The sequence below is a fragment of the Callithrix jacchus genome, chromosome 1 (genome assembly GCF_049354715.1).
Source record: "Callithrix jacchus isolate 240 chromosome 1, calJac240_pri, whole genome shotgun sequence".
Taxonomy (NCBI): Eukaryota; Metazoa; Chordata; class Mammalia; order Primates; family Cebidae; genus Callithrix; species Callithrix jacchus.
Window position 1 is genome coordinate 191,643,925 of NC_133502.1, and position 113,105 is coordinate 191,757,029.

General features: G+C 40.5%; 3 protein-coding genes, 1 non-coding gene and 2 pseudogenes across 16 annotated transcripts; 4 read left to right on the forward strand and 2 right to left on the reverse strand.

Moving 5' to 3' along the window:
• Positions 1-855: 855 nt before the first annotated feature.
• ST13 (ST13 Hsp70 interacting protein) lies at positions 856-55,489 on the reverse strand. Of its 11 annotated transcripts, XM_078334830.1 has the most exons (14): positions 55,327-55,489; positions 47,002-47,118; positions 28,597-28,654; positions 26,435-26,510; positions 23,344-23,414; positions 17,721-17,787; positions 12,584-12,668; positions 12,296-12,406; positions 10,317-10,388; positions 9,234-9,336; positions 7,227-7,343; positions 5,794-5,842; positions 3,350-3,483; positions 856-2,930 (listed from the first exon to the last, which is right to left on the reverse strand). In XM_078334830.1, exons 3-14 carry the CDS (start codon positions 28,651-28,653, stop codon positions 2,802-2,804), a joined length of 1,071 nt encoding a protein of 356 aa, XP_078190956.1. In that variant the 5' UTR covers position 28,654; positions 47,002-47,118; positions 55,327-55,489; the 3' UTR covers positions 856-2,801. The 11 variants fall into 11 exon arrangements, with proteins under 11 accessions (XP_078190956.1, XP_054095223.1, XP_054095226.1 ...); XM_054239248.2 differs by lacking the exon at positions 47,002-47,118; XM_054239251.2 differs by lacking the exons at positions 47,002-47,118; positions 55,327-55,489 and adding an exon at positions 34,769-34,838.
• Positions 34,983-106,178, forward strand: XPNPEP3 (X-prolyl aminopeptidase 3). 3 transcript variants are annotated; one of them, XM_035266493.3, is made up of 11 exons: positions 34,983-35,130; positions 48,773-48,889; positions 61,966-62,373; positions 66,554-66,756; positions 86,765-86,827; positions 88,300-88,413; positions 91,137-91,222; positions 99,781-99,961; positions 102,029-102,149; positions 104,641-104,848; positions 105,333-105,509. In XM_035266493.3, the coding sequence occupies exons 1-10, from the start codon at positions 35,067-35,069 to the stop codon at positions 104,805-104,807; spliced, it is 1,524 nt and encodes a 507-aa protein (XP_035122384.1). In that variant the 5' UTR covers positions 34,983-35,066; the 3' UTR covers positions 104,808-104,848; positions 105,333-105,509. The 3 variants fall into 3 exon arrangements, with proteins under 3 accessions (XP_035122384.1, XP_002743846.1, XP_078190951.1); XM_002743800.6 differs by having other exon boundaries at positions 104,641-106,178; XM_078334825.1 differs by lacking the exon at positions 102,029-102,149 and having other exon boundaries at positions 104,641-106,178.
• Positions 40,183-41,689, reverse strand: DNAJB7 (DnaJ heat shock protein family (Hsp40) member B7). Its single transcript, XM_078334884.1, is given in 3 exon segments — positions 40,183-40,369; positions 40,682-40,776; positions 40,779-41,689. Coding segments are annotated over 3 exon segments (924 nt in total). The 5' UTR covers positions 41,554-41,689; the 3' UTR covers positions 40,183-40,315.
• Positions 83,365-84,374, forward strand: LOC144577400 (large ribosomal subunit protein eL6 pseudogene; annotated as a pseudogene).
• LOC118148482 (small nucleolar RNA U13) lies at positions 91,763-91,866 on the forward strand. The gene has a single exon (XR_004735306.1). It is a non-coding gene; the product is annotated as a small nucleolar RNA U13 (small nucleolar RNA).
• On the forward strand, positions 95,280-95,363 carry LOC118148309 (U6 spliceosomal RNA; annotated as a pseudogene).
• Positions 106,179-113,105: the final 6,927 nt, after the last annotated feature.

Here is a 113,105-nt window from a genome sequence, read left to right on the forward strand (position 1 = left end):
TAGCACTTCAAAAGAAGTAAAAGTTGAAAATAGAAGGCACAAGGTCAGTGGAGGAGACAAAGCTGGTGCCACTAGCTGGACCTCGAGGTTACAGATCAAATCCCCAACCCTAGTTCCCATTCTAGCTATAGATCACAGGCATGGTGTGGAGAAATCTTCTCCAGAAGGCAATGTTCTTGCTTAATCACGATTAGACCTCCACCTAAGTCATGTACCCCTGCTTACCTCACCAATCACAACCCTCTCACATGTACCCTCTAAGACTGTGAGCCTCTAAAAGAGGCCAGGATTTTCTAGTCAGGGAGCTCAGCTCTTGAGATGTGAGTATGCCAAGACTCCCAGCTGAATAAAAAGCCATTTCCTTTACAAACCTGGTGTCTGCAGCGTGTCCTGCTACATTTGTTTCTGAGATAGTTTCATGATCTCAGCTCACTGCAACATCTGCCTTCTGGGTTCAAGTGATTCTCCTGCCTCAGCCACCTGAGTAGCTGAGATTACACGTGTGCACCACCATGCCGGGCTAATTTTTGTATTTTTAGTAGAGATGAAGTTTTGCCATGTTGGCCAGGCTGGTCTTGAACTCCTGACCTCAGATGATCTGACCACCTCAGCCTCCCAAAGTGCTGTGATTACAGGCATGAGCCACCACACCTGCCCAATATCTAGTTTAAAACCGTATTTTTAACATAGCTAGAAACAACTATATTTTTAAGCAGAAAAAAAAACTTCCTTCTGATAGCATCATTACTATCAGTAATGTAGTACAAGAAAACCTTTCTAGTTTAAAATATTGAGTTGAAAATTAATAATGTATTTTATATTGTGGAATTTAAAAATCTAAAAGCACAGAACACATTTTCAGAAGAGGAAATTTACTTTTACCCACTTATGGTAATATTTGCAATATCAGAACATAATTAGGTTAAATAAATCAAATGAGGAATCCAAAAAAAACCTGTTCTTAAGCCAAGTACATACTGGCAATTCTGAGAAAGGAGAACACACATTAACAAAAAGAACACGCTAGCTCAAATGCAAGTTTATATGGTGAGTGTTTTCAAAGGATTTAAAAAGCATGCTCCATCAGCATAATAGCTTTTTCTCATTTACATAACAGATGCATTTCTGTCTGCTTGTGTACGGCAAAGGGTTAGAACCGGAATAAACTTATTTATAATTTCAGAAATGTGCTATTTTAGAAATGTACTCCATAGAATTTACTTCACTGCTCCTACCACTGATCCACTGATTCTTCAAATAAGCAAAGTACGGAAGGTCTTATCCCTTGAAAATGTTTTTAAACACTATCACTTTAAGTTGAAACATTGGTAGAAACATAGCAATGTCAGGTACAATGCCTATACTTAGTCTTATTTAAAATAAGAATTGAATGCACAACAGAAAATTTCTCATTTTCTTTATCATTGGAGGGAAGGGAAAGCAAGCAAGCAGAGGTGGGGGTATTGTTACACTATTTAAGGAAGAGCTGAATACAAAGACAATGAGTCTTTCATAGTCTCAACAATTCCACAATGAATAACTGTGGATTATCTCATGTATAATTTACATTGGATCAAAAAAATGGGTTCCTCTCTGTGTATATCAATTTAATTCAAACCTTATTATCTTCAAAATACAAAGATGAATACTACAAGATAAACTATAACTGCAATAGGTATTTTCTAAGTAGAAGACCAAACACCAAAGGGAATCCCTCTTTCCAATTTCTTTTGATATGACAAGATTTTGCCAGAGTGGAACTTAAATAAGCATTCTCATGGCCAAGTAAGAAACTACAGTTGTGGGTATTACCCTACAATTACCATATGTATTACATATTAAATTAAACTCAGCATTAAATATGCTTGCATAATTATGCTGTTAATGATGATAGCAGTGATGATACTGGTGGAAAAAGCCTGTCTTTAGCCCAAGAAAAGTCAGGGAGAAAAACCTTAACAAGCAGAAAGCAGACAGAGAGTTGGGCATTTTTTGACTAGGAAAGAGAATTTTAAGCATAGAAATATAAAAAGAAAAGTACTCCCTTATTTCCCCTATGTGGAAATAATATGATATATTTATTAGATATACTAGACAAGAACAGAACTAAGTACTCCAACTCTACTGCAGCATTACAAAAAAATCATCCCTTCACCACAGTGTAAGATTTAAGGACAACCTGCCCAAGGATGCACGTTATATAAAACACAGCAAGATTGCTGCTGCCCTGCCAAATACTTCCAGTCTCTACCCAGGTCCTACTGAGATACTGGTGGTCCCAATTAGTTTTATCGAAATAAATCTTTAAAGAAAAAGATGAAGCATTTAAAAAGACAAGTCAAAATACTTCAGGAACCACATATCCAACACAAACTTTATCCTGAAATGAGTTGTTTGCCTTGCACTAATAAACTTTTATTTCACTCGAATTAGAGAAAAAATCTTCTATACATTAAGAATCTTCCCTGCCCAATAATTCAAAGAAAAAAATGCAAAATGATTAGTAAAGAAAAATATAAGAATTAACAGACTCTTTAAATTTGTTTTAAATATTTTTAAAGTTAAAAAGTGTTTAAAGTTTGTAATTCCTAGTAGGAAAACATTAACTGAATGAATACCCTAATGGCAAACCACTGTAAAATGCTTCAGCTGCATTTGGGGGAGGAATAGGGATTATCTTCAAAGCACCCCAGCTCTCCTGATGAGAGGGTCAGAGGTACACTGGTTTGTATTATTGCGACATCCATAAGGTGATCTAGGTTGCTTTTCCTTCAGCAAAGGCTTTATTTATCAGAAGGGCATTATGCTTGACCTCCAAATTTGGCTGACAATTTGCTGATAAGATTCATAACCTTTGGGTTGCTCTGGTATTTTGACATATTTGCTGGGTTCTGAGCCACATCCTGGAAGGCCACCATAACTTCTGGATCCTGAAAAGAAATGGTTTGTTAGTATTTTAAAAGCGTCCTACTAGGTCAGTAAGTTTATTAACCTATATTCCATCTATTATTTAGACCTATAATTTGGTCATGGGTTAAATGGGGTTTAGAAAAGTCCCTGAAGTAACAAAATCAAGCTGAATTATCTCATTTGAACTACATGATGAAAAAAAGCACAAACAATTTTGATACAAAGAAAAGAACTGGATTTAATTGCCCACTATTACTAAGTATTTCCTAGTTTTCAAAATTTAAGTTACTGTGCATAAAGAAAACAAATCTGCATAATTAGCTATTTGCTAACTGTGATAAATAAAAAATAGGTACAAGAATAACCTTTGTCTTCACACAGAATTATGAAAGAACTGCCTTAATGATACAAAGTCCAAAGTTTTTCTTCCAAGTCTTACCTGCATGGCTGCAAGAACCTCTGGATCACTAAGAATTTCATTGAGTCCAGGCATTCCGGCCATTCCAGGCATGCCCCCTCCCATTCCAGGCATTCCTCCAGGAAAACCACCAGGCATTCCCCCAGGAAAGCCACCTGTAATAAAAAATAAAAATAGAATAAAATAAATAAAAAATGAAAGAACTGTGTAGACACTAATCATATTCCCAAATATTCTGACACAGTATTTCACCCACAAAAAGTGCGGGTTCAAAGAATAAGGGTTCCACTAAGCACAAAGTAGTCTGAAAATTCTAATCAGACTGCAACAAGACACAAGTTATAGCTTCTAATTATCTCTTTAAAAACAAGGCTATAAATCAGACTTTGCTACCTCCTGGATTAACTTTTTTCTAGTAATAATACTGTTTTTGTTTGTTTTGAAACAGAGTCTTGTTCTGTCGCCCAGGCTAGAGTGCAGTGGTGCCATCTCGGCTAACTACAACCTCTGATTCCCAGGTTTAAGCAATTCTCCTGTCTCAGCCTCTCAAGTAGCAGGGACTACAGTCATGTACCACCACACCTAATTTTTGTATTTTTGGTAGAGATGGGGTTTCACCAGGCTGGTCTCGAACCCCTGACCCCAGGTGATCTGCCTGCCTCAACCTCCCAAAGTGCTGGGATCATAGGTGTGAGCCACTGCACCTGACAACTTTTTTCTAGTAATAATACTGTTAAAAAAGACTAATCTCACCTTAAAAACAAAGACTCATCTAACATTCCCTAAGATTACAAAGTTAGTCATTTTGATTATCTTTCAATTCTCCATTCTTGAATACTTGTCTATTTCAATTTAAAATTAATTCATAGGAGTTTAGGTTTTTGTTTCAAATAATACTCATCTAGTATAGTTCTTCCTTCGGTTAACAACTACTTAAACTGCTTGTTTATATGTTGCTTTTTCATTTCCATCTCAAATAAAATAAAAATTATCTCAAGGTAAAACCAGAAACCTGCATTTTTAACAAGAATTCCTGGTGCTTCTTTACAGAGAATAATGCTCTAGCAAAAAGGATTTGATTCTCCCAGTATAATTTGTTAGATTATAAACCCAAATAATCTATTCTGTTCTTCAATATCATAAACCTGTATGTCTACTGGAGATATTCTAAAATCATTATCAATAATATAGGGAAAGAGGCCAGGCGTGGTAGCTCACGCCTGTAATCCCAGCACGTTGGGAGGCCGAGACAGGCGGATCACAAGGTCAAGAGATCGATACCATCTTGGTCAACATGGTGAAACCCCGTCTCTACTAAAAATACAAAAATTAGCTGGGCGTGGTGGCGTGTGCCTGTAGTCCCAGCTACTTGGGAGGCTGAGGCAGGAGAATTGCTTGAACCCCAGAGGCAGAGGTTGCGGTGAGCCGAGATCACGCCATTGCACTCCAGCCTGGGTAACAAGAACAAAACTCTGCTTCAAAATAATAATAATAGTAATAACATAGGGAAAGAGATAACATTAATATATTCTACAAAGGGTCACTATAAGTAAAGCCGTAATAAAGAAGGAAACACATAATAAAGTCATTTCTACCTGCTTTAACAGTAATTAAAACACAACCATTAATAACTAACAATCAGAGAGGAAGAAATCTAAGTGGACCATAAAACAACTTCTAGCTTCTTTTGCTGCTCCTACTTAATGCTTTGAAAACTTAGTGCCTACCCATAACAAAATTACTGACCCAAGGCTTGTCAAATTTAAATAAAATGTACTTAACAAAAAATTATTTCTAGTACTAGTCCAACATTAGCAGTCATTTTCTAAAACAAAGATATCTAACAATAAGATTATTTATATTTTAAACAGGAAGTAAACTATGAGCTAAGTTTAATTTCCTACTTTTTCTTGAAACAGGAGGTCATCCTCAATATTTGTTCTAGGTATGTTTTCAGTTGCTGTGCACATACTCTTTCAGAATAAAGAACAGATTTTCTAGCCTCATATCATGTAACTAAGTTCTAACCAGTGACATATAAGCAAACGTGACCTCTAAAAACTTTCCTTAAAAGAAAGCTAGTTACCATTTAACAACTGGAGATAGCTGTTTAAAAAACAAAAACTTAAGTCTCGTCCTGGTCTTTAAATTCCACATTGCTGTAATCAGAAAGCACTCAATAAATCTGCGTGCCTCTTCTGTCTCTTCTATCTGCGTGTTAGTCCTGTCCTCACTAGCAATATCTGATCATATTTGAAAGAGTAATCCGCTACTTTTACACTGGACTAAAAACATTTTTATGCTTAGTAATTCCATCATTTCTTTAACCTATAGTATCTTCATGAATATCACTGTATAAGAGAACAAAATTAGAATATCACTTTATAATAAACATTACTTAAGTATTACATTAAAATATTATTGTATAACAGAACAAAACAGTTTTAACTTTTTAAAAAATATACCTGGAAAAGAGCCATACTGAGCTCCTGACTGTCGTCTGGCTTCTTCCTCCTTTAATAAAAAAGGAAATATATAATAGAAGAAATAAGTGCTGTCCATGCAAAACCATGGAAAAACTGTAAAATAACCTAGTAGATGGCAATACTGAACTTAAGTATATACTCAATATTGCTTTGAAAAATTTTCTCTAAATGGATTCTCAGTGAGCATTATTCTTGGTAATAATTTCAAGTAAAGTGTTTAACTTCTACTCTGGAAACAAATCTGGAAAATGATTTACAGTGCTAATATGGAAACTATAAATTCTTCTTTTTTGAGACAGTTTCACTCTTTTGCCCAGGCTGGAGTGCAACAGTGTGATCTCAGCCCACCGCGACTTCTACCTCCCGGGTTCAAGTGATTCTCCTGCCTCAGCCACCTGAGTAGCTGAGATTACAGGCATGCACCACCATGTCTGGCTAATTTTGTATTTTTAGTAGAGATGGGGTTTCTCATGGTGGTCAGGCTGGTCTTGAACTCCTGACCTCAGGTGATCTGCCCACCTCAGCCTCCCAAAGTGCTGGGATTACAAGCATCAGCCACTGAGCCCAGCCTTTCATCCTTGTTTTAAAATGCCTACACGGAACAACAAGGCTAGATTACCAAGACAGCCATGACTTTTGTTTCCTATTTACATCTTTTCCATACTATCCCTACACAATAAAAATGTAGATTTATTGATGTTTTGCTTCTTTTTAAAAGACAAAATGAAAGAAAAATAAATTTCCCTCATATGATATAGCTATAAAATTATCAAGGAGATATATAAATGTAAAATTTAAAGATTATGAACTATAACCTTAAAAATCAAGTATGATGCTTAATATTACATGACAAAAAATTAGGATGCAACATGTTATATAATACAGCCATATGTTCTTTCATCCAACAATGTCAGAAATAAGTAGGTAAATTATTGTTATTTTTTAAAGAGGTAGCATCACACTATGTTGCCCAGGCTAGTATTGAACTCCTGGGCTCAAGTGAACCTCCCACTTCAGTTCCCCAAACAGCTGTCACTATAGGCACTTGACACCTTGCCAGAATCAATTTTAAATAACAACACATCCACTGTCAGAAAAGAGGAAGAATCATAATTTAATTAATCTGGCCAAGCATCCTCAAAAGATCAAACAATAATGCCACCACGTTTTAATTACTTGACCTGGAAAAACTCTTGATTTTATAAAAACACAAACAAGAATACAAAATAGTGAAATAAAAGCTCAATGAAAAATTTAAGACTAAAAATGTTCCCAAAATTATACACAGTGAAAGTGGACTCCTTATAAGTAATATCATTACTCTACAGAACTAAATAAAAGAGCCAGAAATTAGAATTTTAGTGTCCTAAAAACTGTATTTTCCTTTCATGGCTTAGCTATAGGAAATTTACCCTCTGGGCTCTCTCATGCTCTTCTCGAGCCTTCTTAACTCTTTCTATTCTTTCTTTGATCTCTCGCTCTTCACGTTTTCGCTCATACTTTCTCCGATGTTCTGCAATTTTCTGTGCCTAGAAAAAAGAGCCACAACTTAGCCTGCTCCAAAAGCTGAATAAGGTTGACACAAGTATTCTCTGTGGAGAAACATTTAATTCAACATACAGTTCTGAAAAATGACAGATTTCCCTTGTAGAAAATGATGTAACACAAGTTCAGGATTTAACAAAACCAACCTCAACTGCATAAGGCACTGTAAAACAGAGGAACGGGCCTGGTATCTGACGTTAAAGAGAAATGTTATAATCTCAGATTAACAAACAGGTTTCAAAGTGCACGAAAATTCTTGCCTGCTAGTTTCTACCAGATACACAGTGTTTAGGTTTCAGAAGGACAGCTGAGTTCAGTAGGAAGAGTATTATTAAGGATGTCTGCCGTGGAAGGCAGAGACTGGGAACACATATTCCAAGTATATACAATAGTATATTTAAAGTTTCCATATCCATAAAATAGGAGAGGAAAAAATATTTAGTCTTATCAAACTGCTACAGTCTACATTATAGAGGGAAAACATGTAAATATGTGTACCAGACACTAGTAAATAGTAGTATCAAATAAATTATCTGCATCTGTTATATTCAACTGTCACTTTAGCTTGTTTACAACTTTGCTGACCAGTTGGCACTGTTACAAGAAAACAGAAAACTGGCTGGGCACGGGGGCTCACACCTATAATCCCAGCACTTTGGGAGGCCGAGGTGAGTGAATCACGAGGTCAAGAGATCGAGACCATCCTGGTCAACAAGGTGAAACCCCGTCTCTACTAAAAATACAAAAATTAGTTGGGCATGGTGGTGTGCGCCTGTAGTCCCAGCTACTCGGGAGGCCGAGGCAGAAGAATTGCTTGAACCCAGAAGGCGGAAGTTGCGGTGAACCGAGATCGTGCCATTGCACTCCAGTCTGGGTAACAACAGCGAAACTCCGTCTCAAAAAAAAAAAAAAGAAAGAAAACAGAAAACCAAATGAACTCTCTGGCTGTAAATAAGTAAAATTCAATACAATTTCCACTGGCTTAAAACCTCTGAGAGTAAATTCCTGACAGCTGAATTTCCCACAAAATGAAGGATTTACCATGTAAATACATTAAAATTATTTTAACCAACAATTTTAGAGAAAAATCATCCTTAAAAGTTGGAATGTTCAAAAAAAAAGCTGGAATGTTCTACCTTTGGGAATTCAGTATTATTTTTAAAAGACTGAAACTTTTTTTTTTTGTTCAAGACAGTCTCGCTCTGTCACCTAGGCTGGAGTGCATTGGCACAATCCTGGTTCACTGCAACCTCTGCCTCCCAGGTTCAAGTGATTCTCCTGCCTCAGCCTACCAAGTAGCTAGGACTACAGGCGTGTGCCACCATGCCTAGCTAATTTTTTATATTTTAGTAGAGACAAGATTTCACTATGTTGGCCAGGCTGGTCTTGAACTCCTTGACCTCAGATGATCCACTCACCTCAGCCTCCCAAAGTGCTAGGATTACAGGTGTGAGCCACCGCGCCTGGCCAGAAAGAATGAAATGTCTTAACTTCCACAAGGCCTTCTTGCTTTGTAAAGTGGCCATGATATATAAGGACACACCACACTCAATCTTGGATAATGCTAATTATAGATTTTATATTTGTTTCCTTGTTGTAAACCTGATACCTCCTTTTCTAATTTTCTGGTTATAATTCCACCGCAGGCTTCCAAACAAAGTTAACAGACCTTGCTCTAATAAAGCATGATAAATGAAAGCATGAAAACCTAGTAAGATCTCTAGAGTTGAGCATAAACTTCAGCAATTACAGATTTTTGTCTTCCAATGGTTTGCTTTTTTGCTTGTTTTTCAGATGAATTATGGCTGCCAGGGTAAGCACTGGAGCGATGGAGTATTAAACTAATGACGTTCCCTTTCTCTACTTTAACATACCCTAGGTTGAACTTCTTTCAGCATTGCACTCGCATCTTCATCATAATCCAATTTACAGGCAAGGGCAAGATCATGGGCTGCTGCTTCCCAGTGGCCTAGAAGTCTGAAACAGATTTACACTCATTTTAGGAGCCTTTTATACATATTAACCTATGTACATGATTATCTTTCTTCCTTACAAAAAAGGATTGTTTTAGAACAGGTTTAAGTTAAATATTAACTATAAACTTTTATAATAAACTAATTCAATTACTATATACCACTATTAGTTAACTATATAAAAACCCAAAACATTAAAATTTCCTCTACGGTAATTCTAAAGCTGCTCTTCTACTAAAAGCTAAAATACAAATGAAACCTTTCTTAAATTAGAATATCACAAAATTTCTAAAAAGTAGGTAGAGTCATAACTTTCAACTCACCCAAACCAGGATGAACACAATGTGTTAGCATTTAGCTACCTTCTATGTAACACAGAGAACAAAATAATACATGTGTACAGGCTTTATAAAAAACACAGAACAGGTAAACCAGAAACTAAAGGTTGGTGGGGGCAGGTGAGAATGGGGTAGAGGACACAGCAACAGAAATGAGAATTCTCTGGGTTTACCTTTTAACTCAGGTTTGACTCTTCAAACCTTTAAATGCTTCACATACTTGAAAAATAAGTATGAATTAGAAAAATGGAAACAAAGCAAACCCTAAACCTGAATACAAACAGAAATAAGCCAGGTGCAGTAGATCATCTGAGGTCAGGAGTTCAAGAAGAGCCTGGCAAACGTGGCAAAACAGTCTCTACTAAAAATACAAAACTAGCCAGGAATGGTGGTGCGTGCCTATAATCCCAGCTACTAGAGAGGCTAGGTAGAAGAACTGCGGGGCAGAGGTTGCAGTGAGCCAAGACTGCACCACTTCACTCCAGCCTGGGTAAAAGAGCAAAATTCCTCCTCAAAAGAAAAGGGGGCGGGCTGTGTATTGCACTAACGTAAGTTACACAGAAGAAATAAATTCAAGTAACTTTTAATACAGCTATTTTTGACTATATATTTCAAGTGCATTATATATGCTAAGAACATTCCTCACCGGGTGTGGTGGCTCAAGCCTGTATTCTCAACACTTTGGAGAACAGCCTGGCCAACATGGTGAAAACCCCCTCTACAAAAAATACAAAAAATGAGCCAGGCATGGTGGGGTACAACTGTTAAGTAATGCCAGCTACTCAAGAGGCTGAGGCAGGAGAATCACTTGAACCCGGAGCCAAGGTTGCAGTTAGCCGAGATTGTACCACTTCACTCCAGCCTGGGTAAAAGAGCAAAACTCCTCCTCAAAAAGAAAAAGGGGGGGGGGTGTATTACATTAACAACGTAAGTGACACAGAAGAAATGAATTCAAGTAACTTTTAATACAGTTATTTTTGACTATATATTTCAAGTGGGATATATATCCTAAGAACATTCCTGACTGGGCGCAGTGGCTCACTCCTATATTCTCTATACTTTGGGAAGGCCAAGGAGGGCAGATTACTTGAGGCCAGGAGTTTGAGAATAGCCTGGCCAACATGGTAATACCCCACCAGCCCCCGACTAAAAAAATACAAAAAATTAGCCAGGCATGGTGGGGCACAACTGTTAAGTAATCCCAGCTACTCAGGGGGCTGAGGCAGGAGAATCACTTGAACCCAGGAGGCAACGTTGCAGTGAGCCAAGATCATACTACTGCACTCCAGCCTGGGTGATAGAGCAACACTCTGTCTAAAAACAAAAAGCAAAACAAAACAAAAATGTTCCAAAAAACCTTCAAACTTTACTTAAGAGATATACAGTTTTTAAGGTATTATAATTCTGAAACAATTTTATGTATATCACAGCATTGAAGTGTAAAACTAGAACAAAAATTTTTACCACATGTGTCAAAAATACAAACTAAAAAGTAAACCAAAACATTTAATGTTAAATTTTAATAGAAAATATCAGAATTTAAAAATTTACTTTAAATTATTAATTATTTAAATTATTAGTGTCATAATTTCAAGTTTTTTTCCTTAAATTCATGATTAAAATTTTTTTCTAGCTGCTCATTGAAGCAACAGTACATACCAGAAACAATGAACATATGCAGTGCTCAAATCTTAGTTTCCATTAAAATGAACCATGATTTCCCACAGAAATGGCTTAAGTCTGACACAAGCAAAGCACAAGATGAGCCAATGCTGTCTTGTATTAGAAGGGCAAGAAATACTTGGACTAATGGGATTTCAAAAGGATCAACAGCAATGCATGAGCTTTTCCTGTGCCCACATAGCATTAATAAATTTTGTTTCAACTTATAATGTTTATCTTTATCATGTGACACTGTAAAATCCACTAGAGCTACTCTAAGTCAGCTAACACAGTTGTCCCAAACATATCCATCCTTATCTCCATCAACATTTGAGGCCTAAGACCTTTCAACCCATGTAACATGTGAAAGTCACTGAATGCTTCATCCCCAAGATACAAATATTCATTCATAAGTTTTGCTGCCAGGAATAATTACTAATCGGGTTAAATTCACTTCTCTATGCCCCCTGGCCTTTTCCTAATTTTTCAGGTCACCTAGCAGTGACTGAAGCAGTTCCAGGCTGGCATACTCCTTTTCCTATAATATACTGATGGTTCAATGCTAAATTAGAGAGTCTGAAAATAAGATAAAATTTCTAAGGACACTAATAAAAGATCATTATTTTCTTTTCCTGGAATTAAATTTTAAATAAAAATCCTTACCTTACATTTGGCCATATGTAGTCAAAAACTGGTAACAGGAGCTTTGTTTAAATGAAAGGAGTGAAAAGAATTTTTATTTTCTTATTTCTTCCTTCCTATATTCTTACCTCCTTTTTTAAAAATTTCTTTTTTTTTTCCTTTTAAGCAGCTGTCTACAAGCTATCTCACTTCTTGATAGTAAGTATATATTAATTTGAAAATTAAGCCATTAGGAACTTTTGTTTTTGTTTAAACAAAGTATCTTAACACATCAGATTTAAATGTAAAGAGTTCTGAAAATAATTAGATTCAATTATTTACCTGTGTGCTTTCCCTCGCCACTTGTAAGGTTGAGCTGAATCAGGATTTATTTCAATGGCTCTGTCACAGTCTCGGATGGCAGCATTTGGCTTCTGTAATTTGACGAAGACACTGAAAAATAAGTGTGATATTAAAAAGTATTCATTTCAGTATCTGAGTCATGGCACCCCCCTCAAAAAAAAGTATTCATTTCAATAAAACTTTCGGGATCAACACAGAAGCAACTCTATTTAAACAAATGTGCAGAAATTATTCACCAGAAGATACTTTCCTGTTGAGAGTTCTCACCTGGCCCTCTTGGCATATAAAATGGCCAAGCGAGGATTCAGCTTGATGGCATCTGTGAATAAGTCAATGGCTTTCTGCAATTCACCTAAAGTGAAACAAAAGTTATCAAAAAATATTCAGAGGATAAAAATATTAATAAAGTTTTGATCTCTTATCCAGTTAAGTCTTTTACATTTTTCTTTTAATCAAGTAAAAAAAAAAAAAAAGACAACAGTCTAAGTTATATACAAAAACTGGCTTTTGAAAGCAAATCTTACCACACCTATATTGTAACTCACTTGAGACAGGACAATTTCTGGGTACATAAGCCTCTAACTAACAATACGATAGCACATTCTTAGAATGACCCATATTTATTTGGTTTGAGAAAAAAAAGGATAAAATCAATTTAAAGGATAAGGTAAATTAATTCCATTGATTTTCTTTTATCCATTAAATTAAAAAGCTAAAATTGGCCGGGCGCGGTGGCTCACGCCTGTAATCCCAGCATTTTGGGAGGCCGAGGCGGGTGGACCACAAGGTCAAGAGATCAAGACCATCCTGGTCAACATGGTGAAACCCCGTCTCTACTAAAAACATAAAAAATTAGCTGGGCATAGTGGCGCGTGCCTGTAATCCCAGCTACTCAGGAGGCTGAGGCAGGAGAATTGCCTGAACCCAGGAGGTGGAGGTTGTGGTGAGCCGAGATCACGCCATTACACTCCAGCAGCCTGGGTAACAAGAGCAAAACGCCGTCTCAAAAAAAAAAAAAAAAGCTAAAATTAAGCTTACAAGGGAAAAAGAACCCATGCTAACTTCACAGGGCTGATTTTAAAAGAAAACAATAGACTCACTTGAATTCAAAGAAATGGTACAAAAATTTAAGACAACTAGAATTCATAAAAAACCATAATCTATACTACTTTAATTCACTGTGTCCTATTCTCATAGTTAGCTTTTTTTTTTTTTTGAGACAGAATCTCACTCTGTTGCCCAGGATGCAATGCCATGGCACGATCTTGGATCACTGCAGCCTCCACCTCCCGGGTTCAAGCACTTCTTCTGCCTCTGCTTCCTGAGTAGCTGGGATTACAGGTGCCCACCTGATTTTTGTATTTTCGTAGAAACAGGGTTTCACTATGTTGGCCAGGCTGGTCTGAAACTCCTGACCTCAGGTGCCCCACCCACCTCGGCCTCCCAAAGTGCTGGAATTACAGACATGAGCTACCACGCACAGCCAGTTAGCTTCTTTATTAATCCCTTAGGCATTCAATAAAGAAAACACATTATAGAGTCAGAACAGTTCTTTGCACGAAGTCTAATTCTTGGGGAGGCAAGACAAATCCAGAGTATTTTTTTTTAAGAGACAGGCTCTAACTCTCACATAAGCTATAGTACAGTGGCATGATCATAGCTCGTAGCTGAAGTGATCATCCCACCTCAGCTTCCTGAGCAGCTGGGAATACAGGCCCATACCACTAAACCCGGCTAATTAAAAATTTCTTAGAGACTGGATCTCAGTGTGTCAACTAGGCTACTCTCAAACTCCTGGGCTCCATTGATGCTCCCACCTCAGCCTTCTGAGTAGCTGGGATTACCACTGTGCCAGGCCAAACACAAATTTTAAGATAAATGTCACAATTCACTGTGAAAGCTACTTAGCCAGTTAGTGAACGAGCAAAGGACTTGAACTCACAAAAACAACACAGAAAAAAATGCTCAGTATTATTAACTACTACAGATACCTCTTACAGGTAATTACACTTGGATGTATAATAAGCAACTCAGATCTACCATGTTCAAGACTTAACTTTTTTTTTTTTTTGAGATGAAGTCTTGCTCTATCACCAGGCTGGAGTGCAATGGTGTGATCTCGGTTCACTGCAATCTCTGCCTCCTGGGTTCAAGTGATTCTCCTGCCTCAGCCTCCCCAGTAGCTGGGACTACAGGTATGTGCCACCGTGCCCAACTAATTTTTGTAGAGATGGAGTTTTACCTTGTTGGTCAGGATGATCTCGATTTCTTTTTTTTTTTAAAGACAGGGTTTCACCATGCTGGTCAGGCTGGTCTTAAACTCCCGACTTCAGGTGATCTGCCCGCCTTGGCCTCCAAAGTGCTTGGATTACAGGCGTGAGCCACTATGCCCGGCCTGATCTCGATTTCTTGACCTCTTGATCCACCTGCCTCGGCCTCCCAAAGTGCTAGGATTACAGGAGTGAGCCACCACGCTCAGACAATTTTTTTTTTTAAGACAGGATGTTGCTCTGACACCCAGGTTGGAGTGCAGTGGCAGAATCACAGCTTACTATAGCCTCAACTTCTTGGGCTCAAAGGGTCCTACTAGCCTCAAGGGAATCTCCCATTTCAGCCTCTCAATTACCTGGGACTACAGGAATGTGCCATCACACCCAGCTAATTTTTCGTGTTTTTTTTAAGAGATGGAATCTCACTGTGTTGGCCAGGCTGATCTTGGACTTCAGCCCCTCAAAGTGCTGGGATTATAGGTGTGAACCACCACACCTAGACGAAACTGAAAATACTAAATTCCTATTTCCAAACCTATTCCTAATCTGTATCTTCCCAACTAAATAAATGGTTCCCCCATACATTTAGAACAGGAGTTCGTAAACATTTTCTGGAAAGGGCCAAATGAGAATTATTTTAATCTCTGCAGACAATACAATCTGCCATAACTACTCAATGATGCTGCTGTAGTGGGAAAGCAGCCATAGTTTAAGTGCCAGACCTGAGATTCAAACCATAGCACTCTGGCTCCATAATCCACACTTTAACTACATTCTCCAAAAAAAAGTACCTTCACCAGCTCTTAGTGGGGCTTGAATTCACAATCCCTGATTTAGAAAGCTAACCTTTTATCCTTTAGGATATACTATAAAATTGCACAAACTCTAAAATCAGAACTAGGTTAAATTTACAGTCACATGAACAGAGTTTAGAAAAAAAGAAAACAAAAACATGATTTACTAGGTAATAGCCTCCTCATTTTCATTTTGTTACATATTGCTGAGATGGTAAATTTAAAAATGGATGGGGCATAGTGCCTCCCACCTGCAATACTAGCACTCTGGGAGGCTGAGCTGGGAAGCCTGCTTGAGGCCAATTCAAGACCAGCCTGCGCAACAGGATGAAACCCTATTTCTACCAAAAAAAAAAAAGATAATTAGCCAGGCATGCACTTGTATTCCCAGCTACTCAGGAGGATTGCTTGAGCCAGGAAACTGAAACTGCAGTGAGCCATGACCATGCCACTGCACTCCAGCCTAAGTGGCAGAGTGAGACCTTGTCTCTTAAAACTTAGGTGGGAGGAAAATTAGCAAAAGTTTCATGTGAAAAAGAAAAGGAATGGTACAGAAGAGCAGTGGCTGGGAACAAATTGATGGGTATGAATTAAAAGATGAAATAGGCCGGGCGTGGTGGCTCACACCTGTAATCCCAGAACTTTGGGAGGCCGAGGTGGGCAGATGACCTGAGGTCAGGAGTTTGAGACCAGCCTGACCAACATGCTGAAACTCCATCTCTACAAAAAAATACAAAAATTAACCAGACGTGGTGGCACATGCCTCTAATTCCAGCTACTTGGGAGGTTGAGGCAGGAGAATTGCTTGAATCCAGGAGGTGGAGGTTGCGGGGAGCCGTGACCATGTCTTTGGACTTTGCCGCAGCCTGGCAACAAGCGCAAAACTTTATCTATCTATCTATCTATCTAAATAAATAAGTTAGTTAAGTAAGTTGAACTACGTGAAGAAAAGCTTTCCAGAAAAGCAGCAAACACAAGTAAAAAAACATTCTTGGACAGTAAAGTCTGACTAGAGAAAACAAAGCTGGAGAATTAAAATATAGTGTTTAACTCTGGCAGGTCTATAATCCTCTGATGAAGATCTTAAATATGTATACAAAAGTTCATCACAGGTTACAAGCAATAGAATAGTATAATAAAAAACAGCTCTAAGAAAAAACAGAATAGTATAATAAAAAACAGCTCTAAAAAAAATAAGTAAACAGAAAGGAAGTACAGGTGGTAGAATCACAGAATGTTTAAAATATGTATTGACTTGGAACATCAATACTGACCTCATTCTGAAAATAACTCCAAGTCATCTTCTAATCTAATAATGAAGTCCAAATGCACATGAGCACTATACAATAGCATCTAGTCAACTATGGCATTGTGACACACTATCACAGTTATAAAGATGTTTGCATGAAATATTACTCATGCAGCCACAGTACCCAAATTTACACGATTCTTATAAATTATAACTGATTAAACATTATATTTAATACTACCATGGGCCAGGTACAGTGGCTCATGCCTATAATCCCAGCACTTTGGGAGGCCGAGGTGGGCGGGTCACTTGAGAATTTGAGAAATAAGGAATCTGAGACCAGCCTAGCCAACATGGCAAAACCCCATCTCTACTAAAAATACAAAAATTAGCTGGGCACAGTACCACACACCAGTAATTCCAGCTACCAGGGAGGCTGGGGCAGAAGAACTGCTTGAACCCAGTAGGTGGAGGTTGCAGTGAGCTAAGATTGCACCACTGCGCTCCAGCCTGAGTGACAGAGCAAGACTTTGTCTCAAAAATAAAAAATTAAATTAAATTTTAAAAACTACCATAAAAAAAGAACCTATTGTTACCTTGGAGAGTTATATATATATATATACACACACACACAAAAAAAATACTATCAGCACTTTCTCACTCTGATGGGATTTTCTCAAGAGGATCTAACATGCAGGGACTAGAAATAAGAATGGTATGCCTAGGAACATCATCTGTCAAGGGTATTACTATGTAAAAAGTTAAGGGTCACTGCTCTAATACTACCTTTTTTTTTTTAGCCTTTCACCTCTTTAAAGCCTCTTCTCAGTAGAAAAACACCATGATACAGTCAGGAAATCAGAGGCACTGAATCAAATCAGGATCTGTCCTTGCAGAGGCAAGGTAATTAATATTGAGTGATTTCAGTCTCTTTATCAATGAGGAAGGGGTGGCTGGATAATAGGACACTATCTTCCCCAGTACAGGATAGGTACATGTAAGTTCTGTTCCACTTTATCACTGTTTAAGTTACTGCAATAAAGAAGACAATATTCTGACTACCATAGAAATGTAGCAAAAAGATTACTCACCATCATTTAGGGCTTCAATAGCAGCCACTTTCTTATCATTTGCCTGATCCATCATCTCCTCTGTTATCTAGGAAGAAAATGAAAATCATTTTAGGATTAAGAGAGAGAGAGAGAGAGAGAGAGACAGAGAGACAGAGAGAGAGAGAGAGAGAGAGAGAGAGAGAGAGAAGGAAGCGATCTGGACTTTCTAGGCATGAGGCACAGTCACAATTTCCATTTTCATTCATTCTTTAGTCTCCAGAGAACAAAGAGACAATTATGATAACTGATTAGTGAGAAACTACACACAATGGGTTTTTACCTTTTATACTAAACAAATTTCACTCTTATACTCTGCCCTAGACAAAACCTTTGCTTAACCTTCCATCCCAACCAAAGCATACCACCTCCTTCCTAGCTATCCATAAATATTAAACCTAATCTCCTCACAAAGGGATAACTAGCTCCTTTTAAGTTTGAATCCTTAGGCAAGAAAGTTCTCATTCCTTTGTTCCCACAAACAACTATTGAGCCCCCATACTATACAGACAAACCAAACACTGTACAAGATGCTGACAGTACAAAAATCAATTAAGAACAAAAACATATCATCTGGGTGACTGAGGGAGATTCCATATCTCCAAAACAAAAAACAAAAACAAAACTGGGCATGGTGGCACATGCATCTGGTCCCAGCTACTCAGGAGGCTGAGTCAGGAGGATTGCTTGAGCTCAGGAGGTCAAGGCTGCAGTGAGTCATGATTGCGCCATGCACTCCAGCCTGGGTGACACAGAGTGAGACCTTGTTTCACCCCACCTCTGCAAAAAAAGAACAAAAAAACTTACAGCAAATATCCTCTTAAAATGGAAAGCTCATCAGTTCTTTAATCATAGGAAAAAGATATATACACTCTATCACCACCAAGTGTCTAAACTGAAGGTGCTGGCTAACTCATTAAGAAAGTAATTTGATGCCAGGTGCAATGGCTCATGCCTGTAATTCCAACAGTTTGGGAGGCTGAGGCGGGTGGACTGCTAGAGTCCAGGAGTTCAAGACCAACCTGGGCAACATGGTGAAATCTCGTCTCTACAAAAAATAAACATAAAAAGTAAATATTAAATACAAAAATGACTTTTTCTTTACTTAAAGACAGGATCGCCCTCTGTCACCCAAGCTCCAGTGCAGTGGTGCAATCATGGCTCACTGCAACCTCCATCTCCAGGGCTCAGCCTCCTCTCCCATGTGGTTCAGACAACAGGCTCACACCCAGCTCAATGTTTCACATATTTTTTTTAATAGAGACAGGTTTTCATCATGTTGCTCAGGCTGGTCTGGAACTCCCGGACTCAAGCAATTTGCCTGCCTAAACCTCCCAAAGTGCTGGGATTAACAAGCGTGAGCCACCACTACTGGCTGCAATTTCATTTTGAAGGTAATGCAGGACACAGGACATAAAATCTATATTCAGAGGAAGAGGATGTGTGTGGTCTAACCAGACACCTTCCAAAATAAATCTGGAACTCCAGATGCCAATACTGGCAAGCATAATGGTATAAACCTATCCTACAGAAGTGGACAATTGAGTAGTTAGATTAAAAGAACTTCCCAGGCCGGGCGCGGTGGCTCAAGCCTGTAATCCCAGCACTTTGGGAGGCCGAAGTGGGTGAATCACGAGGTCAAGAGATCGAGACCATCCTGGTCAACATGGTGAAACCCCATCTCTACTAAAAATACAAAAAATTAGCTGGGCACAGTGGTGTGTGCCTGTAATCCCAGCTACTCAGGAGGCTGAGGCAGGAGAATTGCCTGAACCCAGGAGGTGGAGGTTGCGGTGAGCCGAGATTGCGCCATTGCACTCCAGCCTGGGTAACAAGAGCAAAACTCCATCTAAAAAAAAAAAAAAAAAAAAACTTCCCCTGAAATTCAGAACCACAAGTCAGTCTTTCATCTGGAATTCTTTTTTGTTGCTGTTGCTGAGACGGAGTCTTGCTCTGTCGCCAGGTTAGAGTGCAGCAGCGCAATCTTGGCTCACTGCGCCTCTGCTCCTGGGTTCAAACAATTCTCCTGCCTTAGCCTCCTGAATAGCTGGGATTACAGGTGTCCACCACCACACCCAGCTAATTTTTGCATTTTTAGTAGAGACGGGGTTTCACCATGTTGGCCAGGATGGTCTCAATCTCCTAACCTTGTGATATGCCCACCACGGCCTCCCAAAGTACTGGGATTACAAGGCATGAGCCACAGCACCTGGCCTCATCTGGAATTCTTTGCTACCTAAGTAATTAGAACAAACAAAAAAACATCATTTTGAGAATTTCAAGGGGACTTTGAGTTGGTAGCACCGATTCAGACCTGATGGAAGCAATCACCTTCTTACCTAGACCTCAAAAATTTTCTACAGTTCCAAACAACACATTTTCAAAATATCACACAAAACACAAGCACCATAAGTAAACAAGGTACCTTAATGAGCAAGAGCCATGAAAATTAAGAGTAAGACCAGCAAAGAGTTCAACAGGGAATTTAATGTGTTTATTAAAAGTAAATTCTGAAAATGAGTAAAGAGCAAAAGACTTATAAACATCCAAGTAGACTTCAAAAAGATCTGAAGTACCAAAATGAAAAACACAAGCATTCCAATTCAAACATCAATGGAACAGAGAAAGCATACAGTGCTTTTCAGCAGAGAGTAATAAAGAGATGAAAATTCATACAGAAAAAGTCTAAAATATATCTGTCCAGGGATGCAGAATTAGAGCATAAACAGAGAGGACGCAATATTTGAATGAAATAACAGCTGAAAATTTTCTAGAGCCAAAGAAAGTTAACCCTGGAATTTGATGCTCAATGAATCCTAAGCAGGATAAATAAAAAATTATAAACTAAGACATATCGTCAAATAAACAATACCATCAATAAACAGAACACTTAACCTTTAAAGTTTCATTTGGCAAGTGGTGACAGAAAGTACTTGTATCTGTTCTTAACAAAAATGCACAAGACAGGTCAAGTGCAGTGGCTCATAACTGTAATCCCAGCACTCTGGAATGCCAGGAGTTTGAGTCTTTGTCTCTACTAAAAATAAAAATAAAAATAAACTAGCTGGGCATGGTGGTGCATGACAATAGTCTCAGTTGCTCGGCGGGCAGAGGCAGGAGGATCATTGAGCCCAGAGGGTCAAGGGTGCAAGGAGCTCTGATTGTAACACTACACTCCAGCCTGGATGACAGAGTAAGACCCTGTCTCAAAAAAAACCACAGGACCTATAGGGAACATGTTAATAAGTTATTAAAACATTTTTAAAAATACCTAAAAATTAGACATATCTCTATTTATGGATAGTTAATCTCAATGGTGAGGAGATGTATCTTCTCCCTAACTTGATTTAGATTTAACACAATTCTAACAAAAGGGAAAAAGCTAATGGGAGGGGGGAGACTTGACCATCTATTCCCAAAATTTACTTGAAAAACAAAAAGCCAAGAATAGACAAAAGATTCCTAAAGTTTTGAGAGTCCTTGTTCTACAAAATGACAAGACTTAGTATCAGATGATGTGGCATTAGTGAACAGGAAAAAATTAGACAAACAGAACAAGAGAGTCCTCAAACAGACCCACAATATATGGAAACGGTGTATTTTAGTATTGGTGGAACAGACAGATTAAAGGTGAAAGTAACTGTATAAAATTTTCAGAGGAAAAAACACAATGCACTACAGTAATTATAGTCTTGAAAGTAATAAAGTAGAAAATATAAAATACTCCTCAATCTACCTGCATTAAAAGATACTATTTTTGAAACAACATAAAGATGAGTGAAGATGACTCACAAAGCAGTAGAAAATATATGTAGCACTAGCAACAAATTACTAGCATCCGGAATACTGAAATGAAATACAAAGCGGCAGGGCACAGTGGGCCATGCCTGTAATGTCAGCACCTTGGGAGGCCAAGGTGGGTGGCTCACCTGAGGTCAGGAGTTTGAGACCAGCCTGGCCAATATGGTGAAACCTGATCTCTACTAAAAATAAAAAAATTAGCTGGGCGTGTTGGCTCGCACCTATAGTCCCAGCTGCTTGGGAGACGGAGGCAGGAGAATTGCTTGAACCTGGGAGGTGGAGGCTGCAGTGAGCTGAGATTGCGCCACTGAACTCCAGGCTAAGCAACAGAGCAAGACTCAGTCTCAAAAAATAGAGAGAGAGAGAGAGAGAGAGAGAGAGAGAAATACAAGGCAGTAAGAAAAAGATCCAGCAAAAAGTAAAAAAATGACTTAAGTGCTGGTGAATAGCCAATAAACATTCAAATATGCTCGGCCTCATTAGGAATCGGGAAAATGCAATTTATTTATTTATTTTGGAGATGCTCTGTCACCCAGGCTGGAGTGTAATGTCGTGATTTCAGCTCAATGTAACCTCTGCCTCCCAGGTTCAGTCGGCTGTCCTGCCTCAGCCTCTCAAGTAGCTGGGATTACAGGTGCCCACCACCATGCTCAGCTAATTTTTGTACTACTAATAGAGACAGGGTTTCTCCATGTTGGTCAGGCTGGTCTCAAACTCCTGACGTCAGGTAATCCACCCGCCTCAGCCTCCCAAAGTGCTGGGATTATAAGTGTGAGCCACCGTGCCCAGCCAGGAAAATGCAAATTAAAAGCCACAAAAAGATATCATTTCCCACAAGACTGGCAAAGATGAAATCTGACAATATCAAGTTTTAAGGATACAAACCAATCTTTTAAAACTGCTATTACTATCTTAAGAGTGTTTCTCAACCTCTTTTTTATCAGACACCAAGGAGTCGTTTTAGACATATTTTCCTCATTTCCACACCCCCCAATTTTAATACCACAGATATACTACATATTATGTTAACATTCTGAATCTTTGGAGGACGACTAACCACTGTAATATGTAGAATGTTTTTCAAGCCATCCTCCCAAGAGCCAATTTTCACTCCCTTGAAGCCCGTTATGACAAAACCGTTTTGGAATACAATTTGGCATTAGATATTCCATTAAGAGGCAACTCCACTAGCGGATATATATTTTAAGTGAATTCTAGTAAACATGTATTTTAAGTGAATTCTACGTTACAGTGTAAGCAGTCAAACCAGATGCAAATTTAAACAAAAGATAAAACATAAAATAACAGCATTTTTGGGCCGGGCGTGGTGGCTCAAGCCTGTAATCCCAGCACTTTGGGAGGCCGAGGCGGGTGGATCACGAGGTCAACAGATCGAGACCATCCTGGTCAACATGGTGAAACCCCGTCTCTACTAAAAATACAAAAAAAATTAGCTGGGCATGGTGGCGAGTGCCTATAATCCCAGCTACTCGGGAGGCTGAGGAAGGAGAATTGCCTGAACCCAGAAGGCGGAGGTTGTGGTGAGCCGAGATTGGGCCACTGCACTCCAGCCTGGGTAACAAGCGAAACTCCGTCTCAAAAAAAAAAAAAAGCATTTTTTAATCCCTCCCCCCAGACGTATTTTAAGTAGTAAAATACAATGCTTGCCTAAATACCTCAAGCCAAAGACAGATTTACTATGCACTTTTCCTGGAAGAAATGATTTTCATGTCATAAAATCACTGCAATAGCAGAACACTTTACATTTCTTAGAACAAGCAGCAAATCAAGTCACCTAACTTACCTCTGCATTTTCATCTCCCATTTCTTGAGGGGTGTCAGTGTCTGGTTCAATCACACCTTCATTATCAATTTCTGCCAAAGTTGAGAAAATGACAATAAGACCTGCACTGTACAATATAGTAGCCACTCCCCACAAGATTAAAAACTGATGTACTTACTATGTCTAGTGCAATTAATAAATTGAATATTTTAATTAATTTAAATTTCACTGTTGATGCATTTTAAAATGTGTTCCCATTAAACATTTCATTGCTTTGGTAAGACTACACTTTATGTTAACTGTCACATCATGTAAGTTATTTATCAAGTTGTACTGGGATTCTTGCCATGTGCAGTTTCTGGTATTACAAAATATACACATAAATACACCACTAATTTAGTCATTGTCAACAAACTGATTCAAATAATTTTTTCTACACACAGATGTACTATGTGTTTTTCAAAAAATACTTTATGCAGGTAACACAAGCTACAGTGATACTTTAATGTAAGCCATAAAATATTTTAATATAGTTATATTCATTAATCTCCTTTTTAAAAATAATTTTGGAGGGCATAGGATCTTACTATGTTGTCCAAGAAATCCTCCTACCTCAGCCTCCCAAAGCACTAGAATTCCAGGCATGAGCCACTGCACCTGGTCCCTAATTATTTTCATTTTTAAAGGAGCATGAACATATTTTAATTTTAAAATAAAGGTTTACTACTGATGCAGAATCAAGTACCAAGGCTAGTTTTAAAAAAAATTTAGTTTCCATATATACAGCAGTGACCAAGGCTAGTATTTACAACCAAAACAATAAAGACTGAAGAGCAGTATCTTGGAAGTTTCATGTTAAATGACAAGTGTAATTTGTTGCAACAGAGCAAAAGAGTTATATATACATAAATAATAAATATATTTGCAAATAGATAATTAGATGTTTCCTTAGACAAAAAAAAAGAAAGATCAGTCACCTAAAATCAGAATTAGCATACAGCAACAACAAACTTGTGATGCATGACTGACAAATAATACATATATTTAAGGTGTACAATGTGCTATTGTAACCTACAGGCATACTTCATTTTATTGTGTCTCACTTTACTGCACCTCACATAATGAAATGATTCTCACCATCGTATTAATAACCTATCCATCTCATATATTTATTTATTTTTCGTGAGAACACTGAAGAGCTAGTCTCTTAGCAAATTTCAAGTATACAGTATTAGCTACAGTCATCAGGTTGTACATTAGATCTCTGGAATTTATTAAGAATAAAACTCGCCGGACATGGTGGCTCACGCCTATAATCCCAGCACTTTGGGAGGCCAAGGCAGGTGGATCACGAGGTCAAGAGATCGAGACCATCCTAGTCAACAAGGTGAAACCCCGTCTCTACTAAAAATACAAAAATTAGCTGGGCATGGTGGTGCGTGCCTGTAGTCCCAGCTACTCGGGAGGCTGAGGCAGGAGAATTGCTTGAACCCAGAAGGCGGAGGTTGCGGTGAGCAGAGATCGTGCCATTGCACCCCAGTCTGGGTAACAACAGCAAAACTCCATCTCAAAAAAAAAAAAAAAAAAGAATAAAACTCAAAAGTTTATGCCCTTTAACAGAGTACAAAAAAAAATTTTAATCCATTTTTCTCAGGAACTAAGCTTGTCTAACTATCAGTTTGATTTGTACACAAAAAAGAAAACACTTCTGGGTGGAGAGTTGGTTAAAAATATTATTGCAGTCTTAGAAATTGGTAGAAAGACTAAAAAAGGCATTTTATAACAAGTAAAAGATCTTCAATGAAGCACTTGAACAACTGCCAATAGAATATTAGACCTATCTAACAATAGCAAAGATCATTTGATTCAGGCCAGCGGTGGTGGCTCACACCTGTAATTCCAGCACTTTGGGAGGAAGTTTGATCCTAGCCTGGCCAACATGGTAAAACTGTCTCCTGAAAATACAAAAAAATTAGCCAGGCATGGTGGCACATGCCCGCTGTCTCAGCTACTCGGGAAGCTGAGGCAGAAGAATCACTTGAACCCAGGAAGGAGATGTTGCAGTGAGCTGAGATTGCGCCACCACTCTCCAGCCTGGTTGACAGAGCGAGACTTGGTCTTGAAAAAAAAAAAAATCGATTGAAAATTTGAAAAATTTCAAGTACTTTTCTTTAGGTTCTGTGACATAAGAGATTACCCAATTAATAAACTGGGGTATACTCATACCCCAAAAGACTTCCAAATTCATGAAAAAATGCTGTCAATTTGTGGCCAAAAACAAACCAACCAAACTCATAGCACAGATATCAATTCTTCTAAATATCAACTAGTTTTATCAACATGGTTGCTAAGTGCTAAACAAATATTCTTTGGCACTCAATTATTCAGTTACTAGAAAACTTTTGGCCAGGCATGTTGGCTCACATCTGTAATCCCAGCACTTTGGGAGGCCGAGGCAGGTGGATCAACTGAGGTCAGGAGTTCAAGACCAGCCCGAAGAACATGACAAAACCCTGTTTCTACTAAGAAAAAAAATACAGAAATTTGCCAGGCCTGACGGTACACACCTGTAGTCCCAGCTACTAGGAGGCTGAGGCATGAGAACTGATAGAACCTGGGAGGTGGAGGCTGCAGTGAGTTGAGATTATGCCACTGTACTCCAGCCAGGGCGACAGAGCGAGACTCTGTCTCAAAAAAAGAAAAAAAAAAAAAAACAAAAAAAAAACTTTTCAAGTATGTTTAGAACTTGAATATGTAACCTAACTTTTTCAAATACAAATGTTATAATATCTGAAATATTTTCAATGAAAATGTTAACATCTGAATTGAGGGGTGCTACATGTGTAAAATATCCTCTGGAGTTTGAATGCTTACTATTAAAAAAAGAAAGAAAATAATCTGTTAATATATTAATTACACATGTCAATTTTCAACCAATATAACATTAACGTCTGAATTTATTTCGTATTTCCTTTTACTTTCTAAAACGTGAATACTAGAACATTCTAAGTTTCATATGTGCCATTATATTTCTATTACACAGTGCTGGCTAAAATAAAAGAAAGGATCATATCATAGGTTTTCAAATACAAACCAACTACCATCTCCTCACCTAAATCACTTTCCTCACTTGATGGTTCGTCTGCCTTTAAGTCTTCCTCTACCTTCTTACTATCAGGTTTTTCTTCCTAGCAAAGGGAAGGCAAACAGTATTATCAGTATTTAATAATATAATAATATACCCAATGTATACTAATTTCTCAAAGTCTCTGTATAAGCTGTTCATATGGCCAGGCACAGTGGCTCACACCTGTAATTCCAGCACTTTGGAAGGCCAGGGTAGGTGGATCATTTGAGGTCAGGAGTTCAAACCCAGCCTGACCAACATGGTGAAACCATCTCTACCAAAAATACAAATTAGCTGGGCACGGTGGTGCACACCTGTAATCCCAGCTACTCGGGAGGCTGAAGCAGGAGAATCACTTGAACGTGGGAGGTGGAGGTTGCTGTAAGCTGAGATCATGCCACTGCACTCCAGCCCGGGCAACAGAGCAAGACTTTGTCTCAAAAACAAAAAAACAACAACAAAAAAAAAACCTGTTTAAATAGTTTGAACATTAACAATAAACTGTTTAGATTATAAATAGCCTCATGTCAACTCACATTATGTTTTATTGTCTAATTTAGTGAAAATCTTTACGGGGTTTTTGAGTTTTGGAACTGCAAATAAGAACCTGTGGAACTATAATAATAAACAATGAAAATTCTAAGAATGTAAAAGTGCACATATTACAGAAAGCAAAATTTTCTTCCCATCCTATAAGTAACCAGCGTGGTTTCTTGTATATTCCATTCTAGAATAATCTTTCTCTACATGAGACAACTTTATAGTTTGTCTTTCGCATTTAACAATGTTGTGTATCTTGCAAATTATATACCATTATCAGTGAACCTTCATCTATTCACTCAACTGTATATCATTAAAGATTTTAGGTTGCTTCCGTATTACTTAATAAATCAGAACTAAAGACCTACCTTATCACAAAATATTTGAGTCCCTATAAAATGTGCAAAGTCTAGGTATTCTAGAATATATTGAAAAGAGCAGTAATAATTCTAACTTAGAATGTTTTTATAGGTTAAGTATAACTTTGCCTTCATACACATTTGCCAAATGGCAAAATATCCTATCTAGGGCTCAGAAAATACCACTCTGATAAATGACCCTTCTAAAAAAAGGTAACTACTTTTGGGCTTTTGCTTAATTTTCTCATTTTCCTTCTTAATAAGCATAACCTCTACTTTAAGATCCAAATAGATAAACAATGTTTAAAGTTCTAAATAATAAAACAGCTAATTTTCTTATCAATTTAAAACAGCTAATCAGAGAATTTGCCAAAAAACCGATATGAAGGCAGAAGAGAGAAATAAAAAGCATTCTTGGCTGGGCAGTGACTCATGCCTGTAATCCCAGCATTTTGGAGGCTGATGTGGATCACTTGAGATTAGGAGTTTGAGACCAGCCTGACCAACATGGCGAGACCCCATCTCTACTTAAAAGAGAAAAATCAGCCAGGCATGATGGCATGTACCTGTAATCCAAGCTACTCGAGAGGCTGAGACAGGAGAATCACTTGAACCCAGTAGGTGGAGGTTGCAGTGAGCTGAGATTGTACCACTGCACTATTACCTGGGTGACAGTGGCAGAGAACTTGTCTCAAACAAATAAACAAACAAAAAACAAAACATTCTTAAAAGTGTATTTTCCCCTTCATTTCTCTCTCAACTTCAGCTACTGGTAACCTTCTCCTAATCTTACACATCCTTTCAGCAAATATGCTAGCACAACACGATTCACACTCAGAAATATCACTCAGGTAGCAGAGCAAAAAAACTACATTATTGACCTGGGATACTTTTTCATTTACTCTGCAAATAATAAAGTACCTACATTGCATATGACACACTGTAAGACAACAATGAAAACTATAGATGTATACCATCACTGAGCTTACCACTTACAGGCCACACATACAATTTTTATTGTCACGTATTCTAAAACACAGTGAACATTCAACCCTAAATTTTCAGTTCTAAATCAAATTCCAGAGAATTCAGTCTACAAAGTTTATAAAGACAAAGAGATCTTATAAGATCTTATTTCCAAGTGATCTTGGGTAATCAGGAGTGATAACTGGAGAGCAACAGTTTAAAAACCCCTAAGAAACCTTAAAGTGCTTCATCACAAAACATACAAATGAAATTAAAACTTACCTTGGTATTTTCTTCTGATTTAGCTTTCTGAGTAGCAGGTGGTATTTTACCCCCCATACTTGAAGAAAATGAGAAAAAAGGTATTTGTTTAGAAAATTAAAATTCACTATTAAGCAACATATTTATACCTAAAAAATGTTAGACATTTACGTGACACCTTCTCAAAGTTTACAAGTAAACTCTCAATTAATTTGAATGCTGTGGTATTATGATGATTGTTTTTTCCAGCTTAAAATTTTATTTATTTTGGCTTGGCACAGTGGCTCACACCTGTAATCCCAGCACTTTGGGAGGCCGAGGTGGGTGGATCACAAGGTTAAGAGTTCAAGACCAGCCTGACCAACATGGTCAAACCCTGTTTCTACCAAATACACAAAAATTAGCTGGGTGTGAGGGCACACACCTGTAATCCCAGCTACTTGGGAGGCCGAGGCAAAAGAATCACCTGAACCCAGAGGTGGAGGTTGCATTAAGCCAAGATCACGCCACTGAACTCTAGCCTAGGCAACAGAGCAAGATGCCATCTCTACTAAAAATACAAAAATTAGCTGGGTGTGGTGGGGCGCACCTGTAGTCCCAGCTACTTGGGAGGCTGAGAAAGGAGACTGGCTTGAACCCAAGAGGCGGAGCTTACTGTTAGCCAAGATCATGCCACTGCACTCTAGCCTGGCAACAGAGCAAGACTCTGTCTCAAAAAAAAAGAAAACAAAGAGTTGATTCTTTATAACTAGAGTTGTCATATCCACATTTACATTCATTTCAATTGGTTAGAATTCATGATCATAAGGGTATGTGTAGGTTGAATTTAAATGGCTATTAGTTTTCCGAAGTTCTTTTAACAATTTACATTTTTATCAGCAATGTATGAGAATTCCAATTATTCCACACCTTGGCCAACATTTAGCTATCATCCATCCTAAAGACTTTTTAGCCATCCTGAAAGGTGTCTATTGGCATCTTATTGCAGTTGAGTCCCTTTTCATATATTTATTGGTCATCTGAAAAGACTTTTTCGTGAAGTTCAACTCTCATGAAGCTTTCTAATAAATTGTCTTTATTTATTTGAAGGTGGTGTTTGTATATTTGGCATATGAACCCCTTGTCAGCTTTATATGTTGCTAATATTTTCTGCTACCCTGTGGCTTGCCTTTTCTCTCTCCTAGAAGTATCATCTGAGGATCCCAATATGAAGCAAAAGTATAAATGCAAAGTAGCAAATGGAATGAAAAAGAAACAGGATTTGGAATTTCTTATAAATACCAATCAAACAAGAAGAATGTGCATACTTTTTCCATTATGTTTAATATGATAGAAATAAATCTGTTACTCAGTATCCTTAATAAGGAATAGCTCCCATGTCAAAAATAAATAAGATTATATGATCCAAAAGATCCTAATTTGCAATTCAGCAAAGTAAAACGATTTAAAATGTTAAGGAATAGGCATACCGACACCACAAAATTCAATAGAAAAACTACTCTGCGAAAGAGCAAGGTAATCACCAGTCCTTTGTAGTTAAATTTTAATTAAGACACAGGGTTTCTTATACTGTGTTCTTTCTAAGTTTCAAAATGCAGTATCAGGAATGTATTTAGGGTGATATCCAGACATAGTATGGCTTACAGTACACTAACTTTGGGAAGTGATATTCCTGCCAAGAAATGAGACAAAGCCAAATTGAGAGAAAGTCTATGAAGTCTAACTTGCCTATAATATTCAAACTGTCAAGATTATCAAAGTCAAGGACAGATGAAGAACTGTTTCAGAATGGAGACTAAAAGACATGACAACTAAATGCAACACATAAATCTGAGGATAACATGAATGCATCAATATTAGTTTCCTGAGTTTAATACTTGTAAAGACTTTTTGTTTGTAGGAAATACACACTCAGTGGTGTCAGGGCATAATGGTGGCAGCTTACTCTCAACTAGTTCAGAAAAAAGTTTCTTTGTACCATATCTACAATTTTTCTCTGAGCTAGAAATAGCTGCAAAAAACTAAAAACAAAAAACAAAACAAAATTTACTCAAACTAGATTTAGTTTCTCATATCCCAAATTCTAGTTACTTAATGTAAGAAAATACCAACTCAAAGGTACAGAAATTTCAATTAATGCTTCCAAGACTTAGAACAAGCTGCTTTCTGGCCAAAAACTGCCAACTGGACTTTGGTACTACAGGTTTTTATATTACACAGTCAAGTAGGGTAAGCGTAGAGACCTTGTCACATAGGATCACACAAAACTTCATTCATAACTCTCTTAATTTGATAACCTTCTTATCTGCTTTGTGCTATGGTTATTTATGCACATGTACAAAAAATTGATTGCTACACTCTAAATTCTATATTGAGGGTAGAAATGCAATCTGTTCATTTACAATATTTAGAAAAAGCCATGTGCCACACACTGTGCTAGGGAAAATATAAAGACACCCTCTTTGATCTTAATTACCATCAAATAAAGCCATAAAAGCACATACAAGATACTAAATTGTTAAAACGGGAGAAAATTGTGTGGGATAATGCTTCTGTCTCTAAAAAGGAGAAAACAAAAATATCTCAAAACGCAGTTGTTGAAAAGAACAGTCTCCCTGGATCCTCACTGACAACTAGTTCAGAAAGACTGTTCTTAGTATTTGTGCAATTTAAAAGGTTGTTAAACTAATAAATACTTACATTAAAATAAAACTAAGCTATAAACAATGCTAGCAATACAGCAAGTAGGCAAATGTACAGTTCTTCAACAGCTAAGCCTGTGAGAAACTGAAATGTTCTCAACTTGAGTAACCCTAATAGTAGGATCAGGCCTAGAAATACAATACGTCTGGACCTGGAAGTCTCCACATTCAGCCCAATCTGCCATAATCTCAAACTGCAGATGAAGGCAAAGAGAGAAACACAAACTCAAAGCCCTCAGAGTTTATAAAAATCTTAAATACAGAAACAAAGAGAAAAACCTAGGCTGGCACAGTGGCTTACGCCTGTGATCACAGCACTTTGGGAGGCCAAAGTGGACAGATCACAAGGTCAAGAGTTCGAGACCAGCCTGACCAAAACGGTGAAACTACATCTCTAGTAAAGATACAAAAATTAGCTGGGCATGGTGGCACGTGCCTGTAATCCCAGCAACTTGGGAGGCTGAGGCAGGAGAACTGCTTGAACACAGGAGGCGGAGGCTGCAGTGACCCAAGATCTTGCCACTGCACTCCAGCCTAGAGATAGAGCAAAATTCCATCTCAAAAAAAAAGAGAAAATGAGCTTCTACATTAAATATCTCAACTTAAGTTCGGAATAAAGTCCCTACATATGCCACCCCACACTTCACCCCACACTTTTTTTTTTTTTTTTAATTCAGAGTTTTGCTCTTGTTCCTCAGGCTGGAGTACAATGACCCGATCTCAGCTCACCACAACCTCCGCCTCTCGGGTTCAAGCAATTTTTCCTGCCTCAGCCTCCCAAATAGCTGGGATTACAGGCATGCGCCACCATGCCCAGCTAATTGTACATTTTTAGTAGAGAAGGGGTTTCTCCATGTTAGTCAGGCTGGTCTCGAATTCTGGACCTCAGGAGAGCCACTCACTTCAGCCTCCCAAAGTGCTGGGATTACAGACCTGAGCCACTGTGCCTGGCCCACTTCACCCCATACTTTTTTTTTTTGAGACAGAGTTTCGCTCTTGTTACCCAGGCTGGAGTGCAATGGTGCGATCTTGGCTCACCGCAACCTCCGCCTCCTGGGTTCAGGCAATTCTCCTGCCTCAGCCTCCTGAGCAGCTGGGATTACAGGCATGCGCCACCGTGCCCAGCTAATTTTTTTGTATTTTTAGTAGAGAAGGGGTTTCACCATGTTGGCCAGGATGGTCTCTTATCTCCTGACCCCATCTGCCAGCCTCGGCCTCTCAAAGTGCTGGGATTACAGGCGTGAGCCACCGCACCCAGCCAGGCATGTTTTAATTTTTTCTTCTGTCTCTCCTCTTCCTCCTCTTCCTAAAGTGGAGCCAGCTATTTCTTCCTATGATATTTATCTACTTTACCTGGAATTTTAGGTACAATTTATTAACTGCAGGTTCTTTCCTATAATAAGGATAAAAGCATACAAATATCTTAAGAAAGGCTTTTGGATCATCAAGTTGCTCAATAGAGAAAACGACTAAAATCTCACCCTCAATTCCTAATCCTGACATTTCCCGGTTGAGGGTCTGCAAAATAGGCTTCTTAGAAATAGTCATAAGGTTTATTATTAACATAATACTATTAAATGGTCTCAAAATTTCACATTTAAGTAAAAATCTTATGGTAGTTACATAATTGGTAGGGAAATAAAGACTGAAAAGCTTCTTAGAGGAAAAAAATACAATATACAACGTTGACAGATTTTTAACAAGTTTTTTCCTTAGAATCAGCTTGTTGTTTAGAAATATTCTTTGAGCTGTTTGGTAATTATGAGTTCATCTTCCTATATAAAAATATCAGGCCTAGTGAGGTGTGGCTCACACCTGTAACACTACCACTTTGAGAGGCGGGAGAGTCCCCTGGGGCCAAGAGTTCAGGACAAGCCTGGGTAACTTAACAGTCCTGGGTAACTTATCGTGACCCCCATATATACAAAAAATAAAATTAGCCCAGTATGGTGGCTCAATCCCGTACTGCTTGCCACCTGGGAGGCTGAAGCAGGAGGATTGCTTCCAGGAATCTGAGGCTGCCACTGCATGGACGATACAGCCAAATCCTGTCTCTCAAAAACAAAAATCACTAAATCGATAACGTTCATAGTAGCACCTCTTAGGAGTAGCAATGGTCTGCATAGTTGCTATTTATCCCTGTCAAGCTCAATTTGTCATCTTTTCAGTTTCCCATTAGTAATAATTTTTAAAAGTCATCTTAGGAAAGACTTCCCTCACTTTTTTCTCTTCAGTGCTCCTTCAATACGTAAAATGCTAATTTTACTATATAGTAAATATCAAAACGAACTTTTTTATTTATTCGTCTGTATCCTAAATAGAAAGTACTTATACTGTTTCCTAGCACCCGGCAAGATGCCTAGTCAATTAATTCCTTGCACGTAGCGAAGTTCTCTAGAGTTAAAGACAAGAATATATCCTGGAAACATGCCAGGCCTTGAAAAAAATCATCTTTCTCAAAAGTGTTTGGAGTGATACCACTGCCAAGTAATGGGGGTATAAGAAGTGATTCTCAAGACAATCCTACGCAGTCTGAAGCGCTGTAAGGCAGAGACAATCATTTTTACAGTTATCATTTTTATTCTTACTAATTAATTTTATAACGTAACTTACTGGATAGTATTACATTATTATAACACGATTTAAAGGGATAGTGCGTAAAGGAACTACTATGTATCAGTGAGACCTGAGCAGGGCACACGAGACTAAAAAGAAAAACCACCCCAGGAAAAAGCTAAGTCTTGCAGTTCTCACTCCTCCCATCTCCAGTGTCCACGGATCCGCAGTCCTCTGCTTTTGTATTTAGCCCAAGATGCAACCCTGGCAACCTCAGCGTGCGAGGAATCCAGCTCTGCCTCCTGCTCCCCGCGGCTCCTGTAACACCCAGGGCTCGCGAACCTCTACGGCCCCTCGAAGTTGCCTCCCTTCCCAGCGCAAAAAGCGAGCCACGAAGGGGCGGCGACCCCGCCTCACCTGCCTGCCTGCACCAGCTCTGGCCCAGCTCTCCCTGGGGCCGTGTTACCCCCCACAAGGGTCCTGAGGCCCGGGTCTCACCTCTCCACCCACTCCCTCAGGAAGCGCATTTCCTCGGTATGCAGAACGCTTGGATCCTGCTTACACATCTTCACAAAGGCCCGAAGCTCGTTCACTTTGCGGGGGTCCATGGTCGGGAAGCGGTGGGCGAAGCTGAGGGTCTGCGGCCCGCTTCCAGGCCGAGGCGCTGGCTCGGCGTGACCGCGCAGAGGGGAGCGTCCGCCGCGAGGCAGAACAGACTAGAACCTCCCCGACCGCTGGCTCCTCCCACCCAACGATCTCGTGACCCCGGGTCCTCCGCTTGCCCCTTCCTACTCGCTCTGCGCTGCTCCTGCGCGCTCCCTAGAACATTCTAGAAGCGTGGCTGTTCGTGCTGTTGCCTGCCTCTCTGCGTACACATTCTCATATTCTTAACTAGGAACCAGCTCCCTGGAGGTGGCAACCCTCAGCATGGGCACCTTCAAAGAGGCGAGAGATAGCAGCCTTTCCAGGAACCGACGTCCAAGAGCACATTCGGTTGTTGACGGCACCGAGTAGAGTTTAACCCCCGACCTAAATAGGGGCGTGGGGCCGGAGGGGCGGTCCCAGCCCGGGGAATGACGTCACATTCTGCGCCGCCGCTCAAGGAAGGCCCTCGTGTGGCGCCCGCCGGAAGGGGAGGGGCGGCTCGCCCGGTTTCCTGGCGACGCGGCGCAGCAGGCGGCACCTTTCCCGGCTGTTAACCTCTCGTCTTCCCGGTGCGCGAGCTTGGCTGTCATGCCTTGGCTGCTCTCAGCCCCCAAGCTGGTTCCCGCTATAGCAAACGCCCGCGGCCTCTCAGGTTAGACTCTCCTCCAGGTCTTGTCCCATGGTGTCCCTTGGAGGGACCCAAGTTGGTCTCAAGGCGATCCCTGGTTCGGCCGGTCCTTCTCCTAGTGGGTACTCCGCTCCCCAACCCTTCTGTACCCTCTGCGGATTTTTTTCTATACCGGCTGCGCCTGGAAAGGGGTGGGCCCAGTATGTTCTCTACCGTTGAGGTATTCTGTGAAGCCGAAGTGACTACAGAGAAAAAAGTGTGTGCCATTCCCCAGAGAGGCTGTCTTCCAAGTTACTCGGACTCCGAAGTCGTGACAGCTAACACACTTAAGTGACATAGTGTCTCACATCAAGTAGCTCTTGTTTCTCTTAGGTCAACTTAAAATCCTCTTGTGTTTTCAAATATGAGAGCTTGCTCCAGAATAAACAAGAAGCATGTTTAGTAACAAATTCTTTAAGCGGCTCCGTTAGAAAAGGTACTGTTTGGAAATACTGGGCTTGAAAGTCCTCTTTGTAAAGACAAGACGAAGGAATAAAGTGAATAACTTTTGTAGGCGGTCCTATTGCGAGCAATTAATCTGATGAACATAAAGCTTAAATCGGTGAAAACTATCACTTACCTTGCAGGCGGATCTGCCATTGGATCGTATTTCAGTTTTTTGGGGCAATATATGAACAGTGTGTGAACCAGAACGCGTGATATTTAGCATCAGAGCTGTTTTGGCATATGTTTATGTTAAAATACTTGAATTCATTTAAGATGGAATGTTAATTATATCGACTTTTTACTATAAAAAAATAAAATGTTATTGTCCAGTTCACGGAACTTCTTCAGTTCTAATAGTAAAGCTGCAGAAAGATGTAACTCTTCATGGAATTAGGAGAATTTTTTTATTTTTTTGAGACAAGTTCTCATTCTGTCACTCAGACTGGAGTGTAGCGGCAATCTCTGGTCATTTGCAGCCTCTGCCTCCTGGGTTCAAGCAATTCTGATGCCTCAGCTTCCCGAGATAGCTGTGATTATAGGCATGTGCCACCACATCTGGCTAATTTTTGTAATTGTAGTAGAGACCTGGTTTCACCATGTGGGCCGGGCTGATCTTGAACTCCTTCCTGGCCTCAAGCAATCCGCACTCTCTGGTGAGCCACCGCCTGGAATTTGCTTTTATGTGCAAGGCCCTCACAAACCCTTGAACTCCTTGTCTCAAGCGATCCACCCTGCTTGGTGAGCCACCGCACTGGTATATGCTTTTATTTACGCGGTGGTTCACGCCTATAATCCCAGCACTTTGGGAGGCTGAGGCGGGTGGATCACGAGGTCAAGAGATCGAGACCATCCTGGTCAACATGGTGAAACCCCGTCTCTACTAAAAATACAAAAATTAGCTGGGCGTAATGGTGTGCGCCTGTAGTCCCAGCTACTCGGGAGGCTGAGGCAGGAGAATTACTTGAACCCAGAAGGCGAAGGTTGCGGTGAGCCGAGATTGTGCCATTGCACTCCAGTCTGGATAACAATAGCAAAACTCCGTCTCAAAAAAAAAAAAGAAAGGTTCACACCAACCCGACTAAAGGAGCCATACTACCAGAAGGAATACTTGCAAAGGCACAGAGCTCTGAAACGGAATGGCCAGTACTAAGCATTGCAATCATTTAGTATGGCCAGAGAAGCTTTTATTATTATTATTATTATTATTATTATTATTATTATTTTGGAAAGAGAGTCTCACTCTTGTTGCCCAGGCAGGAGTGCAACAGCGCGATCGTGGCTCACTGCAGCTTCCGCCTCCCGAGTTCGAGGGATTCGCCTCACTCAGCCTCCCAAGTAGCTGGGATTACAGGTGCCCACCACCATGCCCGGATAATATTTGTATTTTTAGTACGCCCGGCTAATACTTGTATTTTTAGTAGAGACGGAGTTTCACCATGTTGACCACTGGTCTTAAACTCCTGACCTCAGGTGATCCGCCGGCTTCCGCCTCCCAAAGTGCTGGGATTACAGGCGTGAGCCGCTGCACCTGGCCTAGGAGAAGCTTTTTTGAAATATGTTCTCAAACAAAATAGTAGGCGTTACACCAAGATGATTCTGTGATCTAATACGTTTGGGGAATGCTGCATCGCTGCATTTCATAATGTACATGATAGTCTAATTTTTTTTTTTTTTTTTGAGGTGGGGTCCCGCCATGTTGCCCAGGGTAAACTTGAACTGGTAGGATCAAGTGATCCTCCCAACTCAGCTTCTCAAAGTGTTGGGATTGTAAGTGTGAGCCGCTGCACCCAGCCCATAATAGTCTTAAGTTTCTGAGATTGAGATGTGTTCAACAGTAATTTGCAAAGTGTGTAAAAATGTGTTTAACCATGGACCCTTTTTCTGTGATGAGTCTTGAACTGGTATCCCTGGAACATGTTTTGGAAAAAGTTGGGCTAGAGCGTAAGATGGGTACAAGGAGCTGATAGGAAATCAAGTTGGGGAAAAAGCTAGCAGCTGGCTAGTGGAGGGCCTTGTATATTAAGAAACAATTAGCTTTTTCCTTTAGATGGTAGGAAACCTTTGAGGAATATGAAGCTATTGAGTAAAATGTTTAAATTTTGGCTTTTCTGTTAAGAATGAAGAAATGAACTGCAGGGCATGTCATTACACTCTTAAATTTTCTGACACTAATTTTTGCTTTTGTTTTTGGAAAATTGCAAATTTTTTAACTTTACTACCACATATATGATAACAGATTAACTCTATTAATTATCACATCTTATATAAAAAGCATTTAAAATATCCTGGGCTTTTATTATTTTATGAAAATAAACTTTAAATACTAATTGTCCCCAGTCTCTTCTGTAGAATAAATGACCTTTCCTTCTCCTGTCTGATCTGCCCACTGAAAATCCAACACCGATACAAAATATAAGTTCTTAACTATGGCTGTCATTTAAAAATAACAGAAATTATAATTTTTTTTCCCAATTTTGTGTTTGTATTTGGCCAAAGGTGATTGAGTTTTAGTGTTGCTAGCCATGTAACTGAAGCCATTTGATCAATATCTGATATATTTGTAACCCATCTGTTTTTCTCCCAACGTGACTAAGTTAATATAGCTATAGGTGATATTTTAGAGTAGTGTATTTGTAGATTCTGCATACAAACTCTGAACAAAAATAGGAAGTTTCCTATCTGGAGTCATTCACTGATGGCCTACCTATAGACTACTCTGACAAATTCAGTGTAAGAATGGCTTTTTTTTAAAAAAATGTGAGCTGGGTATGGTGGCTCACACCTGTAATCCCAGCCTTTTGGGAGGTGATCACCTGAGGTCCGGAGTTTGAGACCAGCCTGACCAACATGGAGAAACCCTGTCTTTACTAAAAACACAAAATTAGCCAGGTGTAGTGGTGCATGCCTGTAGTCCCAGCTACTCGGGAGGCTGAGGCAGGAGAATTGCTTGAACCTGGGAGGCAGAGGTTGCAGTGAGCCAAGATCACACCATTGCACTCCAGCCTGGACAACAAGAGCGAAACTCCATCTCAAAAAAAAAAAAAAGTGGGCCGGGCGTGGTGGCTCAAGCCTGTAATCCCAGCACTTTGGGAGGCCGAGACGGGTGGATCACGAGGTCAAGAGATCGAGACCATCCTGGTCAACATGGTGAAACCCCGTCTCTACTAAAAATACAAAAAATTAGTTGGACATGGTGGCGCATGCCTGTAATCCCAGTTACTCAGAAGGCTGAGGCAGGAGAATTGCCTGAATCCAGGAGGCGGAGGTTGCGGTGAGCCGAGATCGCACCATTGCACTCCAGCCTGGGTAACAAGAGCGAAATTCTGTCTCAAAAAAAAAAAGGTAAACTATACTACGTAAAATTTACCATCTTGTCCATTTTTTAAGATTTTTAATTTTTTATTGTTCTTTAGAGACAGCGTCACATTCTTGTCAGCTGGAGTGTAATGGCAAGATCATAGCTCCCTGTAACCTCAAACTCCTGGCCTCAAGCAGTCCTCCCACCTCACCCTCCTGAGTAGCTAGGACTATAGGCATGTACCACCACACCCAGCTAAATTTTTTAAAAAAATTTTCATAGGGGCCAGGTCTTATGTTACCAGACTATCATGGAATTCTGGCCTCAAGCAACCCTCCTGCCTGGGCCTCCCAAGGTACTAGGATTACAGGTGTGAGTCCCTGTACCCAGCCAAGTCTGTATATTTTTAAATTAAAATACTTTATAGTTTACTTTTTAATTTGTAAATTAAATTTAATTGTAAATTGTAAATTAAATTGTAAATTTAATTTAATTGTAACCTTTAAGTTATAATGCATCAAATCCTGTACCTCCATTGGGAGAAAAACCATTTCATGAATAATTGTATAGTCTGAACCTGTGTCTGTTAATACATGGTTGTCTCTTAATGCTATGCATATTTCAAAAATTTGTATAGCAGTTTTAATTCGAGAAAAGAAATAAAATAGGCTATAAACTCTACTAAAGTAAAAAACTCTTTGCAGTTTTCCAAATTCCTTTTTTTTTTTAGACAGCATCTTCCTCTGTCACCCAGGCTAGAGTGCAGTGGCATGATCTCAGTACACTGCAATCTCTGACCTCTGTCTTCCAGGCTCAAGCAGTCCTTCTACCAGCTTCCCGAGTAACTGGGACTACAGGTGTGCACCACCACACTTGGCTAATTTTTAAATTTTTGTAGAGACAAGCTCTCACAAGCAGGCATGGTGGCTCATGCTGCACTTTGGGAGGCCGAGGCTGGCAAATCACAAGGTCAGGAGTTTGAGACCAGCCTGGCCAATATGGTGAAACCCCATCTTTACTAAAAATACAAAAATTAGCCGGGCATGGTGGCAGCTGCCTGTAGTCTCAGGTATTTGGAAGGCTGAGGCAGGAGAATCGCTTGAACCCAGAAGGCAGAGGTTGCAGTGAGCCGAGACTGCGCCACTGCACTCCAGCCTGGGAGACAGTGAGATTCCACCTCAAAAATAAATAATAAAAGACCTCACTATATTGCCCAGGCAAATTCTTAATAGCACGAACTCTCACCACAAACTCATCCTTTCTGTCATACCCAATCCAAAATACTGCTAACCAAATGTCCACAATTCTGCTAAAAGTATTGAAAAGCTCTTAGTATAGTATTAAACAAGTGTTACCTACAAATTTGTGATTAACCAGAACACACACAAGAGTTGCGTTCAAATGTTATATGTTTGAAGAGTCAATTTAACAATTCCTTTTGGTAGACTTCTTTTTTTTTTTTTTTTTTTTTTTTTTTTTGAGATGGAGTTTCGCTGTTGTTACCCAGACTGGAGTGCAATGGCACTATCTCGGCTCACTTCAACCTCCGCCTTCTGGGTTCAAGCAATTCTCTTGCCTCAGGCTCCCGGGTAGCCGAGATTACAGGCGCGCACCACCATGCCCAGCTAATTTTTGTATTTTTAGTAGAGACTTGTTGACCAGGATGGTCTCGATCTCTTGACCTCGTGATCCACCCGCCTCGGCCTCCCAAAGTGCTGGGATTATAGGCGTGAGCCACTGCGCCCGGCTGGTAGACTTCTTCTTTTGCATGTCTTTATATGTCTTTTTTTCCCTCTTACCACCCTCTTTGACTCCTGCTGAGAAAATAGGGGGATCCCAGTTGCTGGTAACCCAAGATATGCCTTGCTCGTCATTGTCCACAAAGTATATTGAGATACGTGTTTGGAGCTGTGGGAATTTGGTGAACAGTTGTTGAATGACTGTATTCTCCAGTTGAATTCTTCTGCAAAGCCCTCTTAATTGGCTACACCATTTACAAGAAAAAATGTCAACTCTCCATTATCTTCAGCTTCTCCTTCTTGATTACTTTCAATAATTTTCTTTGTATTAATATTTCTGCCATTAACAATTTTGTCTGTAGTTGTAACAGATATGTAGTTGTTCATCCCACTATCATCAAAAGCCAGGGAAGAGAAAGAAGTAAGGCCTTCATGCCCCAGTGAACCGTATGATGTATGTCCTGTATCATATGAAGAAAATTTCTCAAAAATTGGATATTCACTGGAGGTAGAGAAAAAGGATCCCACATCTCTGTTTCTGTTTCCATAGGAGCTTCTTGGACAATTTAACAGGTCCTCAAGTGAGTCTTCAAAGAAGTGAGAAGAAAATGGATCCCTTTCATGAAAAATTTCTTTAGAAACATCAGCTGGCTTATGGAGTGTGAAGCCATACTCACATTCATTATCAAAATGACTTCCACCTCCATTTAATCCTTCTTTGCCATATTTATTATAAATGTCCCGTTTTTCATCATTTGATAATACCTCGTGTGCGTCAGCTACTTCTTTGAATTTTCTCTCTGCTTCTTTATTTCCTGGATTTTTATCAGGGTGCCATTTAAGTGCCACTTTGTGGTAACCTTTTTTAATGTCCTCAGGTAAGGCATATCTCTGTACTCCTAGAACTTCATAGTAATCCACCATGTTTTACCAGATAATTGGAAGCGGATGTGCTGGATAGTCAGAACTGTGCTTTCCTCAGCTCAGGCTCTGCTGGTGGTGGTAATAGAGGTAGTGACTGCAAATAGGCACATTTTTTTTTTTTGCACATTTTTATATTAAAGACAATGTTATTACCATGTCCTAATGAGATGAGGATACTGATTACATGGCAAGCAGAGTTACAAATATGTCAGAGAGGGCTGCATTATGATGTCATTTTGGGGTCAGTGTAGGGACTGGACTTAGTCCAGAGTCACACCACACTATCCTGAATCCTCTGGACTATTTCCCCTATATATTTCTCTCGAAGCTTCAGGCAATGGCTCATAAGCCAATGGAAACTGTTGCTAATGGCCGCAGCATATCCCTTGCATAGTATGACCTCTAGATTACAGGGCCTTAGTTAGTTCCCAGTTCTGCCATGCTTTGGTTTCAAAAAATGCAGTAGTGACTTATGTGTGAAAAAAGTACTCAAGCAGTTGATGTATTTATTTCAGTAATGAGACAATTCAGTGGTAGATACAAACAAGTAACTTAGCTATAGTAAGAGTTATGAGAGGAAGTACTGGATGCTAGACAATCATATGAAAGACGCTCAGGCTGGGGGTGGCAATGAAAGCTTCCTGGAGGAGGTAGCTTAATATATTAATTTTCTGCATGCCAGTGGTAAGTCATTTAAGATTATAGTATCTTTGTCCACCTAAAGTTTACTACTGTAAAACATGTAGTTAAAGATTTGGAAAGCAGTGTGTCTATGTATGCACTGTATAATTATTGAATGCCTGCTTTGTGCCAGGCACAGTTTTAGCCACTGGTCATAGCAGTATTGAACAAAATACACCAGTTTTCCTGGTGCTTGCATTATAATAGAATACAAATAAGAGAACAAATAAAACAATTTGAGATATTGTGTTATGTGCTCCAAAAATAATAAAGAGCAGTGTGCTGGGGGCAGAGTGCTACTTTAGATTGATTTTAGAAGGCTTCTGAGGAGATGACATTATTGCTGAGACCTATATGACAGTCAGGCACATAATGATCTAATATGGTAGCCACTAGCCATGTTGACAGACATTTTGGTTATTGCCAGGTAGGGCTGTTGCACATAAAGCTAGCACTTATTTCAAGTACAGTGGGAAGCCTTTGTGAGGAGTGGAGGATATGCAGGTTTAGTGATCTGATTGACATTTTTAATGGATCAGTGACTGTTATTTGGAAATTCAGTCATGTATGGGAAAGTAGAATTCAGGAACCCAGAAACAGACCAAAGATGATTTTCTCTGGGGGTGAATTACCAGTAGTTATTGTCTCAAAAAATTTCCTATAATGATCTGCCTCTGTTTTTCCTCTTCTGTGTTGTATTTGTTTTATTTCCATCACATTTATAAGCCCTCGGTTAAATGATACTCTAATGAAATCTAAAACTGAAATGTATATTTCTAGTCTTTCAAGACCATTTGTCAGGTCTGAATATTTTTTGCTTTGCATTAATTTTTTTATAAACTCGTTTTTGAGAGAGATTGGGAAATGCTTAAAACTATTCTCTCCAATATATGTGCTTACATGTGTTATGTGTGGCATACCCATGATTATAATTTGCCTGCTACTGGAAATAATAACTAATAATATTGAACATTATTTTGAGTACCCTCTGAGTCACACTGTAACAGGTGTTCATTTAACTGACAGAGCATTCTAGCAAGATAAATATTTTGTGCCCATAAGGAAACACGTTCTGAGACATAAAGTGATTTGTCTAAGGCTACATAGCTTGTTAGTGAAAAATCTGATTTTTAAACTTGTGTCTGATTCCAAGTTATCCTCATTCCTCTCTACTGCATTTTAGACCAAGGACTTAAAGAGTTTTTAGGTTCTAGGCATTCTACCAGCAGATGCTGAGAACCTACTGTTATCAGAAAGGGGTCCCCCAAGAGAGGGTTCTTGGATCTTGTGCAGGAAAGAATTTGAGTGGAATCCATACAGTAAAGTGAAAGCAAGTTTTAAGAAAGTAAAGGAATAAAGAATGGCTACTCCATAGGCAAAGCAGCCCCAAGGGCTGCTGGTTGCCCATTTTCAAGGTTATTTCTTGATTATATCCTCAACAAGAAGTGGATTATTCATGCTGCGCATTTTAGACCTTATAGGATAACTTCCTGACATTGCCATGGTATCTGTAATGTTAGGGCACTGGTGGGAGTGTAGCAGTAAGGACAACCAGAGGTTACTGTTGTTGCCATCTTAGTTTTGGTGGTTTCGGCCAGCTTCTTTACTACATCCTATTAGCAAATTTTTATGACCTGTATTTTGTTTCAATCTCCTATTTCACTCTGTGATTAAGACTACCTTAACTTACTGGGAATGTAGGCCAGCCAGTCTTGGCCTTATGTTACCAAACCCCTACCGAGGATAGAGTTGCTCTGGTTCAAACACCTTTGACGCTATAATACAGAGAGAAGCTAGAAAATAGGACATTCTCCTCTTAAGAAATTAATATAGTTTGAGAAAACTAATTTCAGTGGAGTGTAAAGTTTTAACTTAAGCACTTGTTTCTGAGTTATCCCCACTCTGACGATCCCTTGCCTCCGTTCCATCTGCTGTGCCATTTTCTTTGCCTTTTTACAGCAAAACTTTATACAGAGTATTGTCTCAGTGTCTGTGCTTTCTTACATCCTGTTCCCTCCTTGGCACACTTCAATCTGGCTTCTATCTTTTATACTCTGCTAAAATTGCCAGAGTCTCCAGTGACTTTGATGTTATTGTGTCTAGTGGTTGCCCTTTTGGCTTCCTTATATTTTGAAGCACTTGCTACACTGTGAGCTGTCCACCTTTCTTTCTTTTTCTTTTTTGAGACAGTTTCCCTCTTCTTGCCCAGACTGGAATGGTGCAATGGCATGATCTCAGCTCACCACAACCTCTGCCTGCCAGGTTCAAGTGATTCTCCTGCCTCAGCCTCCCAAGCTGGGATTACAGGCATGCACTACCATGCCCAGCTAATATTGTATTTTTAGTAGAGATGAGGTTTCTCTACATTGGTCAGACTGGTCTCGAACTCCTGACCTCAGGTGATTCGCCTGCCTCGGCCTCCAAAAGTGCTGGGATTACTGGCATGAGCCACTGCACCCAGCCTAGCCCTCCCCATTTCTTAAAACACTTGTTTATTTAACTTCCTAAATACCACACTCTTTTTTTTTTTTTTTTTTTGTAAAGACAAGTTTGGCCAAGCTGGTCCTGAACTCCTGGCCTCTAGTGATCTGCCTGCCTCGACCTCCCAAAGTGCTGGAATTACAGGTGTGAGCCACTGCGCCTGGCCCTAAATACTTGGACTTACTGGGAATATAACCTAGCAGGTTCTAGTTTTCCTCCTTTTTCCTTTGCTCCTTCTCACACTAAAATATTACAGTGCTAGACTTTGTTCAGTCTCCCTGGGTAATACCCATTCCCAGGGATTTAGATGCCATCTGTATGCTTATAACACCTTAATTTATATATCTAGCCTGGTACTTTTCTCCCTGAAATTAAGCCTGCTCATTTGACCTCGCCATTAAATTTATTTCCAATAAATATCTCCGGCTTTCCTGTTTCATGTAATGGTACAACCATTTATTTACTCGTTCAAGCCAAAAATCAAGAATTATTCTTAATTCCTTTTTTCTTTCCTTTGTCCAATCAGAAGCCAGACTCATTGGCTTTTAACTTCAAAATACGTTTCAAATTAAGTCACTGGGAAAATAAAGTCAAATAACAAATGATTGCATGGTGGCTCACTTGTGCCGTGGCTCACACCTGTAATACCAGCACTTTGGGAGACTGAGGCGGGCAGATCACGAGGTCATGAGTTCAAGACCAGCCTAACCGACAGGTTTAAACCCTGTCTCTGCTAAAAATACAAAAATTAGCCGGGTGTGGTGGCAGGCACCTGTAATCTCAGCAATTTAAGAGGCTGAGGCAGGAGAATCGTTTGAACCTGGGAGGTCAAGGTTGCAGTGAGCCAGGATTGCGCCACTGTACTCCAGCCTGGGTGATAGAGCAAGACTCCATCTCAGAAATAAAATAATAATCTCTGCTTTCAAAGATTGTTCATAGTAGACTGGCAAACTAGCAATTATTTGAAGGTATTAAAATAGAAATTATAGGAGCATTGAGGAGGAGGACATCTGAAACAGAAGCAGTAGGTGTGAGAAGTATAAGAGCAGTCTTCCTGCATAAGTGATGTTTGAGCTGATTTTTTAGAATTTGTGTAGTCCTATAAGCAGGCCAACGTCCACTTTAAGAGAACTGTCTTTTTTAATGTAAATGCTATTATGATACAGAATGATTTAGCCAGGGCTCTTCAAGTAGCTTGGTGTGGCTGCAATAATGTTTTTTGAGGATTAGGTCAGACAAGGGAGCAAGATTCAAATCATTTAGGTTTCCTAAGCAAAAAAGTTTGAAGCTTATGAATGAATTGGACATTTTTTGAAATAGGCCTTAACACACCAGCTTTGCTACTAATTATATGACTTTGAGCCAAAGATCCTGTTTACTGTAAGTAAAAAGCTATTCAGACCTTTTTTAAAAATTTACTGGGAATAAACATCTCAATTTATGTCTCCTGTTAAAGTGTTACTCGTTTGCTTTGAATTTGTTAAATTGTTAAAGTTAAGCTCCCTCTACTTGAGGTGGTCCAAAATAAAAGGATATGCCAGGATTATTTCATATGAGCATTAAAAAATGAATCAGTTAACTTTTTATATTCTGAAATTTTACTCCTCAATGAAATTACAGAAGACACTATGTGTGTACAAGCATTCATGTAGAAAGGGTGCAGGAGGAGAGAGAGAGAATCGCAAGAGCACACCAGTGCAACAGCAGACTACTCCACCAGCAGGTTAGTGCTGCTGGAGGGAGATGAAAAGATTAGGAAGGTAAGAGTCAAAGCTTTGAAGGCTTTGTATTCTAAATTAAGGAATTAGATTTTTAACTGTCATGTGAGGTAGGCATTATCATTATTTTACAAACACAGAATCAGACTCAGAAGTAATTTGGACAAGGTTATATAATACTGGAGAAGCTGAGATTCAAACTCAGGTTTATTTGACTTTATAATCTTTGCTCTAATTCCTCCACCCTGCTGCTCAGTAGGTCCTCTCTGTTTAATCTTAACAATCAATACTGTACAATCTGCTTGTAAACATACAATTTCTTTAAGGACTATGAATTATTAATAATAATAAATGTATTTTAGAGAGAAGAGTCTTAAAAGTTAATTCCAGTTAAGTTTAGAGAGGATTGTTTAGAAAAATAGACTCTTCTAAAAATATTTTTTAAAAAGAAATATAATAGTTTCTAAGATGATTACAAAGAAAATGGGGGTTTCCAGCCTGGGCAACATAGTGAGACCTTATCTCTACTTAAAAAAAAAAAAAATTAAGCAGGCTTTGTGACAGATACCTGTAGTCCCAGCTACTTGAGATTCTGAAGCAGAAGGATTGCCTGAACCCAGAGGAACAAGGCTGCAGTGAGCTGTGATCACACCACTGCACTCCAGACTGGGCAACAGAGTGAGACCTGTCTCAAAAAACAAACAAACAAAAAAAACAACAACAAATAAAACTCCTTATGTATGACTGCACCTTTGCATTCACCATTTACTATTAGTAATGCTCTGTTTTGTCTCAATTCCACTAGACTATGCATTCTTGTAGGACCACAGCATATAGCCTTGTCATTTATGTGTCTTTCTTTGCACATGTTCCAATCATGTGCAAATAATTTTTTAATTAATGCTAATAGTAATATTTGTTGTACTCCAACTATGATTAAGCATTTTTCATAAATTATTTTATTTAGCTCTAACATTCCAAGATTAAATGAGATGGTATGTGCATATTTTCTCATGCTTAACATATTCTCAATAAAAAATGTTAATTATCTTTTCCTGAGTTTTGGGGCACAGCTTTGTGCCATCTCTATGATATCCTTTTGCACCCTTCCCTATTTCTTCTGTTTTCATAGCTCATTATTCATCCCTGTATTATATATGTATGTGTGTATGTGTATAAAATATTATAGCAGACAAATCTCTCTGAGAGTAAAGATTATCTCATTTCTGTTTTTTTAGGGCCCAACATAGAGTCTGACACAGAACAAAGACCATATAAATATTGAAGGCAAGAGCCGGGTACAGTGGCTCTTGCCTGTAATCCCAGCACTTTGGGAGGCCAAGGCGGGTGGATCACTTGAGGTAAAGAGCAACCAGCCTGCAACATGGTGAAGCCCCATCTCTACGAAAATTAACCAGACATGGTGGTGCGCATATGTAATCCCGGCTACTCATGTAATCCCAGCTACTCAGGAGGCTGAGGCAGGAGAATCGCTTGAACCCAGGAGACAAGAGATTGCAGTGAGCTGAGATAGTGCCACTAACTCCAGCCTGGGTGACAGAGTGAGACTCTGTGTTAAATGAGGGCTGGGCTCAGTGGTTTATGCCTGTAATCCCAGCACTTTGGGAGGCCAAGGCAGGTGGATCACTGGAAGCCAGGAGTTCAAGACCAGCCTGGCCAGCATGGCAAAAGCCCATCTCTACTAAAAATACAAAAATTAGCCAGGCATGGTGGCATGCACCTGTAATCCCAGCTACTCAGGAGGCTGAGGTGGAAGAATTGCTTAAATCCGGGTGGTAGAGGTTGCAGTGAGCCGAGATCGCACCGCTGTACTCTAGCCTGGGCAAAAGAGTGAGAATCCATTTTTTTTTTTTTTTTTTTTTTTGAGACGGAGTTTTGCTCTTGTTACCCAGGCTGGAGTGCAATGGTGCGATCTCAGCTCACCGCAACCTCTGCCTCCTGGGTTCAGGCAATTCTCCTGCCTCAGCCTCCTGAATAGCTGGGATTACAGGCATGCACCACCGTGCCCAGCTAATTTTTGTATTTTTAGTAGAGACGGGGTTTCACCATGTTGACCAGGATGGTCTGAATCTCTTGACCTCATGATCCACCCGCCTCAGCCTCCCAAAGTGCTGGGATTACAGGCGTGAGCCACCGCGCCCGGCCAAGAATCCATCCTATAAATAAATAAATAATAAGTAAATAAATAAGAGAAGGAAGGAAATATTAATTTGCATTTTTCTAAAGCATCTAAAATGCTGGAGATAGATAAGTGTATTTATACCATGAAGACTTTCTAGATCTGTTGTTTCATTTCATCCTCTTTAATCTTCTTTCAGGATGTATGTTGTGTTCACAGCGAAGGTACTCCCTCCAGCCTGTCCCAGAAAGGAGGATTCCACACCGATACTTAGGCCAGCCCAGCCCCTTTACACACCCACACCTTCTCAGACCAGGTAAGGCCTTTTAACTATACTGCCTTTCATTTAGGTTCCGTCTAGAGCAATGCTATTCAGTGGAACTTCTTGCCCTAAGCTCTGGACCTGTACTGTTCCATGAGGTAACCATTAACCTTCACATGGCCATTGTACACTAATAAGGTTGCTAGTACAGCTGAGGAACTTAACTTTTTATTTTACTTAATTTAAATTTAAACTTGAATAACTACATGTGGCTACTGGTGCTTTATTGCCAGTACTAGTCTAGAACAAGGTTTAAGTAGGATAAACCTTATAATTCAGAATAATTAATGAAAGGTACGTATTTCAGAATGTTTTTAAAGCAAAGTTCTAAGTCAGTTTTTAGAACTGTATACTATTATGAATTACTGTGTTAAAGACATTTTAGAAAACATGTTCTTCTTCAAATTGTCAAATACTTACTTCATAATTTTAACCTATTTCTATGTAGATTAAGCAAGATTTCCAGCTCTGTTTGTCACAGATTTGAGAGGTAGTATCCTAGTTGATAAAGGTGATGCAAAAAATTGACAAAGGTTTGTTTTACTAATTTTATTTCTGCTGTAAGATCCCAGTGTTGCTGCCAGAGATGTCTTATAACTATTGCCCAAATTTGGACCTAAAGGTTTTTTGTTTTGATAAAAGGCATTTAAGGGGTGAACTATGACTAATGAATATCTCAAAGAGGTAGATAGGGTAAAAGCACACACTTAGTAGAAAAAGTCAGGTTTTCAAGGAAAATTAATTGTTCTTTCTGCCATAAGAAATTAAATCTCTATTTGTTATATAAGCATATATTTTACTAATGTAAATTTGCCTTTAGAAATGTTATTTTTTCACTGTCTCCACTCAGTGAATGATATCAGTATGTCTCTCAGTGAGGGCTTCCTTTTGCTGATTTTTCATCAGACTCGAATTCCTGCTGGGAAGTCTGCTGAGACTAAGGAAATGCAGCTCACCACTGAAACCCACAAGAAATCAGTTTTTCTCAAAGCTGTAAGGTAAGCTTAATAGCAACCCAGTTGGTATTAATTTTAGTATTTATTTACCCTGTCAACCTACCTGTAGCCTTGATTTTTTTTAAGTAGAATTGATAGTAAGTTTTCAGGTTTTGAAAATTATTGATTTCTTGTGGTGAGATATTTTTACATGGTAAGCTGCATTTTCTAGGCCTCAAACCTAGTAATTATATTGTCAGGGTAATGGCCTCTCTATCTAGACGTTTTTCCTGTATACTTTAAGTGCATGTTAACTATAAGTGAATGTAAATAAATATGTATACATATGTGAATATACATACATATGTGAATATCTGGGGTAAAAGGGATGGCTGTCCTAGTTTTTCTTTCCTAGATGTAGGATTTTGAATATTAGGGTAAGTGAGAAGAGATGGAATTTTAAAACAGAATTATTAGGTTTTATACCCTAAACTATGAGGTATACCATTAGGTATACATTTTTTTTGCAGACAGAAGTATCAAAAGAATTAATCATTTGTCTTTTTTCTTTCTAGAGATGTAAAATTTGTGGTGGTGTTAAAATGATTGTAGGGTGAAGACAGGTAAATTTTTGAGAAGAATTAAAAGGGGCCAGGTGCGGTGGCTCACAGCTGTAATCCCAGCACTTTGGGAGGCTTGGGCAACATAGTGAGACCTTATCTCTACAAAAAAGTAAAATTAGCTGAGTGTGGTGGCACATGCCTATAGTCCTAGCTATGCCTATAATCCTAGCACTTTAAGAAGCTGAGGTAGGAAGATTGCTTGAGCCTGGGAAGTCAAGGCTGCGGTAAGTCGAAATGGTGCCGCTACACTCCAGCCTAGGCAACAGAGCAAGACCCTGTCTCAAAAATAAAATAAAAGAAATAAAAAATATGCCAAGTGCGGTGGTTTACGCCTGTAATCCCAGCACATTGGGAGGCCAAGGCGGGCAGATCACGAGGCCCGGAGTTTGAGACCAGCCTGACCAACATGGTGAAATCCCATATTTGTATTTGTAAAAATACAAAAATTAGGCAGGTGTGGTGGCATGCACCTGTAGTGCCAGCTACTCCAGACGCTGCCACAGCAGGAGAATCACTTGAACCTGAGAGGTAGAGGTAGCAGTAAGCTGACATCACGCCACTGGCATCATCATGCCAGCCTCGGCGACAGAGCAACACTCTATCGCCAAAAAAAGAAAAAATAAATAAATATAATGGCAGAGACAATAAAATTATGGTCAATATAATATTTTAAATGATGAAAAGATTGGTTCCAGAGTGGGTTATAGTTAATAATTCCCAAATCTTTTTCCCTTTAGAGTTTCAAAGTCAGCTGCCGATCTTTCAGTGATAGTTTAATTGTGCTGTCCCTTGAGCAAGGGATGCATTTTATTTTTAAAAGTTGTTAAATATGGTAGATTTCAATAATATCCAAAAGTGAAAGATTTTATTTTGGGTGGTGGTAAGGTTTTTTTTTTTTGAGACAGAGTTTCACTCTTCTTACCCAGGCTGGAGTGCAATGGCACGATCTTGGCTCACTGCAACCTCCGCCTCCTGGGTTCAGGCAATTCTCCTGCCTCAGCCTCCTGAGTAGCTGGGATTATAGGCACATGCCACCATGCCCAGCTAATTTTTTATATTTTTAGTAGAGACGGGGTTTCACCATGTTGAACAGGATGGTTTCGATCTCTTGACCTCGTGATCCACCTGCCTCGGCCTCCCAAAGTGCTGGGATTACAGGCTTGAGCCACCGCACCCAGCCAGTGGTGGTAAGATTTTTATACCATTTAAAGTTTAAAATAAAGCTTGATAGCCAATTTGGGGAGTTAGTAAGAAAAATAAAAAATAAATAAAATGATTCTTGAGTCCAGAAGATCAAGGCCATAGTGAGCCATGATTGCACCACTGTAATCTAGTATAAATAAAAAATAAAATGAATGATGCTTGCCCAGGGGGTCAAGGCTGTAGTGAGCCATGATTGCGCCACTGCACTCTAGACTGGGTGACAGAGTGATACCCTATCCCAGAAGAATTTTAAAAATAAAATGTATTAAGTAATAACAGAAATTGGAAATGGTTTGGATTTGTCTAGACGGTTGGGTAAGCATTTTTTTTTTTTTTTTGAGTCGGAATTTCGCTCTTGTTACCCAGACTGGAGTGCAATGGCGCGATCTCGGCTCACCACAACCTCCGCCTCCTGGGTTCACGCAATTCTACTGCCTCAGCCTCCTGAGTAGCTGGGATTACAGGCACGCGCTGCCATGCCTAGCTAATTTTTTGTATTTTTAGTAGAGACGGGGTTTCACCATGTTGACCAGGATGGTCTCGTTCTCTTGACCTCGTGATCCACCCGCCTTCGCCTCCCAAAGTGCTGGGATTACAGGCTTGAACCACCGCGCCCGGCTGGGTAAGCATTTTTGAAATACAAATATATGCCGGGACCCTATGGAGCTATTGAATGAGCATCTCAAAGGGAGGGCTTAGAACCTGTGTTTTTGTTTTTTTGAGACAGGTTTTTATTCTGTCTCCAAGGTTGGAGTACAGTGCTCATGGAGATCATGGCTCACTGCAGTCTTGACCTCCCGGGGTTAAGCAGTCCTCTTGCCGAAGCCTCCTGAATAGCTGAGACTATAGGCATTTACCACCATGCCCAACTAATTTTTGAATCTTTTATAGAGATAAGGTCTCACTATGTTGCCCAGGCTCGTCTTGAACTCCTAGACTCAAGCAGTTCTACCACCTTGGCTCCCAAAAGTGCTGGAATTACAGGCATGAGACACCATATCCGACCAGAACTTGTGTTTTGAAGAGTTCCCAGGTGTTTCTCATGAACACCACTAACCTAGGGGGTATTCATTTAGTTAGGTGCATGAGATGCCTGATGCCTTAAGGGGACAAGCCAAGGCTGGGCGTGGTGGCTCACACCTGTAGTCCAAGTACTTTGAAGGCTAAGGTGGGGGGATCACCTGAGGTTAGGAGTTCAAGACCAGCCTGACCAACATGGTGAAACCCTGTCTTTAAAAATAATAATAATAATGATAAATAAATAAAAAGGGGACAAGCCAGATCTGTGGCCATCGGCCGTGTTTTGAAGCAGAGAATGTTTTTCCCCATGCTTCTGTAGTCTCATCCCCAGTCACTCAGTTCTTAAATTCATTCACATCTTTATCTTCATCGCCACCATCAATTAAGTGATGACATTACATTTAACCATTTCAAAACACTTTTTAAATAGATTGTACCTGATAGAATAGTAGACTAAAAGTTTTATATCCTATAGGTTTTAAATTTAAGTTCAAGGTCTACTTTTTCTATAAGTATTTCACCGTGAAGCCTACCTGTTCTTATAAAGTAATATGTTTTCTTTTCTCAGCGTACCTATATGACTGTATTATTTTTTATTTTTATTTTTTTGAGATGGGGTCTTGCTCTGTCTCCCAAGCTGAACTGCAGTGACATGATCATATCTCACTGCAGTCTCAACCTCCCAAACGATCCTCCCACCTCAGTTTCCAAGTAGTTAGGACTACGGGCATAAGCCACCATGCCCAGCTAATTTTTAAAATTTTTGTAGAAATGGGTTCTCACTGTGTTGCCCAGGCTAGCTTATGTAACTGATTATATGTTTTCCTCTTGTCTTTGTCTCCTGATTCAATTTTAATGCGGAGTAGAGAATGTAGTCTCTATATATGTAAATAAGTTTATAGATGAATAAACCTATTTTTTACTTACATGTCTAATACATATTGACAAACCATTTCAAGATGCCATTATACCAATAATCTATAAACTGCCGTCTAGTGAAGAATTATAGAGGATTTCTCTGTTTGTTTTTAAGCCCTAGGGAGCAATAGAAAATCTTGAAATATAGTAAAGTTTTTATGTAGTATAAATACTAGAAAATTAAAAATAAATGACTTAGCTGGGCACGTGGCTCACAACTATTATCTCAGCACTTTGGGAGGCTGAGGTGGGCAGATTGCTTTAGGCCCAGAGTTTGAGAACAGCCTGGCCAACATGACAAAACTCCATCTCTACTGAAAAAAAAAAAGAATACAAAAATTAGCCAGGCATGGGGCGCATGCCTGTAATCCCAGCTACTCAGGAGACTGAGGCACAAGAATCACTTGAACCCAGGAGGCAGAGGTTGCAGTGAGCTGAAATTGTGCTGCTGCACTCCAGCCTAGGCAACAGAGCAAGACTGTCTCAATGAATGAATGAATGAATGAATGACTATGTATTTCTCTTTTTTACCTTTGTGTGTAGTCCTTTTTAACACCGAGAAACCCTAAGGTAAAGATTAGCAAGAATCAGCTCTAGGCAAGAATCAGGAGCCATCTAAAGAAATGAATAATAATTAAAAGTTTCTGAATGGTCAGTGGAGACTCCTAATATGTGAAAAAGCCAAAGACTTCCAGGTCTTCTACATGAATAATTATTTTGATCTCATTTGTTGTCATAATAGTGGTTGTCCATGTAAATTTTACTCTTCTAAGGTCCTTTCTGGCTTTGGATTACCAAGAGGACAACCGGTTCAAGTGTAAATTTTTTATTTTGGTAATAATTATAGCTAATACTTACGTAGTGCTTACTGTTCTAAGTGTTTTATTAACTTATATCATCCACCTGACAACTTTGTGAAGTCAGTGTGATTGTTATTTCCATTTTACATGAAGAAACTGAGGCACAGAGAAGTTTGGTAGCTCTTTCCAAGTCTCTCTGTGAGCTGCTAAGCCAGGATTCCAACTCACAGAATCCTAACTCAAAGAGTCCACACTTTCAACCACAGAATAGTGTATAATACCTATGCCAAAAAATACTACCTGGAAATATTTTTTTAAAGTATCTTATTGTTGCACTTTATAAGATATCCAACTGAGAGAAGTCTTAGTATAAAAGTTATTTCAAGTTTGGAGAGTAGTATACTTTTTTAAAATAAGATAAAATTTATATGCAGTGAATTTCATACATATATGCAGTTCAGTGAGCTTTAACAATGGTAACCTACAGCTCAGTCAAGATATAGAGCATTTTCATCGTCCTGAAAAGTTCCCCCATGCTCCTCCAGTTAGTCCCCACTTTCATAGGCAACCACTCTTCTGGTTTCTGTCATCATAGACTGTTTTGCCTTTTCTTGACTTCATATAAGTGGAATCATACAGAATGGTAATATATATATATGTAACCTTTCTGTTCATTTAGTTTTGCTTAATATATGCAAATCTATTTAGAGTATTTTTTATTTGGTCATTGCATTTTTTCTGAGAAGTTTGTTTTACATTATAAAGGAAACAATAGCTTTTTCTTTCTCCCCGTTCTCCAACTGCACAGTAATATATGAATTACTTCCTTATATGCTGTGAAAACTATCTAATGTTCAGTAGACTTCTTTTTAAAATCAGACCATGTTAAAATCCTAATCTAGTTAGTTTCAGAAAAGAATTAAAATACATACCTTGATTGTAGCAAAGACCTGTATCATTTCATCCATATTCAGTCTTTGTTATACCTTACTTTCTGGGTGTTTTGTGTAGCTGGTAAAATATGAAGAACATTATTGGTTTTCTCTTGAGAGGCACAATCCTAAGTGTCCTGGAAGAGCTTTCCTTCTTGGCTGCAGAATCTCAGAACTGATAGTGAGACCTTGCAGAGTCCAGCTTCCAATATCTTGGCTTTTGATTGGTTAAACTTGTTAGAACAGCCTTTCCATTCTTAAATGGTTCCACATGATAAAATGCTGACTTTGTTTCTTAATTCTTTATAATTTTACAAAGCTGCCAGAGTTTCTATTCAGATATAGTTTTATCAGAAGAAATTCAGGCCAGATTGACTATAGTTTAGTTCTGTGATCAAAGGCCATAACACCTTCCAAGTTTACTCCTAGGGTTTAAAGTTCATTGCTTTATCACATCTTTTTTTTTCCTCCTTCAAATGAAAAGATTTCTTTTTCCTTGAATACATTTTTTGTTGCCTGGTACACTGGCTTACACCTGTAATACCAGCACTTTGGGAGCCTGAGGCAGGTGGATTACCTGAGGTCAGGAGTTCAAGACCAGCCTGACCAAGATGGTGAAACCCCCATCTCTACTAAATACAAAAAATTAGCCAGGCGTGGTGGCATATGCCTGCAGTCCCAGCTATTTGGGCAGCTGAGGCATGAGAATCGCTTGAACCTAGGAGGCGGAGGTTGCAGTGAGCCAAGATTGTGCCATTGCACTCCAGCCAGGACAACAAGAGCAAAGTTCCATCTCAACAAAAAATTTTGTTGTTGTTGTTTTGATGGAGAGTGCTTTGTTGCTTTGAGATTTTAGAAGTTTAAAAGCATGGCCAGGCACAGTGGCTCACGCCTGTAATCCCAGCACTTTGGGAGGCCAACGTTGGTGGATCCTAAAGGTCAGGAGTCTGAGCTTAGGCTGAACAACATGGTGAAACCCTGTTTCTACTAAAAATACAAAAATTAGCTGCGCATGGTAGTGCACACCTGTAATCCCAGTTACTCAGGAGGCTGAGGCAGAATTGCTTGAACTTGGAAGGCAGAGGTTACAGTGAGCCAAGATCATGGTGCTGTACTCTAGCTTGGATGACAGAGCAAGACTCTGTCTCAAAAAGAAAAAGAAGTTTAGAAGGATTTAGTTAATGGTAACTCAATAGTGTTGATGATTAATAGGCTTGGGAAAATACAACAGTGTTTTAAATATTTCTCATGTAGCAATTTGTATGAAATTGGATTTCACAGACAGAAGAATGCTTTGAAGGGTATTAAAGATAGTTTTTTTTATTCTGCTTTGATTTCCAAATAATTTTCTTTTTTTAGAAGTAACTTCCTAATATATGTCAATATATACTGTTATTAATAAGCTAACACATAAAATTATTTAAGTTACGAATTTTCTTCCAAAATTAAAAAAAAATACAAAATGAATTTTTTTTTTTAAAAGACAGAGTCTCACTCTGTCACCTAGGTTGGAGTACAGTGGTGCGATCTCGGCTCACTGCAACCTCTGCAGCCCGGGTCCAAGAGATTCTCCTGACTCAGCCTCCTGAATAGCTGGGATAATAGGCACCTGCCACTGTGCCTGACTAATATTTGTAGTTTTAGTAAAAATGGTTTCACAATCTTAGCCAGGCTGGTCTTGAACGCCTGACCTAGTGATCCACCTGCCTCGGCCTCCCAAAGTTCTGGGATATATAGGCGTGAGCCACTGTGTTTGGGCAATTAATTGATTTTTAAATTTTTTTGTTTTTGTTTTTGGAGAGGGATTCTCACTCTGTCACCCAGGCTGAAGTCTAGTGGCACCATCTCAGTTCACTGCAACCTCTGCCTCCTGGGTTCAAACAATTCTTCTACCTCAGTCTCCCACGTTGCTGGGACTATAGGCATGCACCACCACACCTGGCCAATTTTTTGTATTTTTAGTAGAGACAGGGTTTCACCATGTTTGCCAGAATGGTCTCAAACCCCTGACCAGAGGTGATCTGCCCTCGTCAGCCTCCCAAAGTGCTGGGACTATAGGCATGAGCCACTGAGGCCAGCTGATTTTTTATTTTTTATTTTATTTTATTTATTTTTTTTTTTTGAGACGGAGTTTCGCTCTTGTTACCCAGGCTGGAGTGCAATGGCACGATCTCGGCTCACTGCAACCTCCGCCTCCTGGGCTCAGGCAATTCTCCTGCCTCAGCCTCCTGAGTAGCTGGGATTATAGGCACGCGCCACCATGCCCAGCTAATTTTTTGTATTTTTAGTAGAGACGGGGTTTCACCATGTTGACCAGGTTGGTCTCGATCTCTTGACCTCGTGATCCACCCGCCTCGGCCTCCCAAAGTGCTGGGATCATAGGCGTGAGCCACCGCGCCCGGCCGCCAGCTGATTTTTTAATTCCTTTTTATTTTATGGACTATAGCTGTGAAATAACTAAAAGCAAAGTTCAGGAAAGGAAGAAAATAAAACGATGAAATAAAGGGAAGGTCCGTAATTCACCAATTATAACCAGCCTCTGCTTTTGTAAGAGTATTTACTACTTGAGTAAATCAGGAAATTTTCAATGTTGAATAACAGCGGCGGACTAAACATGAATAATTATCAAGGAGATAGTCAGCTCTAGTACAAAGTTCAGTATTCTGCCAGAGAATCCTAGGGGACTCTTAGCCAGCTCAATCTTGAAAGAAAAAAATGTGATATGAGTTCTTCTTGGCCCCATTTTGTTGCTTCAGTGGCTTCATATTGGCTCATAAGGCCTTCACTTATTTCTTTCTCTTATTTCTTGCCAACTCATCAACAAAAACATAAATTTGTTTCTATTGTAGATGTCTGAAAAGTTAAATAAAAATTAATACTTTATTAATGGAATACAAATTACAGAATTTGCTGGCGAGATAAACTATACATAGGTAAAATAGTTAGATCCTAGGCCAGTGGACATGGCTTACGCCTGTAATCCCAACACTTTGGGAAGCTGCGGCAGACGGATTGTTTGAGGCCAGGAGTTCGAGACCAGCCTGGGCAACATGGAGAAATCCTGTCTTTACTAAAAATACAAAAATTAGGCCAGGCACAGTGGCTCACGCCTGTAATCCCAGCACTTTGGGAGGCCTAGGTGGGCAGATCATTTGAGGTCAGAAGTTCGAAACCAGCCTGGCCAACATGGTGAAACCTCATCTCTACTAAAAATAAAAGAATTCTCCAGGCCTTGTGGTGCACGCCTGTAATTCTAGCTCTTCAGGAGGCTAAGGCAGGAGAATCGCTTGAAGCCGGAAGTTAGAGGGTGCAGTGAGCCAAGATCAAACCACTGCACTCCACCCTGGTTGACACAACAAGACTCCTTCTCAAAAAAATAAAAATAGTAGCAATAAATAAACAAAAATACAAAAATTAGCCAGGCCTGGTGGCATACACCTGTAATCCCAGCTATTTGGGTAGCTGAGGCATGAGAATCGCTCAGGGAGGTGGAGTTGCAGTGAGCCAAGATCATGCCACTGTACTCCCTCCTGGGTGACAAAGAAAAAAAAATTAGGTCTAAGGTAATCATATACTGAATATGAATACTAAGGAAATCCAAAGATCTTTGACCAGTTTTTCTCCTGGAACTATCCCCAAAGGAATTAAAGCACCAGTACATAGGATATAAAAGTACTAAGATATAACAGCAGCAAAAGCTGAAAACTGAATTCCTACAGTATAGAAATGACTGAATAAGTTAAGGTTTATTCACCCCTAGAAATGGCATGAAGGCATCAAGCAGAATGAATTGATGACTTGAAGTGAGAGAATTCCATGACCTATTGTTATGTTAGAAAAGAAAGATACAGAAAAGAGTGTGTAGTATCCCATTTTGTAAAATAGTAGTGGCCCAAAAAGCCCTAAATGCATGTGTGTGTATGTATGTATGACCATGTGAGTGGTGAGAAAACTCAGAAAACATACATACTAGATTACAAACCTGGTCAAGGTGTTGATGTGAGTAGGAGGAGGGAATAGGAGTAAGGAGCCAAACAATGGAGAAAAGAGGGAAAAACATTGAAAGAATTCAGTCTTCATTTATATACAACTATAGGGTGTATGTATATAAGGAAGTGAAATAGTTACCTTTTTAAAATTCAAAGGTCACTGGGCACGGTGGCTCACACCTATAATCCCAGAACTTTGGGAGGCCAAGGCAGGTAGATCACCTGAGGTCAGGAGTTCAAGACCAGCCTGGCCAATATGGTGAAAATCTGTCTCTACTAAAAATGCAAAAAAAATTACTCAGGTGTGTGGCCAGGCGCAGTGGCTCATGCCTGTAATCCCAGCACTTTGGGAGGCCGAGGAGGGTGGATCACGAGGTCAAGAGATCGAGACCATCCTGGTCATCAAGGTGAAACCTCGTCTCTACTAAAAATACAAAAATTAGCTGGGCATGGTGGCGCGCGCCTGTAGTACCAGCTACTCGGGAGGCTGAGGCAGGAGAATTGCTTGAACCCAGGAGGCGGAGGTTGCGGTGAGCCGAGATTGTGCCATTGCACTCCAGCCTGGGTAACAAGAGCGAAACTCTGTCTCAAAAAAAAAAAATTACCCAGGTGTGGTAGTCTGTGCCTGTAATCCCAGCTACTCAGGAGGCTGAGGTGGGAGAATTCCTTGAGCTCAGGAGGCAGAGGTTGCAGTGAGCTGAGATGGTGTCACTGCATTCCTGTCTAGGTGACAGAGCGAGACCCTGTCTCAAAAAAAAAAAAAAAAATTCAAAGGGATAAATCAGTATTACTTAGGCTAATCAAGAAAACTTTTTGCATGAGAAGAGTCTGAAAACAAACATGTATTAAGCCAAGGTTTTGAAGTGGAGTTAGTATAGCAGGAGAAGAAATTTTAGAAGACATATTGTAAGCAAGATAATAAAGAATAGATTTTTTACTTATGTAAGAAATAGGGAATTAATTGCACAATGCTTGGGGCAGTGATTAAAAAAAAGTTGGCCACGTCAACAAAGGCCCTATATTGTACCGTTTCATCATATGAAATGTCTGCTGTAGGCAAATCCATAGAGACAGATAATAGATTAGGAGTTGCCAAGGTCTTGGGGGATTGTGAGAAAATGGGGAGTGACTGCTCATGGACATGGAGTTTTTTTAATTGAAATGTTCTAAAATTTATTATGGTGATGGTTGCACAATTCTGTGACTCTATCAGAAGCTCTTGAAATATATACTTTAGGCCAGGTGCGGTGGCTCAAGCCTGTAATCCCAGCACTTTGGGAGCCCGAGGCAGGTGGATCACGAGGTCAAGAGATTGAGACCATCCTGGTCAACGTGGTAAAACCCCGTCTCTACTAAAAATACAAAAAATTAGCTGGGCATGGTGGCACGTGCCCATAATCCCAGCTACTCAGGAGGCTGAGGCAGCGGAATTGCCTGAACCCAGGAGGCGGAGGTTGCGGTGAGCCGAGATCGTGCCATTGCACTCCAGCCTGGGTAACAAGAGCAAAACTCTGTCTCAAAAAAAAAAAGATAAAGAAATAAATACTTTATTTTATTTATTTGAAATGGAGTCTCACTTTGTTGCCTAGGCTGGAGTGCAGTGGTAGGATCTTGGCTCACTGCAACCTCCACCTCCCAGGTTCAAGTGATTCTCCTGCCTCAGCCTCCCGAGTAGCTGGGATTACAAGCATACACCACCACACCTAATTTTTGTATTTTTTTTTTTTTTTTTTTTAGTAGAGATGAGTTTCACCATGTTGGCCATGCTGGTCTTGAACTCCTGACCTCAGGTGATCACATGCCTTGGCCTCCCAGAGTGCTAGGATTACAGGCATGAGCCACCTCAGCTACTCGGGAGGCTGAAGAGGGAGAATTGCTTGAGTCCAGGAGGTGGAGGTTGTGGTGAGCCAAGATCATGCCACTGCACTCCAGCCTGGGCAACAAGAGGGAAACTCTGTCTTAAAAATAAATAAATAAATAAATACACGCACGCACATGCACACACACACATGTATATATATACACATACCTATATGTATATGTACACACGTATATATACACATGCACATACACACAAAGCATATAACTGAGTGAGTACAAGAATACACCAAAAACCTGGAAGCAACTTAAGGGGTCCATGGTTCCAGTTTTCAGGTAGGACCACATTCAACTATCATTTCTTCCAAATTTTTGTAATGGAATAGAAATTTGAAACCTGGGTTATCTCCTTAATTCCCCATGTGCTATAAGGAGATTTGGCATAAATTGAACAATTGTACTTGAGTATCTCTATCTAATATTAAATTACCTTAAGGGCCAGTTATGGTGGCTCACGTCTGTAATCCCAGCACTTTGGGAGGCCAAGGTGGGCGAATCACGAGGTCAGGAGTTCAAGACCAGACTGGCCAACATTGTGAAATCCCGACTCTACTAAAAACCCTGTCTCTCCCACCTCTACCTCTTGGGAGGCTGAGGTAGGAGAATTCCTTGAACTGAGACTCAGAAGGCAGAGGTTGCAGTGAGCTGAGATTGCACCACTGCACTGCAGCCTGGGCTACAGAGCGAGACTGCATTTCAAAAAAAAAAAAACGACCTTACATATTTTGGCACTGCAGAAATGTAAAGTACCATTTTTATTTTTCATTTCTAGGGGAGGTAACTCCAGGACTATCTCAGGTGGAGTATGCTCTTCGCAGACACAAACTAATGTCTCTGATCCAGAAGGAAGCACAAGGACAGAGTGGGACAGACCAGACAGTGGTTGTGCTCTCCAACCCTACATACTACATGAGCAACGATATTCCCTATACTTTCCACCAAGACAACAATTTCCTGTACCTGTGTGGATTCCAAGAGCCTGATAGTATTCTCGTCCTTCAAAGCCTCCCTGGCAAACAATTACCATCACACAAAGCCATACTTTTTGTGCCTCGGCGAGATCCCAGTCGAGAACTTTGGGATGGCCCACGATCTGGCACTGATGGAGCAATAGCTCTAACTGGAGTGGATGAAGCCTATACTCTAGAAGAATTTCAACATCTTTTACCAAAAATGAAAGGTAACAAATGGGAGCAGAAGTCACATTACAAACCAGATTGGGATAAAGACCTTTCTTGTCAGCCAGGCGCCGGTGGCTCACGCCTATAATCCCAGCACTTTGGGAGGCCAAGGCGGGTGGATCACGAGGTCAAGAGATCGAGACCATTCTGGTCACATGGTGAAACCCTGTCTCTACTGAAAATACAAAAAATTAGCTGGGGATGGTGGCGCATGCCTGTAATCCCAGCTACTCAGGAGGCTGAGGCAGTAGAATTGCGTGAACCCAGGAGGCGGAGGTTGTGGTGAGCAGAGATCGTGCCATTGCACTCCAGCCTGGGTAACAAGAGCGAAACTCCATCTCAAAAAAAAAAAAAAAGACCTTTCTTGCCTGTTTAGAAAAGTCCTTAATTTCATTATTGTAGCACCACCATTTCTTCAAGATTACTGACCAGCTTCTTGATATTTGACTACTACTTCTTATATTAGTGCTCTTGCCAAATCCTCAAAAGGAGGTACTGTTCTCCAAAAATGATCATCACAGCATCAGAATCACCTGCCAATCCATATCAATATTAAAATTTAAAATGTGTAATATGTAATAGGAAGTAAAACCTCAGGTCTCTACCTCATATCTACTAAATCAGAATCTGCATTTTAACAAGATCCTTGTGTGGTTCATATACAGTTGAGTTTTTTTCACAGCATCAGAATCACCTGCCAATCCATATCAATATTAAAATTTAAAATGTGTAATATGTAATAGGAAGTAAAACCTCAGGTCTCTACCTCATATCTACTAAATCAGAATCTGCATTTTAACAAGATCCTTGTGTGGTTCATATACAGTTGAGTTTTTTTCACAGCATCAGAATCACCTGCCAATCCATATCAATATTAAAATTTAAAATGTGTAATATGTAATAGGAAGTAAAACCTCAGGTCTCTACCTCATATCTACTAAATCAGAATCTGCATTTTAACAAGATCCTTGTGTGGTTCATATACAGTTGAGTTTTTTTCTTTTTCTTTTGAGGCAGAGTCTCACTCTGTCCCCCAGGTTGGAGTATAGTGGCACAGTGATAGCTCACTGCAACCTCAAACCCCAAAGCACAGTCTTCCTGCCTCAGCCTCCAGAATACAGGGACTACCTGGGCACACTACCACATCTGGTTAATTTTTAAAAATTTTTTGTAGAGATGGCTTTCATTTTGTTGCCTAGGCTAGTTTTGAACTTCTGGCCTCAAGGGAGCCTCCCACCTTGGCCTCCTGAAGTGCTAGGATTACAGATGTGTTGCGCCATGCCTGCACAGTTGACTTCTTGTCCCTCAAAGAAATTACTTTCTCTGTAGTTCCTCTGGTGAAATTTTAATCAGTCTGAATGTTTTGAGATTTTTCTTCTGGGAATTTTTTTCAGTAACTATACCACATTATATAGTTTATATATCTAGTTTATATATTTAGTTTGTACTATCTTTAGTAATTCTTATAAAACTTTAGCTCTGGGAAGTGTTTTATTTTTTAAAGTATCTTACTTAGAAAATAAGATAGATGATCAAGTTTAAAAATACTGATTTTAGGGCAGGATAATGTATAACTGTAAAGTTTTTGTTTGATTTTTCTTATATGGCTCATAAATCATTTCTGAAGTTAGGTTCTAAAAGAGAATTCCAAAAATGTTTCTCACAATCATGAAATATATTAGACTGTTTCCTGTAAAGACTTTTTTGGAAGAAAATACTCATTTGAGGTCAGGAGCCATGGCTCACGCCTATAATCCTGGCACTTTGGGAGGCCAAGGCAGGTGGATCATGAAGTCAGGAGATCGAGACCATCCTGGCCAACATGGTGAAACCCTGTCTCTACTAAAAACACAAAAATTAGCTGGGCGTGGTGGCATGCACCTGTAGTCTCAGCTACTCAGGAGGCTGAGGCACGAGAATCACTTGAACCCCAGAGGTAGAGGTTGCAGTGAGCTGAGAGCTGAGATTGCACCACTGCACTCCAGCTTGGTGACAGAGTGAGACTGTCTCAAAAAAAAAAAAAGAAAGAAAAAATACTCATTTGAATGTGTAAGTTCTAATACATTTGATTAAATTCATTTTATTACTTTATAGAAATATTTTCCATTTTATAGATAATTAGCCTGTTCAATTCATTGAACTTTCTTGTGTCTTCAAAATCCACGTAAATATGGGGCATAGAATCATTTTCTTTGTAGCTTTTTTATTTCTTGCATTGCTGGTTGTCATATTCTGTCTAAATTTCATTAACTCAGTATAGTTACAATCTCATGTAAAATAAATTTCTCAAAAGTACTTTTCAGTCACCATTCTTAATGTTGGCCAAAATCATATTTTTTAAAGGCTAAAAAAACCTTTGAAAAAGTGAGCTATGATTTCATACACTGTGAACAGGTAGTAGAGGTTGTTGTAGAGGTTGTTTTACTTAAATTATAACAATTGGCCGAGCGCAGTGGCTCACTCCTGTAATCCCAGTACTTTGGGAGGTCAAGGTGGGCAGATTGCCTGAGGTCAGGAGTTTGAGAACAGTCTGGCTAACATCGTGAAACCCTTGTCTTTACTAAAAATGCAAAAAAATGAGCTGGGCATGGTGGCGTACACCAGTAATCCAGCTAATTGGGAGGCTGAGTCAGGGGAACTGCTTGAACCAGGGAGGTGGAGGATACAGTGGGCTGAGATCATGCCACTGCACTCCAGCCTGGTCAACAGAGTGAGACTCTCACTCAAAAAAAAAAAATTATGACAATTAAATTTTCATCTATTATAAGTAGGATAAGTGTTTCCCATGTAATATATATTCAAAACCATTTTTATTTTAAAAATGAAAATATACAGGACATAGAATCATTAGTGCATATCCAATCTAAGTTTTCTGGACTTTTTCCCCTCTAGTTTCCCCAAAGTACTTTTTAGTCATATAAAACATAGAGACCTTCTCACTTAGATTGTTGGGAATACTGTTCATAGCCTACTGTTAGAAAGAAAAAGTACAAATGTAGATCTATCTGGTGTTAAGTGCAAATCATTTTCATAATGAGCCTTTATATCGTACATCTCAGGCAAATATAGACCATTTCCTTAGGTGTCTAAAGTTGAAAGGTGAACTGTGGTTGTTTACAAAGAGAGTGTGTAGCAGTTGTAAACGGAGAAGTGAGGAAATATCGACTGTAGTGGTTTTTTTCTTTTTTTAATATTTTTCATTTTTATTTATTTATTTATTATTTTAAGATAGGGTTTCACCATGTTGGTTAGGCTGCTCTTGAACTCCCAACCTCAGGTGATCTGCCCGCCTTGGCCTCCAAAGTGCTTAGATTATAGGCGTGAGCCACTACGCCCAGCCAACTGTAGTGTTTACATAGCAATGAATAATTGTTCCAGAATGGGAGGAGAACCCTTTCCCCAGTACTGAGATTATTATGTGAAAGGATGGGACACTTTACCCGTAAAGTCATAATCTGAGTATGTTTTTCTGTCCTTTTGTGTACAATTATTCGGCAAGTGCCTCAGCTCAATAAGTGGTGGTGAAGAACAGTTGTTTTAATTGTTCTTTAACAATAAATAATAAAGGCTGGATGCAGTGGCTCAACACATGGTATCCCAGCACTTTGGGAGGCTGAGGCAGCTGGATCACAAGGTCAGGAGTTCGAGACCACCCTGGCCAACATGGTGAAACCGCTGTCTCTATTAAAAATACAAAAATCAGTGGGGCGTGATGGCGTGCACTTGTAGTCCCAGCTACTTGGCAGGCTGAGGCAGAAGAATTACTTGAACCCGGGAAGCCGAGGTTGCAGTGAGCCAAGATCGTGCCACTGCACTCCAGCCTGGGCAACAGAGGGAGACTCTGCCTCACAAAAAAACGATAAATAATGAAACAAAATCAAAGCCTGAATAAAGCTTTAGTCCCATCTGTCATCCTTTATAAAGAACACTGAAGTTTAGGGGCAGAAAAGCTGTATATTCAGTCTTAGAATATCTTGCAGCTTCGAGGAAATGACCTTCCTAGTGATTTATAATCAAACCTTTATTGCTACAGTCCTGAGAGAGTTTTACTCCCAACACTTTAGAGTTCCACATTACAGGTTTTATACTTTTGACTCTTGTTCCAGTCGTTATGACAGTTGAGATTTCTTCTTGTTGGTAGTTTTGTTTTAAATTTATTTTTTGGCTTCTCATTCTAAGCTGAGACGAACATGGTTTGGTATGACTGGATGAGGCCCTCGCATCCACAGCTTCACTCTGACTACATGCAGCCCCTGATTGAGGCCAAAGCCAGGAGCAAGAACAAGGTTCGGGGTGTTCAACAGCTGGTACAGCGCCTCCGGCTGATCAAATCTCCTGCAGAAATTGAACGAATGCAGATTGCTGGGAAGCTGACATCACAGGTATGAGTCCTACTGAAAATGATTTTTTCCAAATTGGAAAAATGATAAACTCTTAAGGTTCAGTAAGCACCTTGAGGCCATATACCCAATGCAGTCTCCTCACAGGCAGATGGGGATCTAGCTTCTGCTGCAGTGTGTAGTGAACATACCTGGAGACTTGCTTAATACCTTGTAAGGCAAAGTAAATCTGCCTTCTGTTAAGATTGTTCTTTTACTCATCCATCTTTTTTGTTGTTGTTGTTGTTTTGTGATAGAGTTTTGCTCTTGTTGCCCAGGCTGGAATGCAATGGCATGATCTCAGCTCACTGCAACCTCCACCTCCGGGGTTCAAGTGATTCTCATGCCTCAGCCTCCTGAGTAGCTGGGATTACAGGCATGTGCCACCATGCCCGGCTAATTTTGTATTTTTAGTAGAGACGGGGTTTCTCCATGTTGGTCAGGCTGATCTTGAACTCCTGACTTGAGGTGATCCACCCACCTCGGCCTCCCAAAGTGCTGGGATTACAGGTCTGAACTACCATGCCCAGCCTACCCATTAATCTTCTCTCTCCTTGGAACAACAGAAATTAATTCTGTTTCCTTTCTTTATAGTTACACTAATAGTGTCATTTAAACAGGTTGGTTACTAAGAAAGACTCAGGACCCAAAGTGACAATGCTTACAGATCTGCAATTTATTATAGGAAAAGGGTACAAAATAACCACAGTATGAAAGTAAGGATATATATCACAGCCAATTTCAAAGCAAGAAGCGCAGAGAAGATAGGTGCTGGCTCCTATGGTCTTCCTTAGACAAGGGCCAGGTAGAATGTATCTTTCTCTTACAAATTAGGAATTACCAGTGTTGTCATACTCTGCTCAGGCTCCCATAACAAAACAATCTTCATGGCTTAAGCAAGAGAAATTTATTGTCTCATAATTTTGCAGTATGGAAGTCTGAGATTAGGGTGCCATCATGGTCCGTTTCTGGTGAGGGCTCTTCTCCTGGCTTACGAGAAAGTTGCTTTCTTGCTCTGTCCTTACATGACAGGGAAAGAGGGCCTTCTTATAAGTCCATAGTCCCATTAGATTAGAGCCCCACCCTTCATTGCCTAATTTAACCTTAATTACCTCCTAAAGACATAGAGATTAGAGCTTAAACACATTAATTCTGGGGGAAACACAATACACAGAATACCTCAGGATCAGAGACCCCAAAATGGAATCTCAGCTAGGGATTTTTGTTTTTTTGATCACATAGTCATATTCCTGCTATGTAACGGTAAAACCACCAAGAGGTCTCACAGAGACCAAGTGTAAACCATAAATCTCTCACCGGCAAACTGATATAGACTGCTCCAAAACGCCATATTTCATTTATTCTCTCCAAAGTGTTGGCCATTGACTTAATTTAAATTTTTTTTAACTGTGGTAAACTATGCATAACATAAAAGAAGCCATTTTAACCATTTTTAAGTGTGAAATTCAGTGACATTAAGTATATTCACATTGTTGTGCAGCCATCACCACTTTTTCCATCATTCCAAATAGAAACTATACACATAAATAATACCCTCCCATTCTCCCTTTCTCCAGCCCCCCAGTAACCTCTGCTTTCTCTATAAATCTACCTATTCGATATGGAATCATACAACATTGGGCTTTTTGTGACCGGCTTATTTCACTTAGCATGTTTTTAAGGTTCATCCATTAGAATTTCATTCTTTTTTTTTTTTCTTTTTTGAGACAGAGTCTTGCTCTGTTGCCCAGTCTAGAGTACAGTAGCATGATCACAGCTCACTATAGTCTCAACCTCCTGGGTTCAAGTGATCCTTCCACCTTAGCCTCCCATGTAGCTGAGACCACAGGCACATGCCACCATGCCTGCTAATTTTTTAAATTTTTTGTAGAGACAGTCTCTTAATGTTGTCCAGGCTAGTCTCAAACTCCTGAGCTCAAGCAATCCGCTCATATCGACCTCCCAAAATGCTGGGATTACAGGTATGAGCCGTAGTGCCCAGCCTCATTCTTTTTAAAGACTGAATAATATTTCATTGTATACATATGCCATATTTTATTTGTCCATTCATCCATTGATGAACATTTGGTTTCTATATCTCTTTTTTATTATTGTGAATAATGTTGCTGTGAGCATAAATGTACAAATATCTTCTGTTCAAGTCTCTTTTAATTCTATTTTGTATATTCACACAGTTGGAGTTGCTAGATCAAACTGTAATTCAATGCTTAATATTTTGAAGACCACCATACTGTTTCCCATGGTGGCTACACCATTTCATGTTCCCACTAGCAGTGCACCACAGGTTCTAATTTCTCCACTCTACACCAACACTTGTTCTGTTTTTGTGGTAATAGCCAATCCTAATGGGTGTGAAGTCATATCTTATCTTGGTTTGGATTTTCATTTCCCTGATGATTAGTGGTGTTGGGCATCTTTTTATGTGCTTATTGCCTTCCTAATGCTTTTTTTTTTCTTTTTGAGAGGGTCTCATTATTATCGCTCAGGTTGGAGTGCATGGTGAGATCATAGCTTACTGCAGCCTTGAAGTCCTGGACTTAGGGGATCCTCTTACCTCAGCTTCCTGAGTAGCTTGGATTACAGGCACATACCACCATGCCTGGCTAATTTTTTGGGTTTTTGTATAGAGTCTCACTGTATTGCCCAGTCTGGTGTTGCACTCCTGGCCTCATAAGATATTTCATCCTTAACCTCCCAAAACACTAAGATCACAGGCATGAACCACCCCACCCAGCTTCCTCTTAACATTTTCAATCATTGTGTTTCCTGCCATGCCTTGACCAAGGAAGGAACTTTAGCAAAATAGTCTTATCTAATTTTAGGCCTGGAATTAGCAGAACAGTTCACTCTACCCCATAACCAATATTAACTATATTTTTTGATAAAACAATAATCCTGAGTTGACAAGAGTTACTTTACTTTACAATATCTTATATATAATCAAAATATATAGACAAGAAGGGCATAGTGGCTCACCCCTACAATCTCAGCACTCTAGGAGGCCAAGGTGGGAGGATCATGTGAGGCAGAAAGGAGTTGGAGACCAGCCTGGGCAACATAGCAAGACCTCATCTCTACAAAAAAAATTTTTTAATTAGCCAGGCATTGTGGCGTATGCCTGTAGTCCTAGCTACTGTGGAGGCTGAGGCAGAAGGATCACTTGAGCCCAAGATTTTCAGGTCACAGCGAAGTATTATCACACCACTGCATTCCAGCCTGAGGAACAGAGCAAAACTCTGTCTCTAAAAAAATGCATACACAGAATCCAAACATTTACAATGACTATTGAAGGGTTATTACTGATTTAAACAGACAGCTGATTTATCCAATTACACTTTCTTGTGTCTTTTCTATGAATTGTACAATCCTTTGGCCTCCCTGATCCACCATTTTCTGCATTTTATGGTGTATAGCTGCTGAATTATTAAAAACAATAATTAATCTATCATTAATGAAGTCTAAATATTCATCAAGCCAATTCTCCCCCACAGGGATAACATTCTAAGAGGGCTTTAATTCAATCTCAATATATTTGATCATCATCATTAGTAAGTATTATACTAAAGTTTATAAGCTCCTAAAATCTGAATTTTACCTGATTCCTATATTACATCATATAGCAGTACCATTGAAGTTAGAAGTCAGACAAAATTTAGCTGCTAAAGGCTTATGTTAAAATAAAAATTAAGGCCAGGCGTGGTGACTCACGCCTATAATCCCAGCACTTTGGGAGGCTGAGGCAGGAGAATCACTTGAGCTCAGGAGTTCAAGACCAGCCTGGGCAACATGGAGAGACCCTGTCACTTTTTTTAAATAGCCAGGCATGGTGGTCCCATCTACTTGGGACGCTGAGGATCATTTGAGCTGGGGCAGTTGAACCTGCAGTGAGCTGCGCTCATGCCACTGCACTCCAGCCTGGGCAACAGAGTGAGACCCCATCTCAAAAAAGAATAATAACATTTAAAAAATAAATTTAAAATTAAAAATAAGACGGCTGGATGCAGTGGTTCACGCCTATAATCTCAACACTTTGGGAGGCCAAGGTGGGCAGATCCCTTGAGCCCAGGAGTTCAAGACCAGCCTGGGCAAGATGGTGAAACCTTGCCTCTGCAAAATACAAAAAAATTAGCTGGGCATGATGGTATGCACCTGTTAGTCCCTGCTACTCAGGAGGCTGAAACGGGAGGATCACTTGAGCCCAGGGAGGTTGAGGCTGCAGTGAGCTGAGATTGCACCACTGCACTCCAGCCTGGGTGACAGAGTAAGACCTTGTCTCAATAAAGAAATAAATAAAAGAAGACAAAAATCATGGTGTAATTATTTTGTCCCTCCCTATGCAATTTACCTCTTCTTATATACCATATGTTATTTCTCATAGGAGTTTAGATCAGAGACCTTATCTCTGCTATTTCAAGATCAAAACATCTTGTAAACAGCCAAATTTCTTCTCGAAAAGTTACATGATACGGCTGGATGTGGTGGCTCACGCCTATAATCTCAGCACTTTGGGAGGCCAGGACAGGTGGATCACTTGAGCCCAGGAGTTGGAGACCAACCTAGGCCACATAGTAAGACCTCATTTCTACAAAAAAAAATTTTTTAATTAGCTGGATGTGGTGGCACACACCTGTAGTCCCAGCTACTTGGGAGGCTGATGTGGGAAGATCACTTGAGCCCAGGAAGTCAAGGCTGCAGTAAACCACTGTACTCTGTCTTGGGTGACAGAGTGCGACCCTGTCTCAAAAAGTTACATGGTTTCACAGATGTTGACATGGTTTGACAGATGTTGATTCTCAGTGAGAAGGGTCCTGCAACAGAACTCATTTATCTACCACCAGAAATACTCTCATCCTGTTTAAAATTTGTCCAGGACCCACAAACTTGCACTATAGGAAAAGAATGGTTGGCACTCAGTTGCAATGCTGTAACTGTTAAAAAGCACCTCAACAGGTTGCATCCTTTAGTTAGAATTTTCATAGACCCCAGGGTCTGTGAGTCTCCCATGCATGCACAGTGTGGGTTTCTGCCATGGGAATCACTGGCAGTTGTGCTTGGGATACCCTGGACTCCATTTAAATTAAGATATCTGTAATGCAGCTTGTGTTAACATGCAAGCTTATTCCCATTGTTGAATTGATTTGGACATGTTGGGGTAGTGCATGGTATAAATTCTTAAGACCCATTTTGTTAGCACTGTCTATCATTTCACATAGCTTGCCACTTTTGTTCTTACTCTTGAAATAAGAGGCCTTCAAGGCACCCTATTGGAATCGGCAAATCTATTACATCAGTATGTCTTTCCTCATTAAAAACAAATCCACCGGGCCAGGCGCGGTGGCTTACGCCTGTAATCACAGCACTTTGGAAGGCCAAGGCGGGTGGATCACGAGGTCAAGAGATCGAGACCATCCTGGTCAACATGGTGAAACACCGTCTGTACTAAAAATACAAAAAATTAGCTGGGCATGATGACGTGTGCCTGTAATCCCAGCTACTCAGGAGGCTGAAGCAGGAGAATTGCCTGAACCCAGGAGGCGGAGGTTGCGGTGAGCCGAGATCGCGCCATTGCACTCCAGCCTGGGTAACAAGAGCAAAACTCCGTCTCAAAAAAAAAAACAAACAAATCCACCTGGTCAGTTGCTCCTAGCCTGTCTCCTGATTCCACTGAGGCTGTCTTATTTTGAGTGTGGGAACACGACATGTTGTTGCCATTAAATATTAATACAACTAATATTTATACAACTTTCATTTGTACGACTGCTTTAGTACAACTAGGAAATCAATTTGGGACCCCAAAATATTGAGTCCCCCAGGCTTAGGTGATATGAGTGGTAGTCACACCTAAATGGACTCCTTTGAATATACTTTCCAGAATAATCATCCACATTGAGTATGGAATTCTCAGGAATGTAGGCCCACCAAGTTATACCTTGTTATTTCTTTTTGTCCCTGAACCAAGTGTCCCAATTTTCTCTCCACGTCCTTAGGTCTATTCACGCACAATAACAATGCAAATAGCTATTTTTACACATATTATAGTAGAAGGAACATGGCATGAGATACCATTCTATCATCATATTCTGGTACCTTTGTAAAACCCTCATCATCTTAATTAATGGTTATATGTTTTATTGAGATTATTATTCATTGAGTTTCATTTTTTTTTTTGAGATGGAGTCTCACTTTGTCACCCAGATTGGAGTGGCACTGTCTTGGCTCACGGTAGTCTTCACCTCCCAGGTTCAAGTGATTCTCCTGCCTCAGCCTCCTGAGTAGCTGGGACTACAGGCACGCACCACCATGCCTGACTAATTTTTGTATTTTTAGTAGAGACAGGGTTCTTCACCATATTGGTCAGGCTAGTCTTGAACTCCTGACCTCATGATCCACCCATCTTGGCCTCCCAAAGTGTTGGGATTATAGGCATGAGCCACCATGCCCGGCTGACTGATTTTCAAATTTAACTGGCTAAATATTCTCACAGATTACTTTCCCAACACAGATCATTTATAATAGGTACATCCTGTGAAACAGGAATCAAAATATAGCCTTATTTATATTATTCCATATAATCATGAATAGCTGTCCCATTTTTAAATCCATTTTGAGGACATATGTCACTCCTGGAAGTGTGCTTGTTAGACTGGCTGTTGTCTAGCTCTCTTTTTTTGCTGTTCAAAAGAGGAGGAGAAAGCTGGGCATGGTGGTGATGCCAGTAGTCCCAGTACTCAGGGGGCTGAGGCAAGAGGATCACTTGAGGCCAGGAGTTAGAGGCTATAGTAGACGATGATAGAGGTGCTGTGATAGTGCCTGTGAGTAGCCACTGCACTCACAGGCAACACAGCAGGCCTCCATTTCTTAAAAAGGAGGGGATTTCATAATTCTTTCACCCCAAGGAGTATCTGAGTCAAAGCAAAGAGAGAATATTATTCTTTGCCTTTAAGCATTTCTTGAGGCAGCAGAATCATCAGTTGAGCTTTTGTACACTCATTTGTTGACTTCCTTCCTCTTACCAGCAATCTTGCCTTTCTTAATCATTTTTTAAATTTTTTATTGTCTATATATAAATTATACAACATATTTTGATAGACATATACATAATACAGTGGTTACCACAGTCAGGCAGATCCATTTATTAATTTCGGTGCAAACCTTTCCTACTGAAGAAGACTTCCCCTGGGTCAGCTACTGAGCTAGTCCAGTCATATGGAGATAAATTGGATAAATACAGAAAATGGGACTATACTGTTGGCAGCTAGGACAATTTTTATTAACAATTAAGCTTCATTGGAGCCCGCTGGTGTACGTCATTGTTCAGTGCATACTGGCTGGCTTGGATTCCTCCACCCACTTAATAGACTTGGTTGCCATTCAAGAGATCAACTTGTTGGTTCCAGTCACCTTAAATTCTGGCATAGAGTTTCTTCAGTGAGTGTCAGCATGCCCTACTTTGATTTTTCCCTCAGAATTTCCATAGAGATTTCCAAAGAGCAGTTCCTCATGTGGTGGGGCCTTTGATTGTTCAGTTATTTGTGACCCACTTGTTAAACCAGTTGCAAGTCCATTAGTGACAGCCCGAGTCGATATTTACGCACATAATAGGGCTTTTGTGTCTAGTTCTATCAGGATTGTGTTTGTAGCCTGTAATTTAGCTCTGTTGACCAACTTGTTCTTAACTTTTTCCATAGGATTTTACCTTCTGCTGGACTCTGAACATCTATTTTTCATACAAAATTGTCCTCAGTTCTAGAACAGCTGTCTGTGAACCAGTTTGATTGCCTGGCGTCTGTGGGCGAATAATTGAAAGGAGGGATCCTAGGGGGAAAAGACGACTTGCTCATGAATCTGATGAGTGTTTCACATGGACCCTGTGGTAGCATATAGTTCATTTTCATCACTTCCATTTCATGACAGAACTTTTTTTTTTTTTTTTTTTTGAGACAGTTTCACTCTTGTTGCCCAGGCTGAAGTGCAATGGCGCAGTCTCAGCTCACCACAACCTCAGCCTCCTGGGTTCAAGCGATTCTCCTGCCTCAGCCTCTCAAGTAGCTGGGATTACAAGCATGCGCCACCATGCCCCATTAATTTTTGTATTTTTGTAGAGTTTCTCCACGTTGGTCAGGCTAGTCACGAACTCCCAACCTCAGGTGATCCACCCGCCTCAGCCTCCCAAAGTGCTGGGGTTACAGGCATAAGCCACCGCACCCAGCCTTATGACAAAACTTGTTTGGACGTTGTCCATCTTACTGAAATGCAGTTTTGTTTTGTTTTTTTCCAATAGAGGTTACTACTTTTCTTTTTTTTTCTGAGATGGAGTCTTGCCCAGGCTGGACTGAAGTGGCGCAATCTCGAATCACTGCAGCCTCCACCCCCTGAATTCAAGGGATTCTCCTGCCTTAGCCTCCCAAGTAGCTGAGATTATAGGCACCACACCTGGCTGAGTTTTGTATTTTTAGTAGAGATGGGATTTTGCCATGGTGGCCAGACTGATCCTGAACTCCTTGCCTCAGGTGATCTGTCAGCCTCAGCCTCCCAAAGTGCTGGGATTATAGGTGTGAGCTACCACGCCTGGCCGAGATTACTTCTTTTCAATGGATACTCCTTTTCATTGGAATACATTTCTAACATCATGGATAATAAGATATCTATTTCAGGTCTTTTTTTTATTTTTAAGATGGAGCCTCTCTCTGTCAGCCAGGCTGGAGTGCAGTGGCGTAATTTCGGCTCACTGCAGCCTCCGCCTGCCAGGTTCAAGCAATTCTCCTGCCTCAGCCTCCCAAGTTGCTAGGATTACAGGAGCCCACCACCACACCCAGCTAATTTTTATAGTTTTAGTAGGGGGGCGGTTTCACTATGTTGGCCAGGCTGGTCTCAAACTCCTGGCCTCCAGTGATCTGCCCAACTCAGCCTCCCAAAGTGCTGGCATGAGTCACCATACCTGGCCATATTTCAGGTCTTACTATAATCTTACAAATCTTTTAGTGTAGGGAGTTGACCCAGTAAATGGTGTTACAAATTAATAACTGTTTTTCAGAAGACATACAAGGAAAGCAACATCTAATAATGTCTTGGCCCGAAAAGTCCAGGAGTTAGTATAGAGCAGCAATTACAGCTTTTACTGGACTCTTGGGTGGCTGATACTTCTAATATCACTTCAGAATTAGAATTACATGGTCCTTACATAGTAACTTGGGCCATAGCCATCTGCAATTCTAAGAAGGCTTATTCAGGCCTTTAATCAAATAAGGTCTTTTTAAAAATTATTCATTTCTGCATGTATGGCTTTATTAATTGCTTAAATAAGGCCTTTTTCATGGTGATCTTAGAAATTGGGGCCAAAAGTATCCTTAAGTGAGGTATATGACTTCTCTAAAAATCAAATAAGCCAACTAGGTGTTAAACCTAAACAAGCCTCATAGGCAGGCAGTGAGGACACTATTCCTAGTGGTATGTAATATGTCCAATATTGCTCCAACACATATAATTCCCTCAAAATTTCATAGTCTCTATTGGACCCTGGATACTTAGCATGGTTAATCAATTATCCTCATTATTAACATGATTTATGACCTCAGTAAAGTTACCTTTAGCTTGAAACAGTTTTAGATGATACTAATAATACCATCAATATATTGGATTGCCAGTTGGTTTAAAATGTACCTGGAATTATGTACCTGAGTTTATTTTAATCAGGTATAGGAAGACAATCAAACAGAAAAATGACTTTTAGGAAGGAAAAAGTTTTTATACTCAGAAATCCCTAGAAATGAGGCTCAGCACACCACAAAAGGCCAAATGGAGAAGCCAGGGTCCGTCAGGAGGCAGAAAGAGAAAGGGATAAAGCATGGGGGGAGCATTTAGAAATGGGAAGGCAAGGTAAGCAAGCTGAGCAGGCTTAGAATTGGGGAGTTGGAATAATTTTAGTGGGCTCTGGTCTATAGGTATGGCCCCTAGTTGTCCAGTCTTTAACCCTGGGGTGATTTAGGGCAGGGAAATAGTGTCCAGGACTCCAGAGCCTGATAAAGGAGGCATGTGGTGGTGGTGTGGTGGAATGGACTTGGGATTGGTTGGTTTGCATGTCAAAGGTGTGCCCTTAGGCAAGTTGTTTGCTATCTCTAAGAGTTAGCTTACCGTGGAAGGAGCCATCCCTGTAAGTGCCAGATGCCAGAGCATCGAGAATGCCGAAAATAATCAAATATACTTAATACACCAGTTGTATTCAAACTGGTTTCAGTCACCACTGGATTGTGACAGTACATGAGAGAGTTTAAATATTCTTACAGTGTAAGTGTATATTGGAAATCTTTCTATGTGAATACAGACTGTTGGCTCTCCCTGGTGACTAATAATGAGAAAAAAGTCTTAGATCAATGTAGAATACAGTAATGTTTAGCTTATTCTATTAGTTGTGTAGTCTGGACTGTATCAGTGACTGCTGAGGTTCTTGGAGGTGTAATTTTCAGGACTCCTCTGTACTCTACTGTCAGTCTGCTGATCCATCAGCTTTCCTCGTTGGCCATACCGAGCCATTACATAGTGAGTTTATAGACATCAGTTCCCATATGTCTGATATTTCCTTATTTAGGGCAGTAATTTCTTACTGCCTTAGATTATCCATATTGTTTCAAATGTACTAGTTGAATTGGTTTAGGTAATGCTGAAGGCTTTCCGTGTTCAATGAGTACTGGAAGAAGAAAAGATCTGCAGGGTTTTCACATTTTCATAATACCCGTTTCCACTCAGATATTTTATCTACATCTGTTACACATTCAGGTAAGGGAGATACCACCACAGTATACATTTTTATCACGTCCTCCTTTAATCAGACTTTTATTTTTGTTCCAAACAGAGTTTCAATCTGTTGCCCAGGCTGGAGTGCAATGGTGCAATCTCACTGCAACCTCCGCCTTCCAGGTTCAAGTGATTCTCCTGCCTCAGCCTCCCGAGTATCTGGGATTATAGGCGCCTGTCACCATGCCTGGCTAATTTTTGCATTTTAGTAGAGACGGGGTTTCGCCCTGTTGCCCAAGCTAGTCTTCAATTCCTGACCTCAAGTGATTCCACCCACCTCAGCCTCCCAGAGTACTGAGATTACAGGCATGAATCACCTCACCCATCTCAGACTTTTTTAAATTAAAAAAACATTTATAACTTTAAAAAAAATTGAATTATGGACTTGAACCCTGGACTCTCAGATTAAAAGTCTGATGCTCGACCAACTGAGCTAGCAGACTTCTCACCAGACTTTTTATCCCTTTCACAGCAGCATCCCCACATCCCATGATTTAATTCTGTCATTCCTAAGTGCTTCTTTAGGAGCCCCAGACAGTATTGTACACTGTCTTACTCCATCCGGTAGGCTTAAAAGTTTGTTCTCTACCTCCAGGACATTTTACTCACATGTTTGTAAAAGGTCTTATGTTCCCTGCCAGGAGCTGTGGTTATGAGACCCTGGCCTACATATCAGTGTTCTTTTTTTTTGAGACAGAGTTTCATTCTTGTTACCCAGGCTGGAGTGCAATGGTGCAATCTCGGCTCACTGCAACCTCCACCTCCTGGGTTCAAGCAATTCTCCTGCCTTAGCTTCCCAAGTAGTTGGGACTACAGTACACGCCACCATGCCCAGCTAATTTTTGTATTTTTAGTAGAGACAGGGTTTCACCCTGTTGACCAGGATGGTCTTGATCTCTTGACCTCGTGATCCACCCACCTGGGATTATAGGCGTGAGCCACTGCTCCAGGCCTATCAATGTTCTTTATCTATTACCATGCTGATATTAAAACACAGCATTTTGACACTGATATTAGAGACTCATTGGAACCTTTCTCTTTCTAAAATTCCTTTAAGATAATCCTTTAAGATAATTCCTCAGATAATCTTGAACATACCTGCCTAACAATATAAAAACTGAATTTTTATTTGTTTGTTTGTTTTGAGGTGGGGTCTCTGTCACCCAGGCTGTAGTGCAATCTCAGCTCACTGCAATCCCCACCTCCCAGGTTCAAGCAATTCTCATGTCTCAACTTCTCTAGGAGCTGGGACTACAGGCATGTGCCACCATGCCATGCTAATTTTTTATAATTTTTGAAGAAACAGGGTTTCACCATGTTGGCCATGAGCTCCTGAGCTCAAGCAGTCTGCCTACCTCAGCCTCCCAAAGTGCTGAGATTACAGGCATGAGCCACCATGCCTGGCCTCTATGTGTTTTTTATTTAACGTGGTGAGATGCATATAAAATTTTACCATTTTAGGCCAAGCGCGGTGGCTCATACCAGTAATCCCAGCACTCTGGGAGGCCAAGGCAGGCGAATCACTTGAGGCTAGGAGTTTGAGACTAGCCTGGGTAACATGGCAAAACCCTGTCTCTACTAAAAATACAAAAAATTAGCTGGGCATAGTGGCACATGGCTGTAATCCCAGCTGCTTAGGAGGTGGAGGTTGCAGTGAGTTGAGATCATGCTACTGCACTCCAGCCTAGGCAACAGAGTGAGATTCTCTCAAAAAAAAAAAAAATTACAATTTTAGCCATTTTAAGTGTGTGTCTTAAAAATGGCTAAAATGGAAATTCAGTGACATTAGGTCTATTCACACTGTGTGTGACCATTACTACTATCTTTTTTCAGACTTTTTTTTATCATCCCAAATAGAAATTGTACCCAATAAATAATCACTTCCCATTCTCCCCTCCTCCCAGCCCCTGGTAACTTCTACATTTTTTCTGTGAATCTGCCTATTCTAGCTACTTCATATAAGTGGAATCATACAATATTTGTCTTTTTGTGACTGGCTTACTTCACTTAGTATAATGTTTTCAAGATTCATCCATGTTGTAGCATTTATCAGAATTCATTATTCTGTGGCTGAATAATAAACACAATGTTTTGTTCACTTTTTTATGTGTCGTTGGATACGTGGGGTGTTTCCATCTTTTGGACTATTGTGACTAATGCTGCTATGTACCTGGGTTTACAAATAATTTTTCAGGTCCCTGCTTTCTGTTCTTTGAGGTATATACCCAGAAGTAGAATTGTTAGATCTGTGGTGATTGTGTGTTTATTTATTTATTTTTTCTTTTTTGAGACAGAGTCTCCATTTGTTCCCAGGCTGGAGTGCAGCAGCACCATCTTAGCTCACTGCAGCCTCGAACTTCTGGGCTCATGTGATCTTCCCACCTCAGCATCCTGACTATATGCTTAATTTTTTGAGAAACCACCATACAGTTTTCTGCAGCAAATGGACCATTTTACATTTCTTTTCTTTCTTTTTTTTTGAGGCGGAGTTTCCCTCTTGTTACCCAGGCTGGAGTGCAATGGCGCAATCTCGGCTCACCGCAACCTCCGCCTCCTGGGTTCAGGCAATTCTCCTGCCTCAACCTCCCGAGTAGCTGGGATTACAGGCATGCGCCACCACGCCCAGCTAATTTTTTGTATTTTTAGTAGAGACGGAGTTTCACCATGTTGACCAGGATGGTCTCGATCTCTTGACCTTGTGATCCACCCACCTCGGCCTCCCAAAGTGCTGGGATTACAGGCTTGAGGCACTGCGCCTGGCCTACATTTCTACCAGCAATACACAAAGGTTCCAATTTTTCTACATTCTTGCCAACACGTGCTATTTTCTGCCTTTTGAGTACTAGCCATCTTAACAGGTGTGGAATGATATCTCATAGTTTTGATTTGCAGTTCCTTAACAGTTAGTGATGTTGAGCATATTTTCATATGTTTATTGGTCATTTGTGTATCTTATTTGGAGAAATACCTGTTCAACTCCTTTGCCCATTTTTTAAATTGGGTTGGGTTTTTTTGTTGTTGAGTTGTGGGAATCCCTTATATGTTTTTGATATTAACTCCTAATCTGATATTCTCCCATTATGTAGGTTGGCTTTTTACTGTTGATAGTGTCCTTAAATGCACAAAATTTTTAAATTTTTATGAATTCCAGTTTATCTTTTTTGTTGGTGTTAACTGTGCTTTTGGTGTCATACTCAAGAAAATATTACTAAATACAGTGACATAGAGGTATTCTTCTGTAGTTTCTTTGAAGAGTTTTATCGTTTTAAGTTTAGGTCTTTGACCCATTTTGAGTCAATATTTATATGTGGTATAAACTAAGGGGTAACCTTCTTTTTTTTTCATGCCACCTTTCTTTCTTGATTGTATTTTTTTGGTAGGCTTCAACTTAATGTCTTTTTGTTATTCAGAAAGTTGGGATAAAAGATCTTAAATTGCCTTTTTACATCTTCCTGAGGTCTAACAGCAAAGTCACATATGAAATTCATTCTGGTGGATGCCTTTTATCACTGTATCAGTAATAACCTGAGTGAGTGGGTATCCCATAATGGTCCTCATACAACCAGAACTGTACTGTCTTCATCAACAGCATTTCTGCAGCTTCAGGAGGCACTTACTATATGACAAGGGAGGGACAGGACAGTTGCCCATGTCTAGATATGTATGGTAGGCCCCTCCCTTCACTCATTTTAATAAACTAGGGGTTTCCCTGTGAACCATTCTCCTACTCAGCAATATTCAAAATGAGAGACAGTGTTTTTTGACCTAAAATTCTCAGGAACTATTTTTAACAAGAGCTCCTCAGGGTGTTACATGTAATAATCTAGAAAATGGCTCATATCTTTCACTGAATAGCCCCTTACGTCCTGGTTTATTACCCATCATTGTCAACTCCCCACTAGAATTATTTTAGCTGTAGTTGATCTCAGTTGACTCATCAGAAAAATGATAGTGTCCCAGTTTCTTCTGGTTGGAGCTCCATCTGTTGATCAAAAAGAGAAGCTCATCTGAAAAAGATTCTGAGTTTACTTTCAGCCAGCACTGAAGGCACTAACCAAACTACTGAACTTTTAGCAGACCTACCAACAATACACAATTCCCTTCCAATCCATTTTGCTGGCTTGTGAAGTTCAGGGTCTATCATTTTCACATTCCATGATTTCAAAGCATGTGCCATATCAAACCAAGGATGAATTTTTTTTTTTTTTTTTTTTTTAATGAATCAATTGTGCTGGGACAGCTGGAAATCCACAGGCAAAAGAATGAAGCTGCGGCCAGGCACAGTGGCTCACACTTGTAATCCCAGCACTTTGGTAGACTGAGGTGGATGGATCACTAGGTCAAGAGATCAAGACCATCCTGGCCAACATGGTGAAATTCCATCTCTACTAAAAATACAAAAATTAGCTGGGTGTGGTGGCATGTTCCTGTAGTCCCAGCTACTAGGGAAGCTGAGTCAGGAGAATTGCTTGAACCCAGGAGGCGGAGGTTGCACTGAGCCGAGATCATGCCCTGCACTCCACCCTGGTGACAGAGTGAGACTCTGTCTCAAAAAAAAAAAAAAAGAAAAGAAAAGAAAAAGAGAATGAAGTTGTATTCCTACTTCACACCATATCTAAAAATTAACCTAATTAGCCAGGTATGGTGGCATATGCCTGTAATCCCGAGAACTCAGGAGGCAGGGGTTGCATTGAGCCAAGATTGCACCAATGCACTCTAGCCTGAAGCAAGACTCTATCTCAAAAATAAATAAATAAAATTAACAATGGATCAGTGACCTAAACTTAAGAGATAAAATTATAAAACTATTAGGAAAAACATAAGGTTGATCTTCATGACCTTGGATTTGCCAGAGGATTCTTAAATATTATACTGAAAGCACAGGCAACAAAAGAAAAAGTAGATAAATAGACTGTATCAATGTTTAAAACTTCTGTACATCAAAGGGCACCTTTTCACACTGAGAAACAGCCTTAAAAGAGAGAGAGAAAAAAAAGGCTGGGCACGGTGGCTCACGCCTGTCATCCCAGTACTTTGAGAGGCCACTATGGGTGGATCACCTGAGGTCAGGAGTTTGAGACCAGCCTGGCCAACATTAAAATTACAAAAAATTTTAATGGCCCGTGTCTATTAAAAATACAAAAAATTAGCCAGGCATGGTGGCAAGTGCCTGTAACCCTAGCCACTCAGGAGGCTGGGCAGGAGAATTGCTTGAATCTGGGAGGTGGTGGTTGCAGTGAGCCAAGATTGTGCCACTGCACTCCAGCCTGGGCAACCGAGCAAGATTCCTTCTCAAAATAAATAAATAAATTTTTATTAAATTTAAAAATAAATTAATTAAAAGTCTGACCTCAGTGGCTCATGCCTGTAATCCCAACACTTTGGGAGGCCAAGGTGGGCAGATCTTGTGAACCCAGGAGGTTGAGACCAGGCTGAGCAACATGGTGAAACCCCATCTGTATGAAAAATACAAAAATAAGTTAGGTGGGTGTGATGGCATGCATCTGTAGTTTCAGCTACTCATGAGGCTGAGGCAGAAGGATCACTTGAACCTGGGAGGCAGAGGTTTCAATGAGCCGAGATTGCACCACTGTACTCCAGCCTGGGTAACAGAGTGAGACCCTGTCTGAAAACAATAATAATTTTAAAATTATAAAAAAACAAAGGGACCAGGTATGGTGGCTTATCCTGTAATCCTTGCCCTTTGAGAGGCCAAGGGGGAAGATCATCATAGTGAAATCTCATCTCTTTTTATTAAAAAAAATTAGAAATAAAAAAAGACTTTTATAAAAGTGTTTAGCTCTTTCCCATCTTGCAAGATGGCAGGTGAAAAAGTTGAGAAGCCGGATACTAAAGAGAAGAAACCGGAAGCCAAGAAGGCTGATGCTGGTAGCAGAGTGAAAAAGGGTAACCTCAGTGCTAAAAAGCCCAAGAAGGGAAAGCCCCATTTTGTAGCCACAGTCCTGTTCTTGTCAGAGGAATTGGTATTCCCAATCTGCCACGTATTCCAGAAAGACCATGTACAAGAGGAAGTACTCTGCGGCTAAATCCGAGGTTGAAAAGAAAAACGAGAAGGTTCTTGTAACTGTTACAAAACCAGTTGGTGGTGACAAAATTGGTGGTACCCGGGTGGTTAAACTTCGCAGAATGCCTAGGTATTATCCTACCAAAGATGTGCCTCAAAAGCTGTTGAGCCACGGCAAAAACCCTTTAGTTAGCATGTGAGAAAACTGCGAGCCAGCATCACCCCCGGGACCATTCTGATCATCCTCACTGGACACCACAGGGGCAAGAGGGTGGTTTTCCTGAAGCAGCTGGTTAGTGGCTTGTTACTTGTAACTGGACCTCAATCGAGTTCCTCTGCGAGGAACGCACCAGAAATTTGTCATTGCCACCTCAACCAAAATTGATATCAGCAATGTAAAAATTCCAAAACGTCTTACTGATGCTTACTTCAAGAAGAAGAAGCTGCGGAAGCCCAGACACCAGGAAGGTGAGATCTTCGACACAGAAAAAGAGAAATACGAGATTACAGAGCAGCACAAGATTGATCAGAAAGCTGTGGACTCACAAATTTTACCAAAAATCAAAGCTATTCCTCAGCTCCAGGGCTACCAGCAATCTGTGTTTGCCCTGACAAATGGAATTTATCCTCACAAATTGGTGTTTTATATGTCCTAATAATCTAATTAAATAACTGATTACCTTTAAAAAATTGTTTAAAAGGGCACTATCAAAAAAGTGAAAAAACAAACTTATAGAGTGAGAGAAATATTTGCAAGTCATATTGCTGATAAGGGTCTAGTATCCAGAATATTTAAAGAACTCTTAAAGTTTAACAATAGGCCAGGGCCAGGCACAGTGGCTCACTCCTGTAATCCCAGCACTTTGGGAGGCCAGGGCGGGTGGATCACCTGAGGTCAAGAGTTCGAGACCAGCCTGGCCAACATGGTGAAACCCCATCTGTACTAAAAATGTAAAAATTAGCCAGGCATGGTGGTGGGCGCCTATAGTCCCAGATACTCAGGGGACTGAGACAGGAGAATTGCCTGAACTCAGAAGGCAGAGGCTGTGGTGAGCTGAGACCGCACCACTGCACTCCAGCTTGGGCAACAGAGCAAGACTCCACCTCAAAAAATAAATAAATAAACAGGCCAGGCATAGTTGCTCTTGCCTGTAGTCCCAGCTACTTGAGAGGTGGAACTACTCGCGCTACCAGGCCTGCTAATTTTTGTATTTTTTATAAAGACTGGGTTTCATCATGTTGCCAAGGCTAGTTTCAAACTGCTGGACTCAAGCCGTCTGCCCATGGTGGCCTTCCAAAGTGCTGGAACTACAGTCGTGAGCCAGTGCGCCCGGCTGTATGATTCCATTTATATGAAGTATGCAGAATAGCTAAACCCAGAGAGACAAACAACAGATTAGAGGATATCAGGGAATAGGGTGAGAGGAGAACGGGAATTAACTGCTTAATGGGTAAGAGATTTTCTTTTCTGGTGCTGAAAATGTTTTGAAACTAGAGAGAGGTGGTGGTTGCAAAACATTGCAAATGTACTAAATGTCACTAGGTTCACTTATTGGTTAATTTATTTGATGTGAATTTTATCAGTAAAAAATCAAGAGTGAATCAGGTGTATTCTAAACATTCTTACTTCTAAGTGGCAGTTAAACAGAATTCAATTGTTAAAGGAGACTCAAAGACAGTACTTACAAATACACAGTCATTACAAGAAAAAGGTTTCATATCATAACCGCATTAAAGCTAAAGATGTCTATCACAGCCCATGGCTGTCTCACAGCAGGGAGTCTGCAGAAGACAGGTGCACGCTCCTGTTTTCCTCCTAGGTAAGGGCTTGGTGGTTCTCTTACAGACCAGGAACCAGTGATGAATGCTCAGAACACCTCAGAACCGAAGAGCCTAAAATGGAATCTCTGGATTTTTAATTTTGGTCACATAGGCATATCCCTGCTACATAATAGGAAAGCCCTCTGATGAGCACATGGAGACCCCGTACAAAGCATTGATCTGTTATCAATACTGACAAGCTGATACAGACTGCTCTGAAACTCCCAGCTTCTTGGGAGGCTGAAGTGGGAGTCACTTGAGTCCAGGAGTTTGAGGCTGCAGTGAGCTCTGATCACTCCACTACATTCCAGCCTGAGAGACAGAGTGAGACTCTGTTTCAAAAAAAAAAAAAAAAATGCACACACGTGTGGTTATCACAGAGAATCAATAAAAGTACTTACATTATAGGCCAATGGTTCTCAGTGAGGGGGCAGTTTTGTCCCCTAGGGGACATTTGATAATGTCTTGTTGTCATAATTGGGAATGCTTCTGGCATCCTACGTTGTACAGGACAGCTCTCCCGCAAGGAATTATCTGGCCCCAAATGTCAGTAGTACTGAGGTTGGGAAACCCTGCTGTAGACTAGACCATTCAGTCTGTAATTTTATACATGGGGCTGTGGGGCATCTTGTTACATAAATAACAAATGTATATCTTAATATGTCTATGCTGCTATAATAAATTATCTGAGACGGGATAATTTATGAGCAAAACAAATTTATTTCCTCATAGCTCTGAAGGCTGGGAAGTCACAGGTCAAGGTGCCAGCAGATTCAGTGTCTGGTGAAGGGACATTTCGGATAGATGACACCCTCTAGGTATCCTCATATGGCAGAAGGAACAGAAGATCAAGAGGGAACAAACTCACTTCCCCAAGCCCCTTATAAAGTCACTAATCCCGTCTATGAGAGCAGAGCCTTTGTGATTTAATCACTACCCCAAAGGCCCCACTTCTTAATATCATACGTGGAGCTATTGAGGGATCTTGTTATTTATGTAAAAAGATCCCTTAATAGCCCCACGTATGATCCCATGTATGGGATTAAATTTCAATGTGAATTTTGGAGGAGGCACATTCAAATCAAAGCAGTTTTCATGTTGCTTATTTTACCGTTCCATGTATATTCTAAGTGGAAAAGTTGAGTGCCCTTATACTAATTCTCTCATCAAATATTCCTGAAAGCAACATTTTTTTCCTTTCAGAAATCTATATTATTACACCCAGTAAGTCACAACTTCAGGTTGACAAAATTGTGGGGAAAGGTGCTTTTCATTTAAGTGCCAGCATTTCGAATGTTCGAGTAAGCAATACAGAATGAGATTGTGTTCTTTTTATCTTCTTTCTTTTTGCAGGCTTTCATAGAGACCATGTTTGCCAGTAAAGCCCCTGTGGAAGAAGCCTTTCTTTATGCTAAGGTGAGCCTCAGATGGTTAGAACTGTCTTGTTGGAGGTGAATATAATAAAGCAATTTGATTTGCAGAAATGGCAGTGCAGTCTGCTTTCATGGTAGTGGTGACCAGCATGTCATTGGAGAGGATTTGGTTCTGAAATATTACTGGTCATTTATAAGTCTTAAACATACTGTGTTACAATTAAAGGAAATAAACTGCAAAGTAGAACAGATGATGATGAAGGGAAGATTTAGCAATGTGAGGTGACAAAAGTTATACTGTTTAGGTCAATGTAAAGAAGAGGCTGATGCCCAGGCATTGAGCTTGTGTAATCCCAGCACTGTGGGAGGCTGAGGCAGGCAGATCACTTGAGACCGGGAGTTCAAGACCAGCCTGGCCAACATGGCAAAATCCCCCATCTCTACTAGAAATATAAAAATTAGCTGGGTGCATTAATGCATGCCTATAAATCCCAGCTACTTAGGTGGCTGAGATACGACAATCACTTAAACCGAGGAGGCACAGGTTGCATTGAGCCAAGATCACACCACTATATTCCAGCCTGGGAGACACAGCAAGACTCTGTTTCAAAAAAAAAAAAAAAGAAGAAAAGAGGTGGAGGCCAGGCATGATGGGACACACCTGTAATCCCATTACTTTGGGAGGCCAAAATGGGAGGATCACTTGAGCCCAGGAATTCAAGACCAGCCTGGGCAACCTACTAAGACCTCCTCTCTACAAAAATGAAAAAAACAATAGTTGGGCATAATGGCATACCTGTAGTCCAGTTACTCTGGAGGCTGAAGTGGGTGGATGGCTTGAGCCTGGAAGGTTCAGGCTACAATGAACTGTGATTGCCCAACTGCAGTCCAGCCTGGGTGACAAAGCAAGACCCTGTCTCAAAAAAAAAAAAAAAATAGAGGCTGAGAAAGTGCTTTAGATAGTGGCAGATACTCACCAATTTCCAGCTCCATCCTGTATCCTGGAACATAGTGAAATTAGTAGGATTACAGTTTTCCTAGATCCCTTTTTCACTTTTCCATAGTATTTAGATTCGTAGCTATTTGAAAGATTTAAATGAGCAATTTAGAGCTGTTAAAAATGTAAGCCACATTTCAGTGTTTAGCTAAATAAGAATAAACAAATAGTAACCTTATATGATTGTATTTCAGGGCTCAGCCTTCATCATAGTTTTCTGTTTTCTGGACTTCATTTTAAAATTATAAGAAATTTAGAGAACACTAAGGAAAAAAGAACAGATTTAATAGGATTTAATAACAGGCTTTGTGGGTACTAAAAGAGTATACGCACATAGAATATAGTACATGGGATGAGAATAAAAACAGTGGACTGAAATTACAGCATAAAAGGTTTGGTTAGATATGATGAATAGTTTTCCAGTAATGACTGAAGTACTGGTATGGAGGAATGAGCTGTTGAAGAGAGCCTGGGCTACAGAAACCCTTTGAGTCATACCTTGCTGCTGTTTTTCACAGTTTGAATTTGAATGCCGGGCTCGTGGAGCTGACATCTTAGCCTATCCACCTGTGGTGGCTGGTGGGAATAGGTCAAACACTTTGCACTATGTGAAGAATAACCAACTCATCAAGGTATGTGAAATGCCCTTAGTGCTACTTCCGCTTGGTCCAGATACCCTAGGAGGAAACCTACTAACCTCCTGGTCCCCTAACCTTTAGCTTTCACAAATTAGTTGACATTTAAAAAGTATTATATTGTTTTACAGACATTATCTCATTTTATCCTAAAATTAGCTCTGTTAGAAAGGAGCAATTATGAACATGCCTGCTTAACAGATGAGAAAAATGAACTTTAAAAAGTAAAACAACATAGGCCTGGCATGGTGGCTCATGCCTGTAATCCCAGTACTGAGAGGCCAAGACAGGCAGATCACTTGAAGTCGGGAGTTCGAGACCAGCCTGGCCAAAATAGTGAAACCCTGTCTCCACTAAAAATACAAAATTTAGCCAGGTGTGGTGACACATGATTGTCATCCCAGCTACTCCAGAGGCTGAGGCAGGAGAGTTGCTTAAGCCCAGGAGGCATAAGTTTCAGTGAGTCGAGATCACACCACTGTGCTCCAATGCTCCAGCCTGGGCTACAGAGCAAGACTCTGTCTCAAAATAAACAAATAAAAATTTAAAAGTAAAGTAACATGTTAGCGCAGAGCCAAATAGTCTATTGTAAAGCCTCTGCTAATTTCATAATAACTCTCCTTCTCTAAGAACTTGCAGCAACAACAATGAGCCAGATTATCAGGGAAGAAAGATTTTAAGAAATCACTATTAGCTGTAGGGAACAAACATGTCTTTTATGATTTTCTTTCCATGTGGCTATGCAGATGAAGAAATTGTGTATTCCTTTATTAAGTCCATTTCTTTACTGATTTACTATTTGGTAAATCCAAAAGAAAAATATATCAAACATGTAAATTACACAGCACAGTTAAAAAAAAAAAAAAAAAAGGAATACCCATGAACTAAGCATTGAATTTTAGAGCTAGAAAAGTAGGTGGCTGTGTTTGAATAAGGCTCAGCATACCACTGGCATACCAACTTATATAGGATTTTTTTTTTCTTTCTTTTTTTTGTTTGAGACAGAGTTCACTCTTGTTGCCCAGGCCGGAGTGCAATGGCATGATCTCAGCTCACCACAACCTCTGCCTCCTGTGTTCAAATGATTCTCCTGCCTCAGCCTCCCAAGTATCTGGGATTACAGGCATGCACTACCACACCTGGCCTATTTTTGTATTTTTAGTAGAGATGGGGTTTCTCCATGTTGGTCAGGCTGGTCTGGAACACCTGACCTCAGGTGATCTGCCCACCTCAGCCTCCCAAAGTGTTGGGATTACAGGCTTGAGCCACCGTGCCCGGCCTTTTTCTCTCTTTTTTTATATGCCAACAAAGCGAAGGCATATGGGTGGTTTTTTTTTTTTTTCCTTAAAAAAAAAAAAGTAATAATACTGATATTTATAATGTGCTAATGTTTACACCTAGTAATTCAATCCCAAGAAGTCTGGTTCCAAAGCCTATGCACTTAAACACTATGCATTGCCACCTTTATTGAAGCAATGTGAATTCATCTGAAAAGTTTTGTTTTGTTTCATTTTTTTTGTTTTGTTTTCACATGCCTCCTATTTCAAACATCTGAAAAGTTTAGATGCTGTGTAGATAAATAGAAGAAACCAGCGATTAGTGTCCTTTAAATTATAGCTTTAAAAAAGAAAACAGGCCTGGGCGCAGTGGCTCACAGCTGTAGTCTCAGCACTTTGGGAGGCTGAGGCAGGAGGATCAGGAGGTTAGGAGTTCAAGACCTGCCTGGGCAACATAGTGAAACCCCATCTCTACTAAAAATACAAAAATTAGCCACGTGTGGTGATACACACCTGTAGTCCCGGCCACGCAGAAGGCTGAGGTGGGAGAATCACTTGAACCTGAGAATCAGAGATTGCAGTGAGCTGAGATCAAGCCATTATATTCCAGCCTGGGTGACAGAGTTAGACTCCCTCTCAATAAAAAAATATATATATGTGGTAGGCATGGTGGCTCACTCCTGGAATCCCAGCACTTTGGGAGGCCAAGGTGGGCAGATCACCTGAGGTCAGTTCGAGACCATCCTGACCAATAAAAGGAAACCCTGTCTCTATTAAAAATACAAAATTAAGGCCAGGTGCTGTGGCTCACGCCTGTAATCGTAGCACTTTGGGAGGCCGAGGTGGGTGGATCACCAGAGGTCAGGAGTTCAAGACCAGCCTGGCCATCATGGTGAAACCCCATCTTTAAAAAAAAAAAAATTGGCCAGGCACGGTGGCTCAAGCCTGTAATCCCAGCACTTTGGGAGGCTGAGGCGGGTGGATCACAAGGTCAACAGATCGAGACCATCCCGGTCAACATGGTGAAACCCTGTCTCTACTAAAAATACAAAAAATTAGCTGGGCATGCTGGCACGTGCCTGTAATCCCAGCTACTCAGGAGGCTGAGGCAGGAGAATTGCCTGAACCCAGGAGGTGGAGGTTGCGGTGAGCCGAGATCGCGCCATTGCACTCCAGCCTGGGTAACAAGAGCGAAACTCCGTCTCAAAAAAAAAAAAAATTAGCCAGGCATGGTGGCACATGCCTGTAATCCCAGCTACTCGGGAGGCTGAGGCAGGAGAATTGCTTGAATCCAGGAGGTAGAGGTTGTAGTGAGCCAAGATCACGCCATTGCACTTTAGTCTGGGCAACAAGAGTGAAACTCCATCTGAAAAAAAAAAAAAGAAAGGCTTAACAACTTATGAGCTAACCCACTTTAACATAATCTTAATTACTTTGTTCCAGGATGGGGAAATGGTACTTCTGGATGGAGGTTGTGAGTCTTCCTGCTATGTGAGTGACATCACACGTACCTGGCCAGTCAATGGCAGGTAGGGCTTCTACAGAGTAATATATCCCACTGCTTCTTAGGAGTATGAGCTGGAATATAGCTATATTTGGAATGAATGACTAAAGAAATCCTATGGGTCCATTCTTGGTCACGTCAGGAGCAAAGCTCCTAATTATTTTCTAAGACTGTTTTGTCCATCATATCACAGGATGAGACACCTAGAAACACCTAGGTCACTAACACACAAAGATATTTTTGTAGGAGATGGGTCTCACTGTGTCATCAAGGCTGGAGTGCAGTGGCTATTCAGAGGCCCAGTCATAGCTGACTGGAGGCTAGAACTCCTGTTCTGAAATGATCCTCTCTTCTCAGTCTCCTAAGTAGCTGGTACTATAGGCATGTTGCCACCATGCCTGACTCACAGACATTGAAAAAAAAATAAATTTAAAGTTGATTTTTTTTTAAATATAAAAGTAATATTTAAGTTATGGTAGAACAGCTTGGTTGGATTAATCCTCCATAGATAATAATTATAAAATCTGGACAAAATATTAAAAATAACTATTTGAAGGCACCAGAGATCCCTTTGTAGTTCATATGTGTGATGATTGGGTGTTCATGTACAGGTATGAGATGTGCTACCCTCAAACATTCTTATAAAGTCAGCACATTACCGATCTGACATGAAAAAAATAAAAGGTGCCAGAGAGCTTTCAATAATAGGCAGAAACTGTACCAGTCCATTATTAAAAAACTATAATGGACTGGGTACGGTGGCTCACACCTGAAATCCCAACACTTTGGGAGGCCAAGGTGAACAGATCACCTGAGGTCAGGAGTTTGAAACCAGCCTGGCCAAAATGGTGAAACCTCATCTCTACTAAAAATACAAAAATACTCCAGAGGCTGAGGCAGGAGAATTGCTTGAACCCAGCGGGTGGAGGTTGCAGTGAGCCAGGATTGGACCACGACACTCCAGCCTGGATGACAGAGTGAGACGCTGTTTCCAAAAAAAAAAAAAACTCGACCAACATGGTGAAACCCCGTCAGCAAGACTCAGTCTCAAAAAAAAAAAAAAAAAACCGTAATGGCTAAATTTGGTTGTTAGGGCTTTTTGCCTGAGGACATTGCCCAACGCACGTAGCTTGAGCAGCAGAAAGCCACAGCCTTATTGATTTAAGACATCAGAGAACAGATTTAGGTGCTGGCAGAATAGCCAGAAAGATGAAGGAAACCCTTGAGAAGGGGTTGCAGAAATTTTGAGCCCCAAAATCTGCATACAGAATATTCAAAAATCCTTGGCTGATCACTAAACTATGTGTTGTGAGGAGGCCTCATGAGGCTCAGCAAAATACCAGCAGCTAAAAGCTAAATAAGGGCCAGGCGCGGTGGCTCAAGCCTGTAATCCCAGCACTTTGGGAGGCCAAGGCGGGTGGATCACGAGGTTAAGAGATCGAGACCATCCCGGTCAACATGGTGAAACCCCGTCTCTACTAAAAATACAAAAAATTAGCTGGGCATGGTAGCGCGTGCCTGTACTCCCAGCTACTCGGGAGGCTGAGGCAGGAGAATTGCCTGAACCTAGGAGGCGGAGGTTGCGGTGAGCTGAGATCATGCCATTGTACTCTAACCTGGGTAACAAGAGCGAAACTCCTTCTCAAAAAAAAAAAAAAAAAAAAAAAAAAAGCTAAATAAATTTAGCAGAGACTATAGTTGCTTCCCAGTGAGAACAGAGTTTGTAGGTTGAAATTATCCAAGTTAACAAAAGTACTAGACATCAGAAGAAACAGGTAACTGTGACCTGTAATCAAGAAAATCTAATCATGAAATAATCCTGACCAGAGGCAGTGGCTCAGGTCTATAATTCCAGCACTTTGGGAGGCTGAGGCAGGCGGATCATCTGAGGTCAGGAGTTCAAGATCAGCCTGGCCAACACGGTGAAATCCTGTCTCTACTAAAAATACAAAAATTAGCTAGGTGTGGTGGCAGGCGACTTGAATCGCAGCTATTCAGGCGGCTGAGGCAGGAAGATCACTTGAACTCGGGAGTGGGAGGTTGCAGTGAGCCAAGATTTACTATTACACTCCATCTTGGGCAACAGAGCAAGACTCTGTCTCAAAAAAAAAAAGCCGGGGGAGGGGTGAAGAAATGATCCTAATGTTCTAATTAGCAGAAGGACTTTAAAGTAGCTGTTATAGATATGTTAAAGGAAGATGTAGACATAATGAGTAAACAGATGGAGAATCTCAATGAGAAATAGAAACTAAAAAGAATGAGGGATTATGAGAAGATAGCAGCAGGAGGATAGTTTTTTAAACTTTCCAAATTGTCAAATAAACAGCAACTAGCTAACAAAACCAAACACTAGGTAATATTTATTACCTCAAAATAGGTACCTCATAATTCACTAACATTCAGTCTATAACTGCACAATTAGCAAAATCTAGACCGATAAACTGTATATCAAGCAGCCTGGATTCTTAAATTATAAGGAAATGAAAAGAGGTGGAGGAGGAGCCTATTAACTGAAAGAGATTTTAGTTATATCAAATCTATTACAAATGAGCACAGAAATTTATCTTGGGGTGAATATTTGGGTGATACATATATGTAGATAGAGTTGTTGTGTTTTTTTTTTTTTGAGACAGTTTTGCTCTTGTTGCCCAGTTGGAGTGCAGTGGTGCTATCCTGGCTCACTGCAATTCAGCCTCTCGAGTAGCTGGGATTACAGGCATGTGCCACCACACCTGGCTAATTTTGTATTTTTAGTAGAGATGGGGTTTCTCTATGTTGGTCAGGCTGGTCTCAAACTCCCAACCTCAGGTGATCCGCCCGCCTCGGCCTCCCAAAGTACTAGGATTACAGGCATGAGCCACCACGCCAAGCCGATAAAAATATTTTTAAAAACACAAAGACAGCCAGGCAAGCTGGCTCACGCCTGCAATCACTTGAGCTCAGGAGTTCAAGACCAACATGGGCAAGATAGTGAAACTCAGACTCTACAAAAAACTACAAAAAAATTAGCCAGGCATTGGTGGCACATGCCTGTAGTCCCAGCTTCTTAGGAGGCTGAAGTGGGAGGACTGCTTGAGCCCAAGAGACAGAGGTTACAGTGAGCTGAGATTGTAACATTGCACTCCAGCCTGGGTGACAGAGCCAGACCCTGCCTTAAAAAATAAAAAGGAAAAATCACCCACAATGACCAGACATAGTTACTCAGTTCCAGTCTCAGTTACTCAGGAAGTTGAGGCAGGAAGATGCCTTGAGTCCAGGAGTTCTAAGCTGTGTCTACTGTGTTGATCAGGTATCTGCAACAAATCTATCATCAATATGGTGTCTGCTGAGGAGCAGGGAACCACCAGGTTACCTAAGGGGAGGGCTGAACTGGCTCAGGTCAGAAACAGCAGGTCGAAACTGATCAGTGGTGGGAGCAAGCTTGTGAATAGCCAGTACACTCCAGCCTGGGCAACATAGCAAGACCCCATCTGTTAAAAACAATTTTTTTTTTTAAATGAAAGGAATAGGGAGTGACTGCTAGCAGATACAGGATTTGGGAAGGGATAGTAATGAAAATTTTCTGGAATTAGTAGTGGTGATGGTTATACAACGTGAATACACTTAAAACCACTGAATTGGCCAGGCGCGGTGGCTTACGCCTGTAATCTCAACACTTTGGGAGACTGAGGTGAGCAGATCACCTAAGATCGGGAGTTTGAGACCAGCCTGGCCAACATGGTGAAACCCCATTTCTACTAAGAATACAAAAATTAGCTGGGCATGGTGGTGCATGCCTGTAACCCCAGCTACTTGGGAGGGGTTACAAGAATCACTTGAACTCAGGAGGCAGAGGTGGCAGTGAGCTGAGATCATACCACTGCACTCCAGCCTGGCCCATAGAGCAAAGCTCAGTCTGAAGGAATTTTATGATAAATGAATTATATCTCAATAAAAATGATAAATTCAGTCAGGCGTGGTGGCCCATCCTATAATCACAGCACTTTGGGAGGCCAAAGCAAGCAGATGACTTGAGCCCAGGAATTCCAGACCAGCCTGGGCAACACGGCAAAACCCCATCTCTACTAAAAAAATTTAAAAGTGCTTCCTTCGGCAGCACAATACAGAGATTAGCATGGCCCCTGCGCAAGGATGACATGCAAATTTGTGAAGCATTTTATATATAATCATGAAAGAAAAAAATTAGCCAGGCATGGTGGCATGGGCCTGTAGTCCCAGTTACTAGAGAGACTGAAGTGGGAAGATCACCTGATCCCAGGAGTTCTAGGCTGCAGTGAGCTGTGACTGCACTGCTGTCCTCCAGCCTAGGCAACAGAGTGAGACTGGGTCTAAAAAAAAAGAAAAATTAAATTATGTGTAAATAACAGTAACATGAATAAAAAATCACAATTAACTACAAAAGTTAGGATATGGCTAGCATGGTGGCTCACACCTGTAATCACAGTGTTTTGGGAGGCTGAGGCAGGAGGATCACTTGAGGCCAGGAGTTCAAAACCATCCTGGGCAACACAGCAAGACCTCTATATCTACAAAAAAAATTGGCCAACCAAGGTGGCGCACACCTGTAATTCCAGCTACCGAGGAGGCTGAGGTGAGAAAATTACTTGACCCCTGAAGTTTGAGGTTACAGTGAACTATGATCACTGCACTCTAGCCTAGGCAACAGAGTAAGGCCCTGTCTCCAAAATAAAAAAGGTAGGATGAGGGTTGCTTATTTGAAAGATTGTCATTATTCTGGGAAATATAGAAGGGTCTTCTTGGGATAGTCTACCAAGTTTTTTTTTTTTTCAATCTGACTGGTATTCGCCTTATAATGCTTTTTTTTTTTTTTTTTAGACAGCGTCTCTCTGTCACCCAGTCTGGAGTACAGGGGCGTGATCTTGGTTCACTGAAACCTCTGCCTCCCGGGTTCAAGTGATTCTCCTGTCTCCACCTCAGCCAAGTAGCTGGGACTACAGGCATTGCCACCACGCCAGCAAATTTTTGTATTTTTAATAGAGCCACCAAATAATTTCTTAAGGTTTATGTTTGATTGATTTGTTTAGCTTTCTGTATCTGTGTTTTGTTTTACAATAAAATTTTTTTTTAGTTTTTAAATGAAAATTTTAAAGCTGAAAAGTACATTAACTGAAACGGGAAATTCACTAGGTGGATTTAACTGTAAATTGCAAACAGCAGAAGTTTGCGAACTTGAAGATAAATACAAATTATCCAGTTGGAAGAATAGAAATACCTTGCAGAAAGGCCAGGTGCAGTGGCTCATGGCTGTAATCTCAGCACTTTGGGAGGCCGAGATGGTTTGATCACTTGAGGTCAGGAGTTCAAGACCAGCCTGGCCAACATGGTGAAACCCCATCCATACGAAAATACAAAAATTAGCTGAGTGTGGTGGCAGGTTCCTCCCAGCTACTTGGGAGGCTGAAACAGCAATCCTCCCATCTCAACCTCCCAAGTAGCTGGGATAAGAGGCATGTGCCACCATGCTTGGCTAATATTTTGTTATTTTGTAGAGACAGGGTTTCACTATGTTGCCCATGCTGGTCTGTAACTCCTGGGCTAAAACTGTCTTCTTGCCTTGGCCTGCCAAAGCACTGGAATTACAGGCATGAGCTACCATGCCTAGCCAAATTCTAGGTATTCAAGAGAAGTAAAAACATTTCTCAATAAAAGGAGTTGCACAAGGACATTCATAACAGCATTTATTCACAATAGCATAACAACCAAAATGTCCATCAACAGGAGAATGAATATGGAAATTATGGTCTGTTCATACAATGGAATACCACTCAGTAATAAAAAAGAACATTTTAATTACTGATTGACTGTTTTTTGTTACTGATTGAAGCAACACCACAGATGTACTGCATAGATATGCTCAGTGAAGGCAGCCAGACACAGGAGTATATACCGTATGATTCCATTTATATGATGTTTTAGTTTAGGCAAACTAAGGTCAAAATAATCACAACGGCATTTGCCTCAGAAAGTAGGGATATTGACTAGAGATGGACATGAGGGGTGGGTATAGTCATGCCTATAATCCTAGCACTTTGGGAGGCTAAGTCAGGCGGATCACCTGAGATCAGAAGTTGAAGACCAGCCTGACCAACATGGCAAAAACTCATCTCTACTAAAAATACAAAAATTAGTCAGGCATGGTGGCAGGCACCTATAATCCCAGCTATTATTTGGGAAACTGAGGCAGGAGAATTGCTTGAACCCGGGAAGGGCAGAGGTTGCAGTGAGCTGAGATTGCACCACTTTACTCCAGCCTGGGCAAAAGAGCGAAACTCCATCTTAGAAAAAAAGAAATGAACATGAGGAAGCTTTCAGGGGAGGTGGAAATGTTCTGTATAATGGTAGGAATATGGATTATCAGTTAGGATTCTCCAGAGAAACAGAACCAATAGGACATGTATGTGTGGGCGGGCGGGCGGACAGATAGATTTTAATGAATTGGCTCATGCAGTTGTGGTAGCTGGTCTCAATCTTACAAGGCTAGGCCAGTAAGCTAGAAACTCAAGCAAGTGTTGAATCACAAGGCTTGAGTCCAAAATCTATAGGGCAGACTTCAGTCCAAACTCAGGCAGGGTTTATATTATAGTCATGAGGCAGAATTCCTTCTCCAGCATACCAAAGCAATTGTGACATTTGTGTTTATATATTGTGGTTTACCTTTTGGTTTGTGTTTCAGCCAGCCAGCCAGCCAGCCAAACTGTTAGAACTTTTCTGACCCCTTCAGTTATAACATTGAATCCAGAATCTCAGATTAGTGGACCCATATCATAAAGTTGCCCAATGCAACTCTGTTCCTTCTACCATTATCCCCCACCATAAATATTCATTCCTACCCATATTCCCAGATTTTTGTCCACTGGAAATTGGAAACATCATGCAGTTCTTTTTGCAATGGAGTGGACCTGCTCATGGGTCACACTTTCTACCTAACTTGGAGCCTGCTGGGACTTGAGTGTAGTTACAGTTCTAGAAGAACCAAGGCAACTATCGCAGGGGGGACATACCTATAGGTTTTCAGACAAAACAGGGTTAACTTTCTCAGATGGGGGTAGAAGGGCTGCTTCTGCTGGCAACGAAGACTTAGCAGAGTTTAGGAATTCATTGTCCCCATAAAGTTGGGTTTGGCACATGCATTTGTCAAAATTGTACAGTTCAAATATATGCATTTTAGTGTATATAAAGACACTTTGGGAGGCCAAGGCAGGAGGATCGCTTGAACTCAGGTGTTCTAGACCAACCTGGGCAACACAGTGAGACCTTGTCTCTTTAAAAAAAAAAAAGGTTATATTATTTAGTAATACTGTGGTGAGGTGAGTTATGGGTGCATTTATAGGTGATAAAATAATGAACCTAGAAGATGGGTACATAGGTGTTCTTTTGCTGTTATATTTAGCCATTCTTCTATTAGGGGACATTTAGAGTTTGTCTAATAATTTACATTTATTAAAAAATTACAGTGAACATATTAGTACATTCAGCTTTATTTTATTTTTATTTTTATTTCTTTTTTTTTTTTGAGACACAGTCTCTCTGTGTTGCCAGGTGCCAGGCTGGAGGGCAGTGGCGCAATCTCAGCCCACTGCAACCTCTGCCTCCCAGGTTCAAGCAATTCTCCTGCCTCAGCCTCCCAAGTAGCTGGGACCACAGGTGCATACCACCATGCCCAGCTGATTTTTGTATTTTTAGTAGAGACCGGGTTTCACCATGTTGCTCAGGATGGTCTTAATCTCTTGACCTCGTGATCTGCCCACCTCAGCCTCCCAAACCGCTGGGATTAGAACCACTGCGCCCACCCTCTTTTTTTTTTTTTTTTTTTTAATATAAAGATGGGGTTTCACCGTGTTGGCCAGGCTGGTCTCTAACTCCTGACCTCAAGTGATCCACCCACCTTGGCCTCCCAAAGTGCTGGGATTACAGGCGTGAGCCACTGCGCCCGGCTCTTCTTAGGATATATTAGAGTAAAATTATAAGTTCTATTTGAGCATCTTTAAGGCCTTTGATGTAATTAGCTGTATTAATTTATACTCTTAACAACAGTATGTGAGAATATGTATCATATATCATCCCAGTTTTTTATATTATAATTGTTAAAGAAACTGTTATTCTAAAGACATTTAAGTGTTAGTATGTTACCAGTAGCCAAGATGTTGACTAGTTTATCCCATGGTATCTACTTCACCGGTCAGAAGTGGGTCCGTAGGCTTTCCTGCCTTTTTTAAAAATGGTTGTCTGTGCTGTAAGGGATTAGACAGGATCAGGGCTGAGCCTTGTCCACCCACTGACTGTGCTCATACCTGGGTGCTTCTTTGGGCCCTATTTCATGTGTCTCCTGACTGTTTGAAGGAGAGACTGTGTTGCTGCTCTAGCTTGAAAGCTTGTTGCACTTCTTACTGAGCACCTAGGACGTGATTGAGCTCCTGGCCATATTGATAGATTGATACTTATTAAACATCAACAGTGCCCCAGCAGCAGCAGCATCTTGGGGTTTTCTAGTCAAACTTAGTAGCAAATTTCTTATAATATCAGCTTATCTAAGTTCAGGTTCTTTGGTTTTCCTGTTCCCAGGTTCAGCGCACCTCAGGCAGAACTCTATGAAGCTGTTCTAGAGATCCAGAGAAATTGTTTGGCCCTCTGCTTCCCTGGGACAAGCTTGGAGAATATTTACAGCATGATGCTGACCCTGACAGGACAGAAGCTTAAAGACTTGGGGATCATGAAGAACATTAAGGAAAATAATGCCTTTAAGGTACTTCACTTCTCTCAACCCCAGTTCTCAAGAACACCTAACATGCTGCTAGTGTTTTTACTCTATATAAAGCTAATTAGATTTAGAATGAGACAGATGCAGTGATTCATGCCTGTAATCCCAGTAGTTAGGAGTCTGAGGCAGAAGGATCACTTGAAGCCAACCTGGGCAACATAGCGAGACCCCATCTGTTTACATATAGATACACACACACACACACATGGTTTTTTATGTTTAAAAAAAAAGAAAAGATTTAGAAATAAGAGGGATTTAGCTTTAACATGGATTAAAACTAATGAAGTCAGTAATTATTTCTTCCAGAAGATGGCAGCACATCCTGATTCATTACATGCTGCATAACTAGCTCAGTATTCAGAAAATATAAAATGAAGTCTGATGCAGACAGGGTGAAAAAGAAAACAAGAAATGAGGAGAAGCCTGGGAAACATAGAAGACTCTCTCTCTACAAAAATTTAGAAGTTAGCCAGGTGTGGTGGTGTACACCTTTAGTCCCAGCTACTTGGGATGTTGAGGTGGGAGGATCACTTGACCCCAGGAATTCAGGGCTGCAGTGAGCTATGATCATAGCACTGCACTCCAACCTGGGCCACAGAACAAGGCCCTGTTTCTAAAATTAAAACAAAAGAGAGAGAGAGAGATTTTTTATTTTTATTTTTTGAGATGGTGTCTTACTCTGTCACCCAGACTGCAGTGCAGTGGCGTGATCTCAGCTCACTACAACCTCTGCCTCCCAGGTTCAAGCAATTCTCATGCCTCAGCCTCTTAAGTGGCTGGGATTACAGGTGTGCACCACCATACCCAGCTAATTTTTGTATTTTTAGTAGAGACGGGAGTTTCACCATATTGGTCAGCCTGGTCTCAAACTCCTGATCTCATGATCCACCCACCCCGTGCTGGGATCATAGGCATCAGCCACCATGCCCAGACGAGAGATTAACTTTTAATCCTTTTATAGGTTGTTCTGGAGGTCAAAGGAGAAGATATTTGTTGGTTAAGTGACATTTTTGAGACTTCAGCAATATTTCCAAAGGCCACATCATTCATGAATTTGTTCTGCATCCAAAATGTGATAATGTTCAGTAAAAATGTAAAACCTCAGCTTTAAAATTAAGATGCTAGATGTCCAAGTCAGACCATTAGGCATCTCCTGCCTCCAAGTTAAGGCGTCTAGGAATTCTGTTATCAATAAAAAGGAAGCTATAAATTGCCTGTTGCTCAGACCAACAAATCTTTAATTGATAGAAATACCCAAGCTAACTGGGCATGGTGTCTCATACCTGTAATCCCAGCACTTTGGGAGGCTGAGGCAGGCGGGTCACATCAGGTCAGGAGTTCGAGACCAGCCTGGCCAACATGGTGAAACCCCGTCTCTACTAAAAATACAAAAAGTAGCCAGGCATGGTGTTGCGTGCCTGTAATCCCAGCTACTCAGGAGGCTGAGGCAGGAGAATAGCTTGAACTCCGAAGGTGGAGTTTGCAGTGAGCCAAGATCATACCACTACACTCCAGCCTGGGCAACAGAGCAAGACTCCCATCTCAAAAAAGAAAAAAAAAAAAAAAAGAAAGAAATACCCAAGCTGATAGGTGCCCAAAAGTATGCCTTCTCCATAAGTTGCTGTGAGATACTTAGGGTCTCCAGAGTAGATTCCTGAGAGGGATATGTGAGCGAACATTAAAACGAGAACTGTTTTAATAGTCACCAAGAAAAGAGATTTTTTTTTTCCTTTCCTTTATTTTTACCTTTCCTATGGTACTGAAGAAAAGAGACTTTCATTTGCCACAGTCATTAGTTGGGATTACCCAAGTCAGCATATATGTAGTATATTAAATAGTGGGAATGGAAATGTGGATTTATGAGAATGCCACTGGCAGAATTGCATATGAGGTCGCAGTTTTTCCGGTGCCTGTAAGTATTAGTCCAAGGATGGATTAAACTAAAGTGGCAAAACGGTGGGGGAGATATGAGCACATATCTCACTGATTTATACTTGCCCATCATTCCCCGTAAGAGGGCATTGCTCTAATGATACTGTGATAATTTTCCAGGCTGCTCGAAAATACTGCCCTCATCATGTTGGCCACTACCTTGGGATGGATGTCCACGACACTCCAGACATGCCCCGTTCCCTCCCTCTACAGCCTGGGATGGTAATCACAATTGAGCCAGGTGAGGAGACTGTTATAACAGTAGTATGAGGTAAACATTGTTTGTTTGTTTTTGAGATGGAGTTTCACTCTTTCACCCAGGCTGGAGTGAAGTGATATGATCTTGACTCACTGCAACCTCCGCCCCCCCGGGTTCAGCAATTCTTCTGCCTCAGCCTTCTAAGTAGCTGATATTATAGGCACCCGCCACCATGAATGGCTAGTTTCTATATTTTTAGTAGAGACAGGGTTTCACCATGTTGGTCAGACTGGTCTCAAACTCTCATCCTCAGATGATCTACCTGTCTCAGCCTCCCAAAGTGGTAGGATTACAGGTGTGAGCCACCATGTGTGGCCACATTGTTTATTTTTACCTCAACCAAAGTAATTAAGTTAGAAGAGACAGGAAAAAGAGTCTCTCCAGTGTAGAAGATAATTTTATTTTAGATTTATCTTTCTTATTCTTTTTTTTTTTTTTTTGAAACGGAGTTTCGCTCTTGTTACCCAGGCTGGAGTACAATGGCGCAATCTCGGCTCACCGCAACCTCTGCCTCCTGGGTTCAGGCAATTCTCCTGCCTCAGCCTCCCGAGTAGCTGGGATTACAGGCACGCACCGCCGTGCCCAGCTAATTTTTTGTATTTTTAGTAGAGACGGGGTTTCACCATGTTGACCAGGATGGTCCCGATCTGCTGACCTCGTGATCCACCCGCCTCGGCCTCCCAAAGTGCTGGGATTACAGGCTTGAGCCACCGCGCCCGGCCTTATCTTTCTTATTCTTATTTAACATCACACAATTTGTTCCATTTGACTCTTCCAATAAACAACAGATGGGAAATACTTCCTATAAGCAGATGTTAAGAAATGAATCTTTTTTAATCCTGCCTTTGCTGGGGCCAGTTTGTACTGGTCTCCCATTTAGTACTAGGGGGCTCCTCAAGCTTCCAGAGCCCCCAGTGCTTGCATGCAGAGAGACACGCAGACACACTATACTCTCAGTCTCAACACCTCTGCAAGCTGCATTGATCTACCCAGCACCATCCCACTCCTTAGTATCCAGTGCCTTCCTCATAAGCTTTGGAGAAAGCTAACAATTAGATAGTTACCTAACTGGAGTGGTCCTGGGTCTTGGGCGGAATTCTGAAGAGAAGCAGTGGTCACAGTTATGTGAAGATTGACATTGTCAGAGTTGATGGTTAAACACTGATGCTGGTTTTGTTTTGAAAAACGGCTAAATTTTTTTATCTAAATTTTAGATTCCAAGTATTTTAATCTCTATATAAATTATGGCTGTGGAATGTCTTTTATGCCACTCTTTGAACCCAGTCATACATTGCTATCTGTGCCCATAGATACATCATTTAGTTCAATCTGAGTGGTACCTGGGTGCTTCCTTAGACTGTGCTACATTTTCCTTTGCTGATCTCTTTTTTTTTTTAATCACAGAGGCGGTATCTGTGAGGATAGTGAAAGAAGTTTACAACTTCTTTCTTATGAAAAGACCTGTTGTATTTCTTAACTTCATGATTAGAAAGGGTACCTGGGGTTCCTACATTTTTCCAAATGTACATTAAAGTCTTTCAGTTTCTCCTTTATTTTACATTATGCACATCAGATATATTTAAACCTTGAAAGGAAAACAAAAAATTTCATAACAACTGTTTCTGCAGCTTCCAGTTATCAAGGCTGATAATCTCTAAATAATTATTTAATACATTTTAAATGTATTTTGTCTTTATTTTTGCCAAGTGCTTTTTCCAGGGTACTCTTAGGCAGGGGAAGAATGCACTTTTATAATCTCTTTGTCCCCCACATATATTGAGGTATTTTTATTTTTTTTGAGATAGAGTCTCGTTCTGTCACCCAGGCTGGAGTACAATGGCATGGTCTCGGCTCACTGCAACCTCCGCCTCCCGGGTTCAAGCGATTCTCCCTCCTCAGCCTCTGGAGTAGCTGGGACTACAGGCACCCACCACCACAGCCAGCTAATTTTTGTATTTTTAGTAGAGACAGGGGTTTCACCATGTTGGCCAGGCTGGTCTCGAACTCCTGACCTTGTGAACCACCCACCTTGGCCTCCCAAAGTGCTGGGATTACAGGTGTGAGCCACCGCGCCCAGCCATTGATGTACTTTTAAGTTAGGTAACTTTACTGGCCTGCTTGAGCCACTAGAATATGACAAAATCATGGTCAGCATTGCCATAGTTGTATGGAGCTTATAGTCCATTTTACAGATAATCGGAATAATTTTAGTAATGATACCAGCAGGTGTTGACCATTATATACCAGGCATTTTGGCATGTATTATCTCATTTAATCCTCACAATTATTAGGTAGGTACCATAAAGATCCAGCACTACAGAGGAAGGAATTTTAACCCAGAGGTTAACTTACTTGCCCCAAAGCACCCAGTTTCTTTTTTTTTTTTTTTTTTTTAATGATTACACACAACTTTGCTCAAAACCACCCAGTTTCTGTCATTCCTGAACAGCATGTTCTTCTTTCTACTTCACAGGCATTTATATTCCAGAGGATGACAGAGATGCCCCAGAGAAGTTTCGGGGTCTTGGTGTACGAATTGAGGATGATGTAGTGGTGACTCAGGACTCACCTCTCATCCTTTCTGCAGATTGTCCCAAAGAGATGAATGACATTGAACAGATATGTAGCCCAGCCTCTTGACCTTCACTGCAGCCCACATGCACTTCAGGTTCAAGATGAGTGTATGCTGGCATCCCTGCACATGTGCTTTCTGAATATCTCTCTGTGTGCATTTATATACATATTCCATTTGGGAATACAGCAGCTGTGTGAATGTATGTAATCATGTTTGTGTGGGTTTTTTCTGTTTTAAGTAGTTAGAAGTCTGGAAAAATGAATTTTTGAATAGTATGTTGCTGCAGCTTTGGTAACATTAATTCTATAGAATTTATGACCAGACAAGTTTAATTTTTAAACATAAAGAAAGGTCTTGTTTACATATGTCCATATATTCCAGTTAACACATTTAAACATATAGAAAATTCACTTCTTTCAAGTCCTTCCCTTTCTGTTCTTTTGCTGAGATCCACCCAATATCATAATAAGTTTGTGTGATGCCTGTATTTTTAGCTAATCACCAAGGTCTCTGCTTATGCTAAAATTCACCTGTTGGTGATTGTGGGTGGCCAATACATTCCTTATGTAACTCCTCCCTACCTATTCTAGATCCTGCGTGTCTACTGGAGCCACATGAACCCTCAGGGGAACTGGTGTCCTACGTTCTTACTAGTCAGCCACAGTCCAGGTTCCATCAACAATAGCTACCTACCAAACAAAACAGTTGTGAGCCTTTCTTGCCATTTGGTTGCCCAGGATCTGGAAAGTGTTCAGATTCTTGATAAAGAAGGAAATGGAAGAGAAAGAAAAGTATGTATGTATCTACTAAATATCCAGACATCAGGGCTGGGCACGGTGGCTCATGCCTATAATCTCAGCATTTTGGGAGGTCAAGGCAGGTGGGTCACTTGAGACCAGGAGGTTGAGACCAGCCTGGCCAACATGGTGAAACCCTGCCTCTACTAAAAATACAGAAATTAGTTCATGCCTGTAATCCCAGCTACTTGGGAGGCTGAGACATGACAATTGCTTGAACCTGGGAGGTGGAGGTTGTAGTGAGCTGAGACCATGCGACTACACTCTAGCCTGAATGACTGAGCGAAACTCTCTGCTTCCAAAAAAAAAAAAAAAAAAAAAATCCAGACATCCAGATGTCTTTTCTCTTCAATTTAAAGATGATTTCTTAATGATGCCTTCAAAAATTAATAAAAAGAAAAAAGAATGATTTCTTTCCCAGATATCCCTGTTCCCTCTATGGATTCTTAATCCACTGACCCTCACGGGTTATCCTTGTAGCTATGCAGAGGCAGATCCTCTACTTACTTACCGTGTCAGAGTCACAAAGTCACAGTCGTGGCACCGTTTTCAGAGAAGCACCCCTGTTATCATTCTGTGATTTCCTCTAGTGCTAATAAAAACAAAATACGAATCCACCAATAAATATCTTGATTCCTATCTTTCTCTGATATTAGCACTGAGCGTGCAGTGGTAAAGAGTCATTTCTTTTTTTTTTTGGAGGGAGAGGGAGTCTCACTCTATTGCCCAGGCTGGAGTGCAGTGGTGCGATCTCAGCTCACTGCAACCTTCCCCTACCGGGTTCAAGCAATATTCCTGCCTCAGCCTCCCAAGTAGTTGGGGCTACAGGTGAATATTGCCATGCCCAGCTAATTTTTTGTATTTTAGTAGAGATGGGGTTTCACCATGTTACCCAGGCTGGTGTCAAACTCCTGAGCTCAGGCAGTCTGCCCACCTTGGCCTCCCAAAGTGCTATGATTACAGGCTGTGAGCCACCGCATATGGCCTAAGTCATATTTCTTTAAAACCAACATTGGATACAATTATACAGCAACTCAGTGTGCAAGGTGAACAGGGCTAGATTACCACAGATAGCTTATTTAGGAGCTTCTGTGATAGAGGGAAGCTTTAAGAGCCAGTGTGTTCATCTCCTTTTAAACCTGGATATGGGCTCAAGATGTATAAAACATGCCAGTCGTTACAACACAAATTTGAGGGTCTTTTTTTTTTTCTAAAGACGGGGTTTCACCATGTTGGTCAGGCTGGTATTGAACTCCCAACCTCAGGTGATCCACCCACCTCGGCCTCCAAAGTGCTTGGATTACAGGCGTGAGCCACCACGCCCAACCTATTTGAGGGTTTTTAAAAATATATATATTTGTATTAGGGAAGCACAAGCTAGGGGATTAACAGTCTCTGCAGTGCTGAAAGTTTACCTATCTTATCAGGGAAACCCAGGGTACAGAGTGAAAAGCAGACAGGCAGTGACTTCCTCAAGAGACAGATAATGTGAAAACAAAAGTGATACAAATTGTATCCTGACAGTGCTAGCCCATGAATGCGTTGGTTTGCACACCTTATCTAAGCAGCTCTTGGAATGGAGGCTGCACAGCTGGAGTCTCCGTCCCCCATACCTACCCTTCTTCCTCCCTCCAATTTCTCAATCTAGTGCTACTTTTTAAAAGAAGGGGAGGGAAATAACTCCAGGACTGTGGCTTCTCACTTCCTGAGCTCTGTGCCCCCAATGACCCTTTCCTTGGATTGCGTTTCCTTTTTTACAATCCAGGAATAAGGAATTTCTTTTCCTTTCTTCTTTTCTTTTCTTTTTTTTTTTTTTTTTTTTTTGAAACTGAGTCTCACTATCGCCCAGGCTGGAGTGCAGTGGTGCAATCTCGGCTCACTGCAACCTCCGCCTCTGGGGTTCAAGCAATTCTCCTGCCTCAGCCTCCTGAGTAGCTGGGATTATAGGCACCCACCACCATGCCCAGCTAATTTTTGTATTTTTAGTAGAGACGGGGTTTCACCATGTTGGCCAGGCTGGTCTCAAACTCCTGACCACAGGAGTTTGAGTCTTTCTGACCAGTAATCAGAAAGACTACTGTGGAATTCTAAATTTGCTAGCTAAAAGCCTAGGTGGCTTCTATGTATAGCAGCGTACTTGGATGTGAAACAGACTTCTGGTGAGATTCCAGTCAAGTTCTATAGACGTTACTGGTAGTGAGACAGACTACTGTGGAATTCTTCTGGTGATTTTTAGTCCCTTACCCAGGTATGTTATCCTTTGGGTCCCAGATTAACTATAGCAGCTAAGTATTGGAATCAGACTTTTAGAACCATCAAGATAGCATAATGAACATCTCATAGTAATGTTTTATGGGCTGTCTGATATATTCAGGATTTGTTGAGCAGATAATTATGCACTGTGCTGTGTGTGATCTTATTCATGCTTAGCCATGCCACAGACACCCCACATTTACTTGTTTTTTTTTTTTTTAAATACAAAGAACACTATTAACTTATTGGATATAGGCCAGGCGCGGTGGCTCAAGCCATAATCCCAGCACTTTGGGAGGCCGAGGTGGGTGGATCACGAGGTCAAGAGATCGAGACCATCCTGGTCAACAAGGTGAAACTGCGTCTTTACTAAAAATACAAAAAATTAGCTGGGCCTGGTGGCGCATGCCTGTAATCCCAGCTACTCAGGAGGCTGAGGCAGGAGAATTGCCTGAACCCAGGAGGCAGAGGTTGTGGTGAGCTGAGATCGTGCCATTGCACTCCAGCCTGGGTAACAAGAGCAAGACTCCGTCTCAAAAAAAAACTTATTGGATATAAAATAATTTTATGTTTCTAATGTCAGGAAATGACCCATTCCACTTAAGCAAGTTTTCCAAATAATTAAAATTTAATACTTCAAGAATAAAATGTATCCAGATATTTCTTAAAATTCTTAAAATTTAGGTTAAAATTTGCTGATCTCTTACTTTCAATAAAGCTGGGACTTGAAGACTTCCCATAGTTTTCAGCTGCCTTGCAAGTTCATAAACTTGTAAGTATACAAAGGTCAATAAGATAAATTCAGAGTTTTAAGGTAAGACCTTTATGTTAGCTTTTAAATTTTTTTTAAAGTTTTTAATTGACATAATAATTGTATATATTTACAGTGTACAAAGTGATATTTTGCTACATATAGTGGATAGTTAGATCAGAACAATTAGCATATCCATCAGATTGAACATTTATCATTTGTGTAGAGCCGTTAGTTTTTTGTTTTTGTTTTTGTTTTTTTTTCTGAGATGGAGTCTAACTCTGTCTCTAGGCTGGAGTGCAGTGGTGCCATCTTGGCTCACTGCAACTTGCGACTCCCAGGTTCAAGTGATTTTCCTGCCTCAGACCCCCTAGTAGCTGGGATTATAGGCACGCACCACCATGCCCAGCTAATTTTTGTATTTTTAGTAGAGACAGGGTTTTACCGTGTTGGCCAGGATGGTCTCTCAATCTCCTGACCTCGTGATCCACCCACCTTGGCCTCCCAAAGTGCTTGGATTACAGGCATGAGCCACCGTGCCCAGGAGCCTTTAGTTCTAAGTATGACAGATAATATATATACCAGGTGCTCCTATTAAGAGCCTTAATTTTTTTTTAAATTATTCAAATGTTATCACTGGAATTTTCCTCCTTGAACTGAAGATATACTACCATTTAAATGAAGGAAACTTACCTGGATAGCCAGTGTCACATGCTTTTATGTATTTATCTCAGGAATTACTATTTTTTTCTCCATAATTAGGAAACAGACTGTGTTCTTTATTTGAAACACAGCAGTGGAAATACTAGAGTAAAGCTGGGTGTAGTAGCTCATGCCTGTAATCCCAGCCCTTTGGGAGGCCAAGGAGGAAGGGTCACTTGAGCCCAGGAGTTTGAGACCAGCCTGGGCAACATAGAGAGACCTTGACTCAACAAAAACTTTTAAAGTTAGTCAGGTGTGGTGGTGTGCACCTACAGTCCCAGCTACTCAGGAGGCTGAGGTGGGAGGGTCGCTTGAGCCTAGGTGGTCAGGGCTGCAGTGAGCCATGATTGTACCACTGCACTCCACCCTGAGCAACAGAGCAAGACCCTGTCTCAATAAAAAAGAAAAACTGGGCCGGGTGCAGTGGCTCACGCCTATAATCCCAGCACTTTGGGAGGCCGAGGTGGGTGGATCATGAGGTCAAGAGATCGAGACCATCCTGGTCAACAAGGTGAAACCCTGTCTCTACTAAAAATACAAAAATTAGCTGGGCATGGTGGTGCATGCCTGTAGTCCCAGCTACTCAGGAGGCTGAGGCAGGAGAATTGCTTGAACCCAGGAGGTGGAGGTTGCGGTGAGCCGAGATCGTGCCATTGCACTCCAGTCTGGGTAACAACAGCGAAAATCCATCTCAGAAAAAAGAAAAACTGGAGCAAGAACTCTCCTCTTCTCATAGTATCCACGTTAGTAACTTACTGTACTCTGTGTACATCTTCTTTCAAAACCTTGCTTTTTTCTCAGTTTTTATAAGGTGAGAAAGGGAAAAACCTTCCCAATAGAAATACTGTCTTAAATGAGATTAAGATCCATAAAACAAGTTAAATCTCCGTATAAAAACATTGCAACTCATTAAAACAGAAAACCGTACCTTTGTTGTGTTTTTCCAAATATCCATACCCACACCCTGTTCAGCTTTGTTAATAATACAAAGATCACAAATGGGAAGCACAACTGCTGCTTCTCCCTCTCCTGTTCCCACGTCAGAGATGGAGAATAAAGCACAGTGAGCTATTCCACCAGTCCAGCAGTGACCTCAGAGGCCTTTGTAACAGTGTTTCCAATAACTGCTGCTAATAAAACAGAGTTAGAATATCTGCAGTCATTCAACTGTGTTTGATAGCTGAGAATGTAACTTGTTTGTGTGTCTATTAGAAAATTAGGAAGGCCCCACAGATAATAGGGGCGTAAGGGGCCCTGCTTGAAAGAGGGTTTTATGGTATGATTTTTAAAAACTTTTTTGTCTATAGCTCAAAACAAGTTTTAAGCCTGAGAAAATATACTTTAATTTGAGATGTTTTTAATGCTCCTAGAGTAATGAAAAGATGAATGAATGTATAATTAAAGCTTAACAGAGCAGTTTTATAAACTGCCTGGATTCTGGCTGTGCTGCTGTTCTCTGCCAGTGTGTCTCTGAGTTAGAGCATCATTACTGTTTGAATGGGAGGACGCAATGGAACCAAGGCTTCCTGGAGTTGCTGTGCAAGAGTGAGAAAACTTCCATCTTTACTAGCGTTTCTTAATGCTTTCTGTGACTTTTGTGCAATTACATAAGTTAAATTTAGAAAAATGCTGTTACTTTTTAAGGCATTACTATTCGCTGAAAGTAGATATGTCATTCCCCATCAAGGGTAAAGCATTTGTTACTGTCGTTAAAAAAAAATAGGCCGGGTGCGGTGGCTCACGCCTGTAATCCCAGCACTTTGGGAGGCTGAGGCGAGTGGATCACGAGGTCAGGAGATAGAAACCATCCTGGCCAACATGGTGAAACTCCATGTCTACTAAAAATACAAAAATTAGCTGGGCATGGTGGCACATTCCTGTAATCCCAGCTACTCGAGAGGCTGAGGCAGGAGAATCACTTGAACCAGGGAGTCAGAGGTTGCAGTGAGCCAAGATCACACTACTACACTCCAGTGTGGTGACAGAGTGAGACTCCATCTCAAAAAATAAACAAAAATAAAAACAAACTATAAAACTATATAGAAGTATATGGTCTGTGTGTGTGTTACTGTAGAATTTTCAGCTGGGCATGGTGATTGGTGCCTGTAATCCTAGCTAATCAGGATGCTGAGACAGGAGAATCGCTTGAACCCAGGAGGCAGAGGTTGCAGTGAGCCGAGATTGCGCTATTGCACTCCAGCCTGGGTGCCAAAACAAAACTCAGTGTCAAAAAAAAAAAAATTGAAAGCAGGGACTCAGTTATTTGTACACCAGTATTTATAGCAGCATTATTCACAATAGCCAAAAGGTAGAAAAATCCATATATCAATATAAATTTTTTAAAAAAAGAAAGAAAAATCCAAATACTGATTGATGGATGAATGGATAAACAAAATGTGTATACATGCAATGGAATATTATTCAGTTTTCTAAAGGATTGAAATCCTGATACATGCGACAACATGGATTAACCTTGAAGATATTATGCTAAGTGAAATAAGCCAGACACAAAAAGACATATATTGTATGATTCCACTTAGATGCAGTGTCCAGTAGTCAAATTCATAGAGACAGAAGTAAAACAGTGTTCACCAAGGGCTGGGGAATAGAAAGTAATTGTTTAGCAGGTATAGAGTTTCAGTTTGGGCAAATAAAAAAAGTTCTAGAGATGGATGGTGGCAAGCGTTGCACAACAATCTGAATATACTTAATGCCACTGAACTGTACACTTAAAATGGTTAAAATTAGTCCAGGCATGGGGGCTTATGCCTGTAATCCCAGCACTTTAGGAGGCTGAAGTGGGTGGATCAATTGAGGCCAGGAGTTCAAGACCAGCCTGGCCAACATGGTGAAACCCCCGTCTCTTCTAAAAATCAAAAATTAGGCCAGGCGCGGTGGCTCATGCCTATAATCCCAGCACTTTGGCAGGCCAAGGCGGGTGGATCACGAGGTCAAGAGATCAAGACCATCCTGCTCAACAAGGTGAAACCCCATCTCTACTAAAAATACAAAAAAAAAAATTAGCTGGGCATGGTGGTGCGTGCCTGTAGTCCCAGCTACTCGGGAGGCTGAGGCAGGAGAATTGCTTGAACCCAGAAGGCGGTTGCGGTGAGCCAAGATCGTGCCATTGCACTCCAGTCTGGGTAACAACAGCGAAACTCTGTCTCAAAAAAAAAAAAAATTAAAAATTAGCCAGGCGTGGTGCACACCTGTAGTCCCAGCTACTCTGGAGGCTGAGGTGGGAGGATTGCTTGAGCCTGGGGAGGTCGTGGCTGCAATGACCTGTGATCACAACACTGCACTCCAGCCCAAGCAACAAGAGTAATTACCTTGTCTAAAAATAAATAAATAAATACTGCAGCCGGGCATGGTGGCGCTCTCCTGTAATTCCAGCACTTTGGGAGGCTGAGGTGGGTAGATCACCTGGGATCAGGAGTTCGAGACTAGCCTGACCAACATGCTGAAACCCTATTTTTTTTTTGCCTTCCCCTGCATGTTCCTGCAAACAGACTCAACTTAAAATGGCATCTAATGAGGAATTCAGTGAGGATGAAACCCTGTCTCTGCTAAATACAAAAAATTTAGCCAAGTGTGGTGGCACATGCCTGTAATCCCAGCTACTCAGGAGGCAGAGGCAGGAGAGTCACTTGAACCCAGGAAGCAGATTGCACCATTGCCTGGGCAACAAAAGTGAAACTCAGTAAGAAAAAAAAAAAAAAGATACTGCCAAACTTTTTCCAAAGTGACTGCCATTTTGCATTTCTACCTGCAATGTATGAGTGATTTCATTTTTCCACCTTCTCACCAGCATTTGGTGTTGTCACAGTTTTGTTTTGTTTTGTTTGACCATTCTGATGGGT

Bases quoted from the DNA above. Each gene is read 5' to 3' on its own strand.
- ST13 (XM_054239246.2), bottom strand. From the start codon at position 34,441: ATGGACCCCCGCAAAGTGAACGAGCTTCGGGCCTTTGTGAAGATGTGT. The intron at 17,788-23,343 runs GTAAGTTAGGTG...TTTTCTTCCTAG, and splicing joins TGGGAGATGAAAATGCAGAG to ATAACAGAGGAGATGATGGA. The intron at 5,843-7,226 runs GTAAATTTCCTA...TTTTTATTAAAG, and splicing joins AGCATGAGAGAGCCCAGAGG to GAGGAAGAAGCCAGACGACA.
- XPNPEP3 (XM_002743800.6), top strand. From the start codon at position 35,067: ATGCCTTGGCTGCTCTCAGCCCCCAAGCTGGTTCCCGCTATAGCAAAC. The intron at 91,223-99,780 runs GTAGGGCTTCTA...TCCTGTTCCCAG, and splicing joins ACCTGGCCAGTCAATGGCAG to GTTCAGCGCACCTCAGGCAG. The intron at 99,962-102,028 runs GTACTTCACTTC...ATAATTTTCCAG, and splicing joins AGGAAAATAATGCCTTTAAG to GCTGCTCGAAAATACTGCCC.